The sequence below is a fragment of the Spermophilus citellus genome (assembly GCF_964194105.1).
Source record: "Spermophilus citellus genome assembly, chromosome: 5".
In the NCBI taxonomy this organism is placed as follows: Eukaryota; Metazoa; Chordata; class Mammalia; order Rodentia; family Sciuridae; genus Spermophilus; species Spermophilus citellus.
Window position 1 is genome coordinate 89,454,837 of NC_138186.1, and position 144,179 is coordinate 89,599,015.

General features: G+C 35.7%; 1 protein-coding gene across 1 annotated transcript; it reads right to left on the minus strand.

Annotated features, from left to right (window-relative positions):
• Nucleotides 1-13,298: 13,298 nt before the first annotated feature.
• Nucleotides 13,299-95,558, minus strand: LCA5 (lebercilin LCA5). The gene is made up of 8 exons (XM_081295971.1): nucleotides 95,453-95,558; nucleotides 53,005-53,355; nucleotides 47,888-48,417; nucleotides 21,895-22,032; nucleotides 20,767-20,863; nucleotides 19,625-19,767; nucleotides 17,564-17,696; nucleotides 13,299-15,985 (listed from the first exon to the last, which is right to left on the minus strand). Exons 2-8 carry the CDS (start codon nucleotides 53,201-53,203, stop codon nucleotides 15,141-15,143), a joined length of 2,085 nt encoding a protein of 694 aa, XP_081152097.1. The 5' UTR covers nucleotides 53,204-53,355; nucleotides 95,453-95,558; the 3' UTR covers nucleotides 13,299-15,140.
• Nucleotides 95,559-144,179: the final 48,621 nt, after the last annotated feature.

Here is a 144,179-nt window from a genome sequence, read left to right on the forward strand (position 1 = left end):
AATATAATTGAAGGCAAAAGAAATTCTTTAGAGACAAAGGGAAATTTTATGTTGCTACAAATGATAGGGGAGAGGAGACCAAACTCTCCCACCTCTCAGCATTAAGTCCCAGTCTCCAGAAGTGCTTCCCTTTAGCTCTCTTTCATTCCTTCCACAGGGATGGCTTGCTTGATCAGTGAAATCAGAAAAACATCCTTGTGCATTCATGAACTACTCTCAGGAACATTCTTAGAGCCACATATTAGAAACAATACAAATCCTGTATAGATACCTCCCTCTAGCACAAAATGGTCGAGTTAATGTCTGGCTGTGGAGAGTTGAGCCCCTGCCCGTTCAAGTCCCTTGGAATGAGCAAGGAAAACAATGCACTTGCCTGCCTTGCAGTCAAGGTAGCTTCAAGATAGCTCCTCAGCACACTCCTCCAACCAAACTGTGGCCCCTCCCCCTGCTACTTAGAAATTCTGGGACCACTACCTTTCCCCATCCTAACTATTCCAGTTATGACTGAATAGTTAAAGTGAATGAGTAGTAGAAACTCTACTTCAGTTAGAAATCCAACTAAATTTTCCAATTCAGTTTAGCACGCAATGAAGCTCATTTCATCCCAAACTGATTTCTAAGTATCTTTCTCAATTAGTTTATAAACCAAAAAGGAGAAAGATGTAGGTAATTAACACTCTCCAAACTCCCAAAACAGGTGCTATTAACTTTAGTGAAAATACATTAAAGCAATATATAAGAAGAAATTGATTTTTTTAAAAAGTTACATTCTTAACGGAGGACTTCACTGAGCAAAAGGATAAAATGCAGCACAGGAAATAGCGTATTTGAATAAAGAGGAATTTGGATGAAAATAACATTGAAATTTGTGCTCTACAAATAGGATATTTTTGTATCCTGTTTTTTTTTTTCATGTATTCATGGGAAAATCTACAAAACTTGATTATACGCTAAGCTTTAAATAGAATCATAATAAATTCCCAAAGTGACAATTTTATCTTCCATATTCTCTTACTAAAAATAAAATTGGAAATTAACAACACAAAAACAATAGTAAAATAAAAATTTAAAATGGATCATAGATACCAAATAATCCTAACCCTTTGGTCAAAGTAAAAATTAAAATCACAGTTTGAGATAATTAAATTATATCTGATGCCTCTTGTGTATCATCTCATTTGCTCTTGACCTGACATCTTGCTTCCAGCTATCTTTCTGGCAAAACTTCCCATGTAAATTACAACTCATTTTTTTGCAGATAAAATCTCACCTAAGGGGTGTCATAATCAACACTCAGACTCTCAGCCCAGAGGTGTGGGGAGATTAATGCATTCAGCCAATGGGGATAATAGTCAATGGAGAAATACTTCCTTTGTCTTTTTGGGAGACAATTCTAAGGCATGTTAATACAACCCTTCCAATGTCCCTGTGAGATCAAGGACCATTATCTAACAGGTATTATCAACCCACTAGTGAATGCACATGCTGGAGTTCCTTCCTTTCCATAGTTCATTCTCTGTGGTCCCTTATTCCCACTTTGTAGAATCATTTTCCAAATCAACTAGCTACTTGGATACTTCAAGCTTTTGCCTCAGACTCACTTTTCCCTTTCCAAGGAATGCAATTTAAGTCAGATAAGAGTCCTGGAAAGCAGCCCCGCTGCACATTATCCAGAGCCAATTCACTAGTCAGATGGCAACAGAAGTTCCAGTGTGGTGAGATGAACTTCAGGTGACTGAGAGATGAATAGGGCATTACTGCAAAATGATTGTCTATGAGGACTAAATATATTTAACTACAGAGTTAAGACTAAAACACATGATTGGTTTCTCAAGGACTGACTGGCCTCTCAATGTTCCTGCATCCTGACTCTCACCATTTATGGTTTTTGGTGTTCATCATGGGCCTGGCTTCTGCTCTGGAGCTAAGGGATATGGGTATGTTGCTGAGACTGTGGGATGATGGTAAGTGTTGAAGGGGGCTCAAAGCCCTTGCTTTGTTTCTAGAGGAGAGTCATTCCCTAGCCTTGGAATGCATTGGTCAGTTTCTCTAGCATATTTCCTTGGGAAGTCTAGGTTTGCTAGTAATCTGGCTGAGAACTGAGTTCTGTGCCTTAGAGACAATTGCACTTTCCCAAATTGTGCCTGAGACAACATGATTTTTCCCACCAAACAGCTATGCAAACAGAAACCAGTTCAGAGGTGGCAGCCATGGGTTGGAGAGTGAAAGTCAAGACAGTAGAGGTGCCTTTGAATGGTTTCCTGTAGCTGATTTCCCCCTTTGTCCTGCTTTTCTTCTTTATGCGGTGCTAGGTATTGCTTTTGAGTTACAGTATAACCTGAGTTATTCCTACGCTGACACTGTTGCAGAAGAACTAGCTTATTGTTAGCCAGATGCTGGAAAAGTTGAGGGTGGAGTGGTTTGGCATTTCTGTTTTAAATAAACATTTAAACTCTCGCTCAAAAAAAAAAAAAAGACTAAAGCACATGCAGAATAGGGTATGAGGACCAAGTGCAAATGTTTTTATGCCCTGATATTATGGAAAATTTAAAACTAATAAAAGTTGGGAAGGGAAGGGAGAAAAAATAATAGTCACAATCAAAAGGCATTTAAAGCTGATGAACTAAGAACTATGTTCAATGATATAAAGATAAAGAATAAGAAAGATAATATTGTCAAGTAAAATCTATTGGAAAAAAGGTCAGGAAAGAGAAACATGCTAATTTTCTAACACTGTTGGATAGGGAACTAGTAGATATCATTTAAAGTAATATAAGACAAAGTGTATTAGGCACTGGGAAAAAATGCACAGTCCTTTCTTAATATCAAAAATGTATACACACACAGGCAAAGAAAAACATAGAATAAAGGACATTTTAAAAACTGTTGAAACAGTACCTAATATAATATGGAACAAATATCAAACATCTGAATATCAATAAATGTCAGATTGCTTAATTTATACATTGAAAGAAAGGTTTTCAGCCTGGATCACAAAATAAATGTCCAATCCTATACAACTCTTTATATAAGAGACATTTCTAAAACATAAAGATCCAGGAAAGTTAAAAATAATAGTAGGCAAATACCCTTAAAAATAGAAAGAGGATCAAGATTGTAATATCAAAAAACACAGAATTTAATCTCCAAAGCAGTAAATAATCCATAAAAATAAAGATTTTCTTAAGAAGCTAAGGGAACAATTCACAGTGAAGATATGACTAGAAATTTCTTATGCATCAAATAACACTCAAGTATATTGTATAAAGCAAAAATGACAGAACCTACAAGAATAGAAACATTTCATTGACCTAATTCATCACATTATTAGACATAGAGACAAGCATATGATTCTCTGTAGCTACCAAAAAGCATTTGAAAAACAACTGAGCAATCATCCTTGATTTTAAAATACTCAAGTAAAATGGAAAAAGATGTATACTTACTTAACTTGATAAAATAAAAAACAATGGAAACATTCCTATTAAAATTATGTGCAAGATAATTATGACCACAATTACCATTGTAATATTGTGTTGGAGGAAGGAGGCAATTAGCCAAGAGAAAGCAGGAAAAGATGTCAAATGGAGATGAGGAGTTAAAACTATCATTATCAAAATGATTAATACCTAAATATTAAAGAAAAAAGTTTTAAATACATAAATAGTATTCAGATAAAAGATACAAGGAAAGAAAAGACCACATTTACAGAAGAAGCAGCAGCAGCACCACCACCACCACCTAGAAATGAGCTTACCAAGAAATGTGTAAATCAAAAACAGTAACTACAACAAAATTTAAAAACCATCACCAAAGCATACAGAAGAATTGAATAAAAACATATAACTATATTCTTAGGTGGAGTGAATATTATAAAAGCAACTATTTAAATTGACTTTAATAAAAATGCCAAAAATACATTGTTTTAAAAAAAGTTAAATAATCCTAAAGCTTTTAAACAAACAAAAAAGTGTATGAAAATTTGAGATGAGAAATGAGGTGAGTGTCACTAGATATTAAAATATATTTTAGGGTTTCAAATTAAAACATGGTGAAAATTGGCACATGAATAGACTGGCAACCAATGGAACAGAATGGAAAATCCAGAAATAGATCCAAATGTGTATAATTTAATATAGATAAAGGTGAAATTTCAAACTTAATTCTAAAAATGTACTTTTTAACAAGTAGCATCAGGACAATTGAATAACCATTTTGGAAAAAAAATGAAGCCACATCTCATGGTATGTATAAGTTCTATAGAAATATAACTTTAAAAAGTGTTAGATAAAAATAAGAGAATTCCTTTATAATCTAAAATGATGAAAAATAAATGATAAACTTTACATAAAATTAAAGTATGCATGGTAAAAAAAATACATAAAATCAAAAAGATAAGGAACAAGTTGGGAGTTTCTAAATCATATCACAGATAAAGGACAAATCTATCTAATCTGTAAGTCAAGCCTAGAAATTAAGATCAATAACCTAATAGAAAAATGGGGAGAGGATATGAACAAGTATTTCAGAAGTGTATGGCCCTTAAATCCAATCTCATACTTAGTAAGAAAATGCAAATAGCCTTGCCAATATTGATATGAAGGGTAAAATTGCTTAAGGAATGTGTAAAATAGTTAAAATTATGGAGTATCTGTTAAAATAAAATTATGTAGTATTTGTTAAAATTAAAAAATGATATACCTATGCCCATCATTTCCACTTCTGGGAATTTATCCTACAGATATGTAAAATTGATATACAAAACCATGCAATGAAGCATATTCTAAGATGGAAAGTAATCCAAATGTCCATCAATAGGTCTTGTAAATTAACTCTGGTATATTTGTAAAAATGGAATACCATAAAGCTATTTTTTTAAAGTGAAGGACTTTCTATGTTATATGAAGAGATCATTATATTTGTTTCCTAGGGGGCTGTCTTAACAAACTATCATTAACTAAGTGGCTTTAAAAACAAGAGAAATGTTTTTGCTGCTGGTTCTAGAGATCAGAAGTTTTAAATCAAGGTGTTGGCAGGTCTTCATATCCTCTAAAGGCCCTGGGAGGACTCTGTTCTATGTTTCCCTCTTAGCTCCTGATGGTTGCTGGCAATCCCTGGCATTCCTTGGCTTGTAGACATCACTCTAATCTTTCTCTCCATCTTCACATGGCCTTCTGTTCTAAAGTAATGTTTGATTACCTGGGCACCAAAGTGAGCCAAGCTGACATACAAAACTAACCACCCCGAAGAGAGAGATTTAATGAAAAATCAAATTATATATCAATGTGTAAAATTAGCTGGGCGCGGTGGCACATGCCTGCAATCCTAGCAGCTCAGGAGGCTGAGGTAGAAGGATCTCGAATTCAAAGCCAGCCTCAGCAAAAGTGAGGTGCTAAGCAACTCAGTGAGACCCTGTGGCTAAATAAAATACAAAATAGGGCTGGGAATGTGGCTTAATGGTTGAGTGGCCCAGAGTTCAATCCCCTGTCTACCCCCCCAAAAAAGTGTTAAATTAGCTACCTTTCATTTACAAAATAGGAAAATTAAAAATTCATATTGCTTGCATTTGTGAAAGTTATGGATGCATTCTCCAGAAACCAATGAAAGAAGTTTAGTTATATATATGTGCATTAGGGGAAGAAACAAGAATTTACTGTATACATTTTTATGTAGTTTTGATTTTCAAACCACAGATGTATTACCTACACAAAATATCTGTGGTATTGGCACAGGAAAAGTAGCATCATTAAAATACAATGTCCAAAAATAAAAAAAAAACAACAGCCATACCCACCACCTGAACTATCACTTCAAATGGGCTGGTAGAGCAAAAGTTTAATTCTGTTTTACCACATTGCCTATTTCCTCAGTGAACTTGTTTCTTTAGCAATAGAAAAACAATTTAAAATGTCTTTGATCCCCTTGGAAAGTTTAACAGAGGCAAACAATTAAGGACCAAAGCCTTCTGAGAATAAAAGAATTCCTTTCTTCCTAGTAATGTTTAAAAACTGAGAGCTGATAGCCTCTCCTACTCAGAGAAAGGAGGAAAAGAGAAGGAAAGCCAAAGTAAGAGAAAAAGTAAGAATTAAAGAGAGATTGAGCAACTCTATTAGTTGTATGAGAGAGATATTTATGCAACTCAAAATCAAAAGTGAGAAGTGATTTTTAAGGGATTTTAATAGGGAAGCTGTTTGCCATCATCATTTCTTTATGATTGTTTCCTTGTTTGTATTCATGCTTTTTACGCACTAGTAACCTTGTGCAAACCCATGACTATGAATTCCGTATCTGCGTGACTGAGTTCCCAGTTAGTACCTCTGGCGAAGATCTTCCTCATGTCTGCTGGGCACGCTATGGGAATGTCCCATGATCCAACTCAAAACGTTTAAGGTGGATACTTACTTACTTCCTACCACCCAAGTCGGCTTATTATCTCCTTGTACCCATTTCAGCCAGTGTCACTATCTACTGGGTGCCTCTTCTCGCTCCCTCTCCCTATTTCCAATCGATTACCAAGGGCTGTCAATTCTGTGTCATAAATAAATTCTACTATTCATTTACATAGTATATTCCCACAGACATTTCATTATTTCTTATCTACAATTCCTGAATGGTTCAATCCATCTACCACATTAGTATGGAAGTGACTGTTGGCAAATGAAAATCTTATGTCCAATTGCCATTTAAAAAATCCTCTTATGAGTTCTAGTAATTGTATTATATACAATAGGAGCTGCATAAGCCCATGTTAAGTGAATGAACAAATGAACAACTGCATCTTGGGCAATGAGTAGATTCAGACACAGCTATTTTCATACTGACTAGCCATAAAATAACTATTAGAAGAAATACTTCTCAGTGTTAGCTATTTGAGTCTGTAACCTCTGAAACAATGGTCCATATGAAATCAAACTATTATACATAAAAAAGTTCCATTTTTATTTGAAAGCTTCTTGATTCTGTTAAATCAACTAGGGCAACAGTTGCAATTTATATGAAATTTTAGAGCCAAATACACCAATAAAAAATATTCACAATAACCACAATTTCTACAGAGCTACAGACACAATGAAGATGCATTTCCCAGTGGTGATTTAAAATTCACAATTCTTTCAGCTTCAAATCCACATATATATCCAGCAGCCCAAAGGAATGCTTTTCCTAAAATAAAGATGACTAATTCTCATCCGCTAAATTATTATTCAAAACACATTCTTTGTAACCACCCCTAAACACATTCCTGTAATGCTAAAAGCATTCAGAGATACACAGCTCTTCTCTTGCTATAAATTTAAATGCAATCCTGACCTGTATTTCTACGAATGAATAAAAATGTTACTTGGGCAATCTGGCTTTTGCAGTTAATCAAGAGAATTGTACCTTTAAGAGTATCCTAGCAACCTCTCAGCAGCTAAGGAAAACCTGACTGACAGTGGGCACCAATTGAATGATGCTGCTGGACTCCATCACACTTTGTAGTTAATAATAAAAAAAAAAAAACAGAAATTAAGCTACAGCCAAAAATGAACATTACTGGGGAAGAGGAGAAAGAGAAGAATTTCATACCTAAACAAGGATTCTTTACTCTAAAGCATGCTTATGAATAAGCAGAGTAGTGAGGAAATTAACAAAGTTATGATTTCTTTGGAGTTGTCAGAACCAATACATTAATTACTCTGAGATTGCTAGTCCCCAGGCCAGAATTACACTGGGGTAATCAGTTTCATCGATATATTCAAAACTGGCAACTCTGTATTTCCATTGGCCTGCAAATGCACATTTTCTAGTGGAGATGTATCTTATGAGACCTAAGTTCAGAAGAAATAGCTTCTCTTGAATACATATTTGGAAATATTGCTCTTTTCCTAATTACCACTGCCACCCCATTATTGTCATGATTTTACATGGCCTGATTCTGGGCACAGATTCTACAGAAACAGGTTTGTTCAAATGAGGTGTTTTTTGTTGCCTTTTGTTTGATTTTTGTAATAAACACAGAAATCAAGGAAGCTAAAGACGTATGGAGACTTGGTACTGCAAACAAAATATAATCTCATGAAAACATGATGGATTTTGTAAAATGAATATTTCCTTGATGTATAAGCAAATTCTTGCTTATATACATCTGTGTTCACAGATGGTGAGGAGTAGACACGTGAGAAATTTGAATACTTCACATTATTTTACATTAAAATATTCCCTGTATATTGGCTAATTTCTTTCAGGTAATTTTAGTATTAAACTTCAAGCACAGAAACTTCTTGCTTAGACCATCTATTCTCTCTTTCTCTCGCTCTCATACACACACACACACACACACACACACACACACACACACACAATGTTCTCAAGCTTTGGAAAAACAGGAATTTTAAGAAATCTGTTGCCAAAAAACCATGTTGATGCAGTGTTGAACTTAAACTTCATTGGTTAGCTTTTTGAATGTTTGCTATAAGGACATTTTTAAAGGGTCTTCTGAAAGTTTGGGGACTGTAGGCTACCATGGAGGAATGCTATATGAATTACCCAATTTTTCTGGTGTTGGTTGTTTTAATAGAATTTTCTAACATATGAATCACAGAGAACTACATACTACAGATTGTTGTGGCCATTGAGAAGACAGTGGCTCTTTCTACAGACTGTGGTCTGTGAGAGCAGCAGGGAGTCCAGATGCTATACCTTCACACTGTGATCACAGCCCTAAGTGCTAGATTTGAAAATGCAAAATCCTATAGGAAGCTCCTTCTATATATAAAAGAATACCCTTCGCTGCACTTACCTTAGAAAGTGATTCTCAAACTTGAGCTGTATCGGGACCCCAAGGGGCTTGTTCAAATACAGACTGCAGCCTTATACCCCCAGAGTTTCTGATTTAGTTAAGTCTGGACTGGAGCTTGAGAACTGGCATTCTTATCAAGTTCCCAAGGGCGCTCTGGAGAAGAGGCTTTGAGGACTATTACCTAAAGTAGAAAGCAGTTTTCTCTATTTCAACGATGTGAATTTGTTCATCAAGAGGAAACTGGTAGTATTACTTTTTCTGCCAATGATGGGGAGTGTGTGATATTTATAATAAAACCAGATTTCAGAGTTGTGGACTCCACTGTTCTGTATTTGAGACTCAGGTGAAACAATACACAGATTCTCCTGGTCGGTGTTCTTTGGTTCTATTAATTCTACTTCTCTATTGAAAATTATTTTAGATAAAGAACATGCAGGTTTGTTTCATTATTTGAAGGCACTCCTCTGTTAAGTGCTTAAGAGAGTAAATATTACAGATATTAATATCTGCACAGATATTAATATTGAATCTAAATTGGAGAGACCTTCTTCTAGAAGGAAAAAAAGAAAGACTTCAGGTACTGGAAACAAAGGTTTATTGAAATTTTAAGTATTCATCACTGCCTGCCTGCCTGCAGTAGGTAACTCTTGCATTCTTTATATCCGCAAAAAATCTGACTTCTATGATGCCTTGTTATAGATTGTGTGAAAAGTCTATCTAAGCAGGATCAATATTAACCAGGACAGGAAATCTGAAATTTAATATTTAGGTCAGTTAAAGTGAGAAGAAGGATGATTGTCTTTGGCCATGGCGTTTGGAGCACCCCTCTAGCTATAGGCAAGGAGGCTTCTTCCTGAATTCTAATGCCCTGCCTTAAGACCACAATCTTGACTGATTTGTATCTACTACTCTTCCATGGAAACGGTCAGTGAAACAAAACTGTGTATGTAAAACTGTTTCTCCTACAGGAAGCTTGCTTACAAAAACAGTAAAGTGCCTTCTATGGAAGACTAAAATCTGCATGACAATCAATCAAAGATAACAAAATTATGGAGTAAGAAAATGTGTTTAGTTTTTACAATTCCATATAATATGCTTCTGTTAAAATATTTAGTGTATTGACACAGAATATTTTTTAAAATGCTGGATAGATAATGCTTTCCCCTCTACTGACATGCTTAACTATGTATTTTCTTCTGTTGAAAATATACCTTCTAGGGCTAGGGTTGTGGCTCACTGGTAGTGCGCTCACCTAGCATGTGCAAGGCACTGGGTTGAATCCTCAGTACTACATAGAAAAAAAATGAGAAAATAAAGATATTGTGTCTGACTACAACTAAAAAAATATTTATATAAATATATACCATCTGGGCTGGGGTTGTGGCTCAGCAGTAGAGTGCTTGCCTAGCTCATGCAAGGCACCGAGTTTGATCCTCAGCACCACATAAAAATAAATAAAAAATATAAAGGTATTATGTCCAACTACAACAATTTTTTAAAATATATTATCTGAAGTGATTCCCACAATTTGGAAGATATTATCAGTCCATTTTACATTTGAGGAACCTCAAGAAAATTTAAATTGACCAAAGTTATAATTAGTAAATGGCAAAGTTCAACCCATCTCCTGATGCCCAAATCAATTTTTTTTTCTGTCCTACTTTGGCTATCTATTTCTAATCTCTATTTTATTTTAGATCAAGATTGAATATGTTCTCCTATGTAGATAAATATTTCATATAGGTAGTATTTAGCATAGGAAAGTATGTACCTGGGTCTCTTAAGTCTTTTCTCTGAACTATAACCTGCAAATCCCTGATACACTGAGAGAGCTCGCACTTGACTAACCACTGAACTTCACAGTACAACCTAATGGTTAGAATCCTATTACAGAAATGCCTAGTTCCTAGGAACAGGAGTGTTGAACAAGTAATGCTTATTCTATTAAGAACCTTTTAAAGTTTTTTTTCATAAGAACTATCCATTTTAAAATTTTAAATTGGAAAATACTGTAAATATGATTTTTTTAAATGCCCCAAATTGCTTTATCAGCAGAACCATATTTCCCCACTCCACAAAAATCCTGTTCATTACATGAAGAGGGGCGGAACAGGGAATCCATCCTTGCCCTGCACAAGGCCACCAGCCTTAGAGGAAGACACAGCATAAACCAATTCAACATCTGCAGCCATAGTGAAGACTTTTGGGGGGTAGTACCAGCTGAAGGGATGATGTGGATTTGAGACTGCCAATTGTAACATTATTACCAAATGAAAGTTTACCTGAAAATGAGCCCCAGTCAGACTAAGAGGTGGATTTAAGAATAAGCACTATTGGGGCTGGGGTTGTGGCTTAGTGATAGCGCACGCACCTAGCACATGCAAGGCCCTGGGTTTGATTCTCAGCAGCACATAAAAATAAATAAATAAAATAAAGGTATTGTGTCCAACTACAACTAAAAAAAAATTAAAAAAAGAATAAGCACTATTAATTCAATCTCCCAATCCAACCACTTTCCAAAGTCAAGTCAAAAAGTAATTTCCTTATTTTTCTTAAGCTAATTTGAGTTTCTCCAAAGAATACTAATGTAAAACTCTTTCTAAAATGTCTTCTTTGGATTTATTATATTGAGAGTGTTGAATGCAATTTACTACCCGCATAATATAATGTATAATCTGCAACTTATACATTGTCCTAAATGTAAAAATGGGAGTAAAATAAAGTAGTAGTTACTTGGCAAAGCTTTGTGAGGAATAAATGAGCTAAAACACAGAATACCAACTGCCATTTTGAGCATTTAACAAACATAAATGCCCTTCTTTGGTTTTTCCAAAACAACAACAAAATAGTTAACATTTGAGTATTTCTGGCTCTAAGCTCATCAATGTGTGTAGCTACCATGAAGTAGGTCCTCTCATTAGAGATGTCTCGGTATTATAGTTTATCCAAGGAGACACACACCACAGGAGAACTGGGGTATGAATGATCACATTTTACAATCATAAGAGTCCTGTTTTCTGGATTTTGTTCTTTGCTGTGAGGCTCTCACCTCTCCTATGTCACCAAGCTCATCTTTAGAAAATCTTTTCAAAGTTTAGTATTTCTCTTCTTCTGTGGAAGAGCTCATCAATTTCACTGCACATTTAATATTGAATAAATAATAAGTGCAGATCTGAGAGGTACAATATACAGATAATATGGAGGATAATATGGAGGTTTAGAAGCTGTTTATATATTGTGCAAAGCATAGTGTCAATGTGTTATATATCTTTGCTCTACTTTCAGTTATTCCCTAAAATAAATGCATAATTAGCCATGATAATATATAATGTTTACTGAGTACTTATAATGTGCCAGGCACCCAGCCAAACATTAACCTAAGTATTTCATTTACTCATAACCACCATCAGAACTATCAGCGTATGCTGTTGTGGTGGCGCATGCCTGTAATCTCAGTAGCTTGGGTGGCTGAAGCAGGAGGATCAAGAGTTCAAAGTCAGCCTCAGCAAAAGCAAGGTGCTAAGTAACTCAGTGAGACCCTGTCTCTAAATAAAATACAAAATAGTATTGGGATATGGCTCAGTGGTCAAGTGGCCCCAAGTTCAATCCCAGGTACCAAAAAACAAACAAACAAACAAAAAACTATTGTAAAAGATCAATAGAAGCTGTAGTCCCTGGATGCACAGGGAGCAGTGGGAGGACAATGTTCAGTGTGTGAGGGCCACACCCATCAGGCTAATTCCCCACACTTGCCTGCCACCTAACACACTGTGGAGCACCCAGGAAGTGCCCAAATCTTCATCAACAAAAAAATTATCTCTAATAAGATGACACTTTCAGATTATATAAAAGGGGACTGTAAAATGAGAAGGGCATGTATTGTGTAGCACAGAAAATATTTTTAAAGGCATTCTTTGTTGACAATTTGTGGTACCTCCTTTAATCCTAAAATGTTCTTATGGTCATTATGAAACATATTTCCCTTCCTCTCTTTCTCAGGCAGATTTACATGATCTAGCCACCTAACAGCCAGCCAGTGATATCAGAAGCCTAGGGCTATATAGCTGAAAATAAGTGAAGAGGATGATCAGAAAAACTGAGTTGCCATGAAACAAGTTTGTGTTTATTTTATGACCAATTGAATTCTCCACACCCTCAACCCCCCTTTTTTATTATTATGAGCAATATTGCCATTATGATACATTATGATAGCTATAAGAGTGAAAAGATTAATTAAAACAGTAATTATCTGATAAGACTAGCATCCCTTCTAACCTGATTTAGGGCAAATTCATCTACTTCAACTAAAAATACTGGACAGGGAAAAGAAACATGAATAATGAAATAATAATTAACCCTGAAGTTCTTGTTTCCACTATATATTTCTAAGTAACCTAAGGTATCAAATAAAGAGTCATAGTATGTTTTTAACTTTTATTAACAAGAGTTTTGAGTACAAATAAATTAACTTGACATTTAGAATAATGATTTACTCTAAAACTTGTCCATTAAAAAAAACCCTATTCTGTACATTTTAATCTCCAATTTTAATATTTAACACCATAATGTTTTTAAGTCTACAACTCAATTTTAGGTTTAATTTTAATAATTGTCTTATTGCATCTAGTTAAAGATATCATGTAGAAAAAAAAGCAAGAGACTAGTTAGAATAACCTGAATAAAAAAACTTTCCCAAAAGCCTTTATAAAAAGTCTTTTAAAATAAAACAACATAAAAATTAGAATAGTTTTGGCAGAAAATTAGCAGTTATAAAATTATTACATAATATTTTATCAAGAACTGTATTATAAATACTAATGCTTATTACACATATTAGAATGATTTGCAATGTAGTAAATGCAGATGTAGAAAATCTAAGAAAGCTTTTTAAAACAGTTTAGCACTCTGGGGAGTTTCTGTTCCCAATAAATGACAGGAACACAATTTATAAGATGATAGGTGGTACATCTTTTAATTAGAGGCCTAACCATATAAAACATTAGTCATAAAATGTTATTCTCTACTAAGCATTTGTAACATCTCCAGATACACTAGTAATTCTTTCCCCTTATCAGTATACATGCTTAGCATCAGAAACCATACTATGAGCAAATTATACAGATAACTCTTGAAAAAACAGCTCACTTTGGAATAACTGTCAAACTTAAGTTTTTATTCTTCTGGACACACTCTTTCCTCCAATCTTCATTTTAACAGTGTTTTCTCCTTGACTGGTGATATATTATTAAAACCCAATCATACCCAGCATATTCCTTTGCAGCTGAAATGAATTACAAATAACCAAACGAAAACCAATGCATTTTTACAGAAAACTATCCAACCTACTCTGCAGGGCAGAAGCTCTCTACCCCCCACCAAAAATACCCACCTTTTATCCAAGGCTGCTTTAAAACTAGTCCTGTAAGTCCAATTAATATTATACTATTATTGTCTCCTCAGTGTGAGGGAAGTTCAAATCTTAAAAAGTATTAAAATTTTCAAATGACACTACTCTCTGTAAACATAATTGAGTTGAAAATCTTCCAACTCAAGATTGAGTTGAAATGAAGTTTTTTTCTATTTCTTGCATTTGATATGAAATCTTACACCCAGTCACTGAGATATAAAGAATGTATGAGAACAAGTAGAATTACACTGTACCCAGGTCTCTGGGGAGAAATGCCAGAGGAGAATGGTCCACATAGAAACTGTATTCTGAAATTCACCTAAGATGCTAACAGAATTGTAGTTAAGTGATTTCAGGATATTGTAATTGAGAAATGAGTAGTGTTTAACTGTGAGTACTTTCAGAGGAATGGGAAGTCCCAATGTTGTCACAGCTACCACTCAAGAACAACTCAGCCTTGCCACTTAAGATAGGGACCTTCACCCCTATCCATAGAAGGCAGGCTTCTACATGGCATCAGATTTCTACCACCTGGACTCTACCTTTCTCACCACAGAGTCTTTCACCCTTAATTTTCATTCAGTAATCAGTGAGAAGATTATATTTATCTGTGAGAATCTAACCAAAATAAATAGGGATAATAGTAGAAAACAATTTCCAATGAAGTAAACTTGCCATACAGCTAGTTTAAGAGGTAAAACATTTCTAAGTAAAAATAAGAGAATATTTTTGGTTTCATTCAAAAAAGCTTTCTTCATTCCTGGCAAACTACTACATTGTGTAGATATAATGTACTTTTTTAAAAAATCCTTTTTTTTTTTTTACTGTATTTAACTACTTGAAATCATTCCTTAATAAGGACCTTTTAACATTAAAAAGTCTAAATGTTTATCATAAATACTGTATTAAAATATTTTAATATTTACAATTTGAAAAAATGTATACCCTAGTCAGTCATCTCAGTGCTACTTCTTCAATTTCATCTTCTACAGAATCAACTGCTTTTAGGGCTGGTTTATTGTTTGCATGTTTTAATCGGTGTCTATTTGGATTAAAACTTTTTCCTTCACCAAGGAAATAGTCTTCATCTTCATCATGTTCTCTACCCCTGCTGCTTTTATCTCCAGGGAGAAAATTTAGAGACTCAAAGTCTCCTTTGCTGGCAGCCAGAGAAGTTGGGTCACTGCTTTTAGAGGAAATGGGACTCCTGCCACTAGTACCAAATAGCTGTTCCATCAGATTGGCTTTTTTTTCTTTTCTTGCAATGAAATCTGCACTGTCTTTACTAAGGTCTTCCATACTGTTTTTTTTAAAATCCAAAAGGCCACTTTTTTGGCTAAATGGATTTGACTTCCCTGGTGTTTTTGCAAATGAAGGCACATAGCTACCAAATGCAATCTCATTTGGAGAGATTGGACTTCTAATATTTCCTGAATTCCGACCCTCTCCTTTTGGAGTAAAAAAACTTATGTCTTGCAATTGATGCCCATTAAATAATCTCTCTGAGGATTCAGAGAACATGTATGTTTTGGAGATTTTCTCTGAGGAATGCAGTTTTGATCCCAAATCAGGTATTAATGGCAAAAGAGGACATTTTAGATTCTGAGAATCTTGAAGTTCTCTGTTGATTTCATTCAGTTTAGCAAGTAGCATTTCTCTCTTCAGTCTTTCTTCTTCTTCCTCTTCCAATTTATCAATACTTTGAAGTTCATACATTTCCATTTGGTAGCTTCTAGTCTCCAACTCGGGCTCCTCTTCTCCCTCTTTCTGCTTTTCATTAAGTTCTTCTCTTTCCCACTCTGTATGAAATAAAAAATTACAAACTGCATTTTATAGCAATCAGTATTTTTTTAAAAAAGGAAAAAAACCTACCATATTTTATAATACAACCATTTTTATCTAATTTTAGTATTAAAATAGGGTTCAAATGGACATCATAATATTTCACTTTTATATTTGTTTTTCGGGAATAATATATTTAATGTGTACTTCATTTAAGAATCACACTTATAGAAAAACTTGTTCTTCAAAGTATGGATAGGGAAGGTTCTCATTTATTTAAATAACTAATATGATGCTATACATTTTAAGGTGGGTGACAGGATGGATGCAATTGAGCAAAGAGTTTTAAAGTTAAACCCTTGGATGTCATATCTTGAGAAGGGCACAATACCACTTACATAGTGTTCGACAGCAGATGCGTACAGGCACTAGGTATATAGTTGACTCTTAAATAGTTTTTTGGCTACTCATGCCACTTTCTATAATTTTGAAGTTATTTCCCAAATTAAATATTAAAAATACTAAAGTATACAAGAATACCACAAATGTAATAACTTCAGTAAATGGCATACATTCTCATTAATGTCAGAGATCAATCCATATACACTCAAAAAAAAAAAAAGTCAAAAGGACAAAAACAAGTGACAGTCTTCTGCTATTTTATTCCTTTTCCTGTTGCCTAGATGGAACTGACCATAATACCTAATTTTCTGTTCTGTAGTTAAACATGTGAAAGCATCTTGTTCTGTCCATTAGCCAACAGTGATGTAAATATGGCTTCTATTTCAATAGTTACACAGTGTTTACAATCACTGGGTCATGACTTTATGTTCCATGAATTTCCATGAAAGAAAAAGAAAAAGGATTTCTTTATAAGCAGACACAACTAATGGAAATAGAATACATTCAAAAGATTATAGAGTTGAGCTGAGGCTGGTAGCACAGTGATAGAGCACTTGCCTAGCCTGTGCAGGCAGGTCCTAGGTTCAATCCCTAATGTAACAAACAAATAAATAAAAAATCCCTCTTGCCCATACTTTTATGACATTTAATAAAGATGAAAATGAAAGTATTCTTGAACTTCATTTCAGTATCTAAACTTATAGGAGTTATTTCACTAAACTTCTACATAATGATTGAACATATTCAAGATTTACTTTGCAAATTAAAATCAAATAAAAATTGCAAGGATACATTCAGGTCCTCGTATTTCATTGATTTTTACACTTAAGCTAGTCCATGGTATAGAGTCCCAAGGCTGAACCAATAAAGAAAGCTATTTTTCAGCTATTTCTTCATCAAGTTTTAATTCATACACAAAGAATTTTCCCCCTTCATTTGAATTGTTTCATCTGAATTTTCTGAAGGTAACCTGTTTTTATTCTGTAACCCCAAATAGTGAGTAATAGTCAATATATTTATTTCCTTAATAACTTCATTCAAATGGTTGTGACTCCTGATATACCACTGCATCAACCTTTTCTTATTCTGTATAACCAATTCATGGTTCAGCTCGACAACACTAAGGGACCCTAACCATTTCTTTCCCAAGAGATGCTGATTCATTACTTGCTTAAACAAAGTCTTTTTCTTACCATTCTTTAGTTTCTCTATCTCCTGTTTTGCAATTTGCAGTCCTTGATCTTTAATGCATTTTTCTTCTTTGTTCACAATTGGGTTTAGAATCCCTGCTTCTTCATGCTTATCTTGCTCTTGGAATTCCAAGTCCTAGTATACATTTTAAAAATGTAAATTTACTTATAGAAAAGGGGAAATACTATTTAAATATTATAAATTTCTCTTTCATTGTTAGAAATTAAAGCAAAATTTCATCTTTAATGAATCAGAAAATCACAAGTTATCATGCTTTGAAAGATGCTTCAGAAACACATAGGATTATTTCTTACTTTAAATTTCTAAAGAAGCATTTATAAGTGATATCAAAACCAATATAATGGAAGCAAATCCAACATCCTGCACAAAATTCTGAAAAAAAAATAGTTGCAGAAGCATCTTCATACATTCTCACTACAAAATGTTAACCTGATTTTGTTTAATAGCCATTTCTGGTTAACCAGAAATGGCTATTAAACAATTATGGTAGCCAACTGAGACATATGTAATTTTTCTTAATAAAAATAAGCTATCTTTATTAGTAAGATTCACTTATTTAAGAACAGAGTTCCCTGAGTTTCGACAGGGCACAGGGGCTGCACTGTTGGATACTACATTTGCTACCTCCCTTGTACCTAGACAAGAACAAAGTGCGTGAGCAGAAGTGCATGCAACTTCTGATCACATTTATAAAACAGCTTGCCCTCTAACTTGTGTATTCCCTTTTTTATAGAATGGTAAGCCAGTTCCAAAAATACAGAAGGACTATACTCTAAAATGCAAGACCAGTAAGTTAGAGTGACCACCACAAACAAAGTTGTATATACCACCAATCCTGGACTACCCATTTGACTTTAGTCTATTAAAAGAGAAGGGTATTTGTTATCCTACTTTGACCACCATATTTCTCAAAGCAAGTTAACCTGCACTCTAACTAAGCTATCACTTGCTGAGGTCTTTTAACAGTGACCTCAGTCTTAAGAGGCTCAGGCTAAGAGCTTTAGGAACTTCATAATTAGTCATCTTTATAATTCTGAAAATCACTCCCATTTTAAAGATGAGGAAATTGAGATTGAGACTCTAAGGAGTCAAACAACTAAAATGTTAAGAGCCATAATTTTTAAAGCAGATCAAATTCTAAAGCTATATTCTTTTCACAATACCAGGCTGCTGATGCTCCTGATGAATCTTTTTAATACTTCTTAAAATACTTTAAGAATTACTCCATTGTTCTCTACCATTTTAAAGACATAACATGATCTGGTCTCAAAGGGTAAATACAGGAAGAAACAGCAAGTACAACTTATGTATCTGAATTTTTCTAAAACAAAAATGAAATTAAAAATCTAGAATACACCAAGGAACTAAATCAGTCCATTTCTGATTTATACCTTAAGAGATGTCATACACTGGGAAACTTTATAAGGTACAAAAAAATATAACATTATATGAAATGTTCTGGATCCCTGAAATATTGTTTTTATGAATTGTAAATATTAAAGACAAAACCCTCTTAAAGAAAGGGATCTGCAAGTGATTTAATATGAAAGTCCTTTTAAATGATACTCTAAATTCCACTCTTAATTTGAATGGTATGTCAAATTCCATCCTTGTTCAGCATTCAGTTAACCCATAAAATTCTCAGGCCCCAAAATATTACATTTAGTTAAGTTCTAAAAAAAAAAAAAAATCACTTGAAACCTTTAGTTTGCTATTAAAATAAATAAAAGCACTGAGGGTTTTCTAAGAATATATAAGCAGATAGAGAAAAATGTATTCCTATTATCTCCAACCTAGAAGGTATGATTAATCTCTCTGTGAAGCAACTGAAAAATGCAATGTAAACTAACTAAATTTCAATCCAAAGAAATTTAATAAAATGCACAGATGTTACTACCTCTTTCTCTTTAAAAGGCTAGTTGAATATTCATACAGATATAGTACTAGGCTCCACCACTGAATTTTTAAATGTTTGATACTATGTTTTTAGGGACAACTTTAAACCCAGAGTTTGGCGCATAATCAAATATAGCTGAACTCACCAAAGTAAGACATTCTGGTTCCTCCCATTTATTTTCACAAATCATCATTGTTTTTGGTGTTACAGGTAATTCTTCCAGCTCACAATCTTCAATGGTTTGTACTTCTTTTGTACACAAGTCTGTAAAATCACTCTGGCATGCAGCTATCATGAAAACAGTACAAGAATTTTTCTAATCCCACTGAACAGTGGTAAGATACATAGAATTCAACTGGTATATATGTTAATCTAAATGAGATACTGCATGTTTTGCTCAGCCCAACAAATGCACATTATTACTATTTTTGTTTCTAAGATTTATAGGCAATTATGGGATTGGGGGGCAATTCTCACTGTAAATTCTATTACTTTTTACAAATTTTTTTTGGTCCTGGAGATTGAACTCAGGGGTACTCAACCACTGAGCCACATCCCCAGACCTATTTTGTATTTTATTTAGAGACAGGGTCTCACTGAGTTGCTTAGCACCTTGCTTTTGCTGAGGCTGACTTTAAACTCATGATCCTCCTGTCTCAGCCTCCTGAGCCACTGGAACCACACCTGGAAACATTTCCAAATTTTATGTTTTAAAATTCTCACAATTCATAGAAGAATTATACTTTCATTTAAAAAAAAGAACTATGCATAACAATGCTAAATATTTATAAATGTAATGTCTGGTATTTACTTTAATCTAGCAAAAGCAGCAAAAAGCAGATAAAATAAAATTCTCTCTACTTTGGGTATGTTTATATATTTTCACATGATTCAAAAATTACTATAAGAATTTTTCAAAAAAGCATGTTACTTAATTTTAATGACCTCTCCAGGAGAAAAAAAACTGACAAGGATTTCTGAAAATTAACTATAACGAAACAAACTAAAAAATTGAATTGAATTTAAATGTATTTCAATGGGGTTGTTTATTGTTCTTTCCTTGTACTTCAAAATTAATTAATTTTATTAATAAATAATAGCTACAGGGGCTGGGATTGTGGCTCAGTGGTAAGGCACTTGTCTAGCATGTGTGGGACACTGGGTTCAATCCTCAGCACCACATAAAAATAAATAAATAAATATATTGTGTTCATCTACTACGAAAAAATATTTAAAAAAATAAATAATAGCTACAATACGAGTTTTCAACAATAATGTCTACTATACCATTCTTCCTTGGTGTAATTTCTTTTCCTTTCTTTAGAAAGGACTTTGGCAGGCGATTAGAATATATGTTTTTTATGTCCAGTTCTCTCTCCTTTTCCTGAAAACAAATCCATATAAAATGAAGTGAGGGTGTGTGTCACTTTGCCAATCCACATTTTCCTTAACAAACTGAAATAAACCTAGAGTTCAGCTTCCTTTTTTAACTACCAAGTAGAAAAAAAATGTCTCTAGCACATTTAGATTAGGGAAGAGTAATGCTTTTTCCTATGAAGTCCAATGTTCTTAACCATTTTGGGACTATGACTCTGAAAATTTGATTAACAAAAAGAAAATTATGTAAGATAATAAATGATTTTGCACAATTCTGCACAAAATTTCAATCCATCATTGATCAGATAAAATTAAGAATATGTGCTTTAACAACATTAAATAATTTGAATGATTCTTCTAAACACTATGAAAATCATGCGACCTTGATCTTCTGAATTTGACTTATTTCACTTAACAGAATGGTTTCTAGTTCCAAGAATTTTCCTGCAAATAACATAATTTTATTTTTCTTTATGACTGACTAAAACTCCATTGTGCATATATACCATATCTTTATACATTCATTCATTGATGGACACCTAGACTGGTTCCATACTTTGCCTATTATGAATTGTGCTGCTTTAAACAAGGGTATGGGTGTATAGGAAAATATGTAAAAGTCATAAATTAATTCTTTAGAATAAATACTGAGGAAAGGTGTATTTGGGTAATGTGGTGGTTCCATGCCTAGACTTTTGAGGAACCGTCATACTGATTTCCATAGTGGGTTATACTAATTTATAATTCTACCAACAATGTAAAAGTAGAACACAGATTATTTAACCAAGCAACAAAAATGCTAGTTCTTTCTACAGTTTTCTTCCAGGATTTAACAATTATTTTACATTATTCTTACAGCTTTACTTTGTATAATTATATCAAAACATTTTCTATCTAAGCACCAAAGATAATAACAGAATTTTATAAATTATACCATACCAACCTAAAAACATGAATAGTAAGAATGTTTTAAAATATTGGGTTTTCATCAAGTTTATATTACTGAGAAAATAATGCCATTTAATGTAAAGTGCTTACTTTTAATTTGTGATACAGTCGTTGTAACTCCTTTTGAAGAACTTTGTTTTCATCCTGAGCCTCATATGCCCTTTTCCTTTCAGCAAGCAACTGTCGTTGAAAACTGTTAGTACTTAGTTCAAGGTTTTTCGATAATTCCTAGGTGTACAAACATATTTCAAAAACAGTATTAATTAAAAGAACCCAATTGTAAAACACAGCACTTAGAGGTGTCAAAATGATGTTTTTAGTGATTCTAATTTTAGACATAAAATTAGGCTGGCTGGACTTGGTCTTCATGAATGTAAAATAAACTGGGAAATAGATTTACCAACAATTTAATAAGATACCTACTTAATTATTTCTTTTAGCATTTTTCACAGTGATTTGTAAATATATTCTTAAGCATTTGAAGCACGCACACATAGAGCAAAAAATAGCCAAAGAATGGGATAAGAAGCATAGGCTATCAGAAATCACTGCTTAGGCAAGGTGCAGAGGACAGAACACATCTCTAGATAAAAACTACAGCTATTACTATTGTCTTTAAATATCTCCCATGAAGTTTATGAAAGTATTTAGGCTAAAATATTTTCTTTTAAAATAATATGTCGGGCTGAGTTGTAGCTCATTGAGAGAGTGCTTGCCTAGCACATGTGAGACACTGGGTTCAATCCTCAGCATCACATTAAAAAAAAAAATGGGTCAAGATACCCATGCTTTGTATATGCAAAAAAGTATTATAAAATCACAAAGAACATGCCTGTAATCCAAGTGGCTCAGGAGGCAGAGGCAGGAAGATAGTAAATTCAAATTTCAAAGCCAGCCTCGGCAACTTAGGGTCTCACCGAGTTGCTTAGGGCCTTGCTATCTCTAAATAAAATATCAAAAAGGGCTGGGGATGTATTCAGTGGTTAAGCACCCCTGGGTACAATTACAGTATACTTTAAGATACTATAAAACTACAAATAAAATCAGAAAATAAAACAGTTATAATCCCATTATCCTGTGATCATGATTGTCAACATTTTAGTGTACATAATTTATGACTTTTACATATTTTCCTAATATAAATGCCTAAGCCAACAGAATTTAATATAATTTTTAAATGGAATACTTTTCTATCTTCTAGACTATCATAACTTGTAAGTTCTGCTATTCACCACTAATGTGTTCCAATTTTTTTATAGTGAATATCCTTGCATATATAACTTCAAACATATATTTTATTATTTCCCCAGGGTAAATATTAAGAAAGAAATTTTCTTGGACTTTATTGAAATTAAGAATCCTCCTCTTTGAAAGAAACTGTTAAGAGAATGAAAAGATAAGCCATAGTCTGAGAAAATATGTACAAATCATATGCTACAGTACATATCAAAGAAAAATGTGTATGTATATATGTTACAAAATTCAGTAATTAGAAACTAAACAGCTCAGTTTAAAATGGAGGAAATATTTGAATAGCTAATTCACCACAGAATATATAGAGACAAGCACAAAGAATGATGCCTCGATATCATTAGCCATAATGTATGCAAATTAAAGCCATATGAAACAATATTTACTATTAAAATGTCTGAAACTCAAAAAACTAAGCACACAAAATGTTGGCAACGATGAACAGCAATCAGAACTCATACACTTTGGGTTGAAATATAAAATGGCATAATCATTTTTAAAAATTGGGTCAGTAAACACATACTTACTATATAATAGTCATTTCACACTTAGGTCTTGCCCAGAGAAATAAAAGTCAATCTCCAAAACTTTTGCATGAATGTTCATACTACCTTTATTTATAATGGTCCCAAACTAGAAACAACACAAATGTCTACCAACAGGTTAATGAATACTTAAAAAGTGGTATATTTCTATTATTCAGCAATAAAAAGGATGAACAATTAATACATGCAACAATATATTCGAATCTCAAAATAATTTTGCTGAATGAAAGAAGCCAGGCATTAAACAATGCATACTGTATGCCTCCACTAAATACAAATTAATTTATAGGGACAAAACAATGAGCTAAATATAGGTGATAGGGATTGGTAAAGGGACAGCAAACAAAGGGACATTTGGAGAATACTACATATGAGAAAAGGCAGTGGCACAGCAAAAGAAAAAAACAGCCCATCACTTGCTGCCCGATTCACAACCAGGGGAGGGGAAGTTTCCCCTCTGCAGGAGGAAAAGTAAAAATCCCAGCAAACTGACAGCTCAGCCCAAATAGCAAAGACACATGAAATATGCACAGTAGTAAGGTTTTGGAAAAGAAATTCATTGCATTTAAGAGGGAAACTTCAGGAGACATCTTGAGAAGGGATCTATTATTTGAATTTAGACTGTTTAGGGCTCAGAATCCCTGCATATTCCTATCCTTGGGACCCACAAACAACTCATGGCATTGGCTCTGCTGGTGGCTGCTTCCTAAGCCAGACTTGGCTCAGTAAGTGACACAAAATTTAGAGTGATATATGGTGGGGAATGGATGTTGAGGCATGGAAGTGAACTGAGTGCCATCTCTAAAATCAGGGAGATGGGAAGCCTGTCCTTAGACCAGAGGCACTGCCACTTATGTTACCCAGCTCCTATTATGAACTATTCCCCCACGATATCTGTCAAGCACTACAAAGAATAGGGCACACAGCTTAAGAAGAGTCAGAAAGAAACTTTGCCCAGCACTGGCTATATTCACCTCTCATTTTCTCCTGCCCAGTATCTCTTGTCAGGGGTGATCCACTTACCCTTGATCCCTGATGGGCACTATTAAGAAAGTGAGGGGAGGGAAGAAAAGTCCTTATTGTTGCCCTGTTTCTAGATATGCACAACTGCATGGGGGATGGGGGTTTGTCTGTAGTCCCCTTCCTAGTGGGCATGCCCACAGTAGCAGCCAAGAGGAAAAACAACTATTTCATACACAGAACTAATGAACACAGAAAAAATTTTCAACTGCAGGAAGCCATCTGTGAATTACATGAGGGTCTTCTCTCCTATGGTAGCCAGGAGATTTAGGTTTGGCATTGAGAATTATTTATTGCTCTCCCAAGGCAATAAACTGCCCAATGCATGTGACCTTTATCTCCAGTCTGCTAGGAAGACACCTCATAGTAGCTCAGGAGATGGGCATAACCAATTGGGAACTGAATAGCCACAAAGAAAGACACTGAAAGACAAGCTACATGTACTCTCTCATATATCAAATTTTTTAAAAAAGCCAGTCTGAAAGCAGAATAGGGATTACTGGGAATGGTTTGTTGAGAGAGGAGTTAAGGGTGGATGAAGGGTAGATGGAAATGATGAATTTATGCTGTATGCATATACAGAAATATCACAGTGAATCCTACATGGTAATAAAAATAGACATTAAAAAAACTTAATAACAAATACAGAATCTGAAATAAACATAATCAAATAACTAAAAATGAAATGTAAGACATGAATCTATTTATAAACTATTAAACGAATAAGTTGGAAAAAATAAAGACAAAAATAAACTTCTGAATAAACATTAAATTCACAGGGTTTTGAAGGTAAAAATCCAAAAAATTTCAAGAAACAGATATAGCTATCTTTTATAATTTGAAGAGGAGGAGGAGAAGGAAGAAGAGTGATGAGGAGCAGGAGGACTAGGAGGAGGAGAAAGAGGAGAAAGACCTATAAAAAATCATTCTTGGTGAGAATTTTTTATAATTTTTTTTTTTTTTTTGGCAGTGCTGGGGCTTGAACTTAGAGCCTCGTACATGTTAGGCAAGTGATCGACCACTGAGCAATACCCCCAGCCCAGAATTTTTATAATCTTAATGTCAAAAGTGTATGAGAAATATTATATATGCTAATTAATTAAATGAATACAGCTACAACTGCCAATATTACTAAATCACAAAAAAGTAGATAAGGATAGCTTAAAGTAAAATCATAGACCATTCTTATACATGAATATTGTTGCAAAAATCCCATATATTAGCAAAAAGAATTAGGTAATGAATAAAAATTGCTTTCTTGGGATTGATGTATTTAGTAAGATACAAAGAATCAAAGTAGTTTATTATGTGACTGGGCATGGTGGAACATTCCTGTAATCCCAGATACATAGGAGGCAGAAGCAGGAGGATCACAAGCTTAAGGCCAGTTTCAACTTAGCAAGACCCCGTTTCAAAGTAAAAATAAAAAGGCAGGGAATGTAGATCAGTGGTAAAGCATCCTGGGTTCAATCCCTAGTATCAAGGTCACAGGGGGGAAATCTAAATGTAATTTGCCATGTTAATGAGAAAAAAAAACATTTAATTATTTTAGTAGGAAAAAAAAAGCATTTCATGAAGTTCAACATATCATTTAAAATAATTATTCTGCATATACACAAACATACAGATGAATACTTACATAAGGCACACATTAATGGAGGGAAATATCCAAGATAACCACTTTTAGCTTCTTAGTGTGTATCTCCAGCTGATAAGAATGTTACTTTTTCTTTTCTTTTTTTTTTTTTTTTTTTTTGGTGGTGCTAGGGATCGAACACAGGGCCTTGTGCATGTAAAAGCAAGCACTCTACCAACTAAGCTATATCTCCAACCCCTATTTTTTCATTTTCAATAAATTTATGCTACTTACTAATGCACATGTACTACTTATGGAAAATAAAAATATAATTTTGAAAAATATGTTCAAATAAAAACTAAAATGGCTAGGAAGGAAACATCTAACAGCTTCAGGGAAGCAGTTACTTCTGAGGCAGAAGAATAGAAGGCTGTTTGGAGAAAGGACACAGGGGAACTTTAATATCTTATTTTTAAAAATAAGTTCTAAGGCAAAAGTAGAAAAATATCAAATAGGAACATGAAACCTTTAAATATTCTCTTTTTCCATATGTTCAAAATATTCCATATATGGGAAAAAAGTTGAAATTACTTTAAGAAATAAAAATACTGAATGGAGAAAAGAAGAAAATGCAAATGGTAGTTATCTTTGGCTGGTAGGACTAAGAGTATTTTTCTTATTACTATACTATAAATTTAAAAATGTCTTGAAACAAGAGAAAAAATTTTAAGGTACTTCAAAACTTTTTTTCCAAAATATTATCACAGAATTGTTACTATTTAACAGAAATAAAGAATTAACATAACAATTTTTTTACAAACTCAAAGGATATTAGATTTTACCTTATTTTTTATTAATTAATAAAGTAATATACACTTAAATAATACAGTTTTTATTAAAACAGGACTATCCATCTCAGTTGTTTTCATGCCTGTTCAGTATTGTGGTAGCTTAACTCTGAAGACAGACTTAATATAAGCAAGGAACCTGGAGTTTATCTCACTGGCCTATCTTTTAGGAATTTTTTTTTTTATATTTCCAGAAGGGGAACATCCAGCCTCTACACAAATACTTCTAGTGCAATTTCAATTATTTGAAAGCTCTTCCATATAGATGAGTGGAAATTAGTAATATTCACTGGATTTGCACTGATCTAACAACCAACCTCAAAAAAGCAGACCTATTTCTCCTCTTCCATGCAATAGGCCTTTAAATAAAGAAGTAAGTTATATTTTCCCCTAATCTAATCCATGATTCCATATTTATTACATTGTTTCTCATATAATAGTTTTTCAACATAATGGTTATCCTATTTGCTCTCCACACATTAGTTTGTTACCTAAAACTTGGTACCTTAATACATGTTATCTGACCAGTAAAGTTATAGTTACTATTACCTCCTAGGAATAGAAAAACAAACATCTTCTATTAAATTTTTTCTTCATTTTTTATTGGTGCATTAGAGTTGTATATATTGATGGGATTTATTGTTACATATTCATACATGCAGACAATAAAATTTGGCCAATATTGCTTCGCAGCATTTCTTCTCTCCCTTCTATTAACTTTCTAAGTAGCAATATGATTTTAGGTTCATAAACTAAAATATATTTTTAAAAACTGAATTACTTTCAAGCCAGGAGATCATATATGATAGATCTTTTAAAAATGAAGGCTTAATATTTAACCAGATCAAAATTTGGGGCCAGATTTTGAGCCTAGGGAGACCAACTCAATCTTAATGTTGTCATCATCAAATTAGAGGTCCCTCCTATTGGTGAACCTGCTGTGAATGCCACAATTTTATTTCATCCATCCACCCATCCATTTATTCTTTTATAAAGAACTAATTCTATCCCAGACTGTCAGATGTTGCAAATACAAAATCAAATGAGACTTGTTTTTGCCCTTTAGGAGCCTGATGAAATTCACCAATAAACTGAAAGGGATAGGACCTAAGATGGTAGCCCAAAACACCCACCTAGAAACTTTCTCTCCAAGTTGGCAACTGTTTATCTACACCCTTTGAATACAGTTAAAGCTCTAACTAGGAAGCAACATTATTCTCAAGCAATCCACATTACTCCATTAAAAAAAAACAACATAAAAGACAGACAATATTAACTATATACTATAGTATATTTACTATATAACATATCCACTAGACTATAGTAGATACAGTATAGTCATAAAATATACATGCAAATGTTTTATAAATATATAGTATATATAGGAATATAAGTGTATAATATACACATGTTTATAGGAGAGAATGTATAGATATATCTTCATGAACCAATCTAAAGGAAATAAAATAAAGAATAGTTCTGAAAGAGCAATAATTTCCAAAACATGTTTCAAAATTTGAGATTGGCAGCAAGCAACTAATTCATAATTTAACATCTATCTCTGCCTACCCTTAAACAAATTGGTACTCGTTTTGTTAACTCTCCTTGTCTTCCTAACTCCTGAAAGTGCATTGACAAAGGATCAGCAATCACATTTTCAGCAATCACATTTGCAAGATTCTTCAGTCCTCTGGGGTATAATTCATCTGAATCTGGAGACTGAGCTCATTTATATGAGCTGTTTCTTATTGTGCTTTTGAGCAGGACAGATTAGAAGCAAATTTGTAATCCAATAGTGTGTTTCCTCTTTGCATCACAGCCTATCCTAAGCAGTGAGACTTATCCATGCACTCATGAAACCTGCTTTCCTTAAAATGTTTGCAAATCTCTCCTTACTTTGAACTTGTGTCTTCCAACAGTTCGCATTTACTCCACAATATTTATTATAGTTGTATTGAAAATAAAACATTTCAGAGGTGATTCCTACTCAATAAATCATCGCACATACAAAATGAGCATATGAAAAGATTCTAAAAAAATGATGTCTCTTTTATAGTTTGTACATCATTTCATCAAAAAATAATGATAAAATAGCCAAAATTTTAATTACTTATGTCATAATTTAAAATAACATAAAAAGTACTATTATCAGAGGAAACTATCACTCAGCTTTTAAATGTGACAAAAGAAAATAGAATAATAGAGCAAGAGAATGGGAGACAGAAGAATATAATTCTAGTCCTAGACACATGGTTCTAATGATCTATGCAATATTCTGTGACATAGAAAAAGGCAAATAACTCCTCTATGTTTCTTCAACAGTTAAAATGTTTGAGTTGAATTAGAGAGTTCCCCATGGAAGTGTTTCAGGGGCTGCTTCAGGTTGCTGGGAAAGTGAGTTTCTAAAGCCTTTTCTGCAAACTATCTCACCAGTCACCATCACAGAACATCTCAGGACCTGCATTTGATTGCCTGTGAAGAACTGACAAAATTCGAAAAGCCAATAGAACAAATCAGTAGTAGTTTTAAACCTTTCAAAAAAAAAAAAAAAAAGAATCCTTAAAGTCAATTTGAAAAACAATGCTCTGTAATAGTTTTTCAAACTCCAAAATACTACAGTACTCTCAGGGATGTATTTACTTTTAATTAATGTACTTTTCTTCTAGTGCATTCCTTCTTTCCCCCTCTTTCTTTCCCTCCTTCCCTCTTTCATATACTGCCTAATAAGTACAAGGCACAGAGCTATCCACACTCACTATGAACTTTAACACTGTTTATCACTTGCAAGGTTTTATAGACTGGAAACTGAGGTTCAGATAATATAATAATATAATTTAATAAGTGTTCAGATAATATAATAAGTGTCTTATATCATAAAGCTAGCATGGTATATAACAAGAATTTGAATCTTGTTCATATGTATTTGTATGTGTATAAAATTTCAAGTTTCATTAGGAACTTAACAGGTTAAGAGGTAAGTGTTAATTAATAGCATAGTTAGATACAAACTAAATAATTTTTTTTATTTGGCCTTGAGTTCTAAGCCAAAAATTTCTAACTCAACTAAATAGGAAAAGTCCATCAATGTTTCCATATTAAAGATGCTGTCATTAAAAAAAAATGCTTTAAGAAAAACTAATTTAATCCTCCCCAAATAGGAAGGATTTAACTTTAATTGCTCTAAGAAAAAAACTATTAGCCTATAGCACTCTTTAAAACCTTATATAAACAAATAACAAAAGATGATTTTAAAATGCTTTACTGAGACAAAGACTTCCTCCTCTAGGAATTTTCCATTATACTAATATACATCTCTATATGGCACGTGCGCATGCACACACACACACATATATATACACATACACACATATATATTTAATACCAGGCATCTTTTATGCTACTCCAGAACAAGAAATCAGTATATTAAAAATAAAGGTTTGGGGCTGGGGTGTGGCTCAGTGGCAGAGTACTTGCCTCACATATGTGAGGCACTGGGTTTGATCCTCAGCATCATATAAAAATAAATAAACAAAATACAGATATTGTGTCCATCTATAATTAAAAAAAAATCAAAAAAAGGTTCATATTATGACACATCTATACAGACTAGTATGCATCTTATAAAAAAAAGCATGAAACTGATTATGCATGTGCAAGTTTGTGCATATGTGTGTACATGATATACATGTACACAATGCTATGTTGAAAGTGCCAAAAAAATACTTTGCTTGACATGTTGTTTTTCATGGAAATGTGTATAAACTGCTACTATCTGTGGTAAGAGGGTGGAAAAACATGACATTAATATACAGATACAAGCTTGCGTAGGAAAAGACAATTTCTTCAAAGTGTTCCTTAGAAATGGGTCTACAAACGGTATAGAAAAGAAACAAGTCATCATTGCATACCTTTTTGTATTATTTGAATTTTAAGCCCATTTTTAGTGGTTTTATTACTTTTTCAATAAAATTTATCTTAAATATTAACATAAAACTGCTTTAATAACTGTCTAAAAATAAATGGGTAGTTTCTAAGGTCCCTGAAAAAGTTATTTTCTGAAATCATTCTAAAATTTACCCTTTGATCACAGATCTCATTTCATTTAAGTCTTTTCTCTCCAGAAATGTAAAAGACTGCTTTTATATATTATTCATATAAATATGTGTGTGCGTGTGTATGTGTGTGTGTGTGTGTGTATAAAACTCAGCAATTCCTTGGGTTATTTTGTAAAAATTTTATTTTATAAACAATTTGTTTTTCAACACTAGGAATTTTTCATCTCTTCAACATTCATCAATAGATGTAATAGGTCCTTAATTTTGGTGTTGGTAAAGGGGAATAAAAGTGCACCATGCTAAAGACACTTTGGGTACATGAAAACTTTAAAAGCATGACTTCAGGCTCCTCAGATTTTAGATTTGAAAGCTGCCTCAGAAATCATACCATTTAATTCCTCAGACAAATCAACTGAACCTGGGGTTAAAAGAGTTACACTATGTCAAAGCAAGACAAGAACAGAGCTGACCTATTGGGTTTACCTCCATTTTCTGTCCTAATTAGATGTTCTTGTTTAAAAATAATTCAGAACAGGTAGCTGAGACAAAGATAGGGCTTTGTGATTTGGATTTCTGAAGGACAAAAGGGCAGAAAATCTTTCAGAGAAGGAACTAGAGTTAAGTCATAGCAGGGAAAGAGGAAGGAAAATGGACCTACTTGGCCCAATAAGTAATGGGAAGATAACGGTGAACTCTTACTTTTGAAAATTATTTATAGTGAGGAACAACTATAAAATAAAATAATGATTTTATCAACAAGAAATACATAAGGGTAGCTCCAGGGCCAAGGGAATTTGAATTCCAGTCTCTCATAGGAAAAAAAATCTATCAAACTTCTTTCACAGCTCTGTGATCCTGTGTTCTATGATATGCAAACCATTTCCCAAAATCTTTACAAATATCTAAAAAGAGATAAAATCTTAAGAGTTTTATTATTTTATCCCTAAAAGTAATTCACTCTGTGCCATCTAATGTTAAAAATACAGTTGGATTTTTAACATTCTCAATGTATATCCTACAGTTTACTGGAGTTCTTTTAATAATTATGTACATGTAATTACTTTTTTTATCTTTTCATAAAACTTAGAAGATAATTTCCTATTTAATGATTATGGATTCTTTTTATAATTACAATTCATGATATTTGCTTTATGACATGTTGTTGGTTATACCTATTAATCTGCTACTGCATTCTTGATTAGGAAGAAACATGAAACTTTTTTTTTTTTTTTTAACAAAAAGAAAGAAATTACGACAGAATTAAGACAATGCTATGTTGAAAGTGCCAAAAAAATACTTTTCCATGAAAAACAACATGTCAAGCAATGTGTATAACCTGCTACTATCTGTGGTAAGAGGGTGGAAAAACATGAGCTGAGCTCACCCTATTTGAGGCCAGTCCCAGGCCCAGAATGAGATGGTACAGTTGGGGTAGTCACTGAAAGAAATTGCTGATTGGGGAATCACTAATAAGGAAATGCTAACAAAGAACTGCTTATATTAAATCAGTGATTCTCAAAGAATGGTGTAATAACACCCAAAGATCTCTGAGACACTTCTGAGAGTCTTCAAGGTCAAAATTATTTTAGAATAATAAGAAATTATTTGCTAATTTCACTCACATTGTGTCATGAGAGTATTGTGAAGTTTTCCAAAGGCTATATGCCATGTGATATTATATACATGTACATTTTAAAAATCTACATAACTCAATATTTCCAAATGACCAATGTGTGAAGGATAAAACATCTAATCCAGTGAGATTAGACACCTAGGTTTTAATGTGACTGAATATACAAAGTTCCAATATGGCTTCAGATTCCACTTTATAACTATTTAGATAGAATATCACTTGTTACATTTTGGTGTAAGTGATATTCTATCAAAGAAAAATATCCAGTTATATGAGAAGACTATTAAATACTCCTCCAATTTCTAACTAATACAGACATCTGTGTGAGGCTGAATTTTCTTCACATTTATCAACACAACAACATACTCCAACAGATTGAATGCAGAAGCAAATGTGAGGGCCCAGCTGTCCTATATTAACCCCGATATTAAAGAAATTTACAAATATATGGAACAAGCCACTCTTGATTTATTTTTGGCTTGGAAAATATACAAGATTTTGTAAAATGTAATGAGCTGTCTTCTATTTTAGTGGATAAATATTTCTAAATGTTCTCAACTTTAATTTCTAATGTGATTAAGCAGCAATAGATAGACTTTACAAAAGCTTTACTAGAGAGGTTCCTAGATAATTTTTAAGAATACTACTGGGGGGCTGGGGATGTGGCTCAAGCGGTAGCGCGCTCGCCTGGCATGTGTGCGGCCCGGGTTAGATCCTCAGCACCACATACGAACAAAGATGTTGTGTCCGCCGAGAACTAAAAAATAATAAATATTAAAAAATTTCTCGAAAATTACTGAAGATGGCGGCGATGGGAGAGCTGCACCCCAGTGTGCCGCGTCACTGTGCGGGAGAAAGACGAGGTAAAACGGCTGAAGGCTACCTTGGTGGGAATTTCCAGTGAAATTGAGGTGCTCCAGAATCTAGAGGACAGATTTCCAGTGCGCGGGATTCGGCTGCAGGGGCTTGGTCGCGGACGATTTCTCCGCACGGAGGGTAGCAGTACCTGGTCAGCGGACCGCCCCGCGGATGGAGTCTGGGGCGCGCGCTAGTTAGCGGCGAGGTACCAGAGCGGGATTACAGCGAAGCGGATTCTGGAGGCTCCTGCCAGCGGCGCACTGGCCACGCTGAGTGCTGAGTTCCAGCCTTGAGAGAGAGGAGAGAACCAGTCCAGTTCGATTCCCGACACCGGTCAGAACACGGAGGAGGACAGCAGCCGCCATCTTGGAGAGCTGATGCAATCATCCCTGTTTTCTACTGATCTCAGCTCATTCAACTACGGAACAGGTGATTCCAGGCTGGTATTTGCCTGTGTCTCGCAGACAGATCGCTCAGGCTCGGGACTAGAGAACCTGAGGAGAATACTCTTCGGGGCTCACCCGTGGCAAGGCGGGCGCCGGACTTTGAGCGGCCAGATTCTAGCTCCCCGGGTTGCTTTGGCCCAAGGCAGGGTATCCTTCAGGGACTCGGGGCTGAGGCCAGTTACAAGTGGATTGTGCGCTGAGGGGTGGCGTGGCTCAGACTCCCGGAACAGTTTTGGCCCGGGGCTAGGGAGCCCGCGGGGACTGCGTCTTTGACCCTGCCCCTGGCGGAGCGTACACTGAGCTGGGAGAGGTTGGAGCGGCCAGGCTCGGGCTCCTGGGGCTGCTGGGGCCTGAGGCTGGGGTACCTCTGAGGAGCCTGCTCCTAGCAGAGTGTGGCAGGGATCGGAGAGGCTGGGTTCTGGCTCCCGTAGCTGCTTGAGCCCAGGGCCGGGGAACCTGCGGGGACCGCGATCTGAGGCCAGCTACAAGTGAAACTTGCGAGGAGGGGCAGCGGGACTCTGACTCCCGGAACAGTTTTGGCCCGGGGCTGGGGAGCCCGTGGGAACTGCGTCTTTGACTCTGCTCCCAGCGGAGCGTGCACCGAGCAGGGAGAGTCTGGTGCGGCCAGGCTTGGGCACCGAGCAGGGAGAGTCTGGTGCGGCCAGGCTTGGGCTCCCGGGGCTGCTTTGGCCTGGGGTTGGAGAACCCGCGGCGGTTGCTCTGTGGAGCCTGCTCCTAGCAGAACGTGGCGGGGACCGGAGAGGCCGGCTCCTGACTCCCGAAGCTGCTCTGGCTCAGGGTTGGGGATCCTACAGGGACTGCTTCTTGGTCCGGGTCCTGCTGGGTGCTGCGGGGGCCTGGGGGGCAGAGTGGAGCTGCCACCTGCGCCCAGAGCAGGCTAAGGGACCCGCCGGTGTGGTATCACGACACCCCAACTGCAGCTGGGGCCGAGGAGAGTAGCCGCCCACGCCTGGAACAGGACCAGCGACCCGACGGCAGGGTAGCCAAGTCACCCCACTTGGAGTGGAGGCCGTGAAGAGCCGCCGTCTGATCCTGCAAGGTAGGTAGACCTGTGTCCCACTGGCAGGACAGGCTCGGCAGCCTGCCAGTGTGGTGGACAAGTAGCATCGAGGCAGTCACGTCACACTGGTTGGAGTGGGGGTTGAACAGAGCCGCCGCCAGTGTCCGGAAAAGGCCCAGCGACCCGTTGGAGAGGCAGTTAGGTACCCCAACTGGGAGGGGGGGCTGAGCAGAACTGCTGCCCAAGCCTGCAAGGTAGGCAGATCTGAGACCCACCGGCGGAACAGGCTTAGAGGCCAACCAGCGTGGTAGACACGTCACACCAATTGGAGTAGGGGTGGAGCAGAGCTGCCGCCCACATCCGGATCAGGACCAACGATCCGAGGACGTGGTAGGAACGTCACCACAATTGGAGTGGGGGCAGAGTAGAGCAGCCACCCGTGCCCGCAGGGTAGGCAGACATACGACCAACCAGCGTGGTAGATAGATCACTCTAATTAGAGGAGGAGCACAGCCACTACCCGCCCTACAAGAGAGAGATCCCAACTATACAAGAGCAATATAAATAAATAGGGGGAAAATTTCTAAAACACAACAGTTTCACCAAGCAGAAAGAAACGCAAGCAATATGAAAAGACAAGGAAAGAAAGGTCCACAAGCAATGCAGGTCAACTCAACTCTAGAAGAGGTAATAGCTGCAACAGATGGAATGTCAGATAAAGAGTTCAGGATATACATGCTTCAGATGATCTGCAGTCTCAAAGAAGACATGAGACAGCAAAATCAGACAATGAAAGATCACATTGACAAGGAACTACAGAAACAAATCCAGGAAGTAAAAGATCAATTTCACAGGGAGTTAGAAGTAATAAAAAACAAACAAAGAGAAATCCTAGAAATGCAGGAAGCAATAAACCAACTTAAAACCTCAATTGACAATACTACCAGCAGAGTAGATCACTTAGACGATAGAACATCAGACAATGAAGACAAAGTATTTCAACTTGAAAAGAACATAGACAGCTCAGCAAGACTGCTAAGAAACCATGAGCAGAACATCCAAGAAATATGGGATAACATTAAAAGACCAAACTTAAGAGTCATTGGGATTCAGGAAGGCACAGAGCTCCAAACCAAAGGAATAAACAATCTATTCAATGAAATAATACGAGAAAACTTCCCAGACTTGAAGAATGAAACAGAATCCCATATCCTAGAAGCCTACAGGACGCCGAAAGTGCAAAATCATAAGAGATCCACACCTAGACACATTATAATGAAGATGCCCAACATACAGAATAAGGAGAGAATTTTAAAAGCTACAAGAGAAAGAAAGCAGATTACATTTAGGGGCAAACCAATCAGGATAACAGCTGATCTCTCAACACAGACTCTGAAAGCTAGAAGATCCTGGAATAACACTTTTCAAACACTGAAAGAAAATGGGTTCCAACCAAGAATCGTGTATCAGGCGAAATTAAGCTTCAGGATGGAAGATGAAATTAAAACCTTTCACGATAAACAAAAGTTAAAAGAATTCGCAGCTAGAAAACCATCTCTTCAAAAAATCCTTGGCAAAACATTACAGGAAGAGGAAACTGAAAATAACATTGAAAACCATCAGTGGGAGGTAGGACAGTAAAGGGGGGAAAGTAATCAAAGAGGAAAACTAATCAGGTTTAGTAACATAAATAAACAAATATGACTGGAGGAACAAACCAAATCTCAATAATAACCCTAAATGTTAATGGCTTAAACTCACCAATTAAGAGACACAGGCTAGTCGAATGGATCACAAAACAAGATCCAACAATATGTTGCCTACAGGAGACGCATTTGATAGGAAAAGATATACATAGACTGAATGTGAAAGGCTGGGAAAAATCATTCCACTCATATGGACTGCGGAAACAAGCAGGAGTGTCCATACTCATATCAAACAAAATAGATTTCAAGCCAAAGTTAATCAAAAAGAATAAAGAGGGACACTGCATACTGCTCAAGGGAACCATACACCAATAAGACATAACAATCATAAATATATATGCCCCAAACAATGGTGCAGCTACGTTCATCAAGCAAACTCTTCTCAAGTACAAGAGTCTAATAGACCACCATACAATAATCATGGGAGACTTCAACACACCTCTCTCACCACTGAACAGATCTTCCAAACAAAAGTTAAATAAGGAAACTATAGAACTCAACAACACAATTAACAACCTAGACTTAATTGACATAGATAGAATATACCACCCAACATCAAGTAGTTACACTTTTTTCTCAGCAGCACATGGATCCTTCACAAAAATAGATCATATATTATGTCACAGGGCAACTCTTAGACAATATAAAGGAGTAGAAATAATACCATGCATCTTATCTGATCATAATGGAATGAAACTGAAAATCAACGATAAAAGAAGGAAGGAAAAATCATGCATCACTTGGAGAATGAACAACAGGTTACTGAATGATCAATGGGTTATAGAAGATATTAAGGAGGAAATTAAAAACTTCTTAGAGTTAAATGAAATCACAGACACAACATATCGGAATCTATGGGACACATTGAAAGCAGTTTTAAGAGGAAAATTCATTGCTTGGAGCGCATTCCTTAAAAAAAGAAAAAACCAACAAATAAACAATCTCATATATCATCTCAAAATCCTAGAAAAAGAAGAGCAAAACAACAGCAAAAGAAGTAGAAGGCAAGAAATAATTAAAATCAGAGCTGAAATTAATGAAATCGAAACAAAAGAAACAATTGAAAAAATTGACAAAACCAAAAGTTGGTTCTTTGAAAAAATAAATAAAATCGACAGACCCTTAGCCATGCTAACGAAGAGAAGAAGAGAGAGAACCCAAATTACTAGCATACGGGATGAAAAAGGCAATATCACAACAGACACTTCAGAAATACAGAAGATAATCAGAAATTACTTTGAATCCTTATACTCCAATAAAATAGAAGATAGTGAAGGCATCGATAAATTTCTTAAGTCATATGATCTGCCCAGATTGAGTCAGGAAGATATAGACAGCCTAAACAGACCAATAACAATAGAGGAAATAGAAGAAACCATCAAAAGACTACCAACTAAGAAAAGCCCAGGACCGGACGGGTATACAGCAGAATTTTACAAAAACTTTAAAGAGGAACTAACACCAATACTTTTCAAGCTATTTCAGGAAATAGAAAAAGAGGGAGAACTTCCAAAGACATTCTACGAGGCCAACATCACCCTGATACCTAAACCAGACAGAGACACTTCAAAGAAAGAAAACTACAGACCAATATCTCTAATGAACCTAGATGCAAAAATACTCAATAAAATTCTGGCGAATCGGATTCAAAATCATATCAAAAAAATTATACACCATGATCAAGTAGGATTCATCCCTGGGATGCAAGGCTGGTTCAATATACGGAAATCAATAAATGTTATTCACCACATCAATAGACTTAAAGATAAGAACCATATGATCATCTCGATAGATGCAGAAAAAGCATTCGACAAAGTACAGCATCCCTTTATGTTCAAAGCTCTAGAAAAATTAGGGATAACAGGATCATACCTCAACATTGTAAAAGCAATCTATGATAAGCCACAGGCCAGCATCATTCTGAATGGAGAAAAATTGAAGGCATTCCCTCTAAGATCTGGTACAAGACAGGGATGCCCTCTCTCACCACTTCTGTTCAACATAGTCCTCGAAACACTGGCCAGAGCAATTAGACAGACGAAAGAAATTAAAGGCATAAAAATAGGAAAAGAAGAACTTAAATTATCACTATTTGCAGACGATATGATTCTATACCTAACAGACCCAAAAGGGTCTACAAAGAAACTATTAGAGTTAATAAATGAATTCAGCAAAGTGGCGGGATATAAAATCAACACGCATAAATCAAATGCATTCCTGTATATCAGCGACAAATCCTCTGAAACAGAAATGAGGACAACTACTCCATTCACAATATCCCCCCAAAAAATAAAATACTTGGGAATCAACCTAACAAAAGAGGTGAAAGACCTATACAATGAAAACTACAGAACCCTAAAGAGAGATATAGAAGAAGACCTCAGAAGATGGAAAAATATACCCTGTTCGTGGATAGGCAGAACTAACATCATCAAAATGGCGATATTACCAAAAGTTCTCTATAAGTTCAATGCTATCCCAATCCAAATCCCAACAGCATTTCTTGTAGAAATAGATAAAACAATCAGGAAATTCATATGGAATAATAAAAGACCCAGAATAGCAAAAACAATGCTAAGCAGGAAGTGTGAATCAGGCGGTATAGCGATACCAGGCTTCAAACTATACTACAGAGCAATAGTAAGAAAAACAGCATGGTACTGGTACCAAAACAGGCGAGTGGACCAATGGTACAGAATAGAAGACACAGTAACCAATCCACAAAACTACAGCTATCTTATATTTGATAAAGGGGCTAAAAGCATGCAATGGAGGAAGGATAGCATCTTCAACAAATGGTGCTGGGAAAACTGGAAATCCACTTGCATCAAAATGAAACTGAATCCCTTTCTCTCGCCATGCACAAAAGTTAACTCAAAATGGATCAAGGAGCTCAATATTAAATCAGAGACACGGCGTCTGATAGAAGAAAAAGTCGGCTATGATCTACATACTGTGGGGTCGGGCTCCAAATTCCTCAATAGGACACCCATAGCGCAAGAGTTAACAACTAGAATCAACAAATGGGACTTACTCAAACTAAAAAGTTTTCTCTCAACAAAAGAAACAATAAGAGAGATAAACAGGGAGCCTACATCCTGGGAACAAATCTTTACTCCACACACTTCAGATAGAGCCCTAATATCCAGAGTATACAAAGAACTCAAAAAATTAGATAATAAGATAACAAATAACCCAATCAACAAATGGGCCAAGGACCTGAACAGACACTTCTCAGAGGAGGACATACAATCAATTAACAAGTACATGAAAAAATGCTCAACATCACTAGCAGTCAGAGAAATGCAAATCAAAACCACCCTAAGATACCATCTCACTCCAGTAAGATTGGCAGCCATTAAGAAGTCCAACAACAACAAGTGGTGGCGAGGATGCGGGGAAATGGGTACATTTGTTCATTGTTGGTGGGACTGCAAAATGGTGCAGCCAAAGCAGTATGGAGATTTCTTGGAAAGCTGGGAATGGAACCACCATTTGACCCAGCTATTCCCCTTCTTGGTCTATTCCCTAAAGACCTAACAAGAGCATGCTACAGGGACACTGCTACATCGGTGTTCATAGCAGCACAATTCACGATAGCAAGATTGTGGAACCAACCTAGAAGCCCTTCAATAGATGAATGGATTAAAAATGTGGCATTTATACACAATGGAGTATTACTCTGCAATAAGAAATGACAAAATCATAGAATTTGGAGGGAAATGGATGGCATTAGAGCAGATTATGCTAAGCGAAGCTAGCCAATCCTTAAAAAACAAATGCCAAATGTCTTCTTTGATATAAGGGGAGTAACCAAGGACAGGGTAGAGACGAAGAGCTTGAGAAGAAGATTAACATTAAACAGGGATGATAGGCGGGAGGGAAAGGGAGAGAGAAGGGAAATTGCATGGAATTGGAAGGTGAGCCTCAGGGTTATACACAATTACATACAAGAGGAAAGGAGGGGTAGGAGAAAAATTATATAAGTGGAAGAAACGATTTATAGTAGAGGGGGTGGAGAGAGGGGAGGGGAGGGGAGGGGAGGGGAGGGGAGGGGGGATAGTGGAGAATGGGATAGACAGCAGAATACATCAGTCACTAGAAAGGCAATTTGTAAATCAATGGAAATGTAACTGATGTGACACAGCAATCTGTATACGGGGTAAAAATGGGAGTTCATAACCCACTTGAATCAATCTGTGAAATATGGTATATTAAGAACTATGTAATGTTTTGAACAACCAACAATAAAATTAAAAAAAAAATTTCTCTCTCTTTCACTCTTTAAAAAAAAAAAGAATACTACTGGGTCTTTGCAGCAAAAGTTTGAAAATCACTGCATTATATAATTTTAAAAAGTTTTCTGTTCTAAAAGTTAGGTTGTGCATATGTTGCAGTTTTAAGTATTAAATATGTATAAAATATTAAAGTTAAAATGATAAATTGGAGAACTCTATTGAAGAAATTTATTAAGGTATGTTCCTATATAGTAAGGTAACTATAGACAAAAATAATGTACTGTACATTTCAAAAGCTAGAAGAAAGGAGTTTTCACCATAAAGAAATATGAGGAGATAAATATGGTTAACATGATTTGAACATTATATGATGCATACATGTATCAAAACACAACTGATGTATATATTAATGGGGTACCATGTTAATGTTTTTAACTTTTGTGTGTGGGAGACCAACCTTGTACGTAACTGAGTCACACTCCCCGGCTGAGTGCTGAGGTGCTCAGTCACAGAAATGTGACAGAGATTTCCCCACCCTTCTTGGGTTCGAAAGTCAGTGTCTCGTGCATGGGTGTGTCTTGCTACAGCCCCATGGGTGAAGCTATGCTCACCTGCTCCTTTGTAATATAACCCCTTGCCCTGTTTAGGATAGAATCTTCCATGGAAGTGCCTTGTATGTGTCCCCTTCTCTTACTGTGCCCTTGGGTGTGGTCTACCCAGGTGTCAGTCAACCTGCTGACAGTGGACATCATGAAGATAGACTCAGCCCCCTGAAACTTGACCCCTTGCCTCATTTGAATAGCTTCTCCTCAATAAAAGGGGTCAGTGTGTGCTCTGACTCTCTTCCTGTGGACTCTTAAGGTCAGAGGAACCGTCACAGCGACCCCAAAGAAAAAGGTATTTGTATCTCTTGTGTGGTTATTTTGCGCAGCCCAGTTAGCCCAGTTCAACTGGAGTGACCCCTGAGCCTTTTAGTCCTGAGAACAGAAACCGGGCATTTGTGTGTGCGTGTGGAGGGGGTGCGGGGGATTGAACCCAGGGACTTGTACATGCTAGGCAAGCACTCTACAAACTGAGCTATATCCCCAGCCCCTTGTTTAACTTTTAAAAAGCACTATTTTATGAGAAAAAAATAAATGTATCTGTCAAAACAAAAGCCAAAATAAGGGTATAAAGTCAATTCTAAATAAATAAAATACATAGCTACTTATCCTTTATATAGAACTCAAAAGAGTTAACCCATCAAGTAGTTCTTCATCCCTGGTATTGTCCTGGGATTGAAACAAACCATATCATACAGGTGGACTGATTTCCTACAGGAGGAAAGGCAACTGTCATGAGGCTGTCTCCATTGACACCTTTGGCTGTTCCTAATTATGTATCCATTTCTAAATTACTGAGTACCTACATATTCTGTCATTTCCATCAACTAACAAAATGAGCCTGCACCCATCTTACAAATTGATATTAAGAGGGAAAGGTTTTGTAGCTCAGTGTACACTTAAAGAATGTCAATTTATCCTCCCCTTAAGAATAAAATGTAACAAGAAGAATAAGAATTTGTAGCTGGAAACTTCCTAGATGTGAGACAAGCTTTAAACAAAGCTGCCTGCCACAAATTTTAGCTTAAGGACAAACTCTTAAAACAGAAAGGTATACCAAAAGAAAAACAAATAAAAAATCAAACACCATACAGATAGTCATCCTTAGGAAAGGATAGTATAGACCTGATAACGCTACCAGCAATGTTACCACAATTTCAATATCCAGGACTTGTTTCATTTTAGTTAATTTGCAAATGAAACACCACAAACAAGCTCTTAGCTTTTTCCCTTAGTCAATTAGTGGTAGTGACTCTAACGTACTGTTAGAAAAAAGAGGATTAATTTAATTTGGACAAAGTAAAATTTGGAAAACTGAATAAGGCACAAAGACAAAAGCTAAATTTCAAAGCCAAGTAAGAAATTCAGTAGAAACTATTTCAAATTCTTGATTGATTACTGAGATTATGAAAGATATAACTATATTTAATAGTTAAAAGCCAAAGGCTTTAGGAAGTTTGAAAAGGCAAGCTAGAATAAAGAATAGATGCTCTCAGATGGGTTGCAAAGGTTATACCATTCAGAATGGAGCTAGTAAGATGTGACAGAAAAGTGAAATTGTTGATTTCAGAAAAGTAACTTCATAATTACATATTAATGTTGATTCCAATGTAATTTCAGTTATACCAGAAAGGAAGCAGTTTATATCTATCTATCAAATTTGGAGGCTCAGACTTGTAAACCAAATAATCTTAAAACTTGGGAGTAAACTAAAATCAAGTTATTCCTCTGTGTGCATAAAACATTCACAGCTCTTTGTGAAAATAATTTTTACAACAGAAGTTTTGAAATAAGAAAATAAAAATTTAAAAGTAACCTTCTGACCCAGAAAGAATTGACACCATTTAGAAATCAAAGATAACCTAAATAAATAGACATATTGTGTTTAAGAATTGGAAGATTCAATATAGTAAAGATGTCATTCTTCACAAATCAATTTAATGCAATTCTTATCAACATACTAGGAAGGTGTTTGTACACATAAACAAGTTTATTCTAAAATTTATATGGGAAGGCAAAGGACCTAGAGTAGCTAAAAAAAAATTTAAAACAAAGTGTAACATGATATGAATCACTGTATCTGGCATTAAGGCATACTAGGAATCCTTAAATTAAGACAGTATGATAATGACAGAAGGAGGAACACATAGATTAATAGAACAGAACAGAGAATCTAGAAATAAACCCACAAAAATGGGTCCAACTAATTTTTGATAAAAGTGTCAAAGCAATACAATGGAGGAAGAATAGCCTTTTTTAACAAATGGGGCTAGAGCAACTGGGCATCCACAGACCCCGCCCCCCAAAAAAAGCCCATTACCTGAACCTAAATCTCGACACCCTTCCCCAAAATTAAACTCAAAATATAAATCCTGGACTTAAATTAAAACAAAATCTTTATAAAATACCAAATGGTGAGGCCAGGGTTGTGGCTCAGTAGTGGAGCGCTTGCCTAGCATGCGTAAGGCACTGGGTTTGATCCCTGGCGCCACATATAATAAAAAAAAATAAAATGAAGGTATTGTGTCCATCTACAACTACAAAAATATTTTTTTAAATACCAAATTGTATACCTTAAATGTGTGTGTGTGTGTGTGTGTAAAATTTTCGTCAATTATACCTCAGTAAAACTGGAGGAAAGTCCTTTTGGGAAAAGTACAGGCGATAGATACTCTGAGGCACCTGGGACAGAGGCAAAGAGTTCCTAGGCTTAACACCAAAGCACAGTCAATAAGAAAAAAATATGATATATTTGATCACATCAAAATTTAAAACTCTCTCAGAAGACCGTGAAGAGGATGAGAAGACAAGCTACAGATTGGGAGAACATATTCACAAATCACACATCTGAAAAAGGACTTGTGTCAAGAATATATAAAGAACTCTAAAAAATCCACAGGAAGAGCATAATAATCCAATTAGAAAAATGACAAAACAGGGCTGGGGTTGTGGCTCAGTGGTAAAGATCTTGCCTAGCACATGTGAGGCACTGGGTTCAATCCTCAGGACCATATAAAAATAAATAAATAAATAAATAAAGGTATTGTGTCCAACCACATAATAATTTTTTAAATGGCAAAACAAAGAAAATAAATAGATCTACAGATATTGAATAATCACATAAAAAGATTATCCATCCTCAGCCATTAGGAAAATGCAAATTAAATCACAATGAGATGGTATTACACAGCTATTAGAATGGCTGAAATTAAAAACAGCATAAACTCCAAACACTGACAAGAATATGGAAAATGGACAGTTAAATATTGCTGGTGTGTAAAATGGTACCACTACTCTAGAAGAGAATGGCATTTTATACAGAACCAAACATATATTTATCTTACAACCCAGCAGGTACACTTTTAGACATATAGCTCAGAGAAATAAAAACTTTTGTTCACACAAAAATCTGTACATGAATACTCATAGCAGTTTTGTTAGTTAATAGCCCAAAACTGGAAATAAACCAATGCCCTTCAACAGGATACATTGCAACACTCCGCAGTACATCTATACCATGGAATAATACTTGGGAATAAAAAGAAACTACTGACACATTCAACAACTTGGATGAGTGTATATGTGAAATATGCCAACATCAAAGGTTACATGCTGTATAATTCTATTTGTATAACATTCTTGAAATGACAAAACTATAGAGATGGCAAATGGATTAGTGTATGCCAGAAGTTAGAGGGGAAGGGAAGAGGGAGCAATGGCTATACCAGGGTAACACAAAGGATTCCTGTAATGAAACTATTAAGCATCTTGAATGCATTCATGGTCACACAAGTCTGTACATTTGATAAAATTTTATATAACTACACACACAAATATATATAAAAATATAACATCAAAAGCTGAATAAGTTTGGATTATATTAATGAATCACAACCAATTTCTTCATTAGAATGTTGTATTATAGTTATGTAATATGTTACCACTGGGGAAAACTAAGTAAAAAGTATATAATTTTCTTACATATGCATGCCCAACTACAGTGAACTTAAAATGTTAAGCTTTTAAAAATCCAGTATGAAAAAAAGATTGAGGACACTATATTGTTAACTGTTTCAAAGACTTATCATTACAGATGAAAGATTTTTGTGCTCCCAAGTGAACAGTCCTATCTACAACTTGGAATCCACACACTTATCCCCATTTTTCCTATCCTTGTTTCTGCTCTCTCCTCTACCACCCACCCATCAACCTCCTTCATAACTGGCTATAAGAGAGAACTGCAATTTCTTTATTTCTCTGTAGGTTTATTCATCCTCTCTGTTTTTACCATTTATATTAATCAGCATTTTGGATTATTTATTTATTCATTTTGGGGTGCCAGGGATTGAAGTCAGGGGCACTCAACCACTAAGCCACATCCCCAGCCCTATTTCGTATTTTATTTAAAGACAGGGTCTCACTGAGTTGCTTAGTGCCCCGCTAAATTGCTGAGGCTGGCTTTGAACTCTTAATCCTCCCTCCTCTGCGCTTGCCACTGGGATTACAGGCCTAGGCCATCACACCAGGCCATGGGTTATTTATTCCTAATTTAAAAATCCATTATGTGGCACATGTTCTAATTCCCTTTAAAAAGTAATTCAATTCATGTCATCATAAATGTACTTTGGATAATGATGTCCATCACATTCCACCATTATTGATAACCTCCTACTCCCTCCCTGGTGTGAACAAACTTTATATACAAATAGAGATATGAAAATTTATGTTCTATATATGTGGTAAGAATTGTAATGCATTCTTCTGTCATGTATTTAAAAAATAAAATCGGTTAAAAAACAAAAATTTGTTCTAACCCCTTGAGGGGGCCTAAGGATATGGACTTGCAGCCTGCTCCTTGGCGCACCTGCTGGTGAATCTGCACCAACAGCTTGTGAATAAATGTTTCATATCCTGCTTAAATAAACAAACAAATAAATAGACAGATAAATGAATGAATGAATAAATAAATAAATCAAGGAGCTGGGGTTATAGCTCAGTAGTACAGCACTTGCCTAGCATGTGTGAGGCACTAGGCTCAATTCTCAGCACCACATAAAAATAAGTAAAATAAAGGTCCATTGATAAGTAAAAAGAAAGAAAGTGGGCTGGGGATGTGGCTCAAGCGGTAGTGCGCTCGCCTGGCATGTGTGCGGCCGGGATTCAATCCTCAGCACCACATACAAAGATGTGTCTGCCGAAAAAAACTAAAAAATAAATATTAAAATTCTCTCTCTCTTAAAAAAAAAAAGAAAAAAAGAAAGTACTTTAAAAACAAAAAAGTAATTCAAGTACCAATTCCTTATTGAATGATGATAACTGCTTTCAGTCCCCATCCCACCTCATGGTAAATAACCCTAACATAATGACTGCAAAATTTAGAAAATAAACTAGGAACCTTTTCTGGCCACTAAGACAATGTATTTAATAAGCCACTGCCCCTGTGCATGGCATTGGTATACTAGCCATGCTTATTATACAGACTAAGTACTATAACAAGCTGTGTATTAAAAAATAATAAGTACAGAAACTTAATTTACTTACAGTTCTGGGTGTTCTTTGCTCAGAAAGCTCTAACAGCAGACATTATTCCCATAAATTTTGCTTACCTTTACTTTCTAAACTACTTATTAATTATAAGTAACAGAACCCAACTTAAGGTTTCTGTTTGTTAGATAGCAAGTGGCAATCTAATATAAGTTCCATGTGTAAAAGTCATGAAATAGGACTCTTTTTCTTCCTTTCTCTAAAAAAAAAAAAGGAAAAAAAATCCAAAGATTTTTACTCTCAGGCCTATTAGTTATTCAATATTCTACCATCTACCCTTCTATAAGGTTTTGTTTTGGGGAGTACGGAACATACCTTGCCCCAAAAGATGTATTATGCATATCTATTACAAATGAACAAAAAGGAAATCATAGATCAGATTTCCTATGTGATAGTCCTGAAAGGTCAGTTTTATGTAGCCTCAATACTATAGTATAATTTTCAATTTTAAAGAAACAATCAAATAGCCAAATAAGAATTTTTCCCTCCAATGACTAAGATCCCTGGAATTAAACATTCATTCATCAATATGTGGCTTATTAACATATACAATCTTTTTGGCATCTTGCTCTTAAATATACAATCTTAAATTTTCTGTAGTTTCTTACTTGGATAATACTAAAAATCATTTTCATTTATAAACAAGTATGAAATTGCAACAGGCTATTTAATCAGAGCATATGAAATGTCCAATGAGAAACAATCCAAGACAGCACAATTAGAAGCTGTGAAAATTTTACCTTAATTCTTCTCTCAGTGTCATCTAACTTTAACTCTGCTGAAACTAGTTTCTTTGCCAAATCATCTCGTTCAGGTAGGTGTCTAGCTTCAGAGATCTTTCTCAGTTTCTCCAAGGAAAATTTTGTCCTAAATAGTTCACATTCTGCATCTTTCACCCTTTTTTCAGTTGCTCGTTCCTTCTCTTGAGATTTTCTTAAGCGTTCTTTGAGTGCTGTAATTTCATTGTTATGACGAACTACAAGTTGTGAGATTTCAAGTTCTGCATCTTCAAACTTATTCAGGGCTTTCTCCTGTCTGTACTGAAGCCTTTTCAAAGCTTTATTTTCTTTTAGCAGCTCAGCTAACTTGACCTGGAGTTCAGATACTTCATTCTGCAACTCATTGATTTTTAGCAGTCTTGCAGAAAGAACCCGTTTTGTGACAATATCAGAATTTTTCCGAAGTGGTTCTCTATTGAGGCTTTGGGAACGAATTCCCACTTGGACTCCTTTTTTGTTTGGTAGACCCTTAGGACTTGGTTTCCTGGAGGCTAAAAAAGAGACAATAATAATATACAGTGAAAGCTATACCAAATGTATATGTAGTATCATTTATTCATCCAAACACATGTGAGTCCATAACATTCTTTATTTTTGTTTTCAAAAAAGAATTTTTCCTGCCAGGCATGTAGTGCATACCTATAATCCCAGTAGCTCATGAGGCTGAGGCAGGAGGATCTCAAGTTTAAAGCCAGCCTCACAAGGGGTAGGTGAGTGATTGAGTGAGTGAGTCCCTGAGTTCAATCCCTAGTAACCAAAAAAAAAAAAAAAAAAAAAGATTTTTTTCCAATATTTTGTTAAATATCAGATTTTATTTCGAGCGCCAACATATTGATTTAGGTACTCACTTGCCTAAAGAGCTCTTAATATATTTCTATTAAGAAAGGTTTAGGGTCTTCTAAGAAAGATAAATAATATTCTATCCATCAAAAATGGCATCCTATTTTCCCTGCATGAACCAGGCCCTGGGGTTCAATCCCCACCATTGGGGGAAGGATTATTCACACTGCTTAAAAAGATGGCAGCCTAGGGTTGTAGCTCAGTGGTAGAGTGCTTGCCTAGCATGTGTAAGGCACTGGGTTCGATTCTCAGCACCACACAAAAATAAATAAATAAAAGTATAATGTCCATCTACTACTAAAATAATTTTAATAAAAAAGATGGCAGTATCAGGCTTTAACCACCTTTAATTTTATGAGATGACAAGTCAAAATTCAAACAGGAGCATCATTAGCATTGGAATGCTATAAAATAAACATTGGCCAAAACATTGTGATATTTAAGTCATCTATGCCAAGAAAATTGGAATCCTTATTTATTTGGTGCCAGGGATTGAGTCTAGACGGGCTTAACCACTGAGCTACATCCCCAGCCCTTTTCTAATTTTTTATTTTGAGACAGGATCTCACTAAGTTGCTTAGTGCTTCTCTAAATTGCTGAGGCTGGCTCTGAACTCACAATCCTGCCTCAGCGTCCCAAATTGCTGGGATTACATGTATGTACCATCATGCCCAGCTGTAATCCTTATTTTAAACATGAAAATTTTTCTTCTGTATTAATTACAACTCTTTTTCTTCATTTGGGGAAACAGAATGGCAGCTTATAGTATAGTGAGAAGATTTGAGATTCGAGATTTACCACTTAATAACCCCCTTGGGCAATTCAATTAAACCTTTTCAATTCTATTTTCTCAACACGCAGGATGAAGATAACACTATACACATAAATAGATCATTGTTAAGTAAGGTATACATGTAAAAGAGGAACTTCTTCAGAGTATTCTCTGTTAGAAATAAGAACTTATATCCCAATCATCAAAATTATCAAAACTGAACAAAGGAAAACAGTTGTACAAGTGTGTTTCTATATACTTTCTTGGGAAAATTCTTTTGTGTGATGTTCATATCAAAACATCAACATAATTTAAGAACAAGAAAAAAAGATCACATTCTATAAAAATAAGCACATGAAATATTTAAAAGTCTACATATTGTAACATTCTATAAACTTTGGTATGTTTTATTTTTATTAAAAGTTCATTAAAATTAAGCCTCAATATACAGAGTACCTACTTGCCCTTTAAAAGAGTCATCTGAAAATTTGCCAGAGTTAAGATAATAAACTTTAATCTCTGAGGGGTTTTTTTCTCCTCATTTTTTCCTCTCAAGGAAGAAATACATTCCAGGTTAAAAAGAAAGAAAAGAAAAACTGAAAGATCCAATGTTACCCTTCCCCATCTCACTATTCATGGATACCTGATTCATTAAGGAAACAAGAAAAAATAACAACTAATTTTTATAATTTTACATTATAAAGTTTTCATTGAAAATATGAAATTTTCACAGACTGTTTTGAATGTACACTGATTTAGAATTCTAGCTCTATAAATGCTCAGATATAGAAGAAAAGTGGCAGCAATAAAAAGAAATGAGAGAATGAATAATTGAAACTATATCTATCCAAGATGGTAGACACTAGCCACATACAGCTTTGGAGAAACTTGAAATGAGGTAGTCTGAATAGAGATATTCTATAACTGTGAAATACATACTAGATTTTGAACAGTTAGTTTAAAAATGCAAAACATTATACTATTTCATACTGACTATACAGAAATAATACTTTAACTATGTTGGGTTAAGTAAAATTAATTTCACCCATTTTTCTTTTTTGATGTAGTTACTAGTAAATATAAAATGACATGTGCTGCTTACATTTGTGACTTGAATTATATTTCCATTAGACAACATTGCTTTAGAATGTAATTTTGAATTTGGAGTGTCCGTTATTTAAATTTCCTTTCCTTCTTAACAACTGAGATAGCAGAGTTTTGAGTTATAGACTATATACTCTGAAAGGACTGATACATGTTGATAGTTTTCAAATCGAGATGAAATATAATGTTAATAGAAGTAAGAAGAAAAAAGATAATTGGCTGTCATGTTTGTCATTCTTCTCTCCCTTGTTATGTCACTATCAAAAAGTGGGTGGAAAGATACTGGGTTTTTTCTTCTTACTTCAGTTGTTCAAAATGAAATATGACTCATTTTTAAAATATAGTAAAAATAAACTCTGTATCTAACAAAAAAAATCAAGATATGTTTATATTACTGATAAGAAATAAATATGTAATATACAAACATGTATAACCAAAACTATTATTGTTATTTTACAACCAGGTGCAGTGGCACACTCCTGTAATCCCAGCGGCTCAAGTAAAGAGCCAGCCTCAGCAAAAGCAAGACACTAAGCAACTCAGTGAGACCCTGTCTTTAAATAAAACACAAAATGTCTCCGTGGTCAGGTGCCCGAGTTAAATTCCCAGTAGCCCTTCCCCTAAAATGTTATTATACAAAGAAATTCTAATAATATTATTTTATTTTAAAAATAATATTTGCTGAAAATTTAAAAGAGAAGAAAGAATATACTATAAAACATGAAAACTGAGAATTCAAGTGATTAAGATGCTGCTTTCATCACATTTGTTTTTCCTTAATCTATATTAGTTGCAATTAAAACCTAGAGAAATTAACTTGGTGTTCAAATAAAAATATCAGTTTAGTTCTATTATTTGATCTAAGATAGACAAATGAACACAGATTTTAATTCAAAAGACAGTGGAAAACAGAAAACAATGAGACAGATGGAAAATGATAATTGATAATTCCTGGTTGATACTGGAACCATTTTTCACAGCTTTTTCTCCATATCTTCTCAAAAAGATAAGGCTTACCAAATTCTGACTCTAATTGGGTGACTTGGTAAGTTACTTTTGGGGGAAGAAGGAAAAATTAAAGTACTCCTTACCTAATAATACTTAAGTATGTTAATAATTTCTTAGGAATAACAGGTATTTTCTAAGATCCAATTCTAAAAGATATTTGCTCTTAATTATAAAACAGAAGCTTAAGATCATGCTCTCAATTATGAAACTAACAAGATCTTCTCACTGAAACAGGTTTGGAGAAAGGGATCCATACCCCACCATCCCCAAAAAACACCGTGCTTGTGGCAGGGGAGGAACTCAATTGTTAGAAATATGGGCATCCCTGAGTAGCCAGATAGGGGCTAAATTAGGGGTCCATGAAAAGACTGCTTTCAAAAGGAATACATATTCTTTGTAGTTTTTAATAGTATCATCACTTTTCAAAGTAAAATTTTATAAAAACAAATTAAATTATACCCATGCATATCTTTTCAATAACTATTCCCCACAGAAATAGACATTAATTAAATTATATTATAATAAGATGCAAGGTATTCCATGATATGGCCTCTATTATTCTTTCAGCCTCTAATTTTTATCACTCTCTGCCTTGCAAGTTTTACCAATCTAAGCTACTGCTGTTATAACTGTGCTTTTTAAATGCATACAATAATTACCTCACATACGTTTACAATATTTTTCTAGGCTGTTATTACTCAGTACAACGAGATTTCTTGACCCGAAATTTAATAAAATGAAGAAATTATAGAAGACTAGGTAACCAAATATGTTCCAGAATAGTAACATTTTAATAACAAAAATATTTTTAATGATTATAATAGAGATCACAACACAATGGGAAAAAATAAATTAGACTGGTAGTCCAAAATTCCAAGCGTATTTCTAGTTTTAATTCAAACTTTTGGAGTCGGCAATAAATTACCAAGGGAAAATAATTTCACTCAAACTATAAAAATGCCCCTAGCGACTTTATATCAATACCTTTCACTACTTTTTAAAAACGAAGATACAGAAAAGTACAACTGTCTCATAGGTTTTCTTTTGGTTTTGCCTTTACAGGAAGTACCTTAGAGATCCAAAAATAAATATTTACTTAGGAGGAAGAGAAAATAAGCAGCCTTATGTTATTTTATTTTGTATAATGCATGATTTTGAATATTAAAAATGGGACAGACCCATTAGCAAGGCTTATATAAATTTATTAAAATATAGCCTATTAAAAATGTAAATCAGCCTACATCCATGTGTATAACACTATACATACTAATAGAAGACTTCCATTCGTACAAGTTTTCCTTAAGCATTGTACATAATCTTCTAGATCCACAGAACTCTTCTAAAGAATACTTACATTGGCAATATACTTGGTTATCTGATGCTTGTTTTTTAGAAGTTTTTCCCATAGTAACTGTAGGTGAAGAAGGACTAACTGGCGATGACTGACCAGAAGACTGGGATGTAGTTCCAAACTCAGAGGAATAATTAGAGCTATGTTGTTTGTCTGCTTTTCTTTCTTGATCAGCATTTGGACTTTTTGCTCTTTCCCCCATTGTTTTGAAAAATGGTCTCTAGTCACATAAATTCACAGATTGATGACAACACTGAAGAACATTTTCATAGTCTTCATAATATTATTTCCAGGCAATTTATTTTTTCCATGAAATATAACATTCACATTAGCACCCAAGATACACTTTATTCCCTATAATTAAGGAAGAGGAAAGGAGACTCATCATACATTCATGGAATACATTTCTACAATTAATTATAATGTAAAATACTAAAAGAAAAATAATATACCATTTATAATTTTTATAAGACGCTATAATTTATCTATTTTCACACATAAGTTTTTGATAGTATTTGGACAAAAGAGTTTCTGTCATGGCCTAGAAAGAAGATAACATGCAAAGTACTTAAATAAGTGTTAACTAATTTGATTCCCTTGAATCTTAAGAGTTATAATAAACATAAAATTTGAATCTTAACAGGGCAATAACCACCAATATTTTTCTTTTTTTGCTTAGTGGGAGGGAGAACGAACCTGCAAATCTGTGCAAAGAAAAATACCTAATATTTACTACAAAAAATGTAAAAATTAAATATACTTTTAAAAAATTAAAAGAAAAGGCATTTGACAAAAAGCATTTCCAAACATGACAGGAAAATGGTTACCATTGTAACATGTAAACAAATACCTCACATTATCTAAGAAGAAAAATATGAGGACAGAAGGTAAATAGGCAAAATATATAAGACCCAAAAAGGCAATACAAATGATACACAAAAATGTTCATCCTCATAACATTTTTAAAGCTATCATATTATTAAATTTTTTTCAAAACAATAACACTGTTTGCAGAGGTGCCATCAGGAAAAATCCATGGAATTTTGGGGAAAAAAGTTGGTAAGATGTATTAAGACTTTAATTGTTGTTCCTTCTCGCCCTGCAACCGGCTTCTCTATCATCATCTTTTTCTATTACCAAAGATTGAACCCAGGGGTGCTTTACAAGTGAGCCACATCCTCAGTCCTTTTTATATATATATTTTTTTAGAGATAGCGTCTCACTAAGTTTATACTTAGGGCCTGGCTAAGTTTCTAAGGCTGGCTTTGAATTTTTGATCTTCCTTGCCTCAGCCTCCTGAGGTGTGCACCACCATGCCGGGCTAATTGTGCTTTTAATCTCTGATTCAATAAAACCATTTCTGGATTCTGAGAAAATGACTCTAAAAATGGGGAGAAAGTCATATGCAAATGTCTAATGGAGGACAGTGCAATTTTTTAAAAATGGAAGCAACCTAGATATATAACCAGCAGATTAATTGAGAATATAATTTATGTACTATAAAGTCCATACAGCATAGTTTTTGTTTACAAAAAGTTTGTGTTCAAGAAAAATGCTTATGCTATTGTGGTAAAATAAACAAATTCCAACTAGTTTATATAGTATTATCTCAATGCACATATTTATTGAAAAGAAGATTAAATTACTAAGTATTCTTCCTATTTAAACTCTTGATCCTCGTGCCTTGATCCTCCTTTTAAAATAACTGAAAACAATTTACAAAACAATTTACAATTTAGTCCACATTCACATTAGCAACCAGAAGATACACTTTATTCCCTATAATTAAGGAAGAGGAAGGGAGACTTATCATACATTCATGGAAATAGTGTCTGCCTAAGCAACTTGGTTTTAGATTTTTGTATCTCTCCTTTAAAATATTTTGTTTTCTAATACGTTCACATTAGACTACTTTTAAAATGAGAACAGTTGCTTTTAATATTTGGAAAAAAATCATCTTATTGATGAAATTAGCATTAATAGTATAGTAGTCCTAGGAATAAATGAACAGTCATATGCACAAGACTAAAATAATCAAAACGACCATCAATAAGAAACTGACCTTAGAAACTGAAAACATCCACATAATGCAGTACTATGGAGCTATTAAAATAACGAGGACTTTCTTTGTATATTTGCTAGCAATCTGAGTAATTCTCCAAAATATATTAAGATAGGTAGGTAGATAAGAGCATATATAGTGTGTAGTATGGTTTTGATATGGTTTTTCCCAAAAGGTTCCTATGCAGGAGGCTTGGTCTTCAGTGGAGCAGTGTTGAGATTGGTAGAACATTTAAAAGATAGCGCCTAATAAAAGGTAATTAGGTCACAGGAGCATCACCCTTGGAAAAGATAAATGTTAATCTTCCATTAAATTCTCAAGAGAATGAGTTATTATTAAAAAGACTCAGGCACCCTGATTCTCTCTGCTTCCTCTCTCACCATGTGATCTGTTCTTTCATCCTTCATACTTTCAGCCAATGTATGACATCCACCATGAGGCCTTCACCAAAGGCTAAAGAACCAGGGCTGCCCATTCATGGAACACCCCATAAAACTATGAGCTAAATAAAGTTCTTTCAAATAAATTTCTTTCTTTATAAGTACACAGCCTTATTTATCAAAGGAGAATAACATTTTTTTAAAAAAGTGGAAAGATAACTCACTTTTGAAAATTAAATATTTGATTCATCTAGGGTAGACTGTCCAAATAGAACTTTCATCAAGTATGTAAAGGTTCTATAATTTGTTATGTCCTATGTAGTAGCTGGTCACATGTGGTACTGGGCTCTTGAAATGTTGCTACTATGGCTGAGAAATAAATTTTTAATTTTAATTAATTTAAAATGTAAAGGCCAAATGTATGGTGGTTAGCTTATTGAAAAAAACAACTATAGCATAACAGAGGAAGAAGAGCTTGGAAACGGGATGGAAACTAAACTCTCGTATAAACCTATGTGTAGACTTGACTTTGAAAATAAATTTTTAAAAATAAAATTTTTTATAAAGCAATTCCTATAAATCAAGAGAAAATAAAACAAATCACTCTAACTGCATATATAATTAGTGGCAAAAATACATAAAGTAACCAGTTTAAATAACTTTAAAACACAACTTGACTTTATTTCCCCAGAGAGATATATCCCAGTGACAAAGCAATACATTAAGGGCTATTTTCAGTAATTGTATCATTGGTATTGTTATTCTCAGATTAATACATGTGTTAAGATAAGGCAAATGAGTAATTATTGTTGTTGAGCATGGTCACTAGAATTTTCAACAGGAAAAGACAAAATTTATCTAATAACATAAACTCTGAAATTCTTAGGTCCAAAATTTGAATTACAAGTATCAGTATGAACTTAAGATGACTTCTTTAAAAAAAAAAAAATGTCTTAGCTGTCCACTCAAAAATTCTAGAAATAAAAAACAAATGAACCAGGTGTGGTGGTGCATGCCTGTAATCCTAGTGGCTTGAGAGGCTGAGGCAAAAGGATTCTAAATTCAAACCAACCTCAGCAGCTTTTCGAGGCCCTATCTCAAAAAATAATGTGGCTTAGTGGTTAAGCACCTGTGGGTTTAATCACTCACACACACACACACACACACACAACCAACTAAAATCGAAAGAGTTGTAATAAACTAGCACCCAAATATGGTTTCTGAATGCCACTTCCCAATAAAAGAACTAAAGCTCCTTGTAAATGTCTAATTTCATGTCTAAGGGAAGAAATATAAAAGATGAATCAGAAATCTAGAGGTTTGGTCATTTCAGAAAGCAAGGAAGATATCAGACACTACTGATGAAGTACCAAAAGGGCTGAAGAGCCAATTTGAAGACGCTCCTACTAGCCAAAGATGGGAAATGTTCATCATGCGTAGAATTCTATCAATAAGTGATTAAAACAGATCAAATATATGTAATCTCATATCATATATTTTAAAAAATCAGTCACCTTTGGAAGATGCTAGAGAACCAACTCATTAATTACAAAATTGATACATAAAGGGGTAAAAATGAGTATACTGCCTACAATGCCAAAACCTGTATCTTAAAATAACAATGTAGCACATGAGGGAAAGTATTTCTTTAGAATTATTTTAGAAAACAAAGGGAAAAGAAAATATTGAAGTGAAGGAATTAGAGTATTGACATTTTGTAACCACTAATGAAATAATAAAGCTAGATAATGAATACCAATGGCTATAACCAAGTATTTCGGTTTGGACATAAGGTATCCCCCCAAAAGCTGTTGTTAATAGAATATTCACAGGTGAAATAATTGGATTATGAGCACTATACACTTATCAGTCCATTCTAGTTTAGATGGACTGAATGCTAACTGTAGGCTATTGGAAAATGGCTGGAGGAGTGGTCATAGGGGGCATGTCCTGAAAGGGTTCATCTTCCCTGAAGCTCTAAGTTGCCATGAGGTAAGCAGTACTCCCTTTGCCACACCCTTCTGCCATGGTATTCTGCCTCTCCTTGCACCCAGAACAATGGAGTCAGCCCACTATGGACTAAACCTCTAAAACTATGAGTCAAAATGAACTTTTCTTCCTCTAAGTTGTTCTTGTCAGCTATTTTGGTTTCAAAAAGGCAAAGCTAACATGTTGTGGAAAAAAAAAAACAAAACAGATATTATGTGCTTCCTCATATACACAACAATACCTCTGAAATATTTGCCTTCCCTCCCAAAAGAGTTAAATATAAATCTGATCAATCCTCTAAATGTAAATGACAATTTACAGAAAATACAAGGTGTTAGATTCTTATGCAAAAGTAACTCCATTTTAAAAATCATCACCTACCCACCCAGGCATGACCTTCCCATTAGGCTTGCCCCCAAAGAGTCCCTAATTACTGAAACCACAATATAGATACCAAGTAACAATCATAGGACCAGAAGGGTTATTTTTAACTAGTTCATTGTACATGACTATATAATAAATAAGTTTTTACCAGCAGGCTACTGCATCTTGCAGAAGGGCAGCCTGGCAGATATTCTCTGTCAATAAATCTTTGATTGAACTCAGAGATGTGTCTCTCATGGATATTTGCACCAGCCACCCTAACACAAGGGACAGAAGGATAGAAGTACAAGGAAAATAACAGCAAAATCCAAATTGAGGCAAACTCTACAAGAAAAATGTTTCTTCAACAAATAAATTACAAGCAGAATAGGAAGATGGTATTTATATATTGAGAAAGTCTTAAGAAATAAGATTTTTATTAAGAAATCATAAAAATTGTAACCTATGGACTTTATTTCAATCCTGATTCAAAAAAGTTGTATAAAACAAAAAGATAAGTGAGAAAGTTTAAACACTGGCTATTTAATATTAAGGAATAACTGCTTTAGATAAAATAGTGATATTATGGTTTGTTTGTTAAGAATTTTTATAGATAAGTTGGGGGATTCGAACATGGCGGCGGGCGCAGAGAGATCAAGTCTCTGACCTCTTCAGCTGTGCAGGCATATGGAGTCGTAAACAACCTAAATCTGTTTGCTCAGGATCACTAGGCAATGCTGAGCCGACGTGGATCTGGGGCGAACAGTCTGGGCCTCTCAGAACACACACTGAGCCCGGATAGGCTGAATTCAAGCTCCCGTTCGCCTGCTTCCCGCAGACAAACAGCTGTGACTCAGCACTAATCCATCCGGCTGAAACAACTGGTCATCCCTTCTCATCCTACAGAGGTAAATGCCTACCGAGCCTTCATAGGTAGTGGCCACAGGTTTGAAACGGGGCTTGGGAGAGACAGTAAGGACCCACCAGTTGCATTGGTTGCCCGGCAAAGGGAAACTGTTGCCATTTGCAAGAGATACCACCATGGCAGAGAACTGACATCATCAGACTGCGGCGGAGGAGATAACTTCATTGAAACCTGCGGCTACAGGTGTGTAATTCCCTAGCCCTCCCTCTCCACACATGGTGGAAACCTTTAGAGCCCGTAAGGGCCCCTCCCAGCTCTCCCGTGAGCACGATAGCCAGACCGAGGGAATCACAGGTCGGGCGGGACCCGCGGCGCGGAACTACCGCTCCCACCAGTGCTGACAGCTGAGGTCTCTTGCACCAGCTACTGGGGGCGTGGCTACCGGAGGGCAAGTAAAATTCGCTGAGGATTCTCAGCCCCAAGCTCTACAAACTTAGGGTCTGAGGGAATGGCAAACTGGAAGAGTATGCCCAGTCGTTCATGAAAACAGGGCTCCCGGGAGCAGCAGACCTGGCGTGTAGCCAGTATTGTGGTGAGCGGCACCCGTGAGAGGGGCCTGGCTAGAGGAAAAGTGGGAAGTGACTAGACACAAGAGGAGGCCCTAGGCACTCAGGATTGGAGACTCGCCCAGTCTGGGAGGAGCTGCTGCACAGTGATTGGTTCCCGCGTATTGACAGGAGAAACTTGGCCTGGTGGGCACAGCGCCACCTACTGTGAGAGAAGTTAATCAAACTCTAAGACTGCATTTATTAGGTTTTTTTTTTCCCTTTTTTTCTTTTCTTTTTTTTTTGATTTGGGTTTTTCTTTCATTTTCATTTTTCTTTCTTGCTGTTTTTTTTAAATTTTTTTTTACAATTTTTTTAAATTTTTTTTCTTCTAATCTTAATTTTTTTTAAATTTTTTCTTTTTTTATTTCCTATTTTTTTCTTCTTTTGTCTTTTCATTTCTTTTCAATTATCTTATCCCCCCTTCCTTGAATTCTACCTGCTTACTCTCATTCTCTTTAGTGACTTCTTCCCTTCCCTTCTAATACCTTTCCTCCCAAGCATCAAATACATTTATAGGAGTAAACAGTAACTCATCAGTCAAACAGAACAAGAAGTAACATGAGCAGCTTCAAAAAGCAAGGAAGAAAAGGAATACAAACAATGCAGGACAGCCTAAATATTCAGGAGGACCTAGAGTCATCAGAAAAATGGTCATATAAAGACCTCAAGGAACACCTAAGACAGATGGAATGGAACCTTAAAGAGGATACAAGACAGCAAATTCAAGCAGCTAAAGAACACATTGAGAATGAATTACATAAACGGATAAAAGAAGAAGTTAAGCATCTTTATCACGAGATAGAGATTATAAAAAATAATCAAACAATAATTCTAGAAATGAAGGAAACGATAAACCAAATTAAAAACTCAATTGAGAGTATCACTAACAGAGTGGAGCAAGTAGAAGCCAGAACGTCAGATAATGAAGACAAAATATACCATCTTGAAAAGAGTCTAGCCAACTCAGAAAGGCTGGTAAAATATCACGAGAAAAACATCCAAGAGTTATGGGATAACATAAAAAAAACAAACTTACGAGTCATCGGGATAGAAGAAGGTACAGAGATTCAAACCAAGGGAATGAGTAACCTGATGAATGAAATAATTACAGAAAACTTTCCAGAAATAAAAAAGGAAACAGATATACAAATTGAAGATGCATACAGGACACCGAGCACACAAAATCACAGTAGACCAATGCCAAGACACATTGTTATGAAGATATCCAATATACAGAAGAAAGAGAAAATATTAAAAGCTACAAGAGAAAGGAGACAGATTACATTCAGGGGTAAACCAATAAGGTTAACAACGGATTTTTTATCACAGACACTGAAAGCAAGAAGGTCATGGAACAATGTATTTCAAACACTGAAAGACAATGGATGCCAACCAAGAATTCTGTATCCAGCAAAATTAAGCTTCAGGTATGACAACGAAATAAAAATCTTTCATGATAAACAAAAGTTAAAAGAATTTGCAGCCAGAAAACCAGCATTGCAAAGCATTTTGAGCAAAACACTACACGAGGAAGAAATGAAAAACAATAACCAAAACCATCAGTAGGAAGTGCCTCGGTAAAGACAGAGGGCGAGGGGAAAGATAATCATGGAGAAACAAACTAAATTTTTTTTTAAAAAAAGGATAAACAATCAAACATGGATGGAAGTACAAACCATATATCAATAGTAACTCTGAATGGTAATGGCTTAAACTCTCCAATAAAGCGACATAGGCTGGTATCATGGATTAAAAAAAAACAAATCCAACAATATGCTGCCTCCAGGAGACACATCTGATTGGAAAAGACATACACAGGCTGAAGGTGAAATGTTGGGAAAAAATATACCATGCACACGGTCCTCGTAAGCAAGCAGGGGTGGCCATCCTCATATCAAATAAAATCGACTTCAAGACTAAGTTAATCAAAAGGGATAAAGAAGGACATTATATACTGTTAAAAGGAACCATTCACCAACAAGACATAACAATTATCAATATTTATGCACCAAATAATGGTGCTGCGACATTCATAAAAAAAATTCTCCTCAAGTTCAAGAATCAAATAGACCACAACACAATAATTATGGGTGACTTCAACACACCTCTCTCACCATTGGACAGATCCTCCAAACAAAAGTTGAATAAAGAAACTATAGAACAATATCACAATCAATAACCTAGACTTAACCTAGACTTATCAACCACCATCAAATGGATATACTTTTTTCTCAGCAGTACAGGGATCCTTCTCTAAAATAGACCATATATTATGCCATAGGGCAACCCTCAGTAAATATAAAGGGGTGGAGATAATACCTTGCATTTTATCTGATCATAATGGAATGAAACTGGAAATCAATGATAAAAGAAGGAAGGAAAAATCCTACATCACATGGAAAATGAACAATAGGTTACTGAATGATCAATGGGTTACAGAAGACATAAAGGAGGAAATCAAAAAATTCTTAGAGATAAATGAAAATACGGACACAATGAAAGCAGTTTTAAGAGGGAAATTCATCCCCTGGAGGTCATTCCTCAAAAAAAAGGAAAAACCAACAAATAAATGAGCTCACACTTCATCTCAAAGCCCTAGAAAAGGAAGAGCAAAACAACAGCAAATATAGCAGAAGGCAAGAAATAATTAAAATCAGAGCTGAAATTAATGAAATAGAAACAAAAGAAACAATTGAAAAAATTGACAAAACTAAAAGTTGGTTCTTTGAAAAAATAAATAAAATCGACAGACCCTTAGCCATGCTAACAAAGAGAAGAAGAGAGAGAACTCAAATTACTAGCATACGGGATGAAAAAGGCAATATCACAACAGACACTTCAGAAATACAGAAGATAATCAAATTATTTTGAATCCTTATACTCCAATAAAATAGAAGATAGTGAAGACATCGATAAATTTCTTAAGTCATATGACTTGCCCAGACTGAGTCAGAAGGTTACACACAATTTGAACAGACCAATATGAATGGATGAAATAGAAGAAGCAATGAAAAGACTACCAACCAAGAAAAGCCCAGGACCGGATGGGTATACAGCGGAGTTTTACAAAACCTTTAAAGAAGAATTAATAGCAATACTTTTCAAGTTATATCAGGAAATAGAAAAAGAGGGAGCTCTTCCAAATTCATTCTATGATCACCCTGATTCCGAAACCAGACAAAGACACCTCAAAGAAAGAAAACTACAGACGAATATCTCTAATGAACCTAGATGCAAAAATCCTCAATAAAATTCTGGCGAATTGAATACAAAAACACATCAAAAAAATTGTGCACCATGATCAAGTAGGATTCATCCCTGGGATGCAAGGATGGTTCAATATACGGAAATCAATAAATGTTATTCACCACATCAATAGACTTAGATAAGAACCATATGATCATCTCGATAGACACAGAAAAAGCATTCGACAAAGTACAGCATCCCTTTATGTTCAAAACATTAGAAAAACTAGGGATAACAGGAAGTTACCTAAACATTGTAAAAGCTATCTATGCTAAGCCTCAGGCTAACATCATTCTGAATGGACGAAAGTTAAAGGCATTCCCTCTAAACTCTGGAACAAGACAGGGATGCCCTCTCTCACCACTTCTATTCAATATAGTTCTCGAAACACTGGCCAGAGCAATTAGACAGACGAAAGAAATTAAAGGCATAAAAATAGGAAAAGAAGAACTTAAATTATCACTATTTGCGGATGACATGATTCTATACCTAAAAGACCCAAAAGGGTCTACAAAGAAACTACTAGAACTAATAAATGAATTCAGCAAAGTGGCAGGATATAAAATAAACAAACATAAATCAAAGGCATTTCTGTATATCAGCAACAAAACTTCTGAAACAGAAATGAGGAAAAACACTCCATTCACAATATCCTCAAAAACAATAAAATACTTGGGAATCAACCTAACAAAAGATGTGAAAGATTTATACAATGAAAACTACAGAACCCTAAAGAGAGAAATAGAAGAAGATCTTAGAAGATGGAAAAATATACCTTGTTCATGGATAGGCAGAACTAACATCATCAAAATGGCGATATTACCAAAAGTTCTCTATAGGTTTAATGCAATGCCAATCAAAATCCCAACGGCATTTCTTGTAGAAATAGATAAAGCAATCATGAAATTCATATGGAAAAATAAAAGACCCAGAATAGCAAAAGCAATTCTAAACAGGAAGTGTGAATCAGGCGGTATAGCGATACCAGATTTCAAACTATATTACAGAGCAATAGTGACAAAAACAGCATGGTACTGGTACCAAAACTGGCGGGTGGACCAATGGTACAGAATAGAGGACACAGAGACTAATCCACAAAGTTACAACTATCTTATATTTGATAAAGGGGCTAAAAGCATGCAATGGAGGAAGGATAGCATCTTCAACAAATGGTGTTGGGAAAACTGGAAATCCATATGCAACAAAATGAAACTGAATCCCCTTCTCTCGCCATGCACAAAAGTTAACTCAAAATGGATCAAGGAGCTTGATATCAAATCAGAGACTCTCCGTCTGATAGAAGGAAAAGTTGGCTCAGATCTACATATTGTGGGGTCGGGCTCCAGATTCCTTAATAGGACACCCATAGCACAAGAGTTAATAAAAAGAATCAACAAATGGGACTTACTTAAACTAAAAAGTTTTTTCTCAGCAAAAGAAACAATAAGAGAGGTAAATAGGGAGCCTTCATCCTGGGAACAAATTTTTACTCCTCACACTTCAGATAGAGCCCTAATATCCAGAGTATACAAGGAACTCAAAGAATTAGACAATAAGATAACAAATAACCCAATCAACAGATGGGCCAAGGACCTGAAGAGACACTTCTCAGAGGAGGATATACAATCAATCAACAAGTACATGAAAAAATGCTCACCATCTCTAGCAGTCAGAGAAATGCAAATCAAAACCACCCTAAGATACCATCTCACTCCAGTAAGATTGGCAGCCACTATGAAGTCAAACAACAACAAGTGCTGGCGAGGATGTGGAGAAAAGGGTACTCTTGTACATTGCTGGTGGGACTGCAAATTGGTGCGGCCAATTTGGAAAGCAGTTTGGAGATTCCTGGGAAAACTGGGAATGGAACCACCATTTGACCCTGCTATTGCCCTTCTAGGACTATTCCCTGAAGACCTTAAAAGAGCATGCTACAGGGATACTGCCACATCGATGTTCATAGCAGCACAATTCACAATGGCTAGACTGTGGAACCAACCCAGATGCCCTTCAATAGATGAATGGATAAAAAAAATGTGGCATCTATACACAATGGAGTACAATGCAGCAATAAAAAATGACAAAATCATAGAATTTGCAGGGAAATGGATGGCACTAGAGCAGATTATGCTTAGTGAAGCTACCCAATCCCTAAAAAACAAATACCAAATGTCTTCTTTGATATAATGAGAGCAACTATGAACAGAGCAGGGAGGAAGAGCAGGAAGAAAAGATTAACATTAAACAGAGACATGAGATGGGAGGGAAAGGGAGAGAAAAGGGAAACTGCATGGAAATGAAGGGAGACCCTCATTGCTATACAAAATTACATATAAGAGGTTGTGAGGGGAATGGGAAAATAAACAAGGAGGGAAATGAATTACAGTAGATGGGGTAGAGAGAGAAGATGGGAGGGGAGGGGAGGGGAGGGGAGGGGAGGGGAGGGGGGATAGTTGGGCATAGGAAAGGTAGCAGAATACAACAATTACTAATAGGGCATTATGTAAAATTGTGGATGTGTAACCTACGTGATTCTGCAATCTGCATTTGGGTTAAAATTGGGGGTTCATAACCCACTTCAATCTAATGTATGAAATATGATATGTCAAGAGCTTTGTAATGTTGTGAACAACTAATTAAAAAATAAATAAAATAAATTAAAAAATTTAAAAAAAGAATTTTTATATCTTAGAGATATATGTTCAAGTATTTACATGTAAAATTAAATGTTTGGGGTTAGTTTCAAAATAAAGTAGGGAGAATGAAATAAGATTTGCAATGAGTTGATAGTTTTGTAAATTGGTGATAAAGACTTAACAGCTTCATTTTCTGATAGTTTAGTGTATTCAAGATTTTCCTTAGTTAAAAAAAAATTAAAAAAATGAAATACAAACCTAAGTATTTTTTTTTTTTTGTTTGGTGCTGGACTAAACACAGGGTCATGTTGCATACTAAGCATACACTCTTCCACAGAGCTGTATCCCAAACCCAAACCTTGATCTTACTTCTGATATAGTAATATCTAGCAATCTCAATCTCTGTTAAAACTCAGTATTATATCTTAAATCAGCAAATACTAATGTTTTAAAAATAAATCCAATCAGCCCAAATCTTTTATTCTGCAATCCTGAAAGAAAACACTTCCATATGAATAAGTATGTGAATAAGAAAAAGGATAATGAGTAAGAGCAAGGAAGAATCTTCACACCTCTTTGGCTGTGCAAATTTGGATTTTACCTAATCAATCTAAATCTAAAATCTTAAAATTTTTCTCTGTAAAATAGGACTATTAATAGTAACTGCCTTAGAAAATTGCTGTAAGGATTAAATGGGATAATTCAATAACTATTACACAATTAAGTATTTGGTAAACATCAGCAATTTTATTTATAATTAAACACAAGATTTATTTATAATTCAAACACAAGTCTTTGACAGGTCCTTGTCAAAGACTTTTGCTTTGCTAATAATAAAAAGATGATTTCAAGACGGCAGATTAGAGGCACCTAGCACCTGCCTGCTTTTCCACAAGGCAGAACCAAAATAATGAGTGTAGTTGCTTGTTGAGGTGAGTGGCTGTGAGAGAGTGCTGGAATTCAAGAGTAGAGAGAGAGACCTTGAGAAACCCTGGGATTTTGAATATTGAAATAGTGGAAGAAACAGTATCCCGGCACTGACCTCAGAGCAGCATGGCAAGGAGAGAAGAAATACATCACCACCAGGGTATAGGTGAAAGGGGGAGTCCCAGAGAGCTGCATATACAGAATCTGGAATCTTGCAGCCATAAACTCTAAACAGATAAAGGATCAGGAACTGCATAGTGAGCTAACTCTGGAAAACTTCTCCCCACTTCCCAGTGTATTTTCACAGATTTGTAACTGGAAGTCATACTAGAAGGGTTTGTTGTCTGAGCTTACTGCCGTGGAGATCAAAGGGCCCGGCATTTTCCTTTCTCAGGGACCCTAGTAGACCCTGTAGCAATTCACAATACTGGTTAAGTGGGTATTTGCCTCATGAATTGGTTTGGCCCAGGTAAGAGATCTAACACAAACCTGATGAGAATTCTGAGATGAGAAACCAGATTGTGAGGTGGAGGGAAATGGAAGGTACTTCCCTTTAAAATCTGTAGTTTGAGAAACCTGACAAGTCCATGAGAGTAAATAGTCATATATGATTCAGTATGCAAGTCATGTGTGGGAGCACCAGGATTGTGGGTGGTGAACTATGCAGAACCCACTGCCACCCTCCCAATACAGCTCTCGGGCAGCCCACAGCTCTCTCTACCCACTTGGGGCATCTAGGGACAAACTGGATTTTTCTCTGCCCAAGGAATGAAAGTTCAAAAAATTCCAGAGAGAATCTTTGCTTAGTGAAATCTGAATTCTGTACTACTTTGCTAACACACTGCAGCTTCAGCCTTTGATCCACAACCCAAAAAGCTACGGAGACAATCTTTGCCTGGATAGCTCTGCATGATGTGCTAGCTCATTTCAGCATGAAAAAAGCTGAGTGGAATTCCAACTAGATTCAGCCACAAATCACTCCTGCTAGCCACTTGGCAAGCAAAACAAAAAAAGGAATGGAGAATGGAGGCCTGTGAATAATCCTTAATTTTCTCTCTGTCCACAGGGTGCACAGCCTAAGAAGACCGACAGAGAAGGCTTGTTCAGCATAAACTGCAATCATCCTCTCTTCCCCCCAAATATATTTTTATTTATACCTTTTTTCTTTTCTACTTTTTAATTTTCCCCCATTTTGAACTTTTTAAAATTTTAACTTTAAATTTTAAAAATATTTTATGCTACATGTTTTCCCCTTATCTCTTGATTTTGCTCCCCCCAGTCCCAACAGTGCTAGGCATCAAGCCCAGGAATTTACACATATTGAGAAGGTGCTCTGCCCTGAACTACACTCCAAATCCCACTAAGAGGAATTACACCTAGCTCTAGCCATGACTTGGTCCTGCTCAAACCTTAGCAGATACTTCAACTTAAAGAATATAGGGAACAGAAGCCCCTAGCTAATGGCCCATCCCAAAGTGGGCACAAATGGGGCAAAGGCTCTGCCATTTCCCTCCTGAGAACCCCCTCCATAATAGCAGAAAGAAATAACAAAACCATTTTGGACATTGTGCCTATGTGAGTTCTTAGTGTTGGTTTTTTTTTTTTTTTAAAAAAAATCCTGTAGATGGCACATCACTGACAAGTGTGAATCTGAGTGCCACAGAGTTGGAGCTGTGATCTGAGTCCCTGCATTTGCACCTGAAAAACCAGAAACTGACCAATGTCTAAACAGAGGATAAAAAGCTTCAAGTCCTTCACCATGATCAGAAGGGTCAATATGAGAACTGCTTTCAAGTGACTATGGAAACCTCTACCACCTGATAGAGGCATATATTCCCACTGTAGGAGTAACCACAGAGAGTGCCACTCCACCCTTCTGTCTATACCACATTTAGTTAAATTATCAAAGGGATCCCACTCTTGCAATGCCTTCAAAAAAAGGTGGGCTTCTCAGGCTCCAATACACTGCACATAGTGTCAAAACTCACTAATCACAGCTGAAGATGCCACAGGGAGACCATGTTACAAAGTCCAGTTGGAATTAAACCCAGCATTACACAATAAACTGATATCCAAGATACATCATCAAAAGAAGGCCAGTTAAGAAGTTTCTCATGTAGAAATGGAAGAGCTATCCATCCCAAGAGATGTACAAACACAACATACAAACAAAAAATGATAAAACAAGGCAATAAGAACCTTCTAAAGTTCATAGTTGTATAGTAACAGATTCTAAAGATATCAAATTAGATAAAATAGTGGATAAAAATTCAAAAGAATGATTTTTTTAAAGCTCAGTGGATTCCAAGAGAATACAAATAATAAACAACTGAATTAATTCAAACAGACAATGCAAGATATGAATGAGAATTTCCGTAAATGGAGTTTTTGAAAAAGAAGCAAATAGGAATATTAGAAATGAAAAGTTCATATAAGTCAGATAAAAATTCAGTTGAAAGTCTTAGGAACAGACTGGATCAAGCAGAAGAAAGACTATCAGAGATATTAAGACAAGCCTGATATTACATTAAGGTAGAAATAAGGGGGAAAAAAAGAATGAACAAAACAAAAAATCTCCGGGACACCATTAAAAGACCAAGCATCCACACAACAGGTATACACACGGGAGAAGAGCTACAGGCTAAAGGCATAGAAAAACCTATTCAATGAAATAAAAGAAAATTTCCCAACTCTTGGGAAAGACACAGACATCTAGGTACAGAACGCACTTGGAATTGCATTTATACATGACCAGAAAGAAACTCTCACAATACAGTTACTATGCCAAAAGTTCACTATGAAGAAAGAAAATAAAAATCTTCAAGAGGGAGGAGATCCAATATGGCGGCGGTCAAGTCTCTGACCTCTTCAGCTGCACGGGCATAGGGAGTCGTAAACCGTCTAAATGCTGTTTGATCTGGATCACTAGGCAATGCTGAGCTGACGTGGATCTGGGGCGATCAGTCTGGGCCTCTCAGAACACACACCGAGCCTGGATCGGCTGAATTCAAGCTCCCGTTCGCCTGCTTCTCGCAGACAAACTGCTGTGACTTGGCACTAAACGATCCCGCTGAAACAACTGGTCGGCCCTTCTGATCCTACAGAGGTTAATGCCAACTGAGCCTTCATAGGCAGTGGGCACAGGACTGAAACGGTGCTTGGGAGAGACAGTCAGGACCCACCCATTGCACTGGTCACCCAGCAAAGGGAATCGAACTGTTGCCATTTGCATGGGATTCCACCATGGCAGAGGACTGACGTCACCAGAATGCGGCGGAGGAGATAACTTCATTGAAACCAGCGGCGACAGGTGTGTAATTCCCTAGCCCTCCCTCTCCACACAGCGGGGAAACCTTAAGGGTCCCTCCCAGCTCTCCCATGAGCGCGATAGCCAGACGGAGGGAATCAGGAGTGGCGCAGGACCCGCGGCGCGGAAATCCCTGCTACCGCTCCCACCAGGGCTGACAACTAAGGTCTCTTGCACCAGCTACCGGGGGCGAGGCTACTGGAGGGTAAGCAAAATTCGCTGAGGATTCTCAGCCCCAAGCTCTACAAACTTAGGGTCTGAGGGAATGGCAAACAGGGACAGTGTGCCCAGGCATTCATGAAAACAGGGCTCCCGAGAGCAGCAGACCTGGCTTGTAGCCAGTATTGTGGTGAGCGTCACCGGTGAGCGGGGCCTGGCTTGAGGAAAAGTGGGGAAGCGACTAGACACAAGAGAAGGCCCTAGGCACTCAGGATTGGAGACTCGCCCAGTCTGGGAGGAAGAGCTGCTTGCACGTTCCCACGTATTGAGAGGAGAAGCTGGGCCCGGTGGGCACAGCTCCACCTACTGGAAGAGAAGTTAATCAAACTCTAAGACTGCATTTATTAATTTTTTTTAAATTTGGGTTCTTTTTTTATTTTCAATTTTTTGGTTGTTTTTTAAATTTTTTTTAAATTTTATTTTTTCTATTTTTTTCTTAATTTTAATTTCAATTTTTTATATTCTATTTTTTTCTTTTGTCTTTTCATTTCTTTTCAATTTTCTTACTCCCCCGTCCTTGAATTCTACCTGCTTACTCTCATTCTCTTTAGTGACTTCTTCCCTTCCATTTTAATACCTTTCCTCCCAAGCATGAAATAAATTTATAGGAGTAAACAGTAACTCAGCAATCAAAGAGAACAAGAAGTACCATGAGCAGCATGAAAAAGCAAGGAAGAAAAGGAGTACAAACAATGCAGGACAGCCTAAATATTCAGGAGGACCTAGAGTCATCAGAAAAATGGTCATATAAAGAACTCAAGGAATACCTTAGAAAGATGGAATGGAACCTTAAAGAGGATATGAGACAGCAAATCCAAACAGTGAAAGAACACATTGAGAATGAATTACATAAACGGATAAAAGAAGAAGTTAAGCATCTTTATCAGGAGATAGAGATTATAAAAAACAATAATTCTAGAAATGAAGGAAACTATAAACCAAATTAAAAACTCAAATGAGAGTATTACTAACAGAGTGGAGCAAGTAGAAGCCAGAACGTCAGATAATGAAGACAAAATATATCATCTTGAAAAGAGTCTACCAATTCAGAAAGGCTGGTAAAAAACTCACGAGAAAAACATCCAAGAGATATGGGATAACATAAAAAAAACAAATTTAAGAGTCATCGGGATAGAGGAAGGTATAGAGATTCAAACCAAGGGAATGAGTAACCTGCTGAATGAAATAATTACAGAAAACTTTCCAGAAATAAAAAAGGAAACAGATATACAAATTGAAGATGCATACAGGACACCGAGCATACAAAATCACAGTAGACCAACGCCAAGACACATTGTTATGAAGATATCCAATATACAGAACAAAGAGAAAATATTAAAAGCTACAAGAGAAAGGAGGCAGATTACATTCAGGGGTAAACCAATAAGGTTAACAGATTTTTCATCACAGACGCTGAAAGCGAGAAGATCCTGGAACAATGAATTTCAAACACTGAAAGACAATGGATGCCAACCAAGAATTCTGTATCCAGCAAAATTAAGCTTGAGGTACGACAACGAAAAAAAATCTTTCATCATAAACAAAAGTTAAAAGAATTTGCAGCCAGAAAACCAGCACTGCAAAGCATTTTGAGGAAGAAATGAAAAACAATAACCAAAACCATCAGTGGGAAATGCCTCGGTAAAGACAGAGGGCAGGAGGAAAACTAATCCTGGAGAAAAAAACTAAATTAAAAAAAAAAAAAGATAAATAACCAAACATGGCTGGAAGTACAAACCATATATCAATAGTAACTCTAAATGTTAATGGCTTAAACTCTCCAATAAAGCCACATAGGCTGGTAACATGGATTAAAAACACAAATCCAACAATATGCTGCGTCCAGGAGACACATCTGATTGGAAAAGACATACACAGGCTGAAGGTGAAAGGTTGGGAAAAAATATACCACGCACAGGGTCCTCGTAAGCAAGCAGGGGTGGCCATCCTCATATCGAATAAAATCGACTTCAAGACTAAGTTAATTAAAATGGATAAGGAAGGACATTATGTACTGTTAAAAGTAACCATTCACCAACAAGACATAACAATTATCAATATTTGTGCACCAAATAATGGTGCTGCGACATTCACAAAACAAATTCTCCTCAAGTTCAAGAATCAAATAGACCACAATACAATAATTATGGATGACTTCAACACCCCTCTCTCACCATTAGACAGATCCTCCAAACAAAAGTTGAATAAAGAAACTATAGACGGGCTGGGGATGTGGCTCAAGCAGTAGCGTGCTTGCCTTGCATGCGTGCGGCCCGGGTTCGATCCTCAGCACCACATACCAACAAAGATGTTGTGTCTGCCGAGAACTAAAAAATAAATATTAAAAAAAAAAAACTCTCTCTCTCTCTCTCTCTCTCTCTCTCTCTCCTCTCTCACTCTCTCTTTAAAAAAAAAACAAGAAACTACAGAACTCAATATCACAATTGATAACCTAGACTTAACTGACATATATAGAATATATCAACCATCATCAAGTGGATATACTTTTTTTCTCAGCAGCACATAGATCCTTCTCAAAAATAGACCATATATTATGCCATAGGGCAACCCTCAGTAAATATAAAGGGGTGGAGATAATACCTTGCATTTTATCTGATCATAATGGAATGAAACTGGAAATCAATGATAAAAGAAGGAAGGAAAAATCCTACATCACATGGAAAATGAACAATAGGTTACTGAATGACCAATGGGTTACAGAAGACATAAAGGAGGAAATCAAAAAATTCTTAGAGATAAATGAAAATACAGACACAACATATCGGAATCTATGGGACACAATGAAAGCAGTTTTAAGAGGGAAATTCATCCCCTGGAGGTCAATCCTCAAAAAAAGGAAAAACCAACAAATAAATGAGCTCACACTTCATCTCAAAGCCCTAGAAAAGGAAGAGCAAAACAACAGCAAATGTAGCAGAAGGCAAGAAATAATTAAAATCAGAGCTGAAATTAATGAAATAGAAACAAAAGAAACAATTGAAAAACTTGACAAAACTAAAAGTTGGTTCTTTGAAAAAATAAATAAAATCAACAGACCCTTAGCCATGCTAACGAAGAGAAGAAGAGAGAGAACTCAAATTACTAGCATACGGGATGAAAAAGGCAATATCACAACAGACACTTCAGAAATACAGAAGATAATCAAATTATTTTGAATCCTTATACTCCAATAAAATAGAAGATAGTGAAGACATCGATAAATTTCTTAAGTCATATGACTTGCCCAGACTGAGTCAGGAGGTTACACACAATTTGAACAGACCAATATGAATGGATGAAATAGAAGAAGCAATGAAAAGACTACCAACCAAGAAAAGCCCAGGACCGGATGGGTATACAGCGGAGTTTTACAAAACCTTTAAAGAAGAATTAATAGCAATACTTTTCAAGTTATATCAGGAAATAGAAAAAGAGGGAGCTCTTCCAAATTCATTCTATGATCACCCTGATTCCGAAACCAGACAAAGACACCTCAAAGAAAGAAAACTACAGACGAATATCTCTAATGAACCTAGATGCAAAAATCCTCAATAAAATTCTGGCGAATCGAATACAAAAACACATCAAAAAAATTGTGCACCATGATCAAGTAGGATTCATCCCTGGGATGCAAGGATGGTTCAATATACGGAAATCAATAAATGTTATTCACCACATCAATAGACTTAAAGATAAGAACCATATGATCATCTCAATAGACGCAGAAAAACCATTCGACAAAGTACAGCATCCATTTATGTTCAAAACATTAGAAAAACTAGGGATTACAGGAAGTTACTTCGACATTGTAAAAGCTATCTATGCTAAGCCTCAGGCTAGCATCATTCTGAATGGAGAAAAATTGAAGGCATTGTTGAGAGCCACAGCCAAAGGGGCCCCAGTAAACTTCCAGCTGCCAGCAACCAGCTGCCAGCTGATGATTGGCTCACAGCGGCCCCAGCAACATCTAGCTGATTGGCTCTTCTGCGGTGATGTTCATTGGGCTGTTTCCCTGCCCTTCAGACTGCCGGCTGATGATTGGCTCACAGCAGCCCCAGCAACATCTAGCTGATTGGCTCCTCTGCAGTGATGTTCATTGGGCTGTTTCCCTGCCCTTCAGACTGCCAGCTGATGACTGGCTCACAGCGGCCCCAGCAACATCTAGCTGATTGGCTCCTCCATGGAGCTGCTCATTGGGGGACTTCTTTGGCTCCGCCCACGCAACCCAGCCAATTGGCCTCAAGAACAGGAGGATTGTGGGAGGTGGTGAGGTTTGTGTGGGGGTGAGAGGCTTGTGGGAAGCCGGTGGTGGCAGTTGGGCTCTGAGGGTTTTTTCCTGAGGAGCGGTTTTGTTTGGCGTTTGTAGTTCTAAAAATAAAGTTAGTTTCTTTTGACAAGTGGCTCCTGAATTGTGCCCAGCCAGACTGCGGCATTTGGTGGCCCGTACGGGGAGCGACTGAGGGTAAGTAAACTGCTCGCCCCTGAGGGCAGGGCGAGAGGATGGATAGCCATTCTAAGTTTCCTTTTTTGTTTTGCTTCATTTTTGTTTTAACTTGCCTGTTCCTGGAGATGAGTGAGACGGAAGAAAAACCGCTCACATCTGAGGAAAAACTGTTTGCGTCTGAGGAACAGATAGGGAGAAAGGACGGATGCACATGTCAGGAAGATAGAAAGGCTGATATAATGATTTTGTGTGGTTCCATTTTTATTGCATTCTGTCTCGGTTTAGTTTGGCATCATCTTGTTGGGTTGTATTATAGTAGAAATACGGGATCAGAAATTAGTAAAAAACAAACCAAAAGACTGTTAAGTAAATTGTTCGAGGAAGGAGGCATCTCAGTAAAATCAAGAACAGTCAGGGCATACATTGATACAATACAACAATGTAGCCCATGGCTTTTTAAGGAGGAGTTGTTAGATATATCACAATGGAACCATCATGGTGAAGATTTAAAAAGAATAGAAAAGAACAACCCAGGGACTCTGCCAGTTGGCACATTGACATTGTGGGTGTTGGTATCTGGTTTGCTTAGTCCAAAGCCTTCAATTCAGACAAAGGTAGAGGAAGGAGAAGACATATTGATTCAAGTAAAAGAGAAGGTCTCTCAAATTAGTCAGAAAGAGGAAAAGATTCAAGTAAAAGAGAAGGTCTTTCGAGCTAGTGAGACAGAGGAAGGAAGTTTAGAGCAGAAAAAGCCATTAGGGGAAAAGTTACAACAGGAGACTGCTAATAACACCTTTCTATCAGAGAGTGTAAGTGTCCAACCATCAGCACCACCTCTACAGGAGACTGCTACTAACAACATTCTATCACCAGAGGACATAAGTGTCCAATCAACAGCACCACCTCCATATGCTAGGAGACTCCCAACCCCCGCAGTTGATAGTTGGGATCCTGAGACAGGATCTCAAGTATGCCCTGTATTTGAGGTAGGAGGGCAGCGAATTTACCAGGGTTTAAATTTCAAAACACTGAAGGAGCTAAAAGAGGCTGTAACAACCTATGGTCCTCAAGCACCCTTCACTGTAAGCTTGGTCGAATCCATTAACAACTTGAACATGACGCCAGCAGATTGGGCTAATATGTGTAAAGCTGTGCTAAATGGAGGACAATACCTGTTATGGAAGGTTGCCAATGAGGAATTTTGCAAGGAGACGGCTAGGCGAAATGCAGCAGCTGGTTATTCTCAGAGAAATCTAGATATGTTGTTAGGAAAGGGACCTTATGAGGATCCGCAGCAACAAATTGCATATGATCCTGGCATATACTCACAAATTGCTGTAGATGCAGTTAAGGCATGGAAGACTTTACAAGCACATGGAGGTTTACAAGGTCAATTATCTAAGATAATACAAGGAGCTAATGAACCTTACGCTGAATTTGTAGATAGGCTTATTCAAACAGCTACCAGAATTTTTGGGAATACAGAACAAGCAATGCCATTAATAAAACAACTGGCTTATGACCAAGCGAATTGTTGGTGCAGAGATATCATTAGACCATGGAAACAGGAAGATTTAAACACATATATTAAATTATGTAGAGACATTAATGAACAAGAGCAAGTCATGGCAGCTGCAGTAAAACAGGCTTTAGATGCCAGAGACATTAATGAACAAGCGCAAATTGTGGCAGCTGCAGTAAAACAGGCTTTATATACCAGGCCAAGAACATGTTACAATTGTCAACAAACAGGACATTTTAAAAGGAATTGCCCCATAGGAGGAGGGTTTAACAAAACTAGGTATCAAAGGAGTAGAATACCGGGTATTTGCCCACGATGCCGTAGAGGGAGACATTGGGCTAATGAATGCCGTTCTCAAACCACCATAGAGGGTACTCCATTACATTGGGCTAATGAATACCGTTCTCAAACCACCATAGAGGGTACTCCATTAAAAAACGAACAAGGACAAGGTGTTTATCCACAATACCGTGGACAAAGGCATCGGGCTCCGTTGCCAAAAAATGGACAGGGGGCCCCAATGCTCCGGGGCCCCAAACCACAAATATATGGAGCACTGGAGGAACCCAGCAACCCCATCAGGGTAGTGACCAGGACACATTGTCCATCAGATCCCTCATCAGACAAACCAGAGGGAGCGCAGGGTTGGACATCTGCGCCTCCGCCAGATCAGTACTAACTCCAGAGATGGGAGTTCAAATCATTCCCACAGGGGTAAAAGGACCTCTTCCTGTGGGGAGCCATTCTGACACGTGATTGGGTGACTCCCGTTAAGGGCCTGAGGCACTCTGGCTGTGTCGGAGTTATCCCGACCCTTTCCTGATGAGAGAGCCCATCCGTGTGGGGGTGTGCGTAACCACTGACCCTGGAGACCCAATCACTGACCCTGACCTTGGAGTGCAGCCCCCCCTCAAACTTCATTGGATGGAATTCTCCCCTGAATCTCTTGTCCCCCCAAATAAAAGGCTGATCCCAGGCGTGTTCGCTCTCTCTCTCCTGCTAGCCCAGAGTAATCCTCGCTGCCCTGCTGGGCGGCTGGAGGCAGGGAAACAGGGAGGCGAGCCGTCTCGGACCTAGCAATATAAAATAAGGTACTGTGTGTGTGTTTTATTTTGATCTCTTCTAACTAACTTAATGCCAGAACCTCATTAATGAAACCACTGCGCAGGCCGCGTGGTAGATCTTCCCAAAGGAACAGTAGGCTTATTATTGGGACGCAGCTCTTCTACTCTAAAAGGACTTTTGATAAGTCCTGGGGTAATTGATCCCGATTATGAAGGTGAAATAAAAATTATAGCCAGTTCTCCAAAGGGTATATCAGTAATTTCACCAGGAGATAGAATAGCACAGTTACTAATAATACCAAGCCTACATGATAAATTTTCCAGTCATGCTGTAGAAAGAGGTTCCAAGGGATTAGGCTCCACAGGTGTAGATTGGGCTATGCTTTCTTTAAATTTAGATTCTCGCCCCATGCTAAAACTAAATATTCAAGGACATGAATTTAATGGGCTACTGGATACAGGTGCAGACCTTAGCATCATCTCTCATCAAGAATGGCCAAAACATTGGCCATTACAACAAGCCACTCAAACGCTTCGAGGCCTAGGAGTGGCGACTAATCCCGATAGAAGCACAATGGTATTAGATTGGAAGGATCCTGAAGGATGTGAAGGAACTATACAGCCATATGTATTGGATCATCTGCGCGTAAATTTATGGGGACGAGATGTCTTAGATCAATTAGGTTTGACATTAACAAATAACATCAATCAAAATGCACCCACTATTATGGCTAGACAAGGTTTTAGGAAAGGAAAAAGATTAGAAAAACAAGAACAAGGTATAGCAGCACCAATACAAATAGATCAAGGAACAGACAGACATGGGTTGGATTTTCACAAAGGGCCACTGAGACAATAAAAATTACATGGAAATCAGAAAGACCAGTATGGGTTCCTCAGTGGCCCTTGACTAAAGAAAAGATACAAGTAGCCCATGATCTGGTCAAACAACAATTAGCAGAAGGACATATACAACTTTCTGTATCTCCCCATAATACTCCCATTTTTGTCATCAAAAAGAAATCTGGTAAATGGAGATTATTGCAAGACTTAAGAGCCATTAATAATGAAATGGTCATTATGGGACCTGCTCAATCGGGGATTCCTCAATTGTCTGCTTTGCCAAAAACTTGGTATGTTTTAGTTATAGATATTAAAGATTGTTTTTTTTTCAATTCCAATTCATCCTGAGGATAGTCCACGTTTTGCATTTACTATCCCTGCACTAAATCATGAAGGTCCTGATCAGAGATATGAATGGAAAGTACTCCCTCAAGGGATGGCTAACAGCCCAACTATGTGTCAAATTTATGTTAACAAAGTAATCCAGCCACTTAGAAATCAAAATCCTGAACTACAAATATTTCACTATATGGATGATGTATTATTAGCACACAAAGCTAAAAACACATTGCTAGAATGTTATGCCACACTTACAAATTTATTAAAAAATTATAATCTAGAGATAGCAATAGATAAAGTACAATTAAATGTTCCAATTAAGTATTTAAGAGTTCTATTATCCTCAACCATGGTCCATCCACCAAAAATTCAAATACGAGTAGATCAACTCAAATCACTTAATGACTTTCAAAAGTTATTAGGAGACATAAATTGGATAAGGCCTTATCTAGGTATTCCAACAGGAGAATTGGGACCTTTATTTGATATCTTAAAACGTCCATCAGATCCAAATTCACCCCAAATGTTAACGCCTGAAGCAAGAAAGGCATCAAAAATCATTGAAACATATATGGAAAATATGCATTTGGATAGAATTGATATAAGTTTGCCTTTATTATTTATTGTACTACCAACAAAAAATATTCCTACAGGAGTAATTTGGCAAGAAGGTCCATTATTATGGATACATTTATCTTATTCTCCTAACACTATTCTTACTAGGTATCCTGAGGCTATAGGACAATTAATACTCAAAGGAATAAAAACAGCAAAGGGAGTATTTGGAATTTCTCCCAATAAAATTATTACTCCATATACTATGAATCAAACTGATGAATTAGCTAATGAGTTAAATACTTGGGCAATAATCATGTGCAAATCTAATGTTTCATTTGATAACCACTTACCATCTAATCCTTTATTGTCTTTTTGGTCATTGCATCCTGTAATTTTTCCAAAAATGACAAGAAAAACACCTATCATGAATGCTCCAAATATATTCACTGATGGGTCAAATAATGGTACAGCAGCAATAGTTACCCCTGATCAAACTTTTACATTTTTAGTACCCAAACATTCAGCTCAAAAGGTAGAGCTTAATGCAGTATTACAAGCTTTTGTGATGTTTAAAGATTCTGTATTTAATTTATTTTCTGATAGTCAGTATATAGTTAATGCTATAGTATCCCTTGAAGATGCTGGTAGGATTTCCCCTTCTTCTACTGTTTTCTCTTTGTTTTCCACTATACAAAGTTTAATCTGGGACAGAAAAGATCCATTCTTTATAGGACATATCAGGGCACATACAGGATTGCCTGGAGCCCTTAGTTTGGGCAATGATATATATAGCAGATAAAACTACACATGACGTACATATTTTCTCTACACTAGAAGAAGCTATAAATTTTCATAAAAGGTTCCATGTCAATGCTAATACTTTACAAAAGCGTTTTAAAATAACTAAGGAACAAGCTAGACAAATAATAAAACAATGTCAAAATTGTGTGACCTTTTTACCACAAGTTAATCTTGGAGTCAATCCTAGAGGATTGATACCTAACCATATTTGGCAGATGGACATCACACACTTGCCAGAATTTGGAAAATTAAAATATTTGCATGTTACAGTTGATACTTCTTCTGGATTTTTGATGGGCTCCCTTCATGCCGGAGAAAAAACTAAAGATGTTATAGCTCATTGCTTACAAAATTTTGCCACTGTGGGCATTCCAAAACAGTTAAAAACAGATAATGCCCCTGGTTATACTTCTACCTCTTTTAAACAATTTTGCTCATCATTTGGCATTACTCATATAACAGGAATCCCATACAATCCACAGGGACAAGGCATAGTTGAAAGAGCTCATCAAACTATTAAAATGTACTTATTAAAGCAAAAAGACGGAATTGGGAAGGGGTATATATTCCCCAAAGATAAACTTAAAATAACCCTTTTTACTCTAAACTTTTTAAATTTGGATTCATCAGGACTTAGTGCTGCAGAAAGGCATATGTGTCCAAAACATGTACATAAGCCCAAGGTACTTTGGAAAGATATTCTAACAGGACAATGGAAAGGTCCTGACCCAGTAATTGTCTGGAGTCGGGGGTCTGTTTGTGTGTTTCCACAGGAAGAACAGCAGCCGATTTGGGTTCCGGAGAGATTAACTGAAGTCCTGACCCAGTGATTGTCTGGAGTCGGGGGCCTATTTGTGTATTTCCACAGGGAAAACAGCAGCCGATTTGGATTCCAGAGAGATTAACTAAAGCGATTTCTACAGACCAAAAAGAAGATGATTTGGCTCAAATCCATAACAGCTGATATCCAAAACTCCAATTTAGCTATCCTTACATCTGCGACAGAACCAGGATGCTTTTTTCAATATCTATTTTATTATTGCCTTTTCCCATATCATGAAGTTCTATTTTGGTTTTTGAGCTCATACAGACCTAAGTTAATGTTTTGCTGATCAGTTCTATTTTTTTTTTTTTTTTTACTATAGAGTGTTAAACATTGCAATGGAGATTTCACCTGTAAAAAGTTATAAGGCCTTTACTATTATGTTATGTGTTGTATGTATATTATGTGTGCACACTTGTGTTTTGTGTTATATGTTTGAATGTATGTATGTCCATATATCATATATGATGAGCGCTCATGAAAAAATGGATCCAAATATTTTTTTTTTATTCACGTGATTTAAATGGTTTAATTTAAATTGGGTAAATAACTGTTAAGAATTGTTTTAATATGTAAACAAAAAAGAAGGTTAACAGATCTGTTTGTTTACTTTCACCTTTCCTTTTCATTATATTTAATAATCCTCTTCAAGATAATGTAAATTGTTAAGAAAATTGTTTTCTTTTCTCTTCAAGATAATGTAAATTGTTAAGAAAATTGTTTTCTTTTAGTGCCTTCTGGAATGTTACATAATTTTTTCTTTAGCCATTATTGCCAGAATTCCTATCTTCATCCCAGTGCCGGTGAAGACAAAGATAAAACTAATCTACAGTTTCTGCAATAGCCATCACTGAACTGCTTGCAGAACTTGCCTAAACTATGTGTCACTTGTATGCATTGTGAACTCACTTGTATGCATTGTGAACTATCTGTTGGTACAGCGACTTGTGGTAGTGTTGGAGTATTTATACTGATGATGTCATCGATTGTACAATTTTTCCAACAAGAGCCGTCAATTGGCGTGGTGTATCTTCCTCCCTTCTGCTTGTCATGACAAAGACCTCTCCACAGGTGTGGCTGTATACTGGACCGGTAGTCAATGATGGGTAAGATCCAATTACAATGGTACCAACCTAAGACAGGAGGCTGACGCCCTGAGGTCAGATCATCCGAAGACGGGTAAGAACCATATGTAGTATTGGACAACCTAAGGCAGGCACGGTCCCCAAGCCACATGCTTGTTGTTTAACAGAGAGGGGGAGATGTTGAGAGCCACAGCCAAAGGGGCCCCAGCAAACTTCCAGCTGCCAGCAACCAGCTGCCAGCTGATGATTGGCTCACAGCGGCCCCAGCAACATCTAGCTGATTGGCTCCTCTGCGGTGATGTTCATTGGGCTGTTTCCCTGCCCTTCAGACTGCCGGCTGATGATTGGCTCACAGCAGCCCCAGCAACATCTAGCTGATTGGCTCCTCTGCGGTGATGTTCATTGGGCTGTTTCCCTGCCCTTCAGACTGCCAGCTGATGACTGGCTCACAGCAGCCCCAGCAACATCTAGCTGATTGGCTCCTCCATGGAGCTGCTCATTGGGGGACTTCTTTGGCTCCACCCACGCAACCCAGCCAATCGGCCTCAAGAATAGGAGGATTGTGGGAGGTGGTGAGGTTTGTGTGGGGGTGAGAGGCTTGTGGGAAGCCGGTGGTGGCAGCTGGGCTCTTAGGGGTTTTTCCTGAGGAGCGGTTTTGTTTGGCGTTTGTAGTTCTAAAAATAAAGTTAGTTTCTTTTGACAAGTGGCTCCTGAATTGTGCCCAGCCAGACTGCGGCAAGGCATTCCCTCTAAACTCTGGAACAAGACAGGGATGCCCTCTCTCACCACTTCTATTCAATATAGTTCTCGAAACACTGGCCAGAGCCATTAGACAGACGAAAGAAATTAAAGGCATAAAAATAGGAAAAGAAGAACTTAAATTATCACCATTTGCGGATGACATGATTCTATACCTAGAAGACCCAAAAGAGTCTACAAAAAAACTACTAGAACTAATAAATGAATTCAGCAAAGTGGCAAGATATAAAATCAACACGCATAAATCAAAGGCATTTCTGTATATCAGTGAGAAAACTTCTGAAATGGAAATGAGGAAAAACACTCCATTCACAATATCCTCAAAAAAAATAAAATACTTGGGAATCAACCTAACAAAAGAGGTGAAAGACTTATACAATGAAAACTACAGAACCCTAAAGAGAGAAGTAGAAGAAGATCTTAGAAGATGGAAAAATATACCTTGTTCATGGATAGGCAGAACTAACATCATCAAAATGGCGATATTACCAAAAGTTCTCTATAGGTTTAATGCAATGCCAATCAAAATCCCAACGGCATTTCTTGTAGAAATAGATAAAGCAATCATGAAATTCATATGGAAGAATAAAAGACCCAGAATAGCAAAAACAACTCTAAGCAGGAAGTGTGAATCAGGCGGTATAGCGATACCAGATTTCAAACTATATTACAGAGCAATAGTAACAAAACAGCATGGTACTGGTACCAAAACTGGCGGGTGGACCAATGGTACAGAATAGAGGACACAGAGACTAATCCACAAAGTTACAACTATCTTATATTTGATAAAGGGGCTAAAAGCATGCAATGGAGGAAGGATAGCATCTTCAACAAATGGTGTTGGGAAAACTGGAAATCCATATGCAACAAAATGAAACTGAATCCCCTTCTCTCGCCATGCACAAAAGTTAACTCAAAATGGATCAAGGAGCTTGATATCAAATCAGAGACTCTCCGTCTGATAGAAGAAAAAGTTGGCTCAGATCTACAGATTGTGGGGTCGGGCTTCAAATTCCTTAATAGGACACCCATAGCACAAAAGAGTTAATAACAAGAATCAACAAATGGGACTTACTTAAACTGAAAAGTTTTTTTCTCAGCAAGAGAAACAATAAGAGAGGTAAATAGGGAGCCTACATCATGGGAACAAATTTTTACTCCTCACACTTCAGATAGAGCCCTAATATCCAGAGTATACAAAGAACTCAAAAAATTAGACAATAAGATAACAAATAACCCAATCAACAGATGGGCCAAGGACCTGAAGAGACACTTCTCAGAGGAGGACATACAATCAATCAACAAGTACATGAAAAAATGCTCACCATCTCTAGCAGTCAGAGAAATGCAAATCAAAACCACCCTAAGATACCATCTCACTCCAGTAAGATTGGCAGCCATTATGAAGTCAAAAAACAACAAGTGCTGGTGAGGATGTGGGGAAAAGGGTACACTTGTACATTGCTGGTGGGACTGCAAATTAGTGCGGCCAATTTGGAAAGCAGTATGGAGATTCCTGGGAAAGCTGGGAATGGAACCACCATTTGACCCAGCTATTGCCCTTCTCGGACTATTCCCTGAAGACCTTAAAAGAGCGCACTACAGGGATACTGACACATCGATGTTCATAGCAGCACAATTCACAATAGCTAGACTATGGAACCAATCCAGATGCCCTTCAATAGATGAATGGATTAAAAAAAAATGTGGCATTTATACACCATGGAGTATTACGCAGCATTAAAAAATGATAAAATTGTGGAATTTGCAGGGAAATGGATGGCACTAGAGCAGATTATGCTAAGTGAAGCTACCCAATCCCTAAAAAACAAATACCAAATGTCTTCTTTGATATAATGAGAGCAACTAAGAACAGAGCAGGGAGGAAGAGCAGGAGGAAAAGATTAATATTAAACAGAGACATGAGATGGGAGGGAAAGGGAGAGAAAAGGGAAATTGCATGGAAATGAAGGGAGACCCTCATTGCTATACAAAATTACATATAAGAAGTTGTGAGGGGAATGGGAAAATAAACAAGGAGAGAAATGAATTACAGTAGATGGGGTAGAGAGAGAGGAGGGGAGGGGAGGGGGGATAGTAGAGGATAGGAAAGGTAGCAGAATACGATAGTTCCTAATAGGGCATTATGTAAAAATCTGGATGTGTAACCGATGTGATTCTGCAATCTGTATTTGGGGTAAAAATGGTAGTTCATAACCCACTTTAATGTATGACATATGATATGTCAAGAGCTTTGTAATGTTTTGAACAACCAATAAAAAAAGATTTAAAAAAATCTTCAAGAGAAAAGTACCAAGGCACATTTAAAGACAAACCCATTAAACAAACACAAATTTCTTCGTAGAAATTCTGTAGGCCAGGAGAGTATGGGATGAGGTATTATGAATTCTGAAAGAAAACAAGTGCCAATCAAGAGGTTATAGTCAGCAAGATTATCTATCTTTCAGAATCAAAGGATTAATAAGGACCTTCCAAGATAAGCCTAAACTAAGGGAATTTATGACAAGACCAGCATTAGATAACAGCAAATCCTACACTCAAAGAAGGAAGAAAGATAAATATAATCACAGAGTATAGGAAAGGATAAATATAACCAGAACATCAGACATGCAAATGAAACAGGAAAGATTACTTATCAATATAGTACACTATCAAACTTCTAAAGAGAAAAAAATGAACATACAATATTTAAAACAACCACAAGAAAAACAATGAAATAACAAGTACATACCTTTCAATAATAACCCTGAATATAAGTGGCCTTAATTCTCCAATTAAAAGATGCAGACTTGTTGAGTAGATTAAAAAACAAGACCAAACAATAAATTCACCTCTTCTGCAAAGACATACATAGACTGAAAGTGAAAGGCTAGAAAATAAAATCCAAAGCAAATGAAATACAAAAGCAAGCAGGAGTAGCTATTTTTATATCTAATAAGATACACTTTAGGACAAAATTAAGCGAGACAAAGAAAGTCGTTACATGTTAATCAATGGAATAATTCATCAAAAAGATATAATGATTATAAATACACATGCACCAAACATTAGAGCACCTAATTTCATATAACAAACACTACATAAATGAACAAATTGTTCCCAATACAATAGTGGTTAACTTCAATACCCTAGTCTTATTAACAGATCATCCAGACAAAAAAAATCAACAAAGAAACATCAGAGATAAATTATACTATAAGTAAACCGGACTTAAAAGACATCTACAGAACATTCCATCCAACAGCTACCAAATATACATTCTTTTCATCAGTACATTTAACACTGCCCCCAATAGAACATATATTAGCTCACAAAGCAAGTCTTAACAAATTCAAAAACTTGAAACAAATAATTTCTGCATCTTATCTGATTACAATGGAATTAAACTAGAAATCAACACCAAGAGAAACTGCAGAAATGATACAATACATAGAGACTAAACACACTATTAAATGAACATTGAGTCGTTTAAGAATTTAGAAGGGAAATTTAAATACCTCTTGAATCAAATCAAAATGGAAACCCAACATATCAAAACATGTGGAATACAGAGAAAGGAGTATCGAGAAGAAAGTTCATAGTGATGAATGCTTTAGTGGAAAAAAAAAAAGAGACCTCAGTTAAATAACCTACTAAAGAATTTCAAGGTCTTAAGAATACACTAAATCCAAAATCAATATAAGGGAAGAAATAATAAATATCAGAGATAGAATAAATAAAATAGAGGCCAAAAGAGCAATACAAAGGATCAATGAAATAGAGTTGGTTCTTTCAAAAGACAAACAAAATTTACAAACCTTTGGCAAAACTAACCAAAAGAAAAAAGGATATCCAAATAAATAAAATCAGAGGTTAAAAAAAGAAAATAGTATTACAGACACCATTGAAACTCAAAAGATCATTAGGGAATATTGTAAAAAAAACAAACAAACAAACAAAAAAAAAAAACCTCTATGATAAAAAAACTAGAAAATCCAGAGAAAACAGACACATTTCTGGATACATATGATCTACCAAAATTGAACCAAGAGTGTGTGTGTGTATGTGTACACACACACACACACACATACATATATATATATGTATATATATTTAAGTATCCATATATATATATACATATGTGCGTGTGTGTATGTGTGTGTGTGTGTGTGTGTGTGTGTGTATATATATATATATATATATATATATATAAAAATTAAGTATACCAATAGCTAATGAGATTGAGTCATTAAAAAAAGTCTCCCAATGAAGAAAAGCCCAGGACCCAATGAATTCACTGCTAAATCTCATCAGATTTTTAAAAAACTGCAATGTTTCTCAAACTATCCATAAAATGAAGAAAGGAATCCTTTTTAAACTCATTCTCTGAAGCCAGTATTACCTGCTACAAAAACCTTGTAAGGACATAAATAAATAAATAAAACGACACACCAGGGGCTGGATTTGTGGCTCAGTGGAACAATCATGGAGCACTTGTAAGGCCCTGGGTTTGATCCTCTGTGGGGACAAGTGCATGGAGTGCTGCATACTTGGCATACGTTAAGGGCTCTAAGTGGTAGAACACTCCCCTCATGCTAGGCATGTGAGTGGCAGGCTGCTTACCCCGAAGGCACATTATCATATCATTATCATTAATTATATAACCCGAAGACACAGCCCTGGAGGTGAGGCCATGTGTTGAAGTTCCTGTGCTTGCTCCACAGCCCACTCCTTAGCTGGTCGCTGCAAGAACAGTTAGCAGAAATTGCATTGGTGGCTGCCTATAATCTGCTTAACTACTGCCTGAGTATATATACATGATAACTGTGCAGTAAAATCAGACCTGCTTCCTGCTTGGTCTCCAGAGGTCTTGATTAGGGACTCTGCAGCCACACTTTCCTCTACTCTGTTCCACAGACCTCCTCACTGGACGAGAGCGAGCCCCACAATCCTCAAAACCCCATAAAAATAAATAAATAAAGGTATTGTGTCTAACTACAACTAAAAAAAAATGAAAAAAAAACTACAGACCACCATCTCTGATGAACACAGATATAAAACTTCTCAATAAAATACTTACAAATAGAATTCCATAGCACATACCAAAAAGATCATATATAACATGATCAACTTGGTTTCATTCTAGAGATGCAATGATGGTTCAACATATTATTCAATAAACATAATAGAGCACATAAAGAGAATGAAGGGAAAATATCACTTGATGATATCATTTGATGAAAAATCTCAATTGGCAATATTTCAAAGGCAGAAATAGTCTTTAACAGAACAATACATTCCTCCACGGTAAAACACCTGAATAAAGTGGGTATAGAAGGATCAAACCTCAATATAATTAATGATATATATGACAAAGCCATAGCCAAAATCATACTGAATGGGGAAAAACTAAAAACATTTCCTCTAAGATCAGGATCAAGACAAGGGTACCCACTCTTACCACTCTTTTTCAATATAGTACTGGAAATTTAGACTAAGCAATCACTAACAGAAAGAAAGAAAATGCATATAAATAGGAAAGGAAGTCAAATAATCCCAGTTTACTAAAATGATTCTATATGTAGAAAATCTTTAACGCTTTACCAAAAGACTTTTAGAACTAATAAAGTCAGTAAAATAGCAATTTAAAATCAACACAAAACATCAGCAGCTTTTCTATACATCAATAATGAACTCACTGAGAAAGAAATCAGGCAAGTAAATCATTCACAACAGTCACAAAACAATAATAATAATATTACATTATTACATATGTGTGTGCATTTATGTGTATATACATGTGTAAATATATATTATATGGAAACTAAATAAAAGATAACTTGAAAATAGAGGCAATTTAGGTATTAGGAAGGGTACTCGTAGGAGGGGAGTGAGTAGAGAAGGTAGAAGGGAAGGTGAACATGATCAATGCACTGTTACACATGTGTATGGAAATGCCATACAGAAACTCATTAATTTGGAAAATAAATGTGTTAATAAAATATAATTTTGCATTTTATTATTTATATATCATTTATATGTGAAATATAATACAAAAATAAAATTTACCACTCTATTAAAAATTAAAAGTAAATTAATGGAAAAAATAAGTCATTCTGTTCATATTTGCATAACAGAAGATTTATTCCATCTAAATCAGAGCAGTTTTTAATGTCAATGGGAAGAATCCATAATACACTCTTTTTTCTCCTCCTCCCAAATATATCTACAGTTACACAACAACAAAAAAAGGAAATGTACGTTGTCCCATTATCCAAGTCCCATTCCCTAAGAAAGGCATTTTAATGGCTTATACTTTTATGCTTACAGTAGTTTCCCCTTCATCAATGGTTTTGTTTTCCATAGTTTCAGTTACCCATGGTCAACTGGGTCTAAAAATATTAAGCAGCAAATTCCAGAAATAAATAATTCATATGTTCTAAATACTGTTGATTATTCAAGATTGTGGATTAGAGGAAGGCTGCATTTCCATTTGCTCCATGGATTGGGATTCAAGTAGTAGGAGTACTACTTCTTATCGAGGCGGGTGAAAGCAGAAATTCACTGAAATTCAATACTGGATATCAGAGTATCTTAGAGACTCAGAAATTTGCATGCACTGAACAAAGTACAAGAGAGAGTACGTTGGAACCAAGCTGGTTACAGTGGTGGTGGCAGCACTGGGTCACCACTGAGGGGAGGGATAACAAACACAACAAACATGTGATGAAAAAACTTGTAGAAAAGAAAAGTGGCCTGAATACAGCAGATTCAGAGGCTGCACAGCAAATGGTATTTGAAAAGTGCTCTGGGTTTCTTAACTGGCAAGCAAAGAACTGAAGCCAGGAGCCATCTTGAGGAGGCCATACTGCAATTTGCTGCTGCAAAAGCCCAGGAAATCAAAGCAAATACTGCCATACTTTCCCAGCAAGTGCCTACATGATTGAAACAGGCACAGATAAGATTTACCTAGGGGAATTCAAATCACAGATACAGAGGGGAGTACAACTTACTTCGCTTTTGAGTCAAGCAGCTCATGTGACCTGCTAAAAAGGGTCAAGAAACTGAACAGGTGGGCATGGAAACATTTTGGGACTAAGCCTGGAAAACTGTACTCATTGATGTAGACTACGGCTCCCCTACCCTTTGAGTAGAATTCTTAGGAGGCTTCTAAAATCCAGATTTCCAGCAGAGATCAGGATTTGCCTAGCCTTAGGGACAGAGCAGACACCACCACCCAACGAAGTCCCAGAGGCCTGATTACTGCTATACTCCAGGCGCTGAAATTCCCCACTTAGAAATCCACCAGCAATTTCTACCCTGCAAGTACACTGATTTGGTCTGTCTAGACAAAACTCCAATTGACACTACTTTCCATTCCATCCTACCTTCCCTGGTAAGAAGGGAAGCTAAGAGTGATTTCGACTAGCCTCAGTTATAGGCCATTGCAGATGACAGCTCAGTGAGCAACACAATAAGAGGAAGGGTTTAACAACCCCAGCCCTTGCTTTAAGTGGTATATAGCCCAAGACAAAATGAAAAGAAGGGGGCTGGGGATATAGCTCAGTTGGAAGTGTGCTTGCCTCACATACACAAGTCACTGGGTTCAATCCCCAGCACCACAAAAAAAAAAAAAAAAAAAAAGAAAAAGAAAAGAAAAGAAGGGCAGTTGAGCATAGGCAGTTACTATTCATCCTTGTTAACACTTTCAACCACCTCAATGGATACAATTCTTTCATTTGTCATTAAGAATCTTGTGTGTGTTTATTGTACAGATTGATTCATGAATATATGGTTCATGGATCATACACATACACATATTTGTTTCTTTTCTCATTTTTAGCACTTTTTATTTAAAACTTATTTTTCTTTGTATTGTCTTTTGAGCATTAGAATGTTTGTTTTTTGTTTCTCTTATTCTTTCTTTCCTTCTCCCTTAATAGACAAATTCTCTTGTTTTCTCTCTTTTACTTGTTTCTTTCATTTTTTTCCTCCTTCTCATTTATAGCAATCCCTTGCTACATCACTTTGCTTTCTCTCTCTTCACATTTTGAACATTCAAGTCAGTACAGGATATGAATGAGAAATTCAAAAAGGAGATAAGAGATACTGAAAAAGAACCAAACAGAAATCTTAGAAATGCAAGACAATAAATCAAATAAAAATGTTCAGTTGAAAGTCTCTTTAATGATAGAGCAGATCATGCTAAACACAGAATCTCAATGCTAGAAGACAATGTGACTGACCTTGAACATTCAGACAGTATTAAAGAAAAGAAAAAAGTAACCAAGACCAGAATATAGAACAACTGGGACAATATTAAGAGACCAGATTAAAGAATCACTGGAATCAAAGAGAGGTATGAGATGCAGACTAATGGAATGGATAACCTTTTTAGAATTTTCAAACCTTGTGAATGAGATGGATATCCAAATACAGAATGCATTAACACCCTAGACAAGATCAAAAAAGAACTGATTCACAACATAGTATAATTAAAATAAATGCCTAACACAGGAACAAGAATAGAATTTTAAATGCCTCAAGAGAAAAACATCAAGTAACATTAACTACTTCTCTTTCTTAACACAAACTCTAAAATCCATAAAGGTTTAGAATGATGTGTTCCAAGTCGTAAAAGAAAATAACTATCAACCAAAATTGCAATATCTAGCAAAGTTATCTTTGAAATAAAAAAGGAAATAAAAACCACCCAAGATAAGCAGAAAACTTTTCATTTTTCTTTTAATACGGAAACTTGTATTTTTTCTGATAATTGACCTCTATTATTTCCACTGTTTTGAAACTTCTGCTGGTTAAATAACAGACCTGCTCTCTTCATCTTTTTGATCTATTTTCAAAGAATTTTAACTTGGTTTATCCTCATAACCATCATTTTTTAAAAACTGTGCTACTAGACATAGTGGCACACACCTACAACTCCAGTAACTTGGGAGGCAAAGCCAGAAGGATCACAAAATTCAAGGCTAACTTCAGCAACTTAGCAAGACCTTTTCTCAAAATTAAAACTATAAAGGTCTGGAGATGTAGTTCAGTGGTAAAGCACTCAAGACCAAGTCCAATGCCCAGTACCAAAATAAATGAATGAATAAGTAAAAATAAAAACTGTGCCAATATTTTCACTTCAAAGAACTCTCCTTTCTGATTTTAAAATAATTACTTTGTTCTTGCTTTATTGAGGCAATATATTTTCATTTCTGAGAATAAACATGCACTTTCCTGTTTGTCTCTACTAATTTGAGGATTCTTTTACATAGTGTCAGTTTCTTCTGTTTATCATAGGCTTTTTATTTATACACTATTAATTTTATTTCTTTGAAAAGAATTCTTCGTTGGCCATTTGTTTTATTTAGCTTTTTTGGTGCTGTGACCTTAAAACCTAACACAAACAATTTTAGAGGAGGAAAAGTTTATTTGGAACACAAGGTTTCAGGTCTCAGTCCACAGCCAGCCAGCTCCATTGCTCTGGGCCCTAGGTGAGATGGAACATAACGGCAGAAGAGTGTGGTAGAGGAAAGCAGCTAAAGACATGGCACCTGGAAGCCTACCTCTCCCAACTAGTCCCCACTTCCTAAAGTTTCCACCACATCTCAAGAGTACCACCAGCTAGGGACCGAGCCAACACAGGGGCTTGTGAGAGATACTCCAGATTCAACCCATATCACCCTCCCCTTCTTAAAACATTCTCTTTTCTTAGTTTTCATAGCCATCTGCTTTTTTGGTTTTCTTACTACTCCACTGTTCCTGTTCTCTAAATGCTAGAATACCCATGGCACCACACACTTGCCCTCTTTATGTACACTCTCTCTTAGGTGATCACATCTAAATCTGACTTCCAGACTGATATATCCACCTTCCTATTTGACAAATCATTTCAAATTTACATTTTCAAAACTCAAATGGCCATCTGTCTCCTTTCTACCCCAACTCTTCCCTATCTCATTAAGTAGCATCTCCATCTACTTAATTACTCACGTCACAAATTTAGGATCACGCTGGATTTCTTTTTCCCCTCACATAATATACCAAGTCATCCACAAATCCTGGTGGTTTAATCTCCAAAATATATTCCAGATCTGACTATTTCTTACCATTTAAACTGCTAGAGCCCAAGTCTGAGTTATCATCTTTTCTCACTTGCAATTCTGCTATAGCCTCCTGATACCATGCTTTCAAGCTTCAATTTCCAGCCAGTTCTTTGCACAGCAGTCAGAAAATGCAACTTGAAACAGATCAGATAGCACTGTTCTCCTGCTTAATATACTTCAATGGCCTCCTAAGGCCATAAGATTCCTTGAGGTCTACAAATTTTTATAAGATTCAGCACTTCTGCCTCCTCCTCCTCCACCCTTATCTCATGCTACTCCTCCCATCTCTCCTTTCAAGCAAGATGATCTTCTGTGCTTCCAACATGCCAAGCCTCTGTACATGCTGCACCCTCTACCTAGAATTTCAAAGGTGGCTCCTTCTCTTATTCCTTTTCTCAACACAAATGCTACCTTCTCAAAATCAGCGCCACTTGCATGTCTATTAAACTGAGTTCATTAACTCTATCCTATTACTCAGTTTTGTTTTCTTCATAGGCCTGTCACCACTACAAATCATCTTACATTTATAATCTTACCAGTCCTACTAAATGTGAGACCCATGCAAACAGAAATCATGTCATTATCATTACCATGATAATGACACCACTACGCATTATTTGTGAAAAGAATGGTTATTCCATAATGCTTTTCCAAACAGGATATCAACAGTTTAATTTAATAAAATTTACCTTTTTTGTTTTAAAGGAAATGTTAAATTTTCCCTCTTTCAAAATAATTGCCCAAGACATAAATAAATCTCTAAAATTCCTGAGAGAAAAGTTAGCAAATCAAATTTTTGCTCAGAAACTCTGCCATCATTAAGTTGGAATATTTTTTCTGGACATAAATAACGAGAGACCTAACAGGGATTCAGAATGATAAATTTTAGCTGCATTTATATTAATAATTTTTACTTGACTAATAAAATCTAGTTATATTATTAAATGAATTTTTTCTCTGAAAAGAAAAAAATTATCTAGGTTAAGAGGTAGCACACTGAAGATTTATACACTGTGTAGTTCTCCAACTAATTAAACCTAATTCACTGTGACCAGGATTGAATCAGTAATTAGTTATTTATCTGTTTTTCCTATTGATGTGTGGCTGAGTGGGGGTTAGGTAATGTAGCTTCTTTTCTAAAACTGGCCTAGAGTGTTACTACAGCAGTGATACAAAACTGTCAAATCTAATATTTGTCACTTTTTTATCCCAAAATAAACTCCTTTTTAAAAAAATCTCAAGCAATATAGATTACACCTAACAGGTCAGGAAAATAAAGATTAACAAAAATTCTTTCAGTGCTAGAATGTTTCCTTTATATTCAGTCTCAAATGAAACAAAGTAAACCTACAGTATATAATATCATAATCATATCTTATTTACATGATTCAAAGAAAGGCTTTTGATTTTTTTAAGGTTTTTTTTTTCATTTTAAGAGGGGAAACTGCATACAACAAAGAATTCTTAATATCTTGACATATTCCTATGCTAAGTTTCTTTATATGAAACACTGTTGCCTAGCTACCTTTGCTTTTGGTAAAAGAGCTCACCCAAAAGGCAGCTGGTGAGTAAAATGAAAATAAACTAAAAGAAAGATACAAACAAGGAGTTCTCTTTCCCCCAAAACAAAAGGAAGTTTCTACAGATGAGATAAAGGTAAAAACTATATTGCTACATTAAAACTATAACTGCTTATTCTACAAAACAGAAAAGATTAAGAAACAAATAAACCAAGTAAAGTTTTCTCATTTCTTTATTTACGTGTTCCTTCATATTTATAAACAATCTTCTTGTCCTACTACATTTATTTTCACAATAACTACTCTTCCTTAAAAATCAAACTATGTTAAAATAAAACTTTGCAAAACATCTAAAAAATTAAAACTGTGTGTAGATTTTAAGTATGACTTTAAATAGCGTCAGTCAGATCATGGTAAATGCTAGACTTAAAATTTAAGGTATTATCAGTTTCTTTTAACCAGCATTTTGAAATAACAGGTCAAATGAAAGCATCTTTGCTGCAGTATGTATTCTTAGAGTTTAGTCAGTCAAATGAAGTCATCACAAAACCTCCCTTCATTCAAACATAAAACATTTGCTTACAACCTAAACTACACATGAAGTGGAAATACCAAATGAGTAAGATGATGATTCTTCTTCTTCTTCTTTCTTTTTTTAATTATACATGGGCACAATATCTTTGTTTAGTTATTTTTATGTGGTGCTGAGGGTAGAACCTAGTGCCTCATATATGTGAGGCAAGCACTCTGTCACTGAGCCACAACCCCAGCCCTATACTTCTGCTGTACTCCCATTAAGAAACTCTTGCCAAGAAGAGAAAGATAAAGTAACAGAGTATAAGAACTTATGATGTAAAAGGAAGTATAAGCGGCTAAGTAAACACAGAACCAAGATAAAAGAAAACTCTGGGAAGCTTTCCACAGGAAATAATACCTAAATTGAGTCTCAGGGTATTAGTAGAAGTTATGCATAAATGTAACTTTAGGGGACAGGCTGTAAATTTTAGGGGAATGGGTGTTTAATGAGGTTAGTAAAAGAAAGTAGTAGGTAAGGGAAGACCTTGTTTCTACAAGAGGAAGCAGCATATGCAAAAGTTAAAGGCATAAGGAAACCACAGTATATTATCAAGCTGCAAATAGTTTACAATTCTGTTGTCTAATACTGTGACTACTAAGCACTTGAAATGTAGCTCATCAGAATTGAGATATGCTGTAAAAGTTAGTAACTTATTACTAATCAATGTCAGTATCTGTTCCAGGCCACAGAGTAAATAAAAGAGGGATTTAAATTCAGGTGAACAGAACCAGTTAAAACAATGTACCCAGGTTCATTCAACATACATAACACAAGGCTGAGTGTCCACTTCAATTAACTTACGCCAAAAGGCATAGTTTTTGCTATCTTCCTTTTATCCCATCCCTGAATGATGTTTTAAAAATTCACAACCTAGACAACAGTGCCTTTCCACTCCAATCATGGTCTAATAACAATAAACCTGTTATCCCCGAGGTACCAAAAGTCTCCCCCTTCTTGGTACCGTCCCTTCTGAACCATCTTGAGTCTCTACAGGCCTCCTGGGTTTTGTTTATTGCTAATAACTTTAGTCGCTTCTTTAGATCTGCTTGCTTCCTTCTCTTCCCAACAAATAAACCTGCCTTTTCCAATTCTTTCTCCTCCTAATTTGCCAGTTCCCCATCTGCCTGTCAGCCTCTTCTCCTCCCAACTCTCCCAGCTGCCGAGATTATTCTCTTACGACTTTCTTCTCCCCCAGGTCCCCAAATCCTCCCTCATCCCTAATCCTTTCAAACCCCCTGCTTTAATAATTCCGCTTGCAATCCCATCCTCAAGCGTCTGGTGGTCAGCTTCCCCTACGCCCAACCCGTCTCTCCTCGCACCCGGGCCTACCCCGGTCTCCACGCCCTCCCCAAACCCAACCCTCCTCGGCTCCTCAGGAGACCAACGCGGCGTCCCGCCTCCTTGCCTGCCTTCTCTGGACCGAATTCCTAGGCTGGACCCCGGCGTCTAGCCGCCAAAGTGCGGGTGCCAGGCTCCTGCGGAAGCTGCGGGTGAGTGCCGCGGTTGCCGGGTGCGGGAAGTTTGAACCCTGGGAAGGGGTAGGGGCGGGGACGGCGGCTCCAGGGTGGCAGCGGTAAGGCGACTTCGGCTCCAGGGTAACGGAGGCAGAGGCCCAGACTGCACCGCGGGATTCCCTCAGCCAATGATGCTTCTCGCCGGGTTCCCATTGGCCTCTCTTTCCAGATGGCCTTTTCTATTGGTTTCAGTGAAATTGGAAGGCGGGACGACGAATGCGACAGAGGACGGCTATTGGTCGATCACTCTAGCTGTAACAGCGCTCGCGAAGGAGGGTGTTCGCCGCGAAGCTCCTTGCGCTTGAGGGGCGTAGGGGTCTGTGCTCCGGAAAGCGCTACTGCGAAGCTTGTCGGGCCCTTTGTGATGGGGGAAGAACGCGGGCGGAGGGGAAGAGCATTCGTGAAAAGAAATGTAAAATTGGCGACTGCGTAATTAAAAAGCATTGGAAATAGCGTGGTTTTAAATGAGGCAGGAAAAAAATTATAAGTGGCTCGTACTTCTCGGTCTCTTTGCTGATTTTCTTTTTCCTGATTTTCAGAAGCATTTGAGGTTGGTGTATTAATGCGCCTGTGGCAAGGTTTGGGCCTTCGTCAATGACGAACATGCCTTAAATTTGGCTTTTTAGGTTGTGAAACAGGTTTGCAGTGGAACGGTTTTTGAAATACACTTGCACACACTGCTTTTTAAAGGAAGTGTACTAAAGTGCATGTTAGTAGCCTAAGACTTGTTCTATGCTGTATTTTCCCCTTTAAACGTCAGCGGTGCTTTAAAAAGCATGAAGTACAGAAGGTAGGAAACAATAAAAAGAAAATCCTCTTAAGGATTTTAAATCTCTCTAAGCCTTCTCATCAAGATGATTTAACCCCATACTCTGCTGCTTTTGCAGTTCATTTGTCACTGGATTTTTACCTGCAGAAAATCTAATTCTGGAGTGCAAATGAGTTCTAATCAATCTTCTGACTATTAAATGTGGTAATTAAATATGGTAATTTCTTGCGTCTCCGTTTTTTCCACCTGTGCACTATTTCAGAGATTTCATTTTATCCTGTCAATATATTTTGCTTCAAGTTACAGACTAACCCACCTAAACAACACTGTAGTTAAATCTAATTTTCGTTATACACAACGTATCTGTATAAGATCACAATCGACTGTTAGTGAAAATAAAATGAGCAATCTCTAAAATTGCGCTGAAACATTTTTCATCAGTTAATCTATCTCCTAATACTCTTTGTTAAAATAGCTTGCTGGTTATTATTGACTCTAGTAGTACTGGATAGTTGATTAAATGTCTTAGTGTATTGCTTTTAAAGGAAGTTGCTGGGTGAAATCGAGAAACATACTATATTTGTGTGGACAAATGAATGACTATCAGAGTCAAATAGGGATTGCAGGCACTCAAGGACAACTAAGACTAAAACTAACCATCTATTCAGCGCTTAGAATATTACAGGCTGTGCAATCTCATTCCATCTTCATCCATGGTTCTAGACAGGTATTGTTAGTCTTTGTTTATACTTGAGAAAACAGAAATTTAGAAGGTGGAGCAGCAGATAAGTGGTAACAGTAGGATACAAACCCAGTCAAATTCAAAATCCATCAGTTTCAAATTTTAGCACCTGAAGTATCTTTTACCTACAGGTTAAAGGAATTACTTACCTACAGGTTAAAGGAAATTACTGGTAAGCAAGAAAATATCTAAAAGGCCAACTCATCTCCACAAAATCATCTAATTGTAACATATTTTAGACATCCTTTCAACATGCAATTTTATTCATCCTATCATATTAAAAATAACTGACTTTATCTGATCTTGAAAAAAATTATAAACTTCCAGAAATAAAAATAACAGTTTATTGAATTAACTTTTAAATTATCCCTAAGTATGTGATACCAACTTAAAAAGTTTTTACATGCCAGGTGCACTGGCACACACCTATAATCTCCAGCAGGAGTCTGGGAGTCAGCCTCAGCAATGGCAAGGCATCTCTAAATAAAATACAAAATAGGACTGGGGATGTGGCTCAGTAGCCCAGTACCCCTGAGTTCAATCCCTGGTACTCCTCCCCCCTAAAAAAAAAAAAAAAAAGTTTTTACATGATGTTATATAGTTTTCATGTAAATCATTTTTTATGGGACTAGAATTTTCTCAGATTATATGATTTGCCATTTCATTTCACTACATTCTACATAAGATTCTTATTTTCATAAAAGAAAAAAGAAAGCTTGTTAAACCACATTTTTACATTTCTATCACTTGAAATTATCTTTAACAGGAATGTCTTCTTATTGTTAATAGGCAGAGTAATAAGTAGTTTTTCCACCTATAGACCATCCAGAATTACAAGGACCATAATTTTTAAAGGCAAGACATACTATATATAATATGTTGAAAAGCACACAAATCTAATTATTAAGTTCAGTTGTCCATTTAATACCATTCTTTTTTTAAAAAAAAAATCAGTGTCAATTTTCTATGTTTCACATAAATGTGATGAATAATAAAATTAAACAATTTAAATCTCACTTTCACTCTTGGTGTGAGATTATTTATTAATAGATGATAGGTAAATAATAGGTTGTTAGCATATAATATTAACTTTTAAACAGTACTAACATTCCAGGTATATAAAAGAAATTGAATGGATTAGGAAAAATTGAGTTGGGTATACACTGCAGTGTAACTGGAGACCTAGAAATTGAACTGTTTTTACAAAAGCAAACTTAGTCTAATTTGACTGTTATTATTTGTCTTTGTGGTATAGAACGATAATGCTATTTGATTATTGTTGTTTAAAAGATAAATTTTTAAAATGTTTGATGAAATTTTGGAGTTATTTTGTTGGTAAAGAAGTTAAACCGTTGAGATTATTTACTAGTAGTTTTTATATAACTGGATGATAAATCAATAATATATGAATCTCATGATTTTTTTTAATTTGGGGTACTTCTGCTTTTGTCTTACATAAAAAAACTTGTTTTCAGAATCTGTTTCTCCACAATTACATCTTTAAGTAGATTGCCTATAGATCAAATCCTACCTCCAAAGCAGTAGGAATAACACTAAGGGAAACTATGGCAGTTCTATTTGGTTTTTTTTTTTTTTTTTTGAAGAAAATAACAACTTTTATTTATTTTTTAAAGGCATTTTTGATTAACATGTCTTCATTATATATATATATATATATATATATATATATATATATAAATAAATGGGGTATATGTTTTTTATATATATAAATGGGGTACAATATAATATGTTTACCCATGCATACAGGATGCAGTGATCAAATTAGAGTAATTAGCCTCCTGATTGTTTCTTCATATTTCGAGGCATTGAACGGCTTTCTTCTAGATCTTTCTGAAGTATGTGATGGGCCAGCCATCCCTCTGTGCTGTGGAGCTGGGGCTCATTCCATCTATGGAGCTGTGTTTTGGTGCCCATCATCCATCCTTCCTGTGCTCCCTCCGGCAGTTCTATTTGTATTCACATTTTTAGATTTGAAAGGAAGAATATCAATATTATTTCCTTAGTAAGCAATTGCCTATTTTCACCTGAAAATATTGCACAGAAAATTGTTAAAAGCAATCACTATATTTTTAATTGACAATAAATATGCTAGATTTTTAAAAAGCATTTTTGTTATTTGGTATTATGGCATAATAAAATAGCCAGATGTTTCTCTGGTGTAAACAGGAAAATGGCATACCATATTTGCAATGGAAAATTTCTATGTTAGAAGGAAATTTTGGCTCATTCATTAAATACATACTGAAGCACTTATCAGTCACCTTGGGGAATACAGAGATAAAGAATAGAGACATATCTTCAAGGTGTTCAATGTCTAATGAACAAAGAGGAGAAGTCAAACTCTGATTGCAAGTTTTGTGTAGTAAGGGTGATTACAAAAGGTATACATAAGGGACTTAGAAGAGATATTCAACTCAGCCTGGTAGCCAGGTAAGCTTCCCAGAAATAACTCTTGAAATGGAGTTTATGTCACATAAAAGCACATCATAAGTGAAGCTGGAAGATACATAAGGTAGAAACAAATTAGTATATTCCCAGACACTACAGAGTCAGGAAAAATCATCTAGTAAGATGTGATAGGGGAAGAAATAGTGAGGCAAGATGGGAGAGGGGGGGTACCTTGGAAGAGAAAGTGGTCATCACTGGGGGGATCCAAAGGGTAAATATTTAAATGCCTTTTTTATGAAGTTTATATTTAGTCCCCAAAGTCATAGGAAGCAACAAATGAATTTTTGAACACATGACTCATATGATTGGGTCTGCATTTTAGACAGATTATCTCAGTGGCATCATGCAGAGTGAGACAAGCGGAAATATTAGCTCAAACCTTAAAGAACTTCACAAAAGGACAGGTAACAGGAAAGAAATGAGGAAGGTCTGGATCAAATAACATTGAGCAGGATCTGTTCCTGGCCCAGAGCTTATAGTTCTACATACTCATTTTAATCCTTACTACAACTCCATGATTTATTATTATTATTGTTGTCGTGGTGGTGGTGGTGGTTGTTATTATTATTATTATTATTATTATTATTTCTTTGTTACAAGTGGAACTTGGGACCAAAAGAGGGCAAGTACTTTATTTAACGTGAAGTTACAAAATCGAGGAGTAAGTTTTTAAATTCTTACCTGATTATAAGACCTGACTTTCAACCACCTACTTTTCAAATTGAAGTTGTAAATCATTAATGAATCATCAAATCAGTTAATAGTTTATAAACACAATTTTAAATGGATGTAGAATATAACAGATTATACTGTATACAGTAGAGATAAATATCATTTTGTGAAACTTTTTCTTCATAAATACATCTGATATGTATTTTTTAACATTATGGATCAAAGTAAAAAACATTTGAAATAACTTCACTGTGTCATGCTGCAGTCATAGTATGAGAAAAAAGAAAAAAAACAGGATGTGTTCCACCTGTGTTACAAGACTGGGTAACTGTTTTATATGGGAGAGAGTGAAAAAGAAGCCTAGGTTGACACTAAATTTCTAAGAAACCTGGCATCCTTCACCAAGGTATTGCAAACAGAAGTGTGAGAGGTAAAGGATGGTAGTAATAAGCAATTAGGGGACAATATTTGAGATATCTATAGAGCATGCAGGTGAAAAATGCAGATGGCATTTTCTTATGAAATTAAACATACAACTCTAACATGACAGTGATTTTACTCCAAATATTTACAGAGAATAAAAACATCAAAAAACACGTGTTCAACAGTGTTTGTAGCAGTTTTATTCATAGTAAACAAAACAGAAAAAAACCTAAGTATCTATCAAAATGAAAATACACTTAAAAGTACAATATCTCCTTTCAACATAATGCTAGTCATCAACAGAATGAACTACTGATCAACATGGATGAATTTCAAGGACATGATGTCAGATACAAAAGAATGTATTCTATATAAAATGTCACATTATGGCCCATGTATATGTACAATTATTACATTTCAATTTTAAAAAGAATCCATCTAGTTCCATTAATAAGTAGTTCAAAAAATGGCAAAATTCATTTATGCTGGTAAAAATCAGAACTGCCAGTGACTGACTGAAAAAGAGTAAAAGGGATTTTTTTAAATAATATAAACCTACTATATCTTGATTGAGATAGTGGTTAAAATAGGTTTTCTTTATTCAAACTCATCGAACATGTGCTTTTTTTAACATGTGCTTTTTGCTATATGTAAACTTAAAAGCAATTTTTAATAATTTTAAACAGAGAAAGAATATAACAGGGGCTGGGGATGTGGCTCAAGAGGTACTGCGCTCGCCTGGCATGCGCGGGGCACTGGGTTCGATCCTCAGCACCACATAAAAATAAAGATGTTGTATCCACCGAAAACTAAAAAATAAATATTAAAAAAAATTATCTCTCTCTTTTTTAAAAAAAAAGAATATATTGGCTTATATAATAGAAAAATTAAAAATTAGAAGTAGACCTAGCTCCAAATAATTGGCTCCCAGTGTGTGATGTCATTAAGATTTTGTTCTTCCCTTTATCTCTTAGATATATCTTTCTTTATTTTTAATACTTTTTTAGTTATAGATGGACCTTTATTTTATTTGTGTTTTTTTTTGAGAGAGAGAGAATTTTTTAATATTTATTTTTTAGTTTTCGGTGGACACAACATCTTTTATTTTTATGTGGTGCTGAGGATCAAACCCAGCACCCCGTGCATGCCAGGCGAGCACATTACCGCTTGAGCCACATCCCCAGCCCCATATTTTATTTATTTGTATGTGGTGCTGAGAATCAAACCCAGTACCCTCACACATGCTAGGCAAACTTTCTGCCGCTGAGTCACAATCCAAGCCCTCTTGGATATATACTTGTCTATGAGATGGTTTGGTTTCAGGCAGACTTTTCCTTTCAGGTATGGCCACCATAGTTCCCAACTTACCTTGTATTCACCTGCCAACTCCAATGGAGAAAGAACATTTTCTGATTGGCCCCAGCAGGAATCTAGTTCTAACCATCCACGTGTGAACATGAACTAATTATTGCGGTCAAGCTCTTGCCTGGGCAGGGGAAGGGGAAAGTGTGTGAATAAGTGACCAAAATGTTCATGTTCTTCCAGAATAGAGCAGTGGTTCTCCAAAGAAGATCTGGAATATTGTTACTAGAACTACAAGACCAAACCAATATGTTTCCAAAAGTAATGATGATAATTTTAAACAAATGTGTTCAGAGACCAGTCTGGTGAGTTTGTTTTTAAATTTAAGAAAAACACTGGTAATTCTAAATCCCCAGTCTATAAATACAGATAAATTCAACCAAATTTTGTCATCTTTTGACTCCCTGTGCTTTAAGTACTCCATCCCCAAAAGGCTTTCCTGCCAATAATTTCTGGGACCTCACAGAAAGTGTCTCCTAATAATGGACATATCTGTCTTCACTGTTAACCCCTGCTAGGCAAGAAAGCAGGACCACTGCTCTATCAGACAACAGTCTATTCCTCTTTTCTCTAGAACCTAACAGCTTCCACTGGTGGCTGTCACTGAGTCACTGAGTGCTATCATTATATCAGTGCCAAAGATTAATTGGAATTGTGCCAGTTATATGGCTACTGTTTCTCAAACCCTTCCCTACCTTTCTGTGTCCTGTTCTATGATGCTGGAGCTAGGACTTAGCAACTACACTTCCCAGACTACCTTGTTACTTAGCTCACTGTTGAGTACTACCAAAAAGAAACTCCAAGGGAAAAGTTTGAAGGTGAAAGTTGAGGAGAAAGAAGTTTCTGGAATGTACTTGTTACTATTTAGCAGCAGTTGGTTCTAGTCTAACAGTCTTGTGTTCACAGTATATAAATGAGGAGGTTCAATGAATGTGTTTGCTATTATGTTTGTAGCCTACACAACTATTCCTGCCTTATGGGATGGATATGGATATATATATATATATATATATATATATATATATATATATATATATATATGAAAAAAGACTATAAAATATTTACTACCTTATAGGGAATAACTACCACAGTTAGTGACCAAATAAGCAATAAACATTTTGAAATGTGATCTTACATATGTGTAGCACTCTGCAGAGTACTTTCAAAAAGATTACCTCATAGATCTTAAACAACCCTGAGAAATGGGAAGGTCAGATGGATATTTTCCATTTGTAATCAATAAGGAAATTGACCCTATCATTAAGTCAGATTTGTCTAGTAGAAATACAATGTGAGCTACATATTTAATTAAAAACTTTCCAGTGGTCACATTAAAATAAATTTTTAAAAAGAAATTTGTTCTTGAAGTATACTTTATTTAACATAATACATCCAAAGTATTACCATTTCAACCTGTAATCAGCAGTTAAAATCATCAATGAGTTTTTTTGTACTAAGACTTTGACACCTATTGTATATTTCACAGTTACAAAACATCTCAATTGGGACTAGCCACATCTCAAGTACTCACTAGTCACATGTGGGTCGTGTCTACCTTATGAGAAAGCAAAAGTTCAGATTATTTACACAGAGGCATGTAGTAGGAAATAGTGGTCTCAGTTGACCAGCTTCTGGAAAGGAAAATAATGCTGGTATGGAAACCTAGGACTTTAATTCCACTCACGATTTCACCTTTTACTGGTTGTGAGATAGTAGACCAGGAGCTCCTTAAAGCTTAGTTTCTGGATATATTAAGAAAAACAAGCAAATGGCATCTTTACTATCCTACCACATAACCCTTTTCTCAAGTGAAATCTTATATGGAAGCCCATATTTAAAACATAGGAACTGCTTCTATGTGGAAGGCATGGGAGCTGGCTGGGTACAAATGTTTAGCCTACACTTAAACACACACACACACACACACACACACACTCTTCTGAGGGGGTTCTAATGAAAACTTTGGGCATATTTGAAACTTCTTAGAGGAAATTATCCCTAAGATCTTTTTTCATTTTAAACAAGTCTATGATTCCATGGGTAAAATTTCACTCAAACAGTTGTCTCTTTCAGCCAGTTTTTAAGATTTAATAATGAAATACAGATTACTATTGTGAGTCCAGTACTCACAATCAGTACATTAGTACATTGTGTCTGTCTCACATTTTTAGTTTTATAGCATCAATATTTTTTATAAATGTAAGTAGACCTTTAAGATCAATTATTCAAGTGGTTTTAATGTTATTTTTCCCTTAGTGATGGACTTTTCTTTTCAAAAGATATAAATAAATCTAAATTACTATATGATAGCTAAAATCAGGACCATTGTGCAAAGTCTAAGTGGTTGTAAAGAGGCAAAACCTCAACAATTCAGGATCTTGGACATGCCCTCTTCCATAAGTGGCCTCCAAGAATTCACTGAGTAGACCCATGTACAATTCCATAACCAAAGATTAAGCTCAGCTCCAGCTCCTTCATCAGATAAGGGAACTGAAACTCAGTAAAGTGCTCAAAATTCCACCCCAGCTGGGGGTCAGAACTACACTAAAACTCCATTACCCCTGCACTGAAGCCAGGAGGAACTAGCTTGCAAACGCTGATTATTATATTTTCAGAAATTTTTCAAGCCAAATGTTGAAATCAGCTATGGTGAAAATATTTTCACCATAAAAATCAATTGCCACAAAAATCCCAGTTTCCCCCTGGAAGCCCTTGTTACACCTTTATCAGCACACCTCTGAATCCAGGTTCCTGAGTCCAGGTCTTTACACTCCACACAGCATCCTGAGAAGGAATACACTGCATTTTAACAGGAAACAAAAATTTAAGTTAATAAAACAAATAAAAGATAAGTCGTGTCTGTTCGTGACTGTTGAATTCGAAGTCAACATTTAAAAGAGCAATTTTTCTCAGAACGTATTTACCATTGCCTATTGCCCAATGGATATTGATTCCTTTGATTCTCTCAAGCTGTTATTTGGAGTATTCAGCTACTTTGGGGATTGATTTTTTTTTTTTTTAATATTAGGTGAGCTAGGCAAGTAAAAGTTCTAAGAACATTATTTTTAAAAAATATTTCACATTACAAACGTTTCAAATGATTTAAAATTAAAGCCTGAGCAAAATGTGAAGAGAAACTATGGAAACTGCCGCTCGAGCAGCAAGCGACCTGATATACCTTCTCTCAGCCTCCTGGCTCTGTTCCTGGCTGAGAAGGTTATTGAGAGGTCGGTATAAACAACTGCAGCAGTCTTCAGGCCTCCGGGTTGGCCTGGTGTCTCCTCGGTTTTAATCCTCCCATCTGAACTCCTGACTCATCTTAACAACGACCTGATTCTGTCTTCCTCTTCCTCCCCTTCCTCGCTGCTTTTCTCCTGGTCCTTTGTGGCGCTGCTGCGCTCTCCTGCGGCTCTGCTCGGGGCCTGTTTGGGCATGCTTGTGATGTCAGACGCCTGCACTTCAGCTGTCCTTTTGTATCCATGGTGATGGATGAAAAAAAAAAAAAAAAAAAATAAGCTGCTTTGCAGCAATTTGCGCTTTAATCCATCCAAATGATTCTGGCTTGATTATTCAGGTGATTTTCCCCAAAACTTTCAAAGCACCAAGTATTTAATTATTAAAGAGGAATTAACATGTGTTGTTTTTTTTTTCTTTCAATTTCTTTCCTTCCTTTTTTTTTTTTTTTAAACCAGTGTTATGCCTTGGTGATTTCCATTAATCTTCTTAGCATCTGAAAATGTTATCTTTATAATTAAATCAATAAGAAAGTAATTTCAGAAATGTGATTCCAAAGGAAAAGAAAGTCTAAAGGGGATTATTATTTAACGTTCCCTCTCGCTGCATGTACATAACTGTTTACACTAAGAAAAAACAGAATGCAACGTAAAATATGACAAAAACCATGACAACAAAATAGGGTTGCCCAAAATGTTGGCTCCTTAGCAATAGCAGTACTTGAAGCTGTTTTTGTGGTCTTTAGATAGAATACTAAATAACATTGGCTTCAGGTCTTTTCACATTCAGGAAAGAGAAAACAGCCTGATTGTTGTCTTTAGCACCTTGCTAACAATGCTATTTTTTTTTAACAAGGAAAGACAGGCTTTTTGCACATAACCTTTGCAAGCAATAGTTTCTAGCTAAAATGTCTCCATACTATCAGTATTCATGTATGAATGACTTTCCAGCCATGTAAAATTGTCTTACATTTAAAAAAAAATGTAAGTAATCAACAGTACAGAGGAAACAAATGGAATTGAAGTCATGGTATACTAATGAGGTAGCGGGATAGAAAAAACAGAGCAGCAATTTCATGTGCTTTGGTCCAACCATATTACCAAATTAATAATTGAAAATAAAAGCAAGTTAGACCCTAATACTGTGACACAGGGAAACCATAGTAGTTGAATGAACTAAGAACTTTTCTCCCTAGACTAATTAAACAATACATAGAGTGGAGTAAAATTTAGAAAGCTTCAAATTGTCTCTAATCTTCCCCTTACCCCTTTTGCTAAGTGGAATGTTGGATGGGATTTTTCCTGCTACCTTAGAATTGTAATTACTGTCCAAGCTGACCCATAAATAATTAGGATTCAAAACTTTTCATCATGGCTAGTTAAAAAGTGTACAGCTAACCTTATTACCATCAACCTCCACCCTAGGAAACTCTTCCCTGGGTCTTTACCTCACAGAAAGAGGGGTAGATCTATGTACAGGAAATGAGGTAAGAAACCAGATTTGCATTCTGGGGAGGGTTCTAACACTGCCAAAGCCTAGCGGGTGGACTGAGTGGAGGAAATCCAGGGTGCCTCAAAGAAGAGGAGATTGACATCTCACTTCATAGCAGATGCCTGCTAAATTGCATCCTCTTTGTCACTGTGTTGCCATTGGAATAAAGCATTTGATACAGTCTTTGGGAGAGTTCCCCATAGTCCATGGCACATCTATGGAGACTAATATCCATTTCTCATCTAAAATTTTTCTGAAGGTGGAAGTAGAAGACCACTGCTAAAGAGATAATATGCCTGAGAAGATGAGGACTCTTGCCCCCAGTTGGGTTCTCCATGACATTAAACAACAGGGCAATGAACTCTGAGTAGTTCCATGTGAAGGAGGAAAATATCAAGGAAAAGTATAGCAGCCTTCAGGCTGTTGGTGGGATAGATGCACAACCCAGAGAAGCTGGGAGGGTAAACTGCTAGTAAACCTGAGGGAAGTCCTTATCTTCCTCACAGTGACAAAGCAGACTTTTGAAAAGATGATTATTGTCCAAGGGAACACTTGACTGCTTGTAGACCATCTTAGCCTCTGGGACACTAGGATCAAACCTGCACATGCTGAACTGGAGTGAGGGCAGTCCCCCCACAGGAGGTATTCATATAAGAAGTTGGTGCCTTCCCTCACCCTCTTCCAGAGCCGGGGTTCTACCTCCCTACTGCTCCCCAAGTTCAGTCACTGTCAAGGTTCTAGCTTCTGCTGCAGGGAAGGAAAAGAAATTGACCAGAAATGAAACTGAAGTTTTAATAGTATGCTTCAGAAGTAGAAAGTAAAATATCATGAAATTTGTCCAAAATGTTATAATGATAGGAATCTGGAATTCAACAAAGCATACTTGAGAGCAGTGAATGGGGGCAGGGGGGAGGCTGTAGGCAGGATACACTTTTAATTAATATCCTGCTGAGCCGAGACTACTCAATTAATATATAGAATCCGACTACATACATAATTTTGAATCATGATTTTTTGCTTAATAATTATACAATTTTATCATCTTAAAAAATCTCTATAAATGTCATCTATAATATTTTCATATTTCCATTTTATACATATGTCAATTTTTAAACTATACTGCATTGTAAAACATTGGTGGTATTTTTAACTTTTAATATTTGAATTACAATATCTGTCTCTTTAAATATGATTATTATCACTATTAAATATCTACCAATCTTTGGGCAAAGACTCTTATTTATTTTTTAATAGGAGACAGTTTGGGGTATTGATAAGCCAGCTAGGAATTTTGATAATGTGTTTATTAATCTGGCAGCATTACATGTTTTTTCCTCCCAATGTTTGACAATTTGTGTAGACCTAAAAGCTGCAGTCAAATAAGATATATTGTGTCCCTGCTTTCTAGAAGGTAAGCATGAGGACAGCAGTTCTCTGTTTCTTTCTCTACATTGTGCCTAGGATCTTAGAAAAGGGCCCTGCACTAGAAAGGCATTTAAATAAATATTTTTGAATGTAAAAGTGAATGTGGTTTGAAATAGAAGTGGGACCTAATTACTCCTTAATTTCCCTTTGGTTTTTCCAGAATGGTTTTGTGGGAAACACATAAGTACCTGGGTGGAACAACTTTGGATCTAATGAGGGAAACAATGAGAGGACCAGGTCCTGTAGCAGAAGACAGACAAAAGGTAAGAAGGAGATGAGGTCCCTAGCATCTGAACAAATATTGACGTGGTCCTATGACCTTGTTCTTTGAAAGATCCAAATTAATTAATCTCATTAATAAGAATCAAGCTTGTAACAAGATGACTGAAACCAAGCAATGGCCATATGGAGAATATCATTCCTAGTGTTGTTAAGTGGTGGACAGAACTCACACATCTAGCTCTCTGCTGGCCACTATCCCAGTGAATAGAAAGACATTAAATAAATTTTTTAAAAAAGGTTTTAAAGATTAAGAGCATAATATTAAGGGTGAGAGGCAGAGAATGTCAGCAGTTAATCACCAATCTGAGGAAATTCTAGAAAATAGAAATAAAACCAGATTAGACTAAAGGAATAAACCAAAGAATTAAAAAAATGACAGCCTCAAACTCAGAGGTAAGAGGGATCCTTTCTAAAGGATGCCCAGAAAAATTCCTAACTTCAAAGGCAGCATTTGCAAAATTTTGTTCAAGATGAGGCTAGCACACTGAAATGTTCTTAAAAAGTTCTGAAGACAGTTGGATCCTCCCACTCCCCCTTTCCTGTCTTTCCCCTGGGATTACATTTCCAAATTTAGTGTATAATCTCAGCATATGAGAAGTACTTAAAACTATGAAACAACATACACAATACAAATTTCAACAATTAAAAAAATAACTAAAAAACAGTAAGGGGAAAGATAGGGTGTCTCTATAAGTATCCTAATTTCCTTATCTTTCATACCAAAAAGTAGATAAATGCCGTCTAAAATTAGCAAGTCAAAAACTACAAGTGATATGTATTATTTTAGGTTAAGAATAACTAGCACAAACAAACAAGAATGCTTTTAAAAACATTCAAGGGTTACTGCTGAAAGTTTATCTCTGGGGAGTAAGACTTTGGTATTGGTACAGGAAATGCAGGCATCGGGGAGAGAGGGAGTTTCATACAAACACATTTGTATAATTTAAATTTCTTTTGTGTTTTAATAGTTCTTCAACAAAACAAGCTAATTTTTAAATGCTTAGTAGGAGAAAAATATAAGGAAATGTACCAAAATATTAGTAGTGGTTTGTTGTTGTTGTTGTTGTTGTTGGTGGTGGTGGTGGTGTGTGTGTGTGTGTGTGTGTTTATTATTCTTCATTTTTTGCAGTGCTAAGTATTGAACCCAGGTCCTCAGCTATGCTAGGCAAGTGTTCTGCTACCAAGTCACATCCCTCAGCTCAATAGTGGTTGTTTTTAATCAGAAAGAATTAAGAACAACAACAAAAACATTTTTTTGTTGTTTTTGGTTTTCTACAGTTCCACATTTTCCGTGGTATCTCTATTACTTGTATAAATAGAAAAAAAAAATCATTATTAAGAAAATGTCACAACCATGGGTTTTCTGTAAAGTATTATACATACAAATAGATAATTAAAAACAATATTTAATTGAAGGCCAAGAGGAGAGACTGAGCATTGTACCTGCTGATAGCAGGAAGAGGAATTTGGCACTAAAGGGAAGGAGTTGGAACTGGTACAGGAAAGTAATATATTTTTTCTGACTATGCACTGGGAAAAAATGTTTGACCAGCCATGGAGCTTACTGAGCTGCTCCTGGATTTCTCACCGCTGTATCCTCTGCCCATCTAGATTTTTATATATGATGAGACCATCAAATCCATTTCCCCTGTCTCTTATTTATTACAACCAGATAAAAATATTTAGATTATTTTTTAAAAAATTGCTCTTTCCTGGTTTTGGCCTGCCACCAATCAGACATGATTTTACAGAGTTAGTTTCATGATCACCCATTGCTCTTCTCACTAGGCCAAGGAGTCAGGGTGTTCAGTACTTCTGTGGGATTGTTGCTACACATGGTGTATTTAGGGTAGAATATTATCAGGAAGCATCTGGTTGCTGCAGGAGGTGCCTTTTCACAGCAGCTGTAATACTGGATCAATTATTAGACTGTGCAGCAAAACTGTCCTACACGTACTTTAATGTCATCCTCATGGCATCTGTCTCTGTCTTTGCCTTTCTTTTCATTTTTCACTGGTGAATGCCCTAGAAGGACATATTACTTCATGCAAAACCCAGCAGAGTATCTGTAGAAGTCAGTGGTCCAGGGTGCACTGTTGGTTGAACATGAAAAGGGTACTATGCCCATCTATTATCTGAAGAGCTCCTTCAGAAATATACACCATTTAAGAAAGCCAAATGAAGGTCATTCAGGAGTTTTCATGCAATGTTTCCAAAATTTGAAGGACTTTTACTTTTTGAAGGACATTTTTTGTTATATTTTGGAGGTCTATTTCTGATCCCTCTGGTGGACTTTTTCCATTGCAGGCTATAAAGATATTTTAAACTATACACAATTTCTGCAGAATTGCAAAACTTCATCTATAGGTTCTATGGATGAAGATTCTGTGGAGTTGTAGAACGTATTGACATTCAGGGAGCAGTGGCTGCCTGTACATTGGGTTGTCTAAAAGTCAGCTGGATCTTCTTGGTCAAGGTTTTGGTTTTCAAAGTGTTATCCACAAACAAGCAGTATTTGCATGACTATGAATCACTCAGAATTTTAGGTCCAGTCCACACCTATGAAATAAGGATCTTCAATTCAGGTAATTCATATGCATAGTAAAGCACTGGTTTCAGATAATCCAAGCTGCTTTGGAAAAATCTGTCAAAACAGAGACTCTATATCTTATGAATTTCATACCTAGCTTTCTTTCTTTTATTTTTTTTTCTTCAGTGTTGGGAATTGTACCCAGGGCCTCCAGTGTACTATACTAGGCAAGGGCTCTACCACTGAGATACCTGAGATATATCCCCAACCCTGTTTGAAATTTTATTTTGAGACAGAGTCATGCTAAGTGGACCAGTCTGGTCTATAACTTGGGATCCTTCACCTTAGATTCTCGTGAAGCTGGAATTACCACTGTGCCCAACCACAACCAGCTTCTGAGCATACTATATCACTCATTTGATATTCAAGTTAAGGTAGATGCTTCTCATGAACATTGTAGGATTTCAAATTGAAGGTATTCTAAGCATGAGACCCAGTGCCCTAGGGTTTGGAATTAGCCCCTTCATTGCTTTGATGATACAGATCATCAATTTTAATCATAACCAAAGTTTATCAGAGAGGATTCCATCTCCTGAAGAGTATTCACGTTTTAATCTGGAATCTGCTTTCTGCTCATTATTGCATTATTTCTTTGAGAAGCACTTACATTATCTACTAGCCAGATGTAGGAAGAAAAGACAGACTTAACAATTGATGTGAGTCAAAGAACAAAGTTTTAGTTTTAGAACTCACCTTCTGTGTCATGGCCTCTGAGTTTTCACCTGCCAGTCTCAGAGTTTCTTTGATAAAATATGCAGAATACTAAGAAAGATGGTGCTTGTATGTTTTGTCATATAGAAATACTCTGCAAGACTGGATTCCTACAAACCTCTTCAAAATCACAACAAAACCTCAGTTTTAGATTAAATAGACACATGTCCAGATGAACTGAGTGCAGAAGAGTTCATCAACTCAGGAAAACGAATCCACACTTGTGGCGCCAGTGAAAAGAGACCCAAAACTTCAGTATGTGTTTTGGTTTGGACTTATTTGTTTGTTTGAACATGCAAACATGATAGAGCAAAGCAAAGATGATTTTTGTAATCATAATGAACAGAGACCATCAGAACACCAAGGTCCTGATATAATTAAATCTTATAAGACAGATGGATTGTCCTTTTTCCTATTAAATATTTCTGTTAAGGCACTATGTTCTGGGAAAAATTATATGATCTAATCCTGTGTTCTAAGCCCCCTTCATCTTAAGGAAATACTACAGTTATTATTCATAAGCTACTATATGATATGTCACCATCCATTTTAAATGACCTTTTCAAAAATTATGTAGTCAGTTGAGTCACAATGTTGAGAAACTTCAGCTCACAAGTTCAAATCTCCATGAGCTTCCAAGAGGCAAATGGCCCATCTTTCCCTCTTATTTTATAATGGTTGTCTAATGTATAACAAATTAATAGGAATTTCTATAAGATTTTTATTATAAGAAATTCCAGGGATTGCGGGGAGGAGACATAACTTCTAAATCACAAAGTTTGTGCTAAACGACATAATGTATGCAAAAATATTAATAGAGCCTTTCTAATCTTCTCTTGACAAACACTACTGACAGTCATTTGAGAGTTCTTGTTTCTGGAGTATTCTTTGAAATTTCAATAGGAGATTTATTGAGGAATCTGCAAGAGGGAATAAAGAATGCTGATTTGAAATTTGTAATTCAAATGTACTTTTCTCTAAATCTTAAAGTTCAGTCAATTGAAATATAAGTTGAAAAAATATAAAATTCAATAGCTTTCGTATTTCAAATTGGCATGGTTAAGAGCAAAGGAGTTGAAGTCAGAAGTCAGAGAGACCTGGGTCTGTCACTCAGGAGTTGCAAATTGGCGCAAGTTGCTCACAGTTCCTAAGTTTTAGTTCCCCTATTTGTAAAATGAAAAGCATAATGTTAATTTCCTCAAGTTATTTTGAAAATTAAATTAGATGATTTCTTAGTGAATTACAAATAAAATATATTATATTATTGTAACATACCTGCAATATCTAGCTAGAGAATATGACAGATATTATTATGTAGATAAATATTGTTATTACAAATATTGATATATTTAGCAATATCTATCTAGATAATGTAAAAGAAAAATACTTCTTTAACAACAGTAACATTCTGTGGCCTACATACAGAAAAGCTAAAAATATATCATGTCTCTAGAAAGGAAAACTGAATAAAGAGGTCAAATCATCTCAAATTGATTTATAGGCTAATTATAACTCCCCAAAATATTTTCTTTAAACACTTCAAAATAATCTTAAAATGTGTTTAATTTAGACATATAACATAACATATTTAACTACATTACTACTTATAATACCTTTTTTTCCCTTTTCTTTTCTTTTTTTAATATTTTTTTAGTTGTAGATGGACATAATACCTTTACTTATTTATTTTTATGTGGTGCTGGGGGTCGAACCCAGTGCCTCACCCATGCTTGGTGAGTGCTCTACCACTGAGCCACAACCCCAGCCCATTTTTTTAAAATAAATACTTGTATAATAACTTTATGTTTGTATATTACAACTTTTTAAAAAAGTTTCTTCAAAGGTGAAAGTTTTAAAAAGTGGAACTGGGTAAAGGGATGCAATGGTTTTAAAACTTTCTGATATTTTAATAACAAAAACATTTCAACAAATTTATACTCCCAACAAGTATGAAAATGTCTGGTGTTTATATCCTTACTGAAAGCAAATAAAAGAGAATCCAAAAAGGAAAAAGAAAGAGAGACAAACCCCGAAGAATCAGCAATACTTTATTAAGCAGCGGAGGGTCACATTTTCAAGAGGAAAATGGTGACTGGCTACAACAAGGGTATGGACCAGGTTATAGGAGGTGTTTGTGAGATACTCTTGGTGGGCTTACTTTTGGCAGTCAGGGGAACTTTGGCAGATAAGGGAAATTGTAAAAGGTCAGAGTCCTCAGTCCTCATCCCCCCTGCATCCCTCCCCTTGTAAGTTTCCACCTCCTTCACATACCCTCATTCAGTATTTTTATTTTTGAAATATGATCTATTTGTATCTGGTACTTTAATTTTGATAATATTTTTAGAGTTTTCTAATGGCATTAGACTTTTCTGCTTTTGTTAACATGTTTAATTTTTACCTAAGCAACTGTCTTTTCATAACTTCTATGAATGGGTTTAGTGGAGACTTTGTATTTTTAATAATAAATTTATGCTTTTAGACTAATATTTTATAATATGTAGTGTGTCTTTTTTCCTCAGCTTATTGTCTTTTAAATGTGATTATATTTTTTGCTATCGCAAAAATTGTAATGTTTAAGATCAAATTTGTCATTTTTGTATGTGTGCCATCTTTCACTATTTCAAATTTAGTTGTTTTCTACTTGCTGAGATTGGATATTGGCTTTTATTTTATGTTTCTCCTTTATAAAATTTGAATTTTATTAAATTCTTAAATACTTTTGGTGTGTGTTTGATGAAATTATATGAGATACAGATTATAAACAAAGATTCCTACTACCCTGATTTGATAAATATCAAATCAGAATGATTTGATAAATAACCTGAATAATCCTTTCTTTTTTATTTAGTAAGTTTTATTTATCATATTTTTTATTTTTGTTTAGGTACTATTCAAAAAATTCTTAGCACTAATATTTGGACATGGCATATTTTTTCTTGCAATTAATTGTTGTTGTTGTGACAGGTTCTCACTAAGTTGCTTAGGGCCTTACTAAATCCCTGAGGCTGGCTTTGAATTTGTAGTCCTCCTGCCTCAGTCTCCTGAGTCACTGGGATTACAGGCATGCACCCCCATGCCAGGTGAAATTTTTCATTTTTAAAACACCATCAGTTCCTCTAAATTTGAGAAATCATTAAGAATATTTGTAAAAATGATGAGACAACACAAATGTAGCAACTTTTTAAAAAAAGAAATAAGCTTAACTAAAATTTTATTAAGTATGCAAAAACGTTAATTGTCTTCGAATTCTAGAACTACAAGAATTTTGTTATTTGTTTTTAAGATAAATGTTCTGATTTGTCTAACATGGACATACTTGACTTTTCTGAATTATAAAAGGATAAAGTACCTCTGAAAACTCAAAACATATGTATTTACTTTTACAACAATTCATGACTTTCTGCCTGTGAGAAACATACAAAATAAAAATTGTCAATTTAGATTCCTTCTCTGATGCACTATCATAGACTCCTAGATATCCAAGTTAAGTTATATTATATAAATTTTAATTATCTCTGATGAAAATACATAAAAGTCTTTGAGTTTTAATCAACAGATTTACAAAGTATCTACAACTTGTATTTTTATTTCAAAGCTAAGTGATGTTAAAAAAGATAACTGGGAAAAGAAAAATACAAAATTATTATTGTGGGTCACATTTTAATTATCATGAAAATTAATACATATCCTGTTTTTTTTTTAAAAATTCATGACAATTTGGGTGGTTCATAAAGAGAAAAACTAACTTGTACCTATAAAGATATTGAGTTTTCCAAATTATTAAAATATATAATATGTAAATTCATACAGTAACAAAAAAGCATCCAGCACAAATAAAGAACATCTGTAATGTGAAAAAAATGTGAGGAACTATTAATAGAGAAATGAGAAAACTAGAGCTATTCCACTGGGAATGCTCCCAGATTGTAGCACCATTACTGTGCATAGCCTTCCAAAGATAATTATGTTTGGAATATTTACATTTTGACTAAATGGGCACTAAAAGAAAGTGCATTGTAATTAGTAGTGGATAAGCTTGCTAGGACACAACCTTGCTTTAGCCAACAAACATTGGATGTCCAAATAATATCATTTTCCTAAGTAAATGTTAATATTTTACGAGACAATTACTCATTTATATGTCTCATTTGGCATGTAAAACTTTCCCCAGAGTGATTCCAGGAGGAAAGTTACCCTAATTGCAGGAAGTTTGGAATTAATCAGGCTGGAATGGACAAGCTATTATAGATATTATAGTTTATTATTTTGAACCTCACTGATTTAAGAACTTATGATCACCCAAAATAGACCAGGTTATTGTTTTCCTTGGAGCTATCAGGGAAGAAAATGTTTACTATGCAAATTAATATCATAAATGTGAATCTCCTAGGAGAGAAAACTGATTTGAACACTTTAGCACATTGTTTTCCTATGAAAGTCAAATGAATTTCACCTAAATGAGTGATATATTCAAGAAAGGAAGGGACCTAACTGTAGGGAATGAATAACAGGTAAGAGAATGTGTGCAGAATCCACTGCTGGAACTACTGTATAAGGCTCAGCTCCAGAGATAGAGAGACTGTAGACAGCACAGTTAGGGCAGAAGAGAGTATTCATATATAGAAGGGCCAACCTCTATAAACCCTGTAAGCAATTGCTTAGGGTGTGACCTGAATAAGGATAACTAACGCTAGATGCTGGTGTCAAGTCCAGTTCTACATGGTTGCATAAGTACATCATATATATGTAAATTTAAAAATCCTTTTTCAAAGGAGAAAGTCATATATTTGAGGTTATTTAAACCATAGAGACTATTAATTAAACATTGTTAAATATTTATTAGAATAAATAGAAAAAAACTTCTACTTCAGTTCTCCACTATATAAGAATGATGTATCACAAGAGCATTCCTAATTGTCCACCAGATCAGTGGTGTGACAGCTGTTGCTCTGCAAAAATTTCTGATGATGAACGGAAGTGGACTTATAGGATATATTCTTGGTACTTTGTGTATTTTCAAATTTACCTCTTAATTATGAAAAAGTTCAAGCATATGCAACATTAGATTAGTAAAATAAATATCTGAGTGAAAATACTATCAATATTTTGGTGGCGTGCATTGTAAATAGAAGTACTACCACATGGTGTGTCTTTCTTTCACATATTATCTGGAATACCAAACACAAGCCTGATAAATTGAATGGATTACTTGATGAAAAAATTCAAGTCAAGATAAAAAGATTTAGTCCATCAGGTTTAACAAGATAAAAAGGACTAAAGCTGATGGAAGAATAGTATTGTCTAAATGGTAGACCAATTTGATGTATGAACTGGTAAAATGAGAATGTAAAATGGAACAAATCACAATCTGATCTCATACATACACACACATATATACCATACACACACAAAAGACTGATGTACCTTCCAGGGCTCAAAATGAGAGAAGAAACGAAGCAAGCATGTACCAAATTTCCAAACAATAATGGAAAAGCTATCTTGGATTTGTAAATGAGCAAAGTCAGGAATTAACATTGATTGGTAGAATAATAGTGTATTGCTGATGCACACAGGATGAAAGAATCAAATGTAGCTAGGGGCGCTGGGGTTGTAGCTTGGTGGTAAAGCACTTGCCTAGTACGTGTGCAGCCTTGGGTTTGATTCTCAGCACCAAATAAATAAATGTATTATGTCCATTTACAACTAAAAATATATATTTTTAAATGTAGCTAGGGATGACTGACATAAATGGTACTGCTGAGAAAAGGAAACAGGAAGACTTCCATCCAGTGAAAAGACCTGGGAACTGACATTGCATAACATCAAGCATACCCCATGCTCAGGTACTAGTCTCTAATGAAGAAAGAAACCAGGGATTCTAGGAGGAATGGTTGGTTCCATTACTGGGACAAGGTAGGCACAAGATGAATCTGAAACATTTGGATATGCCGGAAAGTAAGCAGCACTAGAAAGAAGGAGAAAGAAGGAGAAGGAGAAGGAAGAGGAGGTTGTCAATTTGTCACAAGGGCACAGAAGTCAGATGAGGGGAGCTCCCACTGGTCAAATCTGGGATGATTTGACCATCAAAAACTTATGTACAGTAATGAGTATAAACCTTTGAAAAAAATAGGAATATGTGAGTTTGTACCAATAATAAATACATATGTATGTATATTTTCTTCCAGTAAAATGTAAAGTGCTGACTATGAAATGTGGAGGGAGTATTGAAGAGAGAAAAATCCTCATTTTTTGACACCATTATGGTAATGAACAGACAAGATTATCAATGTATTCTAAATCTTCGAGGAACAGGATATTTGTCTTGTGTAGATTCCTTCATAGTTAACAAAGAAAAAATGATAATTTTCAAGGTGTTGATGGATGATCAAAATTAACACCATCAATGAGGAACAGACAGACATTGTGTGTCTCACCATGTGATGTGACACCTGAAAAAACATTCAAAACCACTCAAACACTCTGGCTGAGAGTGAATAACACAAATCTAATCATGAAGAAACAAGACAAACTCAGAATTGGAAATGTTCTATTAGAAAGCAGCGTGTGTGTGTGTGTGTGTGTGTGTGTGTGTGTGTGTGTACTTTTCAAAGTTGTAAATGTCATGAAAGACTATGGAAATGTTTTTCCAGAATATAGAATAAAGGGACATGAAAACAAAATGTGATACCTGATATTAAACTGAATTCTTACTAGAAGAAACAAAGATACCATAAAGGACATGGCTGGTCAACTGACAAAATTAGAATCCCAAAATAAAAGTATTAGATCAATGAAGCTAGGGGTGGTGGTGTGTACCTGTAGTACCAGCCAGGTGGGAGGCTGGAAGATGGATCACTTGAGCCCATATTCAAACCATAATAACCTCTGTTTTTAGGAAATATATCTGGACGTGTTTAGGGCTAAAAAAACATGATGCATATAATTTTCAGATGATTTAAAAAAAAAAGAAAGAAAGAAAGAAAGAAAAATACCGATGTGTTGTACCCAGAAGGGGAATCAAATGGGGATAAAACAGTAGGCAAAAACTGAGTAATGTATGGGTGTTATTTGTACTCTTCTTATTTTTCCAATTTTTCTAGACTTGAAATTATTTCCAGATAAAAGGTGAATGAGATTGGGAGGTACGGCAGGAGGAGAGAGAGAGGTGCTTTAAAGGAGACAGCTTTGCCAGTGGTTCAGGAAGGAATTCAATGTGGGAAAAATAGTACTCCATCTTGGAAAACTGAAGGAATAAAGAAGAGAGGATAAGAAGTAAACTCCTAGTGTGCCCTAAATAAGACATAAATTTGGGAAAAGGGGTAGCTTAGATATTGAAATTAGTGAAAGGAAACACATTTAAATGAGAAGGAAAAATAAAGGTTAGAATGAGGCTGGGATGGACTAAGTAATGTACTGATAGTAAGTACCTGTAATAACCGCAGACTGGATAATGATGACTAGAAGCACTTATAGCACTATGAGACAAGAATTTGTGAAATGGGGAAAAAAAAGAGGCATAAAAATTGTAATTTATGGGGGCTGGGGTTGTAGCTCAGTGGTAGAGTACTCGCCTAGCATGTGCGAAGTGCTGAGTTGGATCCTCAGCACCACATAAAAAAATAAATAAAATAAAGGAATTGTGTCCAAATACAGTTAAAAAATTTTTTAATTACAATTTACAGAGTGTATAAGGGTTTAGGATACAATATTTGAAACATTTTAGTTCTGATCCTACAATTATTAGTATTTCTTTATTGCAAGGAACAGAAAAACAAATCATAATGACCTAAAATAGCATAATAGAAATTGAATGCAAGCCACATATGTCCTTAGTTGTTTCTACCAGCCATGTTTTTGTTGGTTGGTTGGTTGGTTGGTTGGTACCGGGGATTGAACCCATGGATGCTTACCCACTGAGAAACATTCCAGCATTTTTGTTAATTTTTAATTTGAGACAGGGTCTCTCTGAGTTGCTTCAGGCCTTACTAAGTTGTTGAGACTAGCTTTGAACTTTCGATCCTTAGCCTCCCAAGCTGCTGTGATTATAGGCTAGCACCACCATGCCTGGCTATAGCCATGTTTTTAAAAGAGGAGAGGACAAAAATAATTTTAGTGATAAATTTTATTTAGTCCTCTATATCCAAAATATTTTCAATGCATCATCAACATATAGATACAATGGTATTGGTGGAAGAAGACATGTACCTCTTTGTGTATCTGACAGAGTTGGGGAAATAGAGAACCATATATTCTCAATTGACTACCTGCAATGGCTTGAATGTGGTTTGTCCCCAAAGGAGTCATGTGTTGGAAGCTTGGTCCTCAGAGTTGCACTTAGAGAGGTCATGGAGCTGTAAGATGTGGAACTAGTAGGAGGTTCTCAGGTCACCAGGGACTTTGCCCTCAAAAGGGATTCAGTTAACTCTGTGGGACCCCTGAGTTCTTACAAGAGCAAACTGTTACAAGAGCAAGCTCAACCTTTGAATCATTTCTTTAACCTCCTGTTTCAAAATGCAATCTCTTCTTCGACATGCATTCTGTCCATTGTGATGCCATGCACCATGAGTTCCTCACTAGATGTAAGCTAATGCTAGCACCATCCTCTTGAGCCTTCAGAACTATGAGCTAAATAAACTTACTTACTTTATAAGGTTTGCATGCCTCAGGTACTTTGTTATGGTAACACAAAATAGGCTAATATGTATTATAAATTTTAAAATTACAAAACAGCTTATTTGCATGCTATACAATCAAATATTACTTATTATAATTCCAAACATCTTGGAAATATTTTAAACTACTGTTATAAACCACTCCATATTCTTTAAGGCAAATATACATCTAAATAAACTACAGTAACAATTTTACTGCACTGTACTTGGGTTGAGAAAAAGGTATTTTCAGATCTGTTTCACTGTTATACTAAACATGATTGCCATAGTTTTCCCTCCCTTCACATCCTGCCCTTCACACACAATGTCTGCTGAAGGCATGGACATAGGCAGTCACACTTGTGTTTTGGTGACCCTGACACTCCTTCCATCTGCTCAGACCACCTGTGGACTCTTGACACAAACTGAACCAATATGGTTTTGTCTGTCTGGAGAATTTAAAAAAAAAAGATATAGAAGGCTTAATATAAAGTACTGCAGCTTTGAGTAACTCAGGTACCACACTCAGTCCCATGACAGGTCATAGACACAGGTAGGGAGAAGGTATGGGGAAGGAGAAACTAAGAGTACTGCAGAAAAGGATCAGAGATTAAAGAGGAGCTTTAATTCTCTTATTTCTAAGGTCTGTTTACTTCTTTGGTTTCCTCCTGCAATGTTATTCCTACTTGTACAAGACTTTTTTTTTTTTTAAATTACAGCTAGTAAAATAGGTATGTTAGAGCAAGTTTCTTTCCCTTGTAACAAACTTAGAGTAAAAACAGTTGTGTGGATTTTTTTTAGAAACACTCTCAAAAGCAGGCAAAGACCATTCATTTACACACACACACACACACACACACACACACACACACGAAAACAGGTATTATATGTTATATATGTAACACTATTATTGATTATAATTAGTAAGCAAGTTTTATATATAGTGCATAATGCACGAATAATACACATGTGCACAAATATACACATGCGTGTGTGTACACGTATGTGTGTATATGTATATATATTATATATTTATATATATAATATATGTGTATATATATGTATAAATATGCATATATCACTAAGGTCATAGTCTCTGGCATCACACTGCCTGGTTTCAGACTCCAGATATATGTCATTTACTAAATTTGTAATCTTAGGAAAATTATTAGGTTCTCCAAATTTTAGTTTTTTAATTTTTGAAATAGAGACAATGATAATTCCTACCTTGTAAGGTTGTTATGAGGATTATAAAATATTTTTTAAAATTCTAAATACAATCACCAAAATATCAACATCTAGAGGTGTTTTCTTTAGATCCATTTAAATTATTTCCAACTATTATACAAAAGCCCCTCTCTGACTCTGCCCCACCCGTTTCCAGCCAGGTAAACTATCTGTACCATTTTAGGTAGAGATGTACTGCTTTAGCTTCTCACACTCAAAATGTTCATATTGAAGTGGTTATGGGCAGGAGGATGAGAGGTTTCCAGCACAGCGTTGACTTCTGACTCTTCTCTAGCCATTATCTTTATTGTGCCTTTTTCTCCGCCTTTCCCCAGGATGAGCATACACACTCAGACCCACACACCTCCTTATTTACACACTTTCAAGCTAAGAAATTCAGGAACGAAGAGCAGTAGGAGCTCTTTTTACCCTATCTATGCTTAGACTCCAGCATAATGAAGAAAAGGAAAGTTTTGTGTAGAAATTGTTTCAAATCTGCATTAAGAGGAAAATAAATAATGTAAGTTTCTTAATTGAAGTCATTGCATCCTAAGAGCATCAGCCCTGCAAGACAGCTTTTGGCTTAATGGGACGACCAGCTCTTTTCTCACCAGGAGTAGGACGTCTGCTCTCCTCTGAAGAGCTTCATTTGAAAAGCATCCTTAGTCAAACTTGCAGAATCATAGCCACAAAACGTCCATTGGATGAGGATAACCTGGCTCTCCCTGTATTCTAACATATTGTATTTAACATGCTTACAATAGAAAGTTCAGTATTCACTTTCATTAACAAATGTGTGATATAATTAGATGATTTTCAAACACTGACTTTATGTCGCTCCACAAAGAAAATTCAGCCTCTTCTGGGCATTTTAAGAGGTTGAGTTTTTCTGGTCCCTGCTCATGTTATTTAACCTTTAATTTGGGGGTTAAAATGGTCTTTAGAAAATGATACTCTAGTGCTGTCCAACACAACTTTTCAGGATGATGGGAATGCTACAGCTGCAATACTGTAACCACGAGATACATGGGTCTTTTGTGCAATTGAAATATGGCTAGTGCAATAAATAAAGTGAATCTTTTAAAATTTTGAAAGAAAATATATTTAAATTTTTACTTAGATAGAAATATGTGGCTAGTCGGTACTACATTGGATAGTACAGATTTAATCTATTCTTCTTGTTTTATGTATTAGTAAATTGGAACCCCAGAAGGCTAATCAATTTACTAAAGTCATATAGTTTTTAAGAGGCAAAGTCAAGGTTAAATTTCATATATCCTGATTGCTAAAAAATACTGTGGTACTATGCCATATTGTTCTTATGTGTGAAAATATATATATATATATTTATTTGTGAGGGGGAAAAATACATTTTTAAAAGAATACAACATTATAAGCAAGGATTGTTTTCTGATTAACAGGAATGTTCTGGTACCTAGAACAGAGATGGCACTTATTAGGTACTTATGAAATAATTGTTGAAAAATGAATGCCTGAGCAAACAGTTACAAGATGTCAAAATGATCAGCTATGTGATTAAACTGGACTTGATGAAGATAGGGACTAGATCTTGTTCACTGTCCTATCCTAAGCACCTGGAACTTGGATCCATATCAATATTTAAGGAATTTCTTGAAATTGTTATGACATGGTGATGTCTTTATCACATACCACAAAACTTCCTTTTGATCAGAGGCATGACCTGTTTCTCCCAGTAACCACATAAAAGCCTAGGACCATCATGGCTCAGCTGGGTTAACATCTCAGTCCTTCAATCACATGGTTTTGTAGCTTTAAAAAAGCTCCTTCAGTTCATTGGGCAGGGCTAAAACGAAAGGCTGAACTGGCCAATCTCCAGTTTAACTCTAATATTCTAAGGTTAATTTCCCCCCACACCTCTGCCAAAAAATAATATTAAGAATACTTTTATAAAACTCCAGATTAGCTCACCAATTTTTAAGTGTTCTCCTAAAGAGTTTTTAGTTCTCCTAAAAACTCTCATTTTAGGGGCTGGGGTTGTGGCTCAGAGGTAGAGTACCTGCCTAGTATGCATGAGGCACTGGGTTCGATCCTCAACACCATGTAAAATTCATGAAGGAGCCCAGACACAAAGCTGAGTTACACAGAGCAAACATTTTCATCATCTAGACAATAGAGGTAAAATGTAAAAAACAGAGAACTTAGTAGGACATAAAATGTTGTGATAGCAAAATGTTTTGACCCATGCAGCTAAATGCAGAATGTATCTAGATGATTCTTTTAGTTTCAGAATATTAGAATATGGAGGGTTATGTGATGGTACCTTAGCACAGGACAGACCAACTACCCATTGGTTAAAACATTTTCTGCATATCACCAATAAGTTTTGCTGACTCATTGTTTCTCCTACCTTGATATAGCTATAAAATCCATCATAGCCAGCAAAGTCTGTTTCTTCAACAACTTTGGACATTTACTTATTGTTTTTATGCACTGCCTACCACCACACCACAACTCAAGTTGTCTTTAAACTAGAAATAATATTAATAATTCATTTTATTCTTTGTTTATTGTGAGTTAGGTCTTAAAATTTTTTCACAATTAGAAAGTGGTGACAATCTGAAGTCTGAAAGGAAAGTTGGGTCAACTGCATGCATGGAGGCTTTTGTACTATTGTCTTTGTGGTTTCTAAGATTTCTTCTAGGGTAGCTAATTGGTAGCAATTCAAATGTGAGACTAAAAAATAACTTAAGTTCTTTTGTTTAAAGCAATGTGAAGAAAGGGCAAAAACATGTTTTCAGAATAGGTAATAATGTTTATTTCTCCATGGCCTTGAATACAATGCTTCCTCTTCTGCAAGTGAGATCCTTCCCTTCTCTACCTGTAAAGCCCTATGTATCCTTTAAAACCAAGCTCAGGCATTACCACCTGTGATGGATTGTTTACAAAATTTTCCTCCTTTACTCACTCCTTAGATGGTCACCTCCCACACTTAACTCTTGGCTTGGCCAAATGACATTTGGGCTAATGTAAAAGTAGAAAGTGTGACTTAAGCAGAGAATTCAAAAGTTATTACATGTTGAAACTTTCCCTTTCTGCTTTTAGACTCAGCAACCATGTAAAAAAAAAAAAAAAAAAAAAGCCACGCTGCAATAGGTTGGCAACATGTGGACCGACCAATTGCTCCTGTCTCTCCAGCAACCCATAAGAGGGAGGCCATTCAAAAAGAACCAGGCTCCAGGTGACATGCCAGGTGAATGCAGCCACATAAGTGAATCTACAGGAGACCAAGAGTGCGGTATGTCTTACCAAAGTTGCCAATGTATATAATTATGAGCCAATTAACAATTACAGTTTTAAGAGACTATGCTTTGGAGTAGGTTGTTAGAAACAAAGATTAACTGATATAAAACGTGACATAAAAAAGTAAATGTTGTCACAACAAATATCTAAGATATGTGACACTTATTTTAGGACTAATGTCAGAGATGGAAACGCAGCAGACCAGGGCTGCTAATGAAGATCAGAACAATAGCTGGAGAACTGTTAGCAAAGGCTGGAAAAATGTTGAACAAACTATTAGTGGAGACTGGAATAGCAGTAGGTAAAGTGCTATAGCAGGCTAGGAAAATGGTGACTCATGCTATTTAGTAATGAAACAATTGGTAAAACTGTCACCTGGGGTGCCTTGGAAAATAGAAAATATACCTAATAAATTTGTGGAACTGACTAAGGAGATTTCCAAGCAATGCCAACTGTTTTCTGCTAGTGATATATGAGAAAGTACATGCTAAAAAGGGAATTATTCTGTTTGTACATAAAATTTAAAAAGACAATGACCTTTATAGAGGGCAGAACTTTAAGAATACCAAACTGCACTGCATTTTATTCAATTTTTATGTGTTTTAAATTCAGTGCTAATATGTACTATCCTTGGGCTTGCAAGTTCTGTGTCTTTTACTCCTTCAACCGTGATATTTTATTGGAAAATTAATGCTAATCTCTGAGGCTACAGATGAGGCACCTACAGCTAAGAAATATGCCCAATCACATAAGAAAGAGGAAAGTCAATATTTGGTCCTGAACTATCTGGCTTCAAAGTTAGCATTCTTTGCTTCCTTCCTGTTTTCCAAATTCTTTCAACAAGGAAAGCTTTCCAATTTGCAGTGAGTTTTTTTTTTTTAACTTGAAATAGAATTTGTATACCATAGTTTCATTTGTAAGGATTCTCAAAAAAATACACAAGAGTTTCACAGGACTGAATCTTTTTAACATTCAAGATGGGTAATAAGATGATGCATTATGTATGAGGGGCTAGAATCTGCCTTCCACTTTTGTAATTGTAATAAAGTGGAAATGATGGTGACCCAGCAGCTTGTGCTCTTGAAGGTGGACTTGCTCTTTGATATCTGACCCGGAATGATCTCCTGGCACATCTCCTGCTGCTTCTGGCTTAGCATCTTCCTCTTCTTTTCTGAATAAGCTTTTTTCCCCCTCTCTTTTAATTCTGAAAATTCCCATTTAGATTAATGAAATGAAATTTTCCCTGGCAGGAGAACAAGGAAGAAATGGATTTTTTACAACAGGAGAATATAATATTAAACCTACTTAGGAAGGGAGGAATACATTCAGCTTAGATAATTGTTCTTTTTTACCCCCGCCACAAAAGAAAGAGATCTCTATTCTTGGAATAATTTATGTGTTATTTTCCTTGGAATTGGAGAACATAGATGATAAATTTCGTTAAGTGCTTTATTCTCTGAATTTCTACACTAATCTCCATTCTCATGGGATATGGAAGAGAAAATTCTCCATCTCTTTAAAAGCAAATGACTCCAATAACAATTAGGCCTCCCTCAGTGGCCTTCATGCCTGGCAGAGAAAAACATTAAGAATATAAAACCATGCTGTATTTTATTCAATTTTTAGATTTTTAAAATTCAATATTAGTTTACACTTACCTTGAGTTTGCAAATTCTGTGTCTTTTTATACTTCTGCCTTAATCCTTTACTAGCAAATTAATGCTCAATAAATACATTTGATGTTTTGTGATTTATCAGACATCTTAAATATTGTGGAAGAAATAAAAAGCACAACTTCATAGCTTATAATAGTATTTATTATCAATATGGTGCAGACTTTCTCAATACAGGCACTATTTGTTGTCTTTCTGAGTAAAAAGATAATTCTTCATGTGAGACTGCTCTGAGCATTGCATTAGTTTATCACCCTGGTCCCCAACACACTAAATGCTTATAGAGTCCCACGATTCTTACAATAAACAAAAATGTCCATACACATTTACAAATACCTTTTGTGCATAAGTGGTCTTGTCCCTGGTAGAGTGAAATTCACTGGTGTAATGTAAGTTTGAGAAATCCAAACTTTTTCCCTTCTCCCCTCTAGATTGTTCCCAAGTAATTATGAGAGTTTCTAGGGGACATCTCACTGGTGTTCATCAAACAATCCTTTCAACTCACATTGGTCATTAAGTTTCAACACCTAAATTTTCAAGACACAAATCCAAGGCATAACACTCCTCAAACCTACTAAAAGTCTTTCCAGCTTCTTAATTTGTGTGTGTATGTGTGTGTGGTGGAAGAGGAATCAGTAGTATGGTGTGTATTACAGGTTTGAAGTAATCTTTGACTCTTTCCTATTTCCTACTAGATACTAATATGGTAGTAATCACTTTTAATGACCTAATGTGTCTTTAATTTCATTGATTCCTTTATAATTTTTTTTCACATTGCTAAATTACATTCCCTTCACATTGCCATGACACTTTCATGGTCTTAAAACTAGATTAATCAATTATGTGGTGGTTCAGTTTCTTCTTGATTTATTCATTCATTCTACTAAAACTAGCAATGAATTTACTGCTGAACTATGAACTATACCTTTTGTACCTATGTGGCTAAGAATTCTTGGTGTCATTCAAATCACCAATATTTATGAAATATGTGTTATGTGCCAGATTTTGCTCTCCCTTTTTTGCTTGCTTTTTTAAAAATCCTTTTTTTATTTATAAAAAGTTTTCTGACCTCTTCAATTCATACTGTCTTTTCCTTTCTCTGAATATTTATCCCACAATAAGCATTCCAGCTTACAGTCAGAACTACAAAATTTGGAGTCATAGTATCCATTGTTTCCACAACATATTATAAATCTTTAGAAAATCAGAATCGTATTTTGCTCCATTTATATATTTTCCACGATATTTAGAATAGAATAGAACTGAGTACATAATAATTGGGGGAGTGCCAGAGATTGAAATCAGGGGCACTTGACCATTGAGCCATATCCCAAGGCCTATTGTGTATTTTATTTAGAGATAGGGTCTCACTGAATTGCTTAGTGCCTGGATTTTGCTGAGGCTGGCTTTGAACTCTCAATCTTCCTGCCTCAGTCTCCTGAGCCACTGGGATTCAGGCACGCATCACCACACCTGGCTCGTAATAATTCTTATTAATTGATTTTACTAAAATCTCAGTTTATCCCAACATAGATAAACCTCATTTTACAGCCACCTGGGATAAAATATGTAAGATCTATATCCACTGATATTAGCTGGTTTCCTATACAATGTGATGTGATGTCTCACATTTTTAAAGAAAATGAGATCTTGCTAATTAATTTTTTTTAGGATTGATGTAACTGATTTAAACTCGTTCTTTGACCTCTCAGCACTCCTTTAAAATCAGTCTATATTATAGAAAAAATGTAATTATTAAAGTAAGTCTACAGAAAAAGCTGATAGAACTAGATACAATTGGAAACTCAGAAGCATGGCTCCATCTAAGTCTGAAGGCTCCTGAGCCAGGGAGGCTGATGATGTAATTCTGTCTGGGGACAAAGGCCTGAGAACCCAAGGAGGGGGCTGCTGGTGTAAGACCTTGTATCTGATTCTGAAGTTCTGATGTTCAACAACAGGAGAGGAGGAATGTGTTCCAGCTTCCAGAGTCAGACAAATTCATCTTTTCTCTGGTTTTGTTCTCCCCAGATCCCTGGCCAATTGGATAGCTCACACCCACACTGAGATGGATCCAAGCCCACCCACATTCACACATTAATTTCTGGAAACATCCCCAGAAACATACCCCAAAATTATGCTATGCTTGGTTTCTAGGTATTCCTAACACAGCCAAATTTGTAAGTGATATTAACATCATAGTGTGGAAGAAATATGTAATTTAACAAATAATGCCAAAAAATTAGTTTTCTATGTGAATCAATATCATAACCAAAAATAAATTCCTAATGGATTAAAAACATCTTTTAAAAATTTCTAAGGAAAAATATAATTTACCTTTGCAACCATGTATTACTAAAGGATTTCTTAACAAAAAGAGACAGAATATATAAAATAAAAACTAGATAAATAAAACTGTGTCAAAGTAAACAACTTGTTTTTTTGACAATGTTAAAAAAGCAAGTAATAAACCAGGAGAATATATTTTCAACACATCAGTTAACACAAAAAATAGCATTCTGTATTATTTTAAAACTACAATAAAAAGACACACAAACCAATATAAAAATAGGTATACATTGCATAGAAGTGGAAAAACCAATGACTAGTAATAGATTAAAAAGATGTTCATCTTCATTTATAATCAGAAAAAGGCAAAAATGCCATTTTATATCCAAACTATTGGCCAAAAAATTAAAAACTGACATCAATGTGCTTCTGAGGATTAGGGATATCAGGAACTCTCATGTATAAATGAGAAGGTAAATTTGTCCAACTCATTTTGAGAATAATTTGGAAGATGTACCCACCTAATACCCAACAATTTCATTCCTAGATAAATACCCTAGATTAGACAAGCCCTCACATATATACATCAAGACTCAGGAACTAAAATATTCATTGCAGTACTGTTTTTTGTTTTAAATTTTTTGTAGTTGTAGGTGGACAGCATGCCTTTATTTTATTTGCTTAGTTTTGTATGCAGTGCTGAGGATCACACCCAGTGCTTCACATGTGCTAGACAAGCACTGTACTGCTCTGCCACTGAGCCACAGTCCCAGCTCCCATTGCAGTACTGGGTTTTTTTTTTTTTGTTTTGTTTTTTTGTTTTTTTGTTTTTTTTGTGGTGCTGGGGATTGAACCCAGGGCATTGTGCATGCAAGGCAAGCGCTCTACCAACTATATCCCCAGACCTGCTGTACTGTTTTTAACAGTAAAATCTAGAACCAGCACAAAGGTCAGTTGTGGTATATTCATACAAGAGAATACGCAATATACCACAGTGAAAACAAATGGACTACTGCTTCATGTGTCCACATGAATGAAGCTCTCAAACATAAAATACAGATGAAAAAGAAAGTGACAGGAGGCTGGGGGTTGTGGCTCAGCGATAGAGTGCTTGTCTAGCAGGCACTGGGTTCTATCCTCAGCACCACATAAAAATAAATAAATAAAATAAAGGTATCATGTCCAACTACAGCTAAAAAATATATATTTTTAAAGTGACAGAAGAGTACTGAAATTGCAGTTCTGTTTATACAAATTTTTTAAAAAATATGCAAAACCCAACAAATATATTTAGGGATGCATATATCAAAAAACTACATTGAAAGATAAAAGAATGCTAACTCATAATTCAAGATAATGGTAACCTAAGAAGCAGGGGGTAATGTATATTGGGAGGGATGGTGATCCCAGTCGGGGACACAGAATAAGACTTCAGGCATATGTTAGAGTTTTCATCTTTTCTTATTTTTTACCTTTTTAAATTTTATTTTTTAATTTACATTTATTTTTACTTTGTTATGGTAAGAATTTTATTGTGGTATATTTTATAGTAAGAGTTTTCATTTTTCCTCTGAGTGGTACATATAAGCAAGTTTATTTTATTTTATTTTTATTATCTATACTGTATATATGTAGGTTTATAATTGAAAAATATATATGAAATAATTCAAAATTGAATTTTTGTTAACATATTTAATAAGTATTAAGCTAAATAACTATGCCTCTGATTTGTATCCTGATTCTTAAGTGGATTTGTTTGCCTAAACTTCATGGTTCCAAACCATAGGCAGAGAATTTGCTTTTTATACTTCCTTCTTTATAAAGAATTTACACCCAAATTTCACAGAGTAAGACTACCATGCAGAAAGTCAGAATAGTTTTTGCAGAATGGTTTTGGGAATAAATTGGGAGATTTCCACTTTGATTTATGTTGAGTAGTGTTGGTCTATGTGGCTACGATTTTAGAATAACATTTGTTTTAAAAAATCCCTTTTCCTCTCCTTTCTTTTTTACAACTCCCCACACACTAAATATCTTTAGGAACATATGGTAGTTCCAAGAAAAAGCCAAGTGAATATCTGAAACATTAATGCTCCATGCTGCTATCATTACAAGAATAAAGAAAACTGGGAATCCAGCAATCTCCTAACACAACAACTGTTGCCTGCCAATTCCTATATCAAATAAAAATCATCACTTAGGGGAAGGAGGGTTGCACTGTGACTAAGCAGACAGATGGCAGGTGTGAGTCAAAACACTCTGGGGTGCTAGCTCAAATCATTCCGCATCATTCAATGCTGAATCGTCCACTGGACGAGAAGGAAAAGGTTGGAAACCTATTGGACGGAGATTTAAAACACAATCGAGATCTTAAGTGAAGCGCTGCAACTTCTATACCAAATTCTTTGGGGCTGCTCTCTGATCTTTCTCTGCCTCCAGCTGATGTAAGCCTCTCCCGCCTTTCCTTGCCAGCAGGTCCTAGTGATGCACAAGGGGGTCATTGTTTCTCCAGGGTACTACCCTTCCCTGATCTGGGACCACCTGTTTCAAAGGTTACCTGGCTGCATTCCTGCAGGGCAGTGTTCCAAGACCAGCGATAAGAAGTTAACCACATCCTTGCCTGGCAAGCAACCCATCATGGCTCGCTGCCTTAGCGTTCAGTTCCTGGGAGTGACCAAATCTAATTTTTATGTGTTAGCCCATGCCCTCGGGGTGTGTGACCCGGGTGGGGGGACCTCAACCACTCTCTCTTATTTGCATAACTGCTTTACATATTGCTATCATTCGGCTGTAATGAATATGTATGTAATTACAGAAAAGGACCCTAGGTGGAGCCTCAGTACTGGCGCCGACAAAAGGAAGAACGAATTGAAAATAAAATAAATCAGAGTATTCCAAAATTTCCATAAGGAATCATGGTATTTTGCAGAATAATCTGTTTGTTGTTGCTGTTCTTCCACCATAAGGAACATCTAAATGTAGAAATAGATGCTTTTAAGGATAACACTCAAAAGAGCGTGTTCAGTCATAAGGAATGAAAGCACATTAATGCCAGTGTTCTGTCTGACATGGCAGTGTGTGTGAGTGAGAAGAATGTCCCTAGCATCGGCTCACTCTCCTGACCACCTCACCTCCCTATGGGGTCATCCCACTAATTTATTTATTTATGTATAGTAAAAACATCTCATATCACAAGAGAAATAAGAATTATTTTTAAGACATTTTGCCTTTATTAGATTATTTACACAGAAACCATAAGAAGTCAATATTACTCTTTTCTATTTGTGCTTCCCTTTGTTTGTCACTACTGTCAAAAATTAGGCTTATTAAATTTTTTCCCAGCTTTATTGAGATATATTTGGTAAATAAAAATTGCATATGCTCAGGGTGAACAAGATGATGATTTTACATTTTAGTATTGCTTTCCTCTTCCTCTTTTCCTCCTTTCCTTCCTTCTTTTTAGATACACTGATTTTAAAAAATTATCTAATATTTTATTATATATAATAAACACAATATATATTATAACCATATCTGCATATGTTGCATCACCCAACTGGAGAAATTAAACATTGCAAACACAATTTAAGTTCAGTTGGTAACACATCCTATCATATGAAAGTCCCCTCACCTTCAAGACATCATTAATATTCAGAATTTTGTATTCATCATTCACATGTATATATTTGAAATCAACCTATGTATGTATCATTGATTAAGACACAGTATATTGAATGCTTCTAAATTTATATTGTTGGTTACAGACTGCTGTCATTTGGATATTGAGAGTCCCCCAAAGGTCCTTGTGTTATAAAGGCTTGGTCCTCAGGGAGTCCCTTTTGGGGTATGCTGTGGGTATTTAGGAGGTGGGGTAAGTAGGAGACCTTTATGTCATTTTGTTTGTGCCTTGAAGGGGATTGTGGGATCCTGGCTTCTTCCTCTGCTTCTTTTAGTCCCTGGCCATAGGGTGAGCAGTTTGCTCCTCCACTTGCTCCCTACCATTACCATCTGACACCCACACCATAGATCTAAAAGCAATGGGTCCATGTGACCATGGACTAGGACTTCAATGATTATGAGCCAAAAGAAACTTTTTCTCTTTACAAGTTAATTTTCTTGGGTATTTTGTTAGAGTGAGGGAAAACTGAATAATACACATGCTATATGTGTCTTCTGCAATTTGCTCTTTTCTCAGATTTTGTTTGTAAGATTTATCCATTATGATACAAATAGCTCTATTTATTCTTTCTAAAAATAAAATTAACTTTTTATTTCGGAATGATTTTACATTTACAGAAAAGTTGCAAAATGCAGAGAGAGTAGAACATTCTCCCAACTTATCCCTATTCCAATCTAGTGCAGGATTTCATATTACATTTAGGATTTATCTTTTGTTCTTGTGTATGAATATATTAAAATTCACTTTTCCATTGTTATGTTGATGGATATTTAGATTTTTTCCAATTTTTTATTAATATTACTGGTGATTTTTTTTAATATCAAAGTAATATTACTGGTGATATTACTTTGTGTATCTGCGTGATGTCTTTGTGCACACATGAATTCTATCACAAATATATCAGATGACAACTCTACACTATCACAAATATATCAAAGCTCCCATTGCTATTCTTTCCAAATCTTGGTATCATCAAACTACATTTTTACTAATTTTATGAGTCTGAGATAGCATCCATTTTTATTTTAATGTACTTTTTTTTAAACTACTGGTGAGATTGAACATTTTTCATGTTTCCTATTGTGTACTCAGTCATGTCTGTTGTTATTTGATTGTATTGATTTGTAGAAGTTTAATGTATATGTATACTCACTCTACACTAAATTTTTATTGGCCGTTTGCATTGCAAATATTTTCTTTATTAGTGACTTCTCTCACTTTTAAAAAAATGGTATCTTTAGATGCACAGATGTTTTAAATGTTAATATGGTCTAATTGATTCATAAAACTTTTTCTTAAAGGTTTCAATTCCTGTTTCTCAATAAGATCTTTCTAAACTCTGAAAGCACAAAAATATTCTGTTATATTTTTTATATTTTAAATTTTTTTTCTAAAATCTTCCCTAAAACTTAGTGCTCCTTCCTGGGAAGATAAAACTTTTCCAGAAATAGATTGTCACAATGGTTTCACAGCAACTTAATGTACTTAATGTCACTGAACTATATGCTTAAAATGGTTAAAATGTTAAATGTTCTGTTATGTACATTTTATTATGGCAAGAAAATGCTTAGACATGTAACACAACAATTTGTTAGTATATCTTATGACTTTGTGGGTCAGAAATTTATTCAAAGAATAGCAGGGGTTGATATTTGACATCCAGGGCCTCATTGAGAATGACTCAAATGACTGGGGGCTCCAAACACCTGAGAACTGTTTGGACATCTCGATTTTTTCTTTGCACAGCCTCTCCATGTGACTAACTTGGATTCTTTCAAAGCACAGTGGTCTTAAGGTAGTTGGACTTGTTTTTTGTTTTGTTTTGTTTTTTGGTACTGGGAAATTGAATTCAGGCTCACTCGACCACTGAGCCACATCCCCAGTCTTATTTTGTGTTTTATTTAAAATAAATTGAGTTGCTTAGTGCCTTGCTTTCACTGAGGCTGGCTTTAAACTCACAATCTTCCTGCCTCAGCCTTCTAAGCCACTGGGATTACAAATGCACCCAGCAGCTAGTTGAACTTCTTACATGACATGTAAGGTCATTAAGAAATCAAAATGAAAGCTATCAGTTCTTGTTGACTAGTCTCTAAAGGAGTATTGTGTCAATTACACCACACTTGGTTGATCCAAGCAATCAGGGAGAAGGAAAAGGATCCCCTCCTAATGTGGATAATGTCAAAGAACTGCAGCCATCCTTAATCAACCACAGTCGCATTGAGATAAAACATTTTAGTTCTCTTGTTAGTTAAAATCTTTGATAGTTTTACTAATTTTTGTCTGAGTGATCTATCAGTTTCTAACTTCTGTTAAAATTTCTCATACTATTATCTTTGTAGATTTGTTAATATTCTGTAATATCTTCTTATAATTTTGTCAATTTTTTAAAATGTATTTTTAAGCTAAGAAAATGAGTTCAGACTCAGCTAGAATGTTTTGAGATTTCCCATGAATTATATTTTCTCGTATCACTAAATGATATTACTTACTCCCAAGGCTTTCTACTTTCCAAGGACAGTCCTGCTTTATGCTTATTCTGCTGAAAAATTAACAGTGACCTCTCTCACTTTCAGACATGTCCCTTAGATAACAAATCATCAGTGACCCTACAAATTATTTTGTTTTATAGTTGTCCATTTTTAATGTTTAATGTAACATTATTCTTTGTTTTAAAGATTTCCTACGTTGTTGAATTTTTATTAAATATTTTCTTCAATCTATTCTCAACATTCCTTTACTAGCGTGTTCAGATCATTTTCTTTAATTTTGATTACTGGTATTTGGACTTGTTATGAGCATCTTCCTGTCCTCCATTTGCCAAGTTTATTTTTAGTTTTCTTTCTGATATATCAAGTTTATAACTTCCTTTTTTTCCAAAGGAAATTACAAATTCTGTTTCTGCCCTTTTAGTAGTGACCCTCGATTGTTTTAAACATAGCTCTGTTAACAAAGCCAAAGTTAATCACTATGAAAGTCTACATAGTCTCCTAAACAATACAAGAATGTGAGAATATCGTCACTCCAAACTCTTCTTATCATACAAGTTATTTTTGTCTGGCATTATGGCTACATATTTTTTAACTTCCCAAATTAGTCATTATGAATAGTATTGTTTAACTCAGTCAGTCATTTTATTGAGGCTTGAACACATTTAATGCTTTCTTTGAACATAAATCCTCTGGAACTTCATTTTTCCCTCTGAATTCAATTTCTTTCTTCCTGCTATTTATCTTTTAAATGTGCTTCAGTGAGAACTTGTTAGGCTTAAAGGCTCTTAGATTTTGTTCATTTGAAAATGTCCATATTTCATCATCATTCTTGTTCAGTAATTGAGGCAAGGTATACAGTGTCAGCTAGCAGTCGTTTCCTCTTAGCACTCTGAAGATAGTTTATTGTTTTCTGTCTTCTTTTGTTGCTCTTGAAAAGTCACCTCTAGATCTAATCAATAGTCTGTCTCCCCCATCTGTTTTTAAGATCTTTTCTTTATCTGTGTCCTGCAGTTATACTAACATGTGTCTAAGTCGAGTCTTCTATTTTTTGTTGCTGTTTTGTTAAATCAATTTTGTTGTGGTACAATTTACATTTAGTAAAATACTCATGTAAACTACACATGTTGATAAGCTTTGTAAAATTTACAAACCAAAACAATTAAAATATATAACATATTCATAATCCAAGTGTTCTTTTGGTGTTCCTTCCACTCATCATCCCAAAACTTGGTTTCTCCTTTCTATAACTTAGGATATTCTTTCCCAGAATTTCCTTTATAAATGAATTAATGTATTACATATTCTCTTATATTTCCCTAATTTTTCTCAGCATACTATATTTGAGAATCATCCATATTATTGCACATATCAAAAATACATTTTCTTGTAAGGTTTTATAGTTTTGATTTTTATATTTATGAACTTTATATACATCTTTTTAATTTTTTATTTGTTCTTTTTTAGATATGCATGACAGTGGAATGTATTTTGACATATTATACATACATGGAGTATAATGTTCTAATTAGGATACCCTTCTTGTGGTTGTACATGATATGGAGTTTCACTGGTGGGGTATTCATATGTGAATATAGGAAAGTGAAATCCAATTAATTCTACTTCATATACATCTTAGACTTAATTTTTGTGTTCAGTACTGGGAAGAAGTAAAGTTTATCTGTTTTGAAAATGTTTTTCTAATTCATTGCTTGCTGTATAGCATCATTTGTTGAAAAAATAAAAATAAAAGTTGTCCTGTCCCATTAAATTGCCTTGGGATTAATTAACCATATATGTACATATTTCTTCACTTTCTATTTTGTTCCATTGATTTATATGTTTAGCCTTAAGTCAATTTCACACTGTCTTATTTAACGTAGCTTTACAGTAAGTATCGAAATCAGGTAGTATGACTTATCTTCCCACCCTCCCCTTCCTCCTCCTTCTGGGTAAGGGACACTGGGACATTATTGCAGAGAAACCTCATTCACTTGAGCCTTCTACATCTTGTGAAAGTACATCTAATTCGATGAACCCAATTTGCATACAGAACTTTACTAAAAGCGAGCCATGGAAGGTAGTTTCCAGTTTTCCAGCCCTTCCAAAATGAAGCATAGTATTAAGGAGGTCAAGTGGGCAGTCCCCCACATGGGCATGCATGCCTTTGGCAGAGGTAGGGCTTATTTGGGAAAACTAGTGTAGATCACAATGTTGTTTAGATGGCACAATCAGAAAAAAGTTATTGACAATCCTTAAGGGAATGCTAACCAACTCTTCTCCAATACAGGAAATACCTACCTGGTGATCAAAAATAAATATGCTGCTAAGTTAGAGTGCCCTCTCCCTTACAAAGATCTGGAGGCTCAAGAAGACATGCATTTCTTCTCTGAATTCCATGATTTCTGCTCGCTCTTTGCTTTTCCCATCACGATAGCTCTAACTTGTCCATGAATGTGGCCTTCCTGAGTCACCTGCATCTGAGTCAATGTCTCTATCTTCTAAGTGCTAAATTTTACATTTAAATACACCTCGCGGGTGACACAAAATTACCTTGAAGGTGTTTAAGACATGCCATCTCAAAATATGCTGCACTGATGTATTATTTCAAGTTCTAATCACTTACGAGCTGTAACTTCAGAAAGTGTCACTTGGTCTAAATTTCCCTCCATGCAGAAAGTCACAGAGATTCTCTTGGGAGGGACGTCCTTCACATACCAATGCTAGAAAACAGCTCCAATCATCCGAGACTGGTAACTGGGGCCGCAATGAACTTGAACAAACAGCAGTAATCCTTACACCCCAGTAGCTTCTATATCTCCTCTTACATATCTCTTAGATAACATCCCTAGAGTTTACTACCCTGGTCCAAAAATCCATTTGTCTTGTCATTCCCTAACAGATATATTATTCTTTGCCTAGAAAGTATAAAAGTATTATACTTTGGTCATTTCTTCAGACTCTAGTCTCTTGTGAAGATCGCTATAAACATGTACAATTAATAAAGTATGCATTTCTCTTGGGCTTGGGCTGTTTTGTTGTTGTTGTTGTTTGAACCACAGATTGAACCCAGGGATGTTTAAGCACTGAGTCCTTTTTTCTATTTTACTTAAGAGACAGGGTCTCGCTGAGTTGCTTAGAGCCTCTCCAAATTGCTGACACTGGCTTTGAACTCATGATCCTCCTCCTCAACCTCCCAAACCACTGGGATTACAGGCATGTGCCACCACACTCAGCCTTGTCTCTAGTTAATCAGCTGTTTTACTAATTGGGCTCCTAGATTCAGCCAAAAAGCCCATATAAAAATAGAGCGGAAGGAGAGAATCTCTCTTCTCTATGACTCATAACTGGATTAGATGTGATACAGGATTAGATATAATGGCACTTTCCCACTTTTAATGGACTTTTGCTAATACCATTTAGAAAGAATCTTCTATTGTGGGTAAACCCTTGTCATTTCCAGTCAAGGAAACAGTATTTCTTCAAATTTAGATAATGTCATTTTTCAATTAAGCCTGAAAATTTGAGGAAGATCTGATTTTTCAAGAATATTGTCTACTACCTACTCCTTACATCATTTTGCATACTATCTAATATAACGGCAAACTGGTTTTTTATTTTCAGTTTTGGGGTTTGAAACCATGGCTTTATACATGAGACACAAGCACCCCACCACTAAGCTACACCTCCAGCTCCACTGATGTGTTTGTTTGCAGCAGGGATTGAACCCAGGGGCACTTACAACTGGGCCATATCTCCACCTTTTTATTTATTCATTTTTTATTTTAACAAAGGGTCTCACTAAAGTGCTTAGACCCTTGCTAATTTGCTGAGGCTGGCTTTGAACTTTTGATTTTCCTGCCTCAGCCTCCCAAGTGGCTGGAATTATAGGTGTGCATGACTATGCTTGTCTGATTTTTAAACTTAAAAATACATATTACATCATTTAAGATAAATAATTACTAAAATGTACTTATGCTTTATAACCCACATCCATTGCTTCCTGCCTTGTATCATTGGTCAAGATATAATTTGATTTCCTGTTTCTTTTCCTTTTAATTAAGATGTAACTCTAACGCCAATAGTATTAGAATTGCTATTTAGTTTTAAAGATTATTATTTTTATCATTTCCTCACAAATGGGTTTACCAAAGGAGAAGGAGGATAAATTGTTTATATTTTTAATAAGTTGTAGCATGTGTATATCTCTCTTTACATTGCAATTAAAATAAAACATGACTTTGAGATTATAAAACAGACGAGATAATATTGAAAGAAACATAAAATTGTAACTTTCTAAGTCTGTAGTGAGTCAGAAAATAAAGTAAAGTCACAAGAAGAGGAGTATGGAATCATCTTAACTCTCCTGTTTTCTAAGACAGGAGCCTGGTGGTTAGTACCCTGCTTCTCTAACACTCATCCTCTGGAAACATGGAGCAGCCTGGAAGCCAGGAAAGAAGACTCTTCTTTGTGATGAGAGGGGGAAATGACCCACACCCCTTCTGCACACTGCAGATGCGTCTTGGAATTGAGTCCATGTAGAAGCAGTTACATGCTTCTCAAAGTACAAGTAGAGCTGTGGGCATCTATGACTAAATTCTACCAGAGCTTCCTGAATTTTAGCATAAAAACCATCAGTGAGCAGATTAAAAACAAGCATTTAATCTGACGCAGTTCTGATTGGTTATCCAAGAAAACACATTTTATCTAGACCTTCAGTTGGTCCTAACACAAGTAGTTGAATGACTAAACCGAAAATTTTTGTAAAGGAATTTACTGGATGGTGCTTTTAATCTAATATTTTAAAAATGAGCATCTTATGTGTTCGTGCATGAGTTTTCATCCTTTGTCACCACCCCCCTGAGATAGGAGATACTATTCCCATTTTACAGATAATAAACCTGAGAGATCGAGGTCCCTCCATCAATGCCAATGGTCAATGCCAGAGCTAGAACAATAGCATAAGCCTTCTTCCCTGAGTCCAATACTCTTCTCACTCTGTCATGTGTTTCCTTTTATTTATATGTCAGTTTATTTATTTTTGAAGTGGTAGGGACTGAACCCAGGGCCTTGTGCATTCTAGGTCAGCACTCAACCACTGAGCTACATTTCCAGCCCTTGCCTTGTGACTCCTTTTGCCCACACGAGAGCTGGATGTCAATGAGGCATGAAGCCACAGGAGCAAGAGGGAGTGCCTTCATAAAGCGAGTGGGTGCTGGCAGAAGGGCGATTAGCCTTCTGTCATTCTAAGCATATCTGTTTTTTTTCCTCTCCCTTTTTTTCCTGCTGTAGAAGTATACTTAAGTTCATTACTTACCATAGTGCAGGCTTGAGATCCACTATAGTCTACTGTATTTTTTTTTTAAACAAAGAATGCACTTTTCCAAGTTTCCCACCTCTGTAAAAACTCACCCCTGGATAGAGCTATTCCCTCCTGTGTGCAGTCACTGTACTTTCTGTCCTCAGCATTTGCCTACATATTCAATTGTATTATGATTATAGTTAACCCTTCCTGAGGGAGCTTATCTGACAGAAAATTATAAGGTATGGAAATTGCTGTGCATCTTTTCTGAAACCTAGAGAATTTTCAGGATAAAAGGAGTTATTTATTAAAAAAGGAGTTATTTATTAAAAAATATTTAGAGAGTATAAAAAGAAAAGAAGGCAGAAATAAGAGACAGAGGATGCCTGATGGTCCACAGTAACAATAACCATTAGATTTTTATGCCTCTAGATGTGTACTGGTGCCTGCCAGGAACTCACCGCTGGTCCAGGAAGACCTATCATGGGACTTCTGGGGACAGTCAAGACACTGAAAATGTACAAGGGGCCTGAGACCTGGGAAAATGATGCATTTTTCCCCCTAGCTATGTTAACTTCAACCAGTACAGCAACTTTATACTCCTAAAATTTTGGAGGAAACAGATTCTGGAATTTGATCATAAATAAGAGTGAACAGGTAGCTACCAGTTATCTACTTACATGTATGGGAGGAAAGACTTCTGCTCTACCCTCTTAGTTCTGTGGCCAGCCCTGAGCATTAATCTGATAAAAGAAAAGCATACACATTTTATTTGATATTAGTATTATTACATGTATATAGAGACCTTCATATATAAGAAATGAAAACCTAAAGAAGCAGAGAGTCCTGAGAGCTTGTATGCCATTTTAGCACAAAACAATAAATTTTAGCGATCGGACAAGACAAAGGAGTATGGACTAAGGGCAGTAAATTGTGGGAAAGTAATTAGAAATCTATGGGGGAAACTAATAGTAGATAAGGGTTATTTTAGTAAGTTCGTATGGAATCATCTCCATGCCGACCTTCATGTCCAGTGATAAGAACATTCTCCTCTTTTGGATATAGAAAGGGTGCTTTTCTTGTGGGAAATTTATGTCCTGCTTTTGGTTGAAAGGAGATGGCAGAGTTCCTTTTCTGCATCTGCAATTTCTCAATTGCCTTCAGTTTCCAAATAATGAATGCACTAGAGTGGCATATTTGGAGGTGGCATTTTCTGATCCCCTTCACCATTAATCATTTAAAATGTATAAGATTAGCAGTGATAAATCCTACTTCACAAGGAGGAAAATAAATGCTTTGTTTTTGCACAAATATTACAACAGTAACTCATAAAGTATATGTATTCATCCATTCTGTCATCTGTAGATTAAAAATATATATATATTGTTATTGGACATGGGCACATCAAAGGATTGTGTCTGGGATGGAACCAGGGTCAGGATTTCTGAGCAGTTCAAGTAATTGGCTGCTAATGGTTGGTCCTAGGGTCATAGAGACATGGTGCCCAGGACAGATGAGCTGCTCATGGTGTTCAGAAATGTTTGAGGATTTTAAGATCATTACTTGGTTTCAAAGTAGAAGAAGGAAACTACAGAAGGAAAACTAATTAGTGATTTGCTAAATGTGTATGAAATATAATATTATACCAATTTTATTAATGTACTATTCATAAAATTTTCATCCCATCCATTTGATTTCATTACTTGGCAGGAATTCCCAATTACACTTGATGATGTGTGATAAATCAGAGTAGATCACTCTACAGTACTCATAGTAGTCAAATCATTTAACAGACAAATTATTAATGATCCCAAAATTCAAAACTATATATTTATTATGGTTAACAGGTACAGTGGGTTTGTTTTCTTGTGTGTGTGTGTGTGTGTGTGTGTGTAGGGCTGCGGAAAATTTAAAATGGCCATGCTGGGTTCTACACTGTTCAATAAATTTATTATGAAAAATATAATTACATGCATTAAAGAGTAAAGAAAGAAACCAAGACCAGAGAATACTTTAATTTATATTTATTTGTTATATTTTTTGACAGTGATAGGTATTCAAGCCAGGGCTTCACACAAGTGAGGCAAGTGTTAGACCATTGCCCTTTTTATTTTATTTTGAGACAAGGTCTCATCAAGTTGCCCAGGCTAGCGTTGAACTTGTGATCCCCCTGCCACAACTTCCCAAGTAGCTGGGATTGTAGGAGTGCACCACTGCATCTGGTTGGAATAACATTTATTCATAATAGGAAAGTAAGAGTTGTTCACTGTAGGAAGTTTTTTAAAAAAATTTTTTTCTTGGTGGTACTGGGGATTGAACCAGGGCCTTGTGCATGTGAGGCAAGCACTCTACAAACTGAGCTACATCCACCGTCCCTGTAGGAAGTTTTGATATAAACATTTATAACCATTTGCAGAGATTTCTACCACAAACATTGAATGTATCTTTTTTTTAAAAAAAAAAAAGGAAAAAATTTGTTCTGACATTCCTAAAAACATTTCAAAGTTTTAACTATTTTTAAAAAATTTGTTGGCAACGGAGATTGAATCCTGATGTGCTTTTACCATTGAGCTACATCCCCAGACCTTTTAATTATTTATTTATTTTTGTTTATTTATTTATTTTGAGACAGGGTGTCATTAAGTTGCCCAAGCTGGATCCTCTTGCCTCAGCCTCTTGAGCAGCTGGCTTTACAGGTGTGAGCCACTGTGCCCAAACTCTACTTCTTAATATTAATATTTGGATGCCAATTTTTGCTTTGTGTTATACTTACAGCTAAGTATGAATGATGTTAAATGAGCCAATATTAAAGTTAGGATTAGGATTTAATATTTTGTACATCAAATTGTAATGATGTTGTTAGATGTTTAGTCTCATATGTGTTGTTGATTCCAACAGCTTGAATTTCTTATCTGTATTCTAAACAACTAAACTACACTGTAAGATAAGTATATTCAGGAGATTCTACAAGAGTCAAAATATCTCTTCACTTATCAATACATTGGTAGTTACCAGTAATTTTTTTGTATACATCATGTAAGGCTATTGCTAAATTGTTTTAAATGGCAAAACATCCTTTCCATATTTTCTTATTCTTCTATTCTTATTATTCAAATTATTTTCTGAATGAGATGGTTAAAGCTGAAAAATTCATTAATTTAATGTATACTTCATTTTAGTAAAGAGCTACTGCTCAGAATACCAACTCAAAATCACTATCAACTATCATAGCAATATAACTAAACATTCTGCTTTAAAAAGTACTGTTTTTAGACTGGAAGAAAATATTTGATAGCTCCTCTCCTGCAGAGGATTAATACCTACAATACATAAAGAACTAAAAAAACTGTATATAAAAAAATCAAATGAATTATACATGTACTTCTCAAAAGAAAAAAATACAATGGCCAACAAATATATGAAAGAAACGTTCAACATCTTTAGTGATTAGGGAAATGCAAATCAAAATTACATTGAATTTCATCTCATATCAGTCAGAATGGCAGTCATCAAGAATACACATAATAATAAATGCTGGAGAGGATGTGGAGGAAGAGGAACACTTTTACATTATTGGTGTAGAAAAGTACAACCACTATGGAAACCAATATGGTGGTTCCTCAAAAGACTAGGCATGGAACCATCATATGACCTAGCTATACCACTCCTCAGTATTTATCCTAAAGAATTAAAGTCATCACACTACAGTGATACTTGCATACCTATGGTTATAGGATCACAATTCACAGTAGCCAAACTATGGAACCAAGCCTAGGTGTCCATTAACAGATGAATGGATAAAGAAAATGTGGTATATATACACAATGGAGTTTTATTCGGCCATAAATAAAGATGAATTATG

Bases quoted from the DNA above. Each gene is read 5' to 3' on its own strand.
- LCA5 (XM_081295971.1), bottom strand. From the start codon at position 53,203: ATGGGGGAAAGAGCAAAAAGTCCAAATGCTGATCAAGAAAGAAAAGCA. The intron at 48,418-53,004 runs GTAAGTATTCTT...TCTCTTTTTTAG, and splicing joins TAACCAAGTATATTGCCAAT to CCTCCAGGAAACCAAGTCCT. The intron at 22,033-47,887 runs GTAAAATTTTCA...TTGTACACCTAG, and splicing joins ACACTGAGAGAAGAATTAAG to GAATTATCGAAAAACCTTGA.